General features: G+C 50.1%; 1 protein-coding gene and 1 long non-coding RNA gene across 3 annotated transcripts; one reads left to right on the top strand and one right to left on the bottom strand.

Annotated features, from left to right (window-relative positions):
* Positions 63,898–101,205, bottom strand: LOC106502801. Of its 2 annotated transcripts, none has more exons than XR_001296461.2 (3): positions 100,827–101,205; positions 64,882–65,165; positions 63,898–64,412 (listed from the first exon to the last, which is right to left on the bottom strand). It is a non-coding gene; the product is annotated as an uncharacterized LOC106502801 (long non-coding RNA). The 2 variants fall into 2 exon arrangements; XR_001919086.1 differs by lacking the exon at positions 100,827–101,205 and adding an exon at positions 77,030–77,111.
* KCNG1 (potassium voltage-gated channel modifier subfamily G member 1) lies at positions 101,506–118,220 on the top strand. Its single transcript, XM_018058039.1, has 3 exons — positions 101,506–101,761; positions 112,999–113,798; positions 117,075–118,220. Exons 2-3 carry the CDS (start codon positions 113,025–113,027, stop codon positions 117,843–117,845), a joined length of 1,545 nt encoding a protein of 514 aa, XP_017913528.1. The 5' UTR covers positions 101,506–101,761; positions 112,999–113,024; the 3' UTR covers positions 117,846–118,220.

The raw sequence follows: 144,179 nt of genomic DNA, 5'->3' as shown, positions 1-144,179 counted from the left end.
AGAAGCCGTGCTCGAAGTGACTCCCACTGAAAGAATACAAATACCACTTGGAAGGACTTCTCTGGTGGCTCAATGGTAAAGAATCTGCCTCCCAGTGCAGGAGACATGGGTCTGATCCCTGGTCTGGGGAGATCCCACCTGCCGCGGAGCAACTAAGTCCGGGCACCGCCACTCCTGGGCCTGCGCTCTAGAGCCCGGGAATCGCAATCACGGAAGCCCAAGCGCCCTAGAGGTCGTGCTCGGCAGCGAGAGAAGCCCCCGCAATGAGGAGCCTGAGCATTCCAACTAACGAGCAGCCTAGAGAAAGCCCGCGTGCGGCGGCGAAGACCCAGCACAGCCAAAAATAAATAGACGTTTTAAAAGACACCGCTTGTAGTATAATAAATAACAGCAGTGAAACAGGCAGGGTTCAAAGTGCTTCATGCGTAGTAATTAATTTATGGGTCAAAATAATCCCGTGAGGTAGGGGCTATTATTATCCCCATTTTACAGATAAGCAGTGTGAGGCACAGGACAGTGAAAGCACTTGCCAGTGTCTCAAAGGCGGCACATGCTGAGGCTGAGATTCAAGACCACGCCGCCTGGCACCTGCTGCCCTCCCTGTAGCTGGTGTGCTCACCTGGGAACAGACAAGCCCTGAGTCATCCTGCTGCTCTCCTGAACCCCTCAAACAAGGCTTTCAACCCCTCTGCAAAAATGCCAGAGCCGCACTTACTCCAGCATGTCCTGTAGCTAAATATTAACAACACATACACATCACGTTGATTTTCCGGGAAAAAAATGTTTGTGCAGATTTGGATATAATCCTTAGATTTCTAAGGTCGACCAACTTAGGGGGGAAAAAAAAATCAGTGCATGCAAGAAGCCATGCCCGGGGATTCAATCAGTTCTCCATCTCAAATCTGCTCTGAGAATTATCAAAACATTCCAGAAGGTTCTGGGAGAAGCATGGAGAGCAAAGGAGGTAGAGAGTTCGTGCTGGCCTCCAGCCATAAGGACTTGTTTGGACACTTTTATGTGGTCTGCCCTCTGGACTGAAACTATTTTATAAAACCAAGCACTGTTCTTTGAACTTAAAATGCCAGAACATGAAAAAGCACATAAAACAGGGCTGAAGTGCTTCATCGTGCCCCACCGCTGCCAGCGAGGAGCTGTTTGTATCTCTGTATTTAGAGATTCCTCTCTTGCACCATTGCTGCCGCTGAGTTACCAGGTCGTCCTGTACCTAAGTGAGATCAACCCCATTTCCCCAAAGACAAATAGCCATGAGATTACCAGAAGCTCCTCATGCTCTTCTACCAAGGAGAGGCCAAAAGCAGATTAATACAAGCATCATATGAAGAGGTGGTCTGCCTAAGACCTCCCTGGGCGCAAGCCAAAGAACAGAATAGCCATTAGCTGGTTACTCATAAATCAGAAGGCTTTATCAACGCAGAGAATCAGTGCAGGCAAAAACAAGGCTGTTAGGCAGACTCAGCAGTGGGAATTGAAAGTTTTCTGTGTCCTAAAAAAAGATAAGGAGTGATGCTCCAACAGAGATGAGTGATTAAGGATCTGCAGACTTCAGAGCCGTAGGAGATTGTTTTCTCTCTAGTTCCATGCAACAGGAAAGATAAGGGCAATAAATGAAAATGTTGCAACACAGCCAGGAACAGAACAGACCGTGTCTGAAGGCCAAAGAAAGGATTCCCGTTTGATCCAAAAGGACATTTCAGCAGAGAGCAGGCCCCGCTTCCAAGAGGCTCCAAGAGAGCCCTGGACCCACGCATCCATTTGTCTGTGGCGTTGACATAAGCATTCTGACAAAAGCTGGGGCCAGCCAACCAGAAATTCAGCCAGGAGCCCGCCCTTTGGGACTGGCCTCTGAAAGTCTGACCAAGTGCAAACGCAATTTTTAATAAAGGACAAAGAGCTCATTGCAACACTATTTATAAGGGCGACAAAAACTTACAAGATCAACAGGAGGAGATGGGCTAAATAAACGTGTATCCATCCAAACTGTGAGAATTAGACATTCAAGGAATATCTAGCAAAGTGGGGGAAACAGTTAAGAGTCAATGATAAGCGGCGGTGGGGTGGGGGAGTAGGACCCACTGGCTTCTCTGTGCCTGTATCGATCCATCTTCAAGGAGAAAAATAAGCTAGAAGAATAATCACCAAAAGTACTTATCTTTGAATGGTGGAAATGTGGGTGGGTTTTCTCCTTTTGTCTGTCTGCATTTTCTAATTTTCCATAATGAGCATGAATTACCCTTAGGATTAGCAAAAATAAAGGCTATGCATTAAAAATACGTCTCCGATGTTATTTCCTAATAGTGGTTCCTGTTTCAGTCAGTTCAGTTCAGTTGCTCAGTCATGTCCGACTCTGCGACCCCATGAATCGCAGCACACCAGGCCTCCCTGTCCATCACCAATTCCAAGAGTTCACTCAGACTCAGTCCATCGAGTCAGTGATGCCATCCAGCCATCTCATCCTCTGTCATCCCCTTCTCCTCCTGCCCCCAATCTTGCTTACCGAGAGCCTTAATATTGGCTTTATATATGATATTTTATCACGTAGTTTTAAAAAGCACACACGAGAGGCAGGTGCTGTCGTTTGCACTTGCTCCTGGGGAGGCAGAAGCTCCCAGCCATTACATGCCTTGCCTGCAGCTCGGTCGCCACTAAGGGACAGAGCTGTTTCCAAAGAGGCTGTGTCCAGCGCCAGTGTCCACGCTCTTAGCCCTGATGTAGGCCCAGAAGGGAAAGCAGTAGGCAGGGTTGCCAGATAAACTACAAGATGTCCAGGTAAATTTTAATTCAGGTACACAACAAATGCTATTTTTTTTTTTTTTTAGTGAAGTAGTACATCTCATGGGCTTCCCAGGTGGCTCAGTGGTAAAGAACCCACCTGCCCGATGCAGGAGACACAGGTTCCATCCCTGGGTTGGGAAGATCCCCTGGAGAAGGAAATGGCGACCCACTCCAGTCCTCTTGCCTGGGAAATCCCATGGACAGAGGAGCCTGGTGGGCTGCAGTTCATGGGGTCGCAGAGAGTCGGACACAACTGAGCGACTGAGCACCGAACGTCCCATACAAAATGATTCATTGTAATTATTCATATTCAGACCGATCTACAGACACCGAGCTGTGCTAGAGGACATTGCAGCGTTTGTTGTAAGGTGCCAGACAAGGAGCCTGGGCCAGCTAGTGCTCAAAACACCCAGTCTCCCTGACGGGCTTCAGTAAAGCAGTTTCAAAGGCCGGATGAGGGAGGCGGGTCCCAGGGTGTCTGACTGGCTCGTGTACAGTCCTCTGATTGGCTAATGGTGGGTAACAGGGCGGGATCACAGGGGTTAACACTATCGATCCGCAGGCTTCAATAGGTCTGGGTACTATGTGCTCATGGTCATTAAACAGTTAATTTCTTCCATTTGTTGGGGGGGTTAGCATCTGTAAAACAACTCAGGAAATGTGCATCAGATACTATTATCTGGGTACTTTAGAATGGAGCTAAAGCAGCAATATGGGAGAGGGGTCTGTTCTGGGAAGGCTCCATAGGGTCCTGCTCAGCTACAATCTAATTGGGCATCTTGTTTGTTTTCTGTAGGGAAATGACCTCTGTCTGCACACTGCTATGCTGCTAAGTTGCTTCAGTCGTGTCTGACTCTGTGCGACCCCATAGACGGCAGCCTACCAGGCTTTCCCATCCCTGGGATTCTCCAGGCAAGAACACTGGAGTGGGTTGCCATTTCCTTCTCCAATGCATGAAAGTGAAAAATGAAGGTGAAGTCGCTCAGTCGTGTCTGCCTCTTAGCGACCCCATGGACTGCAGCTCCAGAGTAGGCAATGGCGACCCACTCCAGTACTCTTGCCTGGAAAATCCCACACTGCCATGGGGGAAGCTTGAAAGCGTTGCAGCAATCCTGAGATTTTAGAAAAGTGAGATTCGGGCCCCAGAGCTCCTCCAACAAGGACCAGGAACCACGTCAGCCCCCAGACAGGCCGAAGGAAATCACCACATATCTCAGGATCCCTTTTGTTACACCCCACTATGAAAGAATCTGGGGCTTTGCTGACTGATACAAGTTGGCTGCCTGCTTCAGACAACCCCATAAAAGAGAAGGGTGCAGGAATTCACAGGCTGCACCAAGCAACAGAGCTGAGCTCTTAAAAGCCACCCCTCAGAGCACACCTACGTTTGTCTGGCTGTGCTGTCAGTGGTCAGGGTGAGAAGTGACTTGCAGCCCCTGCCTCGCCCCCTCACCATGGGGCTTGTGGTGACACCTCCGTGATCTTCAACCCCAAACTCAGACCAACGGTCCTCACTCTGGTTGCCCATTAGGATCATATGGGGAACTTCAAAACATACTGACACTCAGGTCACTCCCAGAAATCCTTTTTTTTTTTTTTTTGGCTAAGCCCCACCATGTGGGGTCTCAGTTCCCTGACCAGGAATCGAACCTGTGCCCTGTGCATTGGAAGGTGGATTCTTAAGCACTGGACCACCAGGGAAGTCCCACTCCCAGAAATTCAGATTCATTTGGCGGAAATGGGCACAAGTGTGGGTATTTCATATCACACCCCAGCGGCTCTGGGGGGGTTTAAACATCACTGCGCTGGACCAACCCTTAAGGAACCAGGGGGTGAGGACAGTGGGCCCACGGGGGTGGATGTCAGATTGCTCTGTCAAACGGAGACACCAGGTAAAGCTTGCTAGAATGCTGAAGCAGGATCAGCTCAGAGGGTGCTTTGCATAGAAAATACTTGGCAAGTGTTACTAAATATTTCTTTTCCTAGAATCAAACAGGCTGGCTAACATGTATTATATACCTGTTATCCCATTTAGTCCTCGGAACAGCTCTCTAAGGTAGACATTACCATTGTCCCCATTTATAAGATGAGAAAACTGAGCCAGAGAAAGGGGATCTCTTTCTCAAGATTACCAGCTGGCAGTGGTGTGGGGCGGGGTAGGGGCTAAGACTTGAACCCAGCCATTCCCACTCCAGAGCCCCTGGCTTTCCATCTCTTCCTTGTACTATTTTCCTGCTTAAAGGGCTACTGAAGGGCACTGACGTCCTCTGCCTCCCCACGCCTGGCCCTTGCCTGGCTGTCCCCCTGCCTTGAATGCCAGTCTTTTCTCTGCCTACAAGTTGTAACCCTCCCAGGAAACAAGTGGTCCTCTCCAGGCTCTTCCAGACGTCACAGGGAGCGTCCATCCATCCGTTCATTTATTCTTCCCGTTCTTCAACAGACATGGAGTGAGCATCTACTGAGTGCCAGGGACCGTGCTAGACACTGGATAGAAACACTGGGGGTCCTGGTGGAGCTTAAGGCCCTGCGGGGGAGTCAGAAAAAAAATGCCCACAAATAAGTCACTGCAAACTGCAGCAACTGCTTCAAAGGGAGCTTTCACCCGACCCTGAGCATGAGAAGGCATCTGACGGCTTCATGCTGAGGCCGAGTGATTGGTCTTTCTGCCTGTTGAGTGGAGGATGATTGGCTGGGGGCTGAAGGTGAAGGCAGGGAGGTTGGGAGGAAGGCTAAGGGAGGAGGCTAAAGGAGGACTCCGGATAAGACAGAAAGGGGCGTGGCCCAGCACGGGTGAGACGCCTGCCGCTGCACCCTGTAACGCGTGGTGATTGCCTCTTGCTTGGGCCCTTGGAACACTCTGCAGTGTTTTTACTGTGTCTTGTTTCATTATTGGATAAATTGCCTCCAGGGTAATATTCTAAATTTTTAACAATTGGGAGCCACCAGGGGCCTGACCTTGGACAGGGTCTAGTCAAGGCTATGGTTTTTCCAGTGGTCATGTATGGATGTGAAAGTTGGACTGTGAAGAAAGCTGAGCGCCGAAGAATTGATACTTTTGAACTGTGGTGTTGGAGAAGACTCTTGAGAGTGCCTTGGACTGTAAGGAGATCCAACCAGTCCATTCTGAAGGAGATCAGTCCTGGGTGTTCTTTGGAAGGAATGATGCTAAAGCTGAAACTCCAGTACTTTGGCCACCTCATGCAAAGACTTGACTCATTGGAAAAGACTCTGATGCTGCGAGGGATTGGGGGCAGGAGGAGAAAGGGACAACAGAGGACAAGATAGCTGGATGGCATCACCAACTCGATGGACATGAGTTTGAGTGAACTCTGGGAGTCGGTGATGGACAGGGAGGCCTGGTGTGCTGCAATTCATTGGGTGGCAAAGAGTCGGACACGACTGAGCGACTGAACTGAACTGAACTGAGGGGCCTGACCAATCAGAAGAGATTGTGACTCCAGGGCAGCTCATCAGCGGGGTTAGGCGTTCACCCTTTCACTGCTGGATAACGGGGCGGTCCCAGGGAAGCAACCTGGGTGGAAGAAGGGGTTTCGAATATAACAACTTGTTGACCATATTTTAACAACCAGTATTAAAACCAAGCAGTTCAGGACTAACCCAGGGGTTAAGAATCCCCCTAGCAATGCAGAGGATGGAGGTTCAACCCCTGGTCAGGGAACTAAGACCCCACGGGCCGTGGAGCAACTAAGTCCATGTGGCACCTACTGAGTCCATGCATCGCAGCTAGAGAATCTGCAAGCCACAACTGAGACCCGATGCAGCCAACAGATAAATAAAACTTAAAAAGAAGAATGAAAATAAAATGAGAAAATTATATTTTAAAAAAAACAAAGTGGTTCATATCAGCTAAGGCTCACTAGGTTTTCAGCTTCTAGTAACAAAGCTAGACTTAACCAAGATGAATTAGCTGGGCATTAGTCACACAGGTACCCCTTCCCAGGGGCAATGCCCTTGTGAAGGCTCGGCCAGTCTTGCATACTCAAACACTCTACAGGTATTTCCTGATGTTACTGTTACTACCCTCCCTTCATGTTGTTGTTGTTGTTTAGTCATTCAGTCGTGTCTGACTCTCTTGTGACCCCATGGACTATAGCCCACCAGGCTCCTCTGTCCATGAGATTCTGCAGGCAAGAATACTGGAGTAGGTTGCCATTCCCTTCTCCAGGGGATCTTCCCAACCCAGGGATCAAATCTGGGTCTCCTGCATTGCAGGCAGATTCTTCACTGTCTGAGCCACCAGGGCGGAATCATTATGAGTTAGAAGTAATTCAAGTTGAATTGTACCTTTCTGGGTTCCACCGAGGGAACATCTTTCCTTCAACCAGAGCCCCTGGCTCCATATCACTGGTTCTAACAGCCTTCTTCCAAGGGCTACATTTCTTCCCATAACTACTTTGCTGTGGGCTTTCTAGGTCTGCCTGTTATACATAAATACACTTAACTTTCAAGGGGCGTGTAGTGCTCTCATCATAAACCATCTCCTCCATCCACAGGATTAGGGGAAGGGCTGGGACATGGGGTGGGCATAGGGAGGAGTGCATGTACGGCCAAGCCTGGAACTTTGTGGTGAAAACTGATGCCGCCAGGTACCTCCCCAGCTGCTGCTGCTGCTGCTAAGTTGCTCAGTCATGTCTGACTCTCTGTGACTCCATAGACTGTAGCCCATCAGGCTCCTCTGTCCATGGGATTCTCCAGGCAAGAATACTGGAGTGGGTTGCCATGCCCTCCTCCAGGGGATCTTCCTGACTCAGGGATCAAACTGGCATCTCTTGTGTCTCCTGGAGGTTCTTTACCACTAGCGCCAGCTGGGAAGCCCAAGCCAAACAATATTACCCTGAAGCCTTTAAATCTGGCCCATTGTATTGGTGGGGAGTAAGACAGGATGCTAGAGGGCTTCCCCGAAGGATCAGATGGTAAAGAGTCCACCTTCGATGCAGGAGCCACAGGAGACACGGGTTCAATCCCTGGGTCAGGAAGACCAAGACCCCCATGGAGGGGGAAATGGCAACCCACTCCAGTGTTCTTGCCTGGAAAAGTCCATGGACAGACGAGCCTGACGGGCTATAGTCCAAAGAGTCGGATACGACTGAGCGACTGAGGACAGACAAGATAGGAGACTGGGGTCTACCTGACGTGGGTTTAAACCAGGAGCCCCCACTTCACTTCACATCTCCATCATCTGGGCCACTGCAAGGATCTCCTTGCTCCAATTTCCTCCGAGTTTACTCTGCGTTGCCCTTGGCCACTCGGACATTATTTCACATAGTGACCCCCACACATCACAGCCCTGCTGCAAAACCTCAGAGGCTCTTGGAATTGCTCTTAGAATAAACCTCCCTCCCTTGCCCAGGCTCTTGGTCTGGTCCTGCCTTTAAAGTTTAATGGACAAGTTGATCTCAGTAATAAATGGTTAGGAGCATTTTATTTCTGTTTTCAGATAAAGTAGCAGCTAAAGCCATCAGCTCTGGAATCACATGGCTCATTCATTCATCAATTCAGTCAGCCGTCAGATATTTAGTGACAGCCTGCTACGCGCCAGGCTTGTTCCGGGCCCTGAGGGACTGGTGAACAAGACACAGCTCCTGGCCGGGGCTGCTTTGCAGGGCGTGCAGACCGCGGAGCAGCGCAGGAGCCAGGGTTTACAAGGGCTCCAGGCCCCTTCATGCTCTGTTGCAGCCCTCTCAAGATTTGCAATCATTTCTGGCTGCCCCTACAGGGCGCTCACATTCTCATGGGGAGTCAGGCAGTAAATAGAACCCTGATTTCAGGCCACAAGAAGTGCTAGGAAGAAAGTAAGCTATATTAACACATATATATGGAATCTAGAATGGTGCTGATGAGTCTGTCTGCAGGGCAGGAATAGAAATGCCAGATGTAGAGAACAGACTTGTGGGGGGAGGGGGACACACTGAGTTAGTGGGGTTGACACACACACACTGCCACGTGAGGAATAGCTGGCTGGCGGGAGGCTGCTGCAGAGCGCAGGGAGCTCCGCTCGGTGCTCCGAAAGGATCTAGAGGGCGGGATGGGGGGTGGGGGTGGGGGATGGAGGCTCGGAGGGGAGGGGCTATATGTATACTTAGAGCTGATTCACGCTGTTGAACAGCAGAAACTAACACAACATTGTAGAGCAGTTATCTTCCAATGAAAAATAAATGTAAGGGACTTCCCTGGTTGTCCAGTGGTTGAGAATTTGCCTTCCAGTGTAGGGGACACCGGTTTGATCCCTGGTCAGGGAATTAAGACCCTACAAGCCACAGGGCTTGCGCGTCACAACAACGGATCCTGAACACCACAACTAAGACCTGACCCAGCCAAATAAATAAATACATGTGTCCTTATATATATTTAATAAATTCCGAAATGGAAGCTACAGGGTGTACCCGCTGGTGACTGCAGGGAAGTCCTCCTGGGAGGGTGAGAGCAGGAAAGTCCTCCTGAGAGGGTGCCAGCAGGGAAGTCCTCCCTGAAAAGGTGGCAGCCAGCCGGAGCCCTCAGCCAGGAGCAGGGGCGGTGGATGGAAAGAACCTTCCAGGAAGGAGAAAGAAGAGCGAGTGGTAAGGACCTGGAGCAGGAACAGACTGCTGAGCTTGGGGAGCCAGAGGGCGGGGGAGCCCAGCCAGGTCAGCCCCTGCCACCCCCATTCCACCCCAAGCAAAGCAGGGGCAGCTGAAAGCAGCTGGACCCGCGTCCAGAGCTCCAGGCCCAGCCTGCCAGACCCGAGGCTGATCCCAAACCAGAGAACTTCCCTGCCTCCCTCCCAGCGCCCCCCTCACACAGCCCCGGCCCTGCAGTGGAGGGAAGTTTCCAGCTGAGCCCTGAGCTCAGTGAAGCTCGAGGGCTTGCAGCCCAGGAGGGTTGCTCGTGTCCCCATACTACAGATTGGGGGGGGGGACATGGGGACACTGGCTACATCCTCCAGGGCACGTGGTGAGGGCCCGGCTCACCAGCACAGCGACTGGGAAAGGAACAGTTGCCCAGCAGCCCTCAGGTTCGGGGAGCTCGGCTGTGTTTCTGAGAGCCCCTCCACTCACTACTCTGGGCCCGTTTTGTGTCTAATTTGAGGCCCAGCCACACTGCTTCCCCCAATTCTTTCATTCAGGAACCGTGCTCATAATACACTACTGTAATATTATTCATTGTTCATGAACTGGATTGTGATTTTTTTTGTCTTAAAGACTTTTAAAAGGTATACTTGCCATATTACTGTTATACTTGCCATAAACAAAAGGTAACCACTTTGTAATAGCCACGTTATTCAGTTCTACCTAGATACTGACCCTGGTCTCCAGTGCACTGGTTTCGTATAGAAGGGAGCATGCTCAGTCACTCAGTCGTGTCCAACTCTGCACGACCCCATGGACTGGAGCCCGCCAGGCTCCTCTGTCCACGGAATTTTCCCAGCAAGAATACTGGAGTGGGTTGCCATTTCGTTTAAAAGAGAGATCGTACGCACTCCCTGGCGGTCCAGTGGTTAGGGCTCTGCACTTCTACTGGAGGGGGCAAAGGTCCGACCCCTGGTTGGGGAACTAAGATTCCACATGGTGCTCGGCCTGGCCCAAAATAAATCAATATAAAAGGGAGATCGCATGGATGGCGGAGTCCTTTCACAATGAATATGTATATCAAATCGCCACAATATACATTTTAAATATCTTATAATTGTATATGTCAACTGTACCTGAATCAAGCTGGATAAATAAATAAGAGAGTCACAACTATTAGAAAGAGATTAAAGAGACTAAGGATGCTAGGAGCAGACACTGTCCCCTAAACAACCACAACCACAACAACAAAAAACTGAAAAAGAAGAGAAAAGGGCACATTTCACTCTGATGCATCTCGTCTAGCACTATCATAAAGTGATTCTCCTCTCCAGGAAACGAAACCCAGCTCTGTCCAACTTCAGTCAAGACAAGAGTCTGCTGTGGAGCTGGTTACCAGGAGCCCACCGACGCTCCAGGAGAACCAGAGGCCCAGGCAGGGGCCACGGTGCCCAAAGCCTCCAGCAAACCCAGGGCAACTCCAGAGGCCCACGCTGCCTGGCACCACCAGTGCCATCGAGACCGGACGGGGCCCCTGGCAGGAGCCCTGCTGTCATCCCCACCTCTGGGAACAGGACGTAGCCGCCGCTACCCCCTCCTACCAGTGTGGCCGCTTCTCCATGTCACTTCTCGTTCTTACACTCAGGCGTCTCTGACTCTTTGCGACCCCGTGGACTGTAGCCCGCCAGGCTCCTCTGTCCATGGGATTCTCCAGGCAAGAATACTGGAGTGGGTTGCCATGCCCTCCTCCAAGGGATCTTCCCAACCCAGGGGTCGAACCCAGGTCTCCCGCATTGCAGGCTGACTCTTTACCATCTGAGCCACCAGGGAAGTCCAAGAATACTGGAGTGGGTAGCCTATCCCTTCTTCAGGAGAACTTCCCATCCCAGGAATCGAACCAGGGTCTGCTGCGTTGCAGGCAGATTCTTTACCAGCTGAGCTGCTGCTGCTGCTAAGTCGCTTTAGTCAAGTCCGACTCTGTGCGACCCCATAGACGGCAGCCCACCAGGATCCTCTGTCCCTGGGATTCTCCAGGCAAGAACACCGGAGTGGGTTGCCATTTCCTGCTCCCACCAGCTGAGCTACTAGCTTCTAATTAAAAATCTGGGTGGGCTCATCTGATCGGCAGGACTGGGCTCATGCCACTGTCCCCTCGCTGCAGAAATGGCTGGGAAAATGAGTACTTGACACTGTCAGCCTCTATCATGAGAAGTGGATTTTTGTCTCAGAAGCTAGGAGATTCCCCAGGCACAGAAAGGGGGTTTGAATACCAGTGTGGAAGAGGGTTCACACTGCAGCCTGGTCACTCTCCTCTGAAACGCCGCCGACAGGGCTGGCCCTGGGCTTACACTCAGGAACTCAGATGTGGGGAGGGGGTCCCACCCCTATGAACTGAAGATGATGGCTCGTTACACCGAAAGTGTTTGTACATATGATGTGGATCGTGTTGGACCCCTGCGGTCCTCCTGGGAGTCTGAAAATCTGGCGCCAGGCATAGGCTGCCTATGTGAGCAGCCCCCACCGCAAACTCTGGGCCCTGAGTCTCTAAGGCGCTTCCCTGGTGGGCAACATTCCACAGACACCGTCACCGCTCGTAGCTGGGGAGCTAACCGCCTCCCAGGGGCTTCCCGGGAAAAGACCCCCGGAGCTTGTGTCTGGTGTCCTCTGGACTCTGCCCCACGTGCCTTCTCCTTTGCTGGTTTTTCTCTTCCCCTTTTCACTGGAATGAGTCACAAGCACAGGGAAACCGTATCCTAAGTCAGATATCCTCCCAGGGGTTACGGAGGTCTCAGGGACCCTATACACCACCAGCGTCACAGCCTCCAAGAAACGCCAGCTCAGGAAAGCCCCGACATGCTCGGGGTTCCCAACACTTCCAGTGACTCTTCAAGGCAGGGCTGTGACGTAGATATGGCAGTCTGGCTGGCCCTGTTCACAGAGGGGGATACTGAGGCTCACAGAAGGGAGGGACCTGCTAAGACCTCAGGATCACCAAACCCAGCTGAGTCCAGTGCTCTTGCCCTGGGGGGCTCCCCGCAAAACTCTCCCCAAGCTTAGAAGCCTGGGTCGGATTTGTTCTAGCAGCTGAGCCCCCTGTGCAAGAAAAGCATTCCAGGCAGCCTGAGCCTTCTTGCAAATGGATATGATTTTTCAATCATGTCTGCACCAAACAGAGCGGAAACAGGACATTTTCCACCACGGCCGTCTGAGAATTAAATGAGTGTCCCCTCTCCTTGGGCTGCCCAGGCGGTGCTAGTGGTAAAGAACCTGCCTGCCAGGGCTGGAGACATAAGAGACCTGGGTTCGATCCCTGGGTCAGGAAGATCCCCTGGAGGAGGGCATGGCAACCCACTCCAGTGTTCTTGCCTGGACAATCCCCATGGACAGAGGAGCCTGGTGGGTCCTCTCTTCCGCACTGGCAGGTGGGTTCTTTACCACTAGCGCCACCTGGGAGGCCCCCAGCAGTGTATTTGGAGCCAGTTCTGAATATTGAGAAGCTGAAGTTCTCGGAAATAGCTCACACAACTGGAAACTGTTTGCTTTCAGCTCGACTTAAAACAGGTGGAGTTTTGCCCCTTTTGTTGTTGCTTTTAATGTCTGGAGCCTGACACGTCTTCCTCAGTGGTTGTAGGGGGCTGCATGATGGCCCCCCAGAAGATCTGTCCATGTCCTCGTCTCTGGAACCTGTGAATTCTACTGTATTTGGTAAAAGAGCGAATACTGCCGTATAAGGCAAAAGATGTGACTTAAGGATTTTGAGAGGAGGAGTTTATCCTGGACTATCTGCTTGGGCTCCAAATCCAATGAGAAAACCGCTGTTATAAATCCACACTCATAAGAGCGGGGTGGAGGCCGGCTTGACAGTTGGGAGTGGAGACCGTGATGTGAGGATGGAGAGACTAGAGGTTGACTCCGCTGCAAGTCAAGAAGTGCTGGCCGCAGCCTGAGCTGGAAAGGGCAAAGAAGAGAGAGTCCCCTCGAGCCTCCAGAGGGAGTGTGGCCCTGCTGACACCTTGATTTCAGATCTCTTGGCTTCCAGCACTATGAGGGAATACCCTTGTGTTTTATTAAGCCACCTACTGCATGATACATTGTTACAGCAGCCACAGAAAACTAATCAGCCACAAAAGTTATTCCAGATTTTAAAAAAGGGAAGTCCCTGTGTTTGCCCCCACCCCCACCCCAGGACCTTCGCACATGCCAACCCTTCTGCTCCTGCGCTCTGTTCTAGCTCATCAGGGCCCAGCTCCTTCTCACGGTTCCTGCCCCTGTCCGAATGTCACCTCCACACAGAAGCCTTCCCTGAGCCCAGGCTCGCAGGAGAAGGCGCTGCCAGTCGCCGGCGTCTTATCCCATTTTTACTTACCACAGTATAAACCGATCTGTCAACTTGCTTACTTATTGATTAGAACCTAGTCTGTCTTCTCTGTGACCACAGTCCCCATGCCAAGTAGCCGGTGGGGGTTAAATCCACGTGTTCACTAGAAGCAGTCAATGTTATTTTATACTGAAACGGAGAAATACGAACTCTATATGATCACATTTAATATTCCAAATACTTCTTTAGCTACAAGAAACCTCCTCACTATATCCCAGCCCACCAGCCCACACTGTCCCTCCCTTCGGCCATAAGGTCACTTAGATGGGAAGCTGAGGCCTGGAAGGATTCGCCCTCTGGCTGCATCATGCTAGCTATCGCTATGTGACCTTGGGTTTACTGTCTCTCTGAGATGAGATGATCTCCTTAGTAAAGGGAGGAATTTTTTTTTACTACTGTCCTATTTATGAAGTCATTTCAAACTGCCCAACCCTGTGCTAAGCCTTTTTTTTTTTTCCTCTGAAGTATAGTTGACCTATTATATTGATTTCAGGTATACAATATAGTAATTTAATATTTTTACAGATAATACATCAGTTATAAAATGTTGACAATTTTCCTGTGCTGTACGTTTCATCCATGTAACGTTTATTTTATGCCTAGCAGCTTGTGCCTCTCATTCCCCTGCTCCAGTCTTGCCCCTACCGCTAGCTGTTCACTGTACGTGAGTCTGTTTCTCTTTTGTTCTATTTGTTTTTCTTTTTAGATTCCACATATAAGTGAAAACATACACTACTTGTCTTTGTCTGATTTATTTCACTAAGCATAGTACCCTCTGGGCTTCCCTGGTGGCTCAGATGGTAAAGAATCCACTTGCAATGTGGGGGACCTGGGCTCAATTCCTGGGTCTGGAAGATACCCTGGAGAAGGCAGCGGCAGCCCACTCCAGTGTTCTTGCCTGGAGAATATCCATGGACAGAGGAGCCTGGAGGGCTACAGTCCATGGGATCACAAAGAATCGGACACGAATAAGCGACTAACACACAAATACACACACACACAGTACCCTCCAGGTCCATCCATGATGTAAGCTAAACTAGTCACATGCATACTCCTATTTGGTCCTTATGATAATCCTATGGGGGAGGGGGTTACTATTATGGACCTCATTAATGGATTCAGAAACCGAGGCATATGAAAGCTTCATCACTGGCCCAGGGTTGCAGAGCTAGTAAGGTAGAACCCAGACTCAGAGTTATATACCAGGACACTGTTCTGCTCAAGACGCCCACAGCCCTCAACCTTCTAACACACTTTGAACAGTTGGCTGAGAGAGACTTAAATCGCTGACTAACGCAGGCACAATGGCACACACCTGCCAGTCTTTAATCAGAGTCAATGTTTGGGGAAAACGTTTTTTCTTGTTTCCCTTGCTTTTGAAAACTTGTTGCAAGAGTCAGCATGCTGAAAGCCTGAACTTCTCTGCCCCTAAATCAAAGGGCAAGTGCAGAGACTTCCCTGGTGGCCCAAAGGTTAAGAATCCACCTGTCAATGCAGGGGACATGGGTTTGACCCCTGGTCTGGGATGATCCTGTATGGCACAGAGCAAGTAAGCCTGCGCTCCATAACTACTGAGTCCTCACCCAGAGCTCACGAGTTGCAGCTACTGAACCCTCGGGCCACCACTACCGGAACCCAGGTGCCTAGAGCCCACGCTCCACAACAACAGAGTCCACCACAACCAGAGAAAGCCTGCATGCAAAAAGGAGGACCCAACACAGCCATAAATAATTTTTTTAAAAAGGGGGCAAGTGCAGATTTTCCCTGTAAACACCCACGGGGGAGAACGCTCTCGTTATCAGGGCCCTCGCATTCTTCACCCTCCAGCACCTGCTTCTCTCTCCACAGCAGGCAGACAGACCGATCTTCACGTGGGGGGAATGTAAGGAGCCCCTGAATTATTTACTATTAAAAGGCACTGAGCTGCCAGCTTCCTCTCTGAATTATTTAGCACCGCCATGTAAGGCTATTTATGTGCAATCCCAGCATGTCCCATTCACGTTAGCTCTGTGGAAAGTGGCTTTGTTCTAGGCAGTGTGACAAGCTCCCTGTCTCTTTGGCATCAGCTACTCTGTCCATCCTGAAGTCAAGAATAGCTGACGTCGTTTGCTAGGGGCCCACAAGGTTCAGAATCAGGTCCATCAGGAAACACAGAGGGGTTTCTGCCTCCCAGCAAAGATGAGATGACCAGGTCCCTCTGCAGGCAGAAAAGGCGGAGCAACACCTGCAGTGAGGTTTCAGCAGCTGCCTTCCGAGAGCCCAATGGGGCCTCATGTATTTCCCCCAAATTATGAGACACGGACTTTGGTTTTCCCAGAAGCTGCTACACTGTTTGGTGGATAAGATGCATGTGTAAGACAACTGGAGAAAAAGAGGGATCATCCAGCTTCCACCACTTAAACCTGGTGATCGCTGGCTCTTTCGTTTCTCAGAGTCTTAGAGTCCTCCGTTTGTAAAATGGGAGCAACATGCCTTCCTTACAGTGCTGGGAAGACTGAATGTGTTCATGTAGAATATTAGGAATCTATTTATCCATTTACACCTGACCCAGCATAAACGTCAACCCCCCAGGGTCTGGGGGATACATGAAATGACTCGATGAAAAAAAAATGCAGCTGGTGTCTGATTGGATAGAAGGATGGAGACAAGCCCATCACGGTCGAGCCTCAGAGAATGTGGTTTTAGGAACACCGGAAGCAACTTTCCTTCATACAGTCCTGCCTTTCTCTGCTAAGCCCTGTGCAGTGGATGAGCAATGCAGAAATACATTCAGTGAGTATTCATTGAGCACATACTAGGTACCAGGTACTAAGCTGAGGGGAGACAGCCAGTGAATAAAATGCAGACAAAAACACGGATACACTCTAGAACGAAGGAGGGAAAATCACTGCCCGCAAGGGGCGCGGAGAGGAAGAGGGACAGGTGAGCAAGTCAGAGCACAGAGTGTCACGACGCTAAGACAGGGCGCAGGGCAGCGACAAGGAAGCCAAAACAGACACATTTGGGGCGTTTGGGGGAACTGTCACAAGGGGGGCTGTGTCTAAGCTGAAGTTCAGGGCTGTGAAAACGCCACCAGCACTATCTAGAGAGGCTGGGGGAGGACATATCGGGATTTGGCTAATGATAGTTTTCCTGACTAGGGTAGGAAAGGAGAGTTTCAAAGATGGGGCTTTATGCTGCCATAACAGATGAATTTCTACGTTAACTTTAGGAGGTAATAAAATTTTTAATTAAACATCTGCCAGGTTACAAAAGGGCAGCCATCATGAAAAGATAATCCAGGTCATTTCATCTTGAAAATAGCCAGTTTCAAAGATGGTCTTGGAAAGTAAATGGAGAAAAAAAGCCTAATCAAATGTAAGATGGTGTTTCAGCCAGGCTGGGAGAGATTCAGCATGGACAATTAGGGGACTTTTTTTGTCTTTCCCCTCTCCCTCCACCCCTCCTCCCTTGAAGGTATCTGTTTTTTTAGCTGTCTATGAAAAGAACTTGAAGTCAGCCCATTAACAGAATTCAGACAAATGTCAGCACTTCTCAGGTACCAGAAGGGGAGGACTTGAGAAAAACTGAAATGCTTGGGGCAGCCACAGGACCCTGAACTAGTCAGGGCTTCTTTGATTGCAAGTGATTGAAACTCAACTCAAACTTTCCACCTTCAGGCGTAGATGGATCCAGGCGCTCACGATGTAATCAATGGGGCCGTGTCTGGCCCCTGTCGTCCTCTGTGTTGGCTTCACTCTCAGAAGGCATGGCCTGTGTCCTTACACAATGGCCTCTGTGGTCCCAGGTGTACTTATTATCAGCTGAGCAACCAGAGCAGAAAGATCATCTCTTCTTTTAGTAACTCCCTAAAATATCTCAGAGTTAGCTCTGATTGGCCTACTGGGTCACATGCCAATCCCTAAGTCGATCTGTGACCAGGGAAACGAGCATTCTCGTTGGTCACATGTCCACTCTTGGCACCAAGGGTCTGGTTAACCTCTTCTTTTTCATGATCAATCCAAGTTATTAATTTTTATTTAAGCTGTTTCTTGCTATAAGCAAAGAGACAGAAAATCAGCCTACTGGTCATCATTTGATATACGTAAAGAGGGTGAGTTTAAGGTCCCACATATTTTTCTGGTCCATGTGCAGAGTAATAGTCCAAACCACTGATGCTGTGGTCCAGGCTCTCCTTTTTCATGTTCATGGCCGGTTGGAAGCAGATTCACATGTTGTTGTTGTGGTTGCTGTTCAGTTGCTCAGTCGTGTCTGACTCTTTGTGACCCCCTGGACTGCAGCATGCCAGGCTTCCCTGTCCCTCACCATCTCCTGGAGCTTGCCCACTCATGTCCATTGAATCGGTGATGCCATATAACCATCTCGTCCTCTGTCTTCCCCTTCTCTTCCTGTCTTCTATTTTTCCCAGCGTCAAGGTCTTTTCCAATGAGTTGGCACTTTGCATCAGGTGGCCAAAGTATAGGAGTTTCAGCTTCAGCATCAGTCCTTCCAATGGATATTCAGGGCTGATTTCCTTTAGGATTGACTGGATTGATCTCCTTGTAGTCCAAGGAGTTTTCTCCAACACCATAATTCAAAAGCATCAATTCTCTGGTGCTCAGCCTTCTTCATGGCCCAGCACTCACATCCACACATGACTATTGGAAAAACCATAGCTTTGACTAAACAGGCCTTTGTTAGCAAAGTGATCTCTCTGCTTTTTAATATGCTGTCTAGGTTTGTCATAGCTTTTCTTCTAAGGAGCAAGCATCTTTTAATTTCATGGCTGCAGTCACCATCTGCAGTGATTTTGGAACCCAAGAAAAGAAATTCTGTTACTGTTTCCATTGTTTCCCCATCTATTTGCCATGAAGTGATGGGACCGGATACCATGATATTTGTCTTTTGAAAGTTGAGTTTTAAGCCAGCTATTTCACTCTCCTATTTCACCTTCATGAAGAGGCTCTTCAGTTCCTCCTCACTTTCTGCCATAAGGGTGGTATCATCTGTGTATCTGAGGTTATTGATATCTCTCCCGGCAATCTTGATTCCAGCTTGTGCTTCATCCAGCCTGGCATTCTGCATGATGTACTCTGCATATAAGTTAAATAAGCAGGGTGACAATATACAGCCTTGACGTACTCCTTTCCCAATTTGGAACCAGTCTGTTGTTCCATGTCCAGTTCTAACTGTTGCTTCTTGACTTGCATACAGATTTCTCAGGAGTCAGGTCAGGTGGTCTGGTATTCCCACCTCTTTAAGAATTTTCCAGTTTGTTGTGATCCACACAGTCAAAGGCTTTGGTGTAGTCAATAAAGCAGAAGTAGATGTTTTTCTGGGAATGCTCTTGCTTTTTCTATGATACAACTGATGCTAGCAATTTGATCTCTGGTTCCTCTGCCTTTTCTAAATCCAACTTGAACATCTGGAAGTTTTCAGTTCAGGTACTGATGAAGGCTGGCTTGAAAGATTTTGAGCATGCCCTTGCTAGCATGTGAAATGAGTGCAACTGTGCTGCAGTTTGAGCATTCTTTGGCATTGCCTTTCTTTGAGATTGGAAGGAAAACCGACATTTTCGTCCTGTGGCCACTGCTGGGTTTTCTAAATTTGCTGGCATATTGAGTGCAGCACTTTCACAGCATCATCTTTTAGGATGTGAAATAGCTCAACTGGAATTCCATCATCTCCACTAGCTTTGTTCGTAGTGATGCTTCCTAAGGCCCACTTGACTTCACCCTCCAAGATGTCTGGCTCTAGGTGAGCGATTACACCATTGTGGTTATCTGGGTCATGAAGATCTTTTCTGTACAGTTCTTCTGTGCATTCTTGCCACCTCTTCTTAGATATCTTCTGCTTCAGTTAGGTCCAGAACAGAGTAGTGACTGTCTCCAGGGACAGGGCTTGTACCTAGTGTAGAGGTGGGGGTAGACTATGAACTTGGTCCCTCATCCCCTCCACGCTGCAAATTCCAAAGGATGACCAGCATGGTCACTTCCACCCCAGGGATCAAGCTGAGCCCTCCTTGCCACGCATGCCCCTCAACAGAGGCTGCCCCAGCTGCAGCTGGGACCAACCTCACAGTCCAGAAAGCCGGAACCCAGCCTCCGCTGCCATCCTCAACCTGGACCGCGCTGGAGCCAACCCCTCTTGAACCACGGAGCCTGAGAGCGAAGAACAGTTAGTTCCCCTGTGAAGTACAGGAAAGGTGAGGTTCGGTTGCCAAAGTAAGGGCAAAGGATTCTGGGTGGACTAGAGTCCCCATCACTCAGGACAGTCCCCTGGGAGAGTTCATCTCAAGGAAAGGCTCTAGCTTGGCCCCTGAGCCCGGGATTCCAAGGGAAGGCGTGAATCTTGGGCAGCGTGAGGTCTGGAACTTGACCCCACCTTCGTTAGGCGGCCTTGACCTTGTGGGCTTGAAACAGCACATAAAACGCTGACCAGCTTAAACTGGTTTTGCCTCCTTAAATAGGTTCTTGATTAACCGAACCTTGAATTATTTTAGAGACGCACGTGCAGGATGGAATCCGTGTCTCCAGGACGTCGCTATGTCTCCGCGTCTCCAGGACCCTGGTCCAGAAACCTTCCGTCTGTGGTAACAATATAAATTTTGCCACCAGTGCCCTTTATGAAGCAAGAAGCCCATCACTAAGGAAAACCTGGCTTCCAGCAGCACGAGTAGCTTTTGTGGACTGATTCAAGACTAGCCCATCAGCTTCCAGGCTTGAAATTTCCCTAAACACTTACATTTTATCCCAGAACCCTGGATCACAGAGACAGATTTGAGCCCTGCCTCCTGCCTCCTTGCCTGTCAACTTGGCAATAAGCTTTCTTTTTCAAAAGCTGGTGCCACAGTATCGGCTCCTCTGTGCGTCTGGCAGTGAGCCCATGCTTGGTGACAGGCTTCCCCTAAGAAGGGGATAATGTCCCCCTCCCTGCCCCGAGCACAGCGCACACCGGGCCCGCAGCCCACATGGTGATCCCCCACCAGAGTGCGTCCCCAGGGCAGGAGACAGGCCCTCCTTAGCTGCTGGGCTGACCAATTACCATGAAGATGCGAAACTCTGGTGGCAGGAAAGGCCAAAGGGATTTGCTCCCAAGCATGGGCAGGACCACAGGGCTTAGAGGCAAGCAGCCCAGAGGATGCATCAAAAACCACGGCCACAGAAGTCACCCACACTGGGGACTGCTGTGTCCGCACGTGAAGCCCAGGTACAAGCAGAAGCGTCGGACAAGCCCGCAGATTCAGGCCTGGGTAACAGCCACAGCCATGGTCCGCCTCTTCGCAGAAGCCGCCCTGAGCATCTTCTATTTTTTGGCCGCGCTGGGTCCTGGCTGCCGCCTGAGGGTGCTCTCTAGTTGAGGCGGGAGGGGCTGGTCTCTGGTTGTGGAGTGTGGGCCTCTCACTGCGGTAGCTTCTCTGTCTCAGCACAGGCTCGAGAGTGCGAGAGTGCGTCAGCTCAGTGTTCGTGGAGAATGGGCTTCGTTGCCCCAAGGCACGCGGAGTCTTTCCAGAGCAGGGATCAAACCCAAGCCCCCTGCCCCGGCAGGTGGATTCTCAACAGCTGGACCACAGGGGAGCCCTGCACTGAGCACCTTATGGGCACCGTGGCCTTGGATCCTGACAGCAGCCCCAGGACATAAGAATCACCATCTCTCTTTGACAGGTGAAGACACTGAGGTTCGAAGAGATTCATCTACTTGCCCAAAGCCAAACGAACAAAGGTGGCAGAGCTGAAATAGAAACCTGGCTCTTCTTGACTGCACAGGTTTGGGAGCATCCTTTCGTTGTGGGACCTCCTCCCCAGCTAAAGGTTTTGCACACACCCAGTGAGGGTAGTGGTACACCAGACCATCCGGGTTAGAGAGAAAACGAAGGAGGATCACCCACAGACCAGAAGTCGACGTTTCCGTGGCGGGCCCCGTGTTCAGATCCCAGCTACACCTGTTTGGAGCTGCTGGCTTTCAGCAAGTCACTCTGGTCCCTCCAAAAGGGCAAAATAGTATCCTGGCCATCCCATAAGAGGCTGCGTGTTAGTGCTCATGGATGTGTTTGAAAACTACAGAGGGCTGCACAGATGTAAATAATCATAATGATACCCTGCAAGGAGGAGGCCAGTGAACGTATTAAATACTTCTGAGGGAGGAGACGGCGGTGTTGATACCACACTGTCTCAGCCCGAACAATGCCATCTGCCTGCAAATATTGTGATGTGGGAGGGAAGAAACAATCTCTATCCAATTATCTCCCTTATGAAGATATACTGGAGTACAATTAATTCTCTATGCCATAATATTCTCCTAATTCGGGGTAAAAATAGGCCTTTCTTCCCGAGGCCTCTGCTATGATATGCGAAATGCCGCTTCCCCATTTGTAATATGCTAATACATTGGTAATTAAAAGCTCCAAGATTCTGTTTAATGACTGTGTTTAGTTCGTTGAGGATAACCGCATTATCTACCCACTTTTCTGGGGTTCCCAGGCTGCATCTAGAGGGAAAAATAAGTGGTTGAGAGACAAGAGGAGTCTTCCAGCCTCGCAGCGGTCCAGACACGCCTCCTCTAGACTCTGAGGGACGTATATGCCAGGAGCTTTCGCCTCCTCCTCCAGGAAAGGGAAGCATTCTCATATCACGAGCACTTGCTCCAATCTTGTGACTTTGGACTTGACACTTCACCCTCTCCCGATTCCCCAACCCCAACCCACAGGCTAGAGAGATCACCCAGCACAGTACTTCTCAGCCATGGCATGACTGACACTGTGGGCTGGATCATTCTTTCAAGTGGGACCATCCATGCATCCCAGGACATTTGCCAACATCCCCAGCCTCCACCCACAAAAAGCCAGGAGCATCACCCGCACCAGTTCTAACAACCCCGAATCTCTCCAAACATTGCCAAATTTCTCTTTTCATTGCACAATCACCCTGAGTGGAGAACCACTTGACCGAATATAAAAAGATGAAAAAGCCATTTAAAATTCTATTCCAAGGGGATCAATTAAATAAAGCATGGTGCTCCACCCAGTGAAATTTACTCAGCATGTAAGTCAGCCCTATAGGAACGGACACAGAACCATCTTTAAGCGAAACGGTCAAGAAGGAGGACGGTATGTGTAGCGAGCTAATTTTCTGTTCCCCTTATTTGCACATTTGTTCGTTTGTTTACAGGATGTCATTAGCAGGGCACAAGAACATGTAAATGGGTGAGCTGGACTTTGACATGCAAGAGGGATGCTTCGTGTTCACGTTTCTGTATGAATTTTGTGCCCTGGGCATGTATTACTTATTTAAAGAGTAAATAAAGTTTTAAAATAAACACCTAGCTCGTTGTCTGGCTCAAAATAGTCTCAATAAATTCTATTCCCGTTCCCTCCTCTCCAGTCACAGCCACTCTCAGACAGCCTCAGACAGGATATTCTTTATCTGTCCTGTACTGTCTCCTGGAACATTATCAACAGTTCACATCTTGAGAGCAGCTGCCCAGCCCTGCAGACTGCCGCCCCCTGTGGCAGGAAGGCCATGAGACTCGGGGTTTCAGAGAGAGGACCTGCGCTCTGAGGCGTGGCGAGGTCAGGTCCCTGATTCTGCGCTGGGTTCTCAGGTCCTCTGGGACACTCACAGGCCGGGCTGATCCAAAGGCTGAAACGCGAGGTCCAGACACACAAATGATCCACTGGATCCGTTGCTTTGTAAAAAGAATTTAAATGGGATGCCTTCAAACTGTGAGTCCTTGAGAGAACAAAAGCATGGCTTTCCTGAAAAGGAGCTTGACTGACTTCACCGCGTCCAGTGAAGTCTCTCAGATGATAAATATTTAAGTCCTACCTCATATAGGGGTCAGCTTTGGAGTAATGAGCACGCAGCAAAATGATCTACCGAGTTTCAGATTCTCCATTTGCCAACCAATACACGAATTGCATCAAACCTGTATTTTCCAGTATGTCTGACACAACTATGAATACAATTTTGAAACATTAAGAAATGTGGTAAAATAAGTTTGGAAAAACTGGGTTAAAAGAGGTTAGACAAGTTTCTAAGTTTCTTTACTGCGGGACTTCTTAGAGCATTTGTTGAGAACAACAGAATAATTTTTCTTGAAAAATGAAATGTTTTCTTCCTCCCTTTTGCGAGTCCTGTTCCTAGAGGGCACGGAAGCCTATTGGTGCTTCCTGCCCTGGGGCTGGTGGGTTGCAGGGTGGAACAAGAAGAAGCCTCAAACCAGTCTCTTTCTGCCTTTAATAAGGTAACATAGCAGGGGAGTGCGGGATGTCCTCTAGCAGCAGAGAAAGGGCAATGGGTTTCCAGGGTCTGAATGTTTGTGTCCCTCACCAAAATTCACATGTTAAAATCCTAATTCCCAACTAGGAGGCGGGCCCAGGGGTGTGATTAGGTAATGAGGGTGGAGCCCTGGGGAACAGGATTGCTATGTGAAGTTGATTCAGTCATGACAGACCCTTTTGCAACCCCCTGGACTGTGGCCCGCCAGGCTCCTCTGTCCATGGGATTCTCCAGGAAAGAATACTGGAGAGGGTAGCCATGCCCTCCTGCAGGGGATCTTCCCAACCCAGGGATCGGACCCGTATCTCTTACGTCTCCCGCGCTGGCAGGCGGGTTCTTTACCCCTAGAGCCAGCACTAGTGCTCTTATAAAAGTGACCCAAAGAGCCCTGTTGCCCCTTCCACCCCCCGTGGACACGGTGAGAAGACGGCCGTCCGTGAACCAGAAAGCGGGCTCTCACCAGACGCTGGATCTGCTGGTGCCTCGAACTTGACTCTGCAGCCTTGAGAACTGTGGGAAATAACTGTTATTTAAGGCACCCAGTTATGGCTCTCTGTTACAGCAGCCTGGACAGGCTAAACAGAAGGCAAGGAGAGAAAAGAAAGAATGTCCAAAACTAGAGACAGAAAACATCCTGGGGCTTGAGAGCCCTGCACAGCGGCAGTCCCTGCCCCCCTCTAAGGGCATGGCAGGACCCCAGAGAAGCAGGGCCCAGCCAAGAACTCCGTCCCCGGAGGCTGCAGAGGAAGCATCTCTCCCATGGTACCCGGTAATCAGGAGCGCCCCCTCCAGACACAGCTGCTGCTGCTGTCTGAGACGCCCCTCCCAAGCCAGTTCACAGAACCAAGTGAGAAAGAGCCCAAGGCTGAGCAAGACGGATTTCCTACCAGCCCAGCAGCTCAGAGAAAGCTTAGAGAAAGTGGTTAAAAGCACATTGATAACTGGGTGCACTGCTGAAGGCAGAGCCTGGGATTCGTGTTTGCAACAAGGGCTAACGGCGGGAGGAGTCTCCAAAACGGGGCGAGTGATACTCAGCTTCCCAACTCCTTCCCTTTCCGTCTGTAGGTCAGACGTGTAATGAGGCCTTGAGGATGAGAGGGAGCACGGTGAAGCTGCCGGAGCTGATGGCACACCTGCCGAGTTTGCAGCCCTGCGGGGCACGGTGGAGGAGGCAGAAAGAGGAGAGGTGGCCCACTCACTCTCAGGGGGCGAAATTAAGCTGCCTAGATGGTGCCCAGACACTGGAGGTGATTTGGCATTTATATCAAGAGCCTCGAAAAACGTGCCTTTTGGCCTAGTAATTCCCCTTCTGGGAATCCGTGATAAGGATTTCATATAAAATGCTGGGGGCTCTTTAGGTAAAAAGTTAAATTATCCATAATTGGGGAGGAGAGGAAAGGGAATACATTGAAGTCCAAGGAATGGTGAATGGACAAGTTAAATTACAGTACATCCATCAGATGAAATACGAGGCAGCCATTGAAAGTGAGGTTTATGCAAAGGCTTCAGTGATGTGAGAATACTTCGTGTGAGGCAGCAAAGCAGGATACAGACTTGCACACCTTGACTGTGTGAATAAAATGCATTAGATAATAACCCAAAGGAAACACAGGAAAATATTGTCTGGAGAAGGGGAGGGGAGAAGAATGGCAAACTCAGGGGAAATGATCTTATAACAATCCAAGGTCGCATGTTTATTTAACTTTTATGCAGAGTGCATCATGTGAAATGTCATGCTGGATGAAGCACAAGCTGGAATCAAGATTGCCGGGAGAAAAATCAATAGCCTCAGATATGCAGATGACACCACCCTTATGGCAGAAAGCAAAGAGGAACTAAAGAGCCCCTTGATGAACATGAAAGAAGAGAGTGAAAAAGCTAGCTTAAAATTCAGCACTCAGAAAACTAAGATCATGGCATCTGGTCCCATCACGTCATGGAATATAGATGGGGAAACAATGGAAACAGTGACAGACTTTCTTTTCTTGGGCTCCAAAATCACTGCAGATGGTGACTCTAGCCATAAAATTAAAATGATGCTTTCTCCTTGGAAGAAAAGCTTGATAAACCTAGACAGTGTATTAAAAAGCATTTTATTGGCAAAGACATTACTTTGCCAACTAAGATCTGTATAGTCAAAGCTATGATTTTTCCATTAGTCTTGTATGGATGTGAGAGTTGGACCATAAAGAAGGCTGAGCCAAGGAATTGATGCTTTCAAATTGTGGTGTTGGAGAAGACTCTTGAGAGTCCCTTAGACCGCAAGATCAAACCAATCAATCCTAAAGGAAATCAACTCTGAATAATCATTGGAAGGACTGATGCTGAAGCTCCAATACTTTGTCCACCTGATGCAGACAACTCGTTGGAAAATCCCTGATGCTGGGAAAGATTGAAGGCAGGAGGAGAAGGGGGTGGCAGAGGACGGGATGGTTGGATGGCATCATTGACTCCATGGACATGAGTTTGAGCAAACTCCAGAAGATGGTGAAGGACAGGGAAGCCTGGTGCTATAGTCCATGGTGTTGCAAAGAGTCAGACACAGCTTAGCAACTGAGCAACAACTGGCGGTTCAAAGAAGGTTTCGTTCTGAGTGATTGAGCAACAAACGAGGCACGCGGGGTGCAGCCGGGGCTTTCCTGCGTTGTGACTCCATTCCTTAAGAAGAGCCCCCGGACAGCCGAGATTGGAGGGCCATGAGATGACACCATGGTAAGGGTCCTCTCGTAGCACGCGGGGTGCAGCCGGGACTTTCCTGCGTTGTGACTCCATTCCGCAAGAGCCCCCCGGACAGCTGAGACTGGAGGGCCAAGATGAGATGACACCATGGTAACGGTCCTCCTGCGAATTCGGAAATGGGACTCTTGGTTGGTTTCCTATGGTTGTCATAGTGTTGTTAAAACAACACAAATTTACTATCGCATGGTTCCAGGTGAGCTGGACTGGGTCGCCTGGTTGGGGTCTCACAAAGCTAAAGTCAAGGTGTGCACAGGACCGCGTCCCTCACTGAAGGCTCTGGGTAAGAATCCACTTCCAGGTTCGTTCAGGTTGCTGGCTGAATTGAGTTCCTTGTGGTTGTAGGACCGAGATCCCCATTTCTTCCGGCTCTCAGCCAGGGCTGGTCTTTGTGTGTGTGTCTGTGTGTGTCTGTGTGTGTCTGTGTGTGTGAGTGTATCTTAGTCTCCCAGTTGTGTTCCACTCTTTGCAACCCCATAAACTGTATCCCACCAGGCTCCTCCATCCGTGGGATTCTCCAGGCAAGAGTACTGGAGTGGGATAGCCATTCCCTTCTCCAAGGGTCTTCGTGACCTAGGGTCTTCGTGACCTAGGGATTGAACCCATTCTCCTGCACTGTGGACAGATTCTTTACCATCTGAGCCACCAAGGAAGCCCCAGCCTCCCAGCAGCTGCCTCCTCATGCTTCTCGTGTGGCCCTTCTGGCAGCAACAGCTCAAGCCCCTCTCATGCCTCATATCTCGCCAACTTCACCTTCTGCGGCATCTCTCGGATTCCAGCTGGGGACACTGCTCTGCTTGTCGAGTAATTAGATTGGACCAACCTGGATGATCTAAGGTAATCTCTCCATTTTAAGGTCTATAACCTTAACAATTGGAGAAGGAAATGGCAACCCACCCAGTATTATTGCCTGGGAAACCCATGGACAGAGGAGCATGGCAAGCTACACTCCATAGAGTCGAACATGGCTTAGCAAAAGATCACCAGCCTTAGTAACATCAGCAAAGTGCCTTTTGCCAGGTAATGCGACTCTCTGGCAGGCTCCAGAGATTAGGGCATGGTTTCCTCTGCAGGGCCATTCCACCTCAAACAGACCCCAAGACTCTCTCCTCTTAATCACTTCTTGACTTTACTTCTTGATCCCCAGACACCACACATCAGAGTGAGCCTCCAGTTCTGCATCCAACCCAGAGGCATCCCAGCTGACCCCACCTCCAGATGTTGCCAGGTAATATAACTGGCCCAGGGCTGGAATGCACCCACCAATGTCAGCTGCCCGGATTCGGGGCGGTGCAGAGATGTCTGACTGTTCTCTCCCCAGGAAAACTGCATTCAGAGAGAGTTTCAATGGATTTTTATGTAGCCATCACCATGTGGGCTGCAGCTACTGAAATAAAACATTAATTATGCAGCTGTTTAAAAAATGTGAGAAAGAAGGAGGAGGGCCATTTCATTTGCCGCCCTCATCTTTCTGCCAAACCCTCCCGGCTCGGACGAACGCTCTTCTAGCTGCGATCCCCAGAGGCACCTGGAAGGCTGCCTCCGAGAAAGGCTGACTCTCAGCCCTCACCTCGGGCTCACAGCCTCCGAGCACGATGGCTCTGGAGTCTGGACGTGAACTGCGTGCGCCCCTTCACGCAGGTGATCCTTATGCACCTATTTAAAGCAGCAGCGACGTGAATGGACCTAGAGAGCGTCATACAGGCTGAAGTCAGTCAGAAAAGCAAATACCATATATTAACGCATATATGTAGAATCCAGAAAAATGGTATAGATGATCTTATCTGCAGGGCAGGACTAGAGACCCAGACACAGAGAGCGCCCGTATAGCCATTAAAGGGGCAAGGGGGTGAGGGGAAGAATCGCGAGACTGGGATGAATACATTTTCACTATTGATACCATGTGCAAAATGGAGAACCTACTTAATGCACTGTGGTGACCTGAAGGAAATTTTCTAAAAATGGGGGATACATGTGTACGTAGAGCTGATTCATCTTGCTGTACAGTGGTAACTAACACAACCTTGTAAAGTGACTATATTCCAATAAAAATTATTTTTAAAAACAGACAAAGGTTTTTGTAAAAGCTACCACTCCAGGAAGGCGAGCACTGATCTCAAAGTGCTCTTCGTATGAAGTTACAAGATGAATAAGTTGCTTTCATGTGAACGTTTTCACTGATAGTCTGCCAAATAAAGCACAGCATGGCTAAAAAAAATAATGAATAAAGCAATGGTCTCCGACTTTAAATCCTGAAGGTGATAAATGAGAAAAGCTCACATACCTTGGGTGAGGGGGATCGCAGAGTCCTGGACTCTCCCCTGAACTCTGAAACTAATAACACATCAAGAGGACGCCCTTGGGAAGCAACAGCCAAAAAGGAGGGTTATAGGGAAGAAAAAGGCCAGTGATACAAAGCGAGACAAGCAGGGTACAGCTGAGTAGAGACCTGGGCTCAGGGCAAGTGGAAGGAGGGCCAAGCCTGCCCGAGGGGCAGCGATGGCTCTCTGCAGCTGGCTTAGAGGGTGTGCGTCCAGCAGAGTTACAGGAGACACAGCACCCCGCTTCAGAACCCAGGTCGAGGGTTCACCCAGGTCATCAGCTGTCTTACACTGGGAAATAGCACGGGGGTTGTTTCCTTACCTATAAGAAAGGATAATAACAGTCCTTGCTTCATTCATAGGGCTCTTGGGTAAGTTAGGGTGGTTTTTCACATGAACCTGTTTAACTTTCAAGCACTTACATCAACTAAGAATACTTCTGGCTGCAAGTAACAGAAAACCCATGACCCAAAACTCAGAGGTTGGTTCTTACTGGCTGTAGTTCCACAGCTCAGCAACATCAAGACGGCGGTCTTTGTGGTTCTCCAAACAGGGCTTCTCAAACCCTAATGCACACACGCATATCACCAGGAGAGCCTGTTAAAATGTATGTTTTGATTCAGCAGATCTGGAGGAGAGTCTAAGAGTCTGCATTTCTAACAACCCGCTCCTCAGGCCACACTTTGAATAACAAGACACTTGGCCTTTCTCTCATGGCTACAAAATGACTGCTTCAGCTCCAGCCATCACATTTGCAGGCAAGGCACAAAAAGGCATGATAGAAATATACGTCACCCATATCTACTTCTTTCATTTAAGAAAACGAACCTTCTCCATGAGCCAGCAGAACAGACATCCACGTAGGATTCATTGGTCTTAAATGGGTCTCACAGCCACCCGCAGCTTCATAGGAAGATGGAGAAACTGGATTGTTAGGAAATGAGAAACTGGATTGTTAAAGTTTAAGCCTTAAACCAAGCACAACTCATGCAGAACTGGGCACCCTGCCACATAGCATAACATCCATTTTTCTTAGCAAGGAAGGAAAGGATGGCTGTTGGGAAGCAAACATCAGCCCAGCAGCACTCCACACCACTTGGTATGTGAATAAAACGCTTACCGCAAAGTGAACGCCCTCCAACACTGGCAGTTTTCTCACCCGCATCTCATCAGCGTGTATCAAGCAGGCCAGAGGCAGGTTCCCTTCCATACCCCATCACCCGGACCCCAAACAACCCCACCCAGGGCGTGGGTGGGCAGCTTTCCCAGGGCACAGCGCTCTTGGTTCCCTGAAGCTGGTGTCCTGAGCCGTGCGGAGTGTCCAGGTCCCTGGGAATGGGCTCTACACGCGTGGATACGTAAGCTTCCTGGCACCAGGCAGGCACAGAGGTACATCCTGCAGCAAACGGCCGGGTTGCCCCCCTTCTTTGTAGCTCACAGCCACCCAAGGGGATGGGTTCCCAACTTCACCGGTTGCCTTCATCCTCAACCCCAGCCTGAGACTCATCAAAAGGCAACATGAGGCCCTCATGACTCTGTTTCAAAGGAGAGGCAGCTGCCTTCTTTCAAGTTCTGCAGAGCAAGTGACGCCCAGCAGATGTGCTTTGTGAATTTCACTGAGCAAGCCCCTCTTGGAAAAGCTGCCTTCCTTTTCCAGAGTCAAAAAAGAGGATGCCCAGGAGAACCTGGAAGTTCTGAAACGGAACTTCACCTGCCAGCTTCTTACAGGAACATACAGGGTGGAGGTCACCTCCTGGAGCAAACCTCCTGACCTTCCAAGGTCAGTGCGCAGCAGCCTGGTTGATTCCCACTTCCCCGCCACTCGTTTCGGTTCTGTTTGTAATGGAGCCAGGTCACTTTATCGTCCTCATCACAGAGTTTAGTTTGCAGAGAAAATCGGAGGAGCCGGAAGGCAGGTTCTGCAAGCTTAACCTGCAGTCATCTAACCGTGTGTATGACTTTGTGTTTAGACCTGGTTACTAAGCTATTAATATCATCAGTGCTGGAGTTTTTCAAAAATAAAATAAAATTTTTAAAAGCCCTCCCTCAGGAGGCAGCTGTGGGGCATAAAAAAACTTCAACCAGGTTTCAGATCCGAAGGTCTGAGTTTAAATGCTGGGTTTTTTCCACTTTGCAGTTTGGTCATGAAGCTGAGCCAGTTTCGCTGACTTCATCTGTTTGGATATTGGTGATAGGAAGAGCTGTAATGACAATAACCAACATTTAAGAGAGGACTTAGGAGGCACTGGTCTAATTGCTTATAAGCATTAACTCATTTTGCAGCAACTATGAGGTAGGAATATATCATTACCATCCCAGGTTTTCTGGGGAGACGGGGCACAGAGAGATTAAGTAACTTGCCCAAGGTCACACAGCTGTTAAGTGGTAGAGTTAAGATTCCAACCTGGGGGCAAAGAATCTTAAAAAAAAAAAATAGAGTGGATATACGTATATGTGTAACCGATTCCTTTGCTATACATCTAAAACTGACACATCATTGTATATCAACTCTGCTAAGTCGCGTCAGTCGTGTCCGACCCTTTGTGACCCCATGGACTGTAGTCCCCACCAGACTTCTCTGTTTAAGGCATTCTCCAGGCAAGAATACTGGAGTGGGTTGCCATGCCCTTCTCCAGGGGATCTTCCCAACCCAGGGATCGAACATGTGTCTCCTGCTTTGGCAGGAGAACTCTTTACCACTAGCACCACCTGGGAAGCCCACATCTATTATAACATCAGCTAATACCCCAACAAAAGTTTTTGTAAAAGATTCCAACCCTGGCACTTTGGCCCTTCTGCCCAAGCTTATTTCTACTCTGCACCAGAACACTTGGAAACCTAGAAAATGACTCTGATCATCAGGTATTATGATCCTCATCTTACACAGAAAGGTTATGTGAGTTGCCCAAAGATGCAGAGACTGCCCGCCTTCCAAACTCAGGGAAGCACAAGAGGCCAGCTCCTCTGTGAAGCCCATCCTCCCTGCCCTTCTGTAGCCCACTCCTCACAAAGGCCCCCCATGATGGAGCCGTCTGTCCACAGCCCTCGGGAGCCCCACGCACACCGTGGGCACAGTCCCCGTGGCCGATGACCTCAAACCGGAAGCACAAGTGTTCATTCAGCCCACTGGCAGGGAAACCATCTAAGCATCTTGCTATTTTCGTTTCTGCCAAGCCACAGGGGTGTTGCAAAGAACCATTTCTTCTTTTTTCTTTCTTCTTTGCATTTAATAATACATAATCACCTTTCTTCAATCATCCTGGGGGAAATGTGTGCTTGCCAATCTAACACTGAGGCTTAAAAAAAAAAAAGGGAAGGGGGAAGGGGTGAGATGTATTTTCAAAGCCCAGAAAGAAACTTCCGTGGTCCCTGAAGGGGACAGTGAGCAGAGATGGATACTGTGTCTGTGCTCCTCATGAAAGCCTGTGATGAGTAAAGACACGAGGCACGGGGCAGGGTGGGGAACAAACAGCCACATAGCTGCTCTTCACCCACTCGAGGAAGCGCCGGCCTGAGCAGCAGCCTCGGACACCTAATTAACCCTCCCAGTGGGCACAGAGCCTTTAGTGCCAAACTCAACGGCTCCAGCTGCTGTGAACCAACATGTTCAGGGCTGTCCGGTCTTTGTTCTAAAATAGTGAACGTATATGATATCCACAGGAAGAGTCAGAAACACACAGAACAAATCTTCCCCAGGGGTCTCAGCGGGTGGGTCTGACGGAGGCTGGCCCGTGCAGCTGAGTTTCAATTGAAGGAGGGTTTTTTTTGTTTGTTTTTAAAGGGGGTCAGGCAAATGGGAGATTCACAAAGATGAAGGAAGAGAAAACTGCCTGTACAATGTCAGTTACAAAACAAGATTAATGGTACATAAACCTATGTAGGAACTCTATTCTAGAAGCATCATCCAATGGTGAGGAGGATTAAGAGAGAAAATATAGAAACCACACTCTGCATATGCCTGGCTGAGCGTTAACTATTTCCACCATCACTGTGCCCCCCAGCTAGCTAAGATGAACAATTATTGTTACAGTGTAATCAAGTGATTAAAACATGAGAAACGCTGGGCTGGAAGAAGCACAAGCTGGAATCAAGATTGCCGGGAGAAATATCAATAACCTCAGTTTTGCAGATGACACCACGCTTATGGCAGAAAGTGAAGAAGAACTAAAGAGCCTCTTGATGAAAGTGAAAGAGGAGAGTGAAAAAGTTGGCTTAAAGCTCAACATTCAGAAAACAAAGATCATGGCATCTGGTCCCATCACTTCATGGGAAATAGATGGGGAAACAGTGGACACAGTGTCAGACTTTATTTTTTTGGGCTCCAAAATCACTGCAGATGGTGATTGCAGCCATGAAATTTAAAGATGTTTACTCCTTGGAAGGAAAGTTGTGACCAACCTAGATAGCATATTCAAAAGCAGAGACATTACTTTGTCAACAAGGTCTTTCTAGTCAAGGCTATGGTTTTTCCAGTGTCATGTATGGATGTAAGAGTTGGACTATAAAGAAAGCTGAGCACTCAAGAATTGATGCTTTGAACTGTGATATTGGAGAAGACTCTTGAGAGTCCCCTGGACTGCAAGGAGATCCAACCAGTCCATCCTAAAGGAGATCAGTCCTGGGTGTTCATTGGAAGGATTGATGCTGAAGCTGAAACTCCAATACTTTGGCCACCTCATGCCAAGTACTGACTCATTGGAAAAGATCTTGATGCTGGGAAAGATTGAAGGCAGGAGGAGAAGGGGATGACAGAGGATGAGATGGTTGGATGGCATCACCGATTCGATGGACATGAGTTTGGGTAAACTCCAGGAGTTGGTGATGGACAGGGAGGCCTGGCGTGCTGCAGTTCATGGGGTCACAAAGAGTCAGACACGACTGAGTGACTGAACTGAACTGAACATTTATGGGAGGAATGCACTGCTGGGGCACTATATGAGTCTTTACTTCACTTCTCGTTCCAACAACCTGAGAGGCAGGTACAATTGTTGTCTCTATTTATCCAACAAGGAGACTGAGGCACAGATAGGCACCTTACTTGCCTTGGTGGATCCTCTAGAAATCGGCAGGTTCCAGCCCAAGGACTCTGGCCGGAGAGTCCAAGGTCTCAGTAACGATCAGGACAGCAGTTTAGTACCGTGGCTGAAAGGACAGGCTTCAAAGTCAGACCAACCTGGGTCCCAATGCAGGATCTGTGACTCATTTTTGCCCTATAGAATCACAGTTTTTTAAACTTTGAAACCCCCCCGCCCCCAGCAACCATCTACTTAAATTCTCTCATTTCACAGGTATGGAAACTTGGGAGCATAAGGGAAGGCCAGGCTGGGCTCACACAGATGGACCCTCGATGGACTCCTGTGGGCTAAACTGGGCCATCCCCATCGTCTCCAGCTCACCAGTCTGGAGAATGACAGAGAGGACCATCCACACCCCCAAGGCAGGCTGGTCCTCAGCACTGCGCTTCTGCAGCCTGACTGCTCCCCAGCCCTGGGACAGAGCCTGGGTGCAGGAGGCTGAGCACAGCCAAGGGCTTCCTGAACATCCCAATCGCCATTTGGGGCCCAAGAAATCTGTGATTATTTGCAATCTCCCAAAGAGCTTTCCTAGGGCCTCCCAGGTGGCTCAGTAGTAAAGAACCCGCTTGCCAATGCAGGAAACATGGGCTCAATCCCTGCGTCAGGTAGATCCCCTGGAGAAGAAAATGGCAACGGACTGCAGTATTCTTGCCTGGGAAATACCATGGACAGAGGAGCCTGGCAAGCTATAGTCCATGGGGTCACAAAAGAGCCAGACACGACTGAACTACTGAGCACCTACCCAAAGAGCCTCCTTGGACCACACTGAAACTCTAGGCACAAAGGGCAACTCCCAAAGCCTGCACTCTGATTCTCGGCTTGACCAACACTATGACACCAAGGAGGGGACATAAAACAGTTACACCCAGCTCAGAGAAGACCGCTCATAAATTCCTTAAGAGTTTGATCTTCCAACATTTTTTTTTTTTTAAGTACTCTCTCTCCTCCAGCCTCAGGAATGATGGCTAATTTTGTAGCGTGCCTATGCCATGCTGAGTAGTCTCCTGAGGACCTAATAAACATACCTTAACCCTCACAGCCAGAGAAGGCAATGGCACCCCACTCCAGTCCTCTTGCCTGGAAAATCCCATGGACGGAGGAGCCTGGTGGGCTGCAGTCCACGAGGTCGCTAAGAGTCGGGCACGACTGAGCGACTTCACTTTCACTTTTCACTTTCATGCATTGGAGAAGGAAATGGCAACCCACTCCAGTGTTCTTGTCTGGAGAATCCCAGGGACGGGGGAGCCTGGCGGGCTGCCGTCTATGGGGTCGCTCAGAGTCGGACACGACTGAAGCGACTCAGCAGCAGCAGCAGCAATCGTCACAGCACACCTGTAGCAAAGATGAACTCGCTCCCCCCTCCCCATTTACCGCTGTGAGAACTAAAGCACACCGGAGGTCGCCTGGAGGAGGCCCACAGCCAGCACGCTGCAGAGATGGGATCTGAACCCAGGCAATCCAGCCCCAGAGGTCAGGGGCATAACCACTACACCGCACTGCCTCTCAGAGCCACAAACAAATTCCCATTTCAGGAAACAGGCGCTAGTGACATCCCCTCAGCGATGCCTGCATCTCAGCCATCCCCTCCAGGTTCGGTGCCTGCTTCCTACCAAACTGATGCCTTTTTCTTCCTTGTTTTCATTATTATACTTGTTTTCCCTGATTTTTTAGAGGAAAAAAAATTAATCCTGAATGAAACCAAGTTTAGTTGCAAATAAAACTGAATTGTCCACAACGGAAAGCATGTAATTAGAGAATGCTAATCTCTGGGTGGTTTTCCACCCCCCTCCCCCAACCCCAAAATACACTAACATTTGCAAAAGAGGATTCATCTTTACCTAAAACTATAATTAAGCGGCTGCCGGCGGTTACCTTGGTGACATTAAAAAAAAAAAAAATCCTCCACTATAGCTCCCCACACTGGATAATACAAACTCGGCAACCAAATAAGTCAACAGGTTGTCCAGGAAACTGTTTCCTTGACAACCAGGAAGATGGAGGGGGACGGAGAGTTGGGGGAAATGTCAGAGCAGCAACGCTGTATTAAAGAAGCAAAAGCCCCTTTGGCATGGCTGAGCAAGTTCCCCAACTTGCACCAAGCAACAGAGCCGAGAACAAAAATGGCTCTTTGTTCCATGAGGAAGGCTGCTGGGAGGAATGTCAAAACTCACATCTCAGCGGTCGGTTGAATTTCCACTTGAGGGTATGGAACACGGGAGACTGAGGCTGCAGAGCCTCTAACTTAGAGGACAGGCTCCATTCATTCTCTCTCTCTCACCAAACGTGCACTGAGCACCAGCTAGGCGCCAGCAAGTGCACACCTCCCGGCTCCAGCCTGGGGTGGCTTTCCATGCTTGGAAACCTTGGCCTGCTGGGCCAAGAATTCAGGAGATGACAAATGAAATGTAAGACCAACTTTCAGAATTTTCATGTCTGGGTTTCTCCTTGTACGTTCTTCCTGTCCCCCCATTCCCGCCCCCGACTTCTAAGCAAGGCCAGTTCTTTGCTTCCTTCTTTGCGCTTGAGGGGAGAAGGGAGCTTAGGAGGTTGCAGGAGAGTGAAAGCAAGAAGGGTCTGCATGAGGATCTTACCACCAGCTCTGCTTTAAAGGACAAAGAGCTTGTGGACGGGATTCAGTCACGTGACCTGGCAAATCTGGACAGGACATGAGTCCCCCAGAGGAATGCAGGAGGGGAGCAGGAGAGATGACCGTGGGGCCTGAAAAGATTTCTTGAGACTGTGAGCCTTCGACAGAGCAGGGGTCTTAGCCACACTGCAGGTGGGTGGGAGTGTGCCATGCCCTTGGAAAGGAATGGTCACAGGGTCTGAGTCTGACCAAGAGTAGCCAGAAGGAGGCGGCAGACCTGGGGTTGGCTGAGCTAACACGTGCAGACAGATGATCAGGAGCTCTGCCCAGGGCTTCAGGGCTTGATAAAGGCCCCCAAAGCTTTCTCCACCCTGGGAATGAAGCTGGGGGTGGATCAGAGAGCCCCAAGAATCAGCAAAATATCAGGGCTGGAAATAAAAATATTTTTAAATAAAGAAATGCTCTATTTCTTGCCTCGTAAGTCCATGGATAGAGAGCTATACTTGACAAGTGTCATTTTCAACGCTGCATTTTCCAAACTACTGGAAAGTTCCCGCAGCTGAATTCTGCAGAGAAAAGAAGGAAGAAAGTGCACTCCAGAGGCATCTAGACCTGGAGACTCCAAATCTATTTTCCCTTTCACAGGACGTCTTTCACCTCTGGTTGGCCTCACCAAATGTTTTGATTGTTCCTTGTCCAAATGTGCTTTTAATCAAATTATTCACTTATCATAAACGAGAAGGTAATGCTGAGGTACTAATCATCAGAAGTGGACAGGAAACACAGGAGTCTCCTCGCTCCAAAGCGTAGTTGATTCTGACAAAAAGGCAAAACTGACCTGAGTCTACGCCCTGACCCCACGTCATCACCACGTGCAGCAGTAATAACTGGGATCTGCCTCGTGCTTTCACACCAGGCAATTTATTTGCTCTTTACAACTATTCCTGTGCTGCAGATGCCCATTTTACAGATGAGAAAACAAAGGCACAGGAAAAGCAGACCTACCCAGGGTACCCACAACCAGCTGGGTCTTGGTGCCAAGAACCAAGGCCGACTCTTCGGATCCTGTCTCTAACATCACCCTCCCCCTGTGCTCACTCCTCGCCTTCCCCCAGGTTGGCTGCACTCTGATGTCCTGATTCCTCCCTCCCCTACTGTTTTCTTTCTATTTTTTTGTGTCTCCTCAAACAAACTCCAGTGGTTCTCAACTGCAAGCGACCCCATCCCCCTCTCAGGGGACATTTGATAATGTCTGAAGAATTCGTGGTTGTTATTCCAGATGGAGGTGCTTCTGAAATAGAGGCCAGGGATGCTGCCAACACCTTACAGTAGCTAGGGCAGCCCTGCGCAACACAGGAGTATCCGACCCTGAATGTCCACGGTGCTGAGGGCGAGCAACCTGCCACCACAGGAAGAGAAAGAGTTTGTACACGGAAGCACACGCGATAGCACCTGCTATGCGATTAGCTGTGATCACTTGGGTTCATGATGTTCGCAACACGGCTGCAATTTGGGAAGTCTGGGTTACTTTCAATAAGGAAATAAGAAAGACCACTCTGTGTACTCAGACGCCTTGCTTCCGAAGTTTATTCGCTTACTAAATAGTTATTAGGGCTTCCCAGGTAAAGAATCCGCCGGCCAATGCAGGAGACTTCAGGAGACATGGGTTCGATCCCTGGGTCAGGGAGATCCCCTGGAGGAGGAAATGGCAGCCCACTCCAGGATCCTGCCTGGGGAATCCCCTGGACAGAGGCGCCTGGCGGGCTACAGTGCAAAGGGTCAGAAAGAGTTGGATGAGACTGAGCCTGCAGGCACGCAGGTAGTCCTGACTTCCTTCCCTAGGAAGGGGCCTGCAGGCCACAGAGGAAGAAGTGTTTTGTGGACAAGGCCAAACGCTGGCCTTTTAGTCTAAATGTACAATCCCGGATACAATACTCAAGGGCACTGGGATGAGGGTCCCAGGAGACCTTTCCTGAGTCTTGAGAGGGGCCTACCACTGGGTCTTTTTCTAGCAGAGGGCGGGACTGGACTTTGCCGAAATTCTTTCTTCCCAAATGCCAAATGGATTCACTGTTTAAAAAAAAAAAGAAAAAATCCAGGAAATACAAATACACCCACAGGGCACTGCTAACAAATCGAAGACTCTCAAGCCTCAAAAACAACCAAGGATAAATTATTTTGCTCAACCACCTTTTTTTTCTTTTACACACATCACCACAGAACAAAGAAAAGGTCTGGAAGGTGAAGGAGAAGAACAGGATTTGCATGTTTAACAGCCCCAAGGAAGGGGAAACTCACAGCAGCAGAGATTATCACAGGAGAAGCGTAACACGGAGAGGCACGGGGCGGGGGGACTGTTCAGCCTAAATAACAAGAGCTAAAAATACCCCGCCACATGTCATTTACAAATTCAAAGGGTGTTTAGACAATACTATGATCAGACTGCAACTGATACATATTCTCCCCCCAGTGATTGAACACAGCCTGATTTTTAAGTACCAAGCAGCTGCCTCCAGGTTGGTCTGGAAACACTGCTCTTAAGTTTCTATTTTTGATTGACACACTAGGGGGTCCCAATCACTGCTCCTTCATCCTGGTGCCTAAAATCAGATGTTAGAGGAAGAGGAGAGGGAGCAGCTGAAAGGAGGCAGAGGGAATAACCAAAGAGAGGAAAAGCTTTAAAAAGAGCGGCTTCTCATCAGAGGTGAAGACAGCCCAGAGGCCTGCCTATACCTACGCCTGCTTTCTCCCCAAACCAAAGACTGGGGTGGTGGGAGGAATTGGTGGGGGGGGATGACAAGGCAATGAAATGAGAACAGCTTGTAGCCCTGGAAATAATTAAGTATTCCCCATTCACATTGGGAGGGAGAGGGGCTAAATAGCTCAGTATAATCAGGTGAAGCTTTCTGGGACCTGGGATGTGAGCGTGAACCCCCTCCCCACCCCACCCTAGCCTCCCCCTCCCTTACTTACCCCAGACCCACCTCCCCTCCCCTCTCCTCCCCACCCCAGCCCCCTTCCCCTCCTCTCTCCACCCCAGCACCTCCTCCCCACCCACACACATATTCCCCTGAGCCCAGTTGGCTGAAGGGAAGATGGTTTCTGCAGAAGCCCAGAGATACATCCAGTGTCTTTGAGTATTTTGGGGGAGAAGGGGTGTCTGGGTTTTCTTTTCAGGGGAGTGGAAATGTTCTAAAATTTGATCATCCTGATGGTTGCACAGCCCTGTGAATATACCGAAAATTCAGTTGCAAACTTTAAAAGGTGACAGTTATGCATGGAAATTAACTTTCAATGAAGCTGTTCTAAAAAAAGATGAGAGAGACAATCAGGAAATTACTCTAAATAAAAACTAAGTCTGATGAGCCTGTGCTTTGCATAATAGAAAGACAATACATGTTTTGTGAGTGGATGAATGAATGAATGGAGTTGTCCCTAGCATCTTTAGATATTTATAGGTTCAGGCTTTAAATCAGGGCTGACCGGGTGATTAATGTTACCACTGGCCCCAATTCAAGGCCTCCCTGCAGCCATGCGCTTTGCTCCAACGTTGCTATCCCTCCCTCTCTGAGGCTGGGCTTCGAGGTATGACTTGCTCTGGCCAGTGGGACAGATTGATGAATGTGATGCCACCAGGGCCTGAGAAGCGTGCGGTTATTGCCGCCGGTCCTCCTGCACGACCGGGACATCAGCCCTCTCGTGGACCGCTGCCACCACCATGTCAGCATGCCGGAACTGTGGGGACCGTAGACAGACACGGAGGAAGCAGAGTCTGAGTCATCCTAGCCCAGGCCATGCTGGACCACCAGCCCCTAACCTACCCACCTGCTGACCCATCTGCAAAACCAGCTGGGATCAGCACAGCTGCCCAGCTTACTCCTCAACTCATGATAAATAATAACAAGCTGCTGTCTAAAACCACTGAGTTTGGGGGCAGCTTGTTACGCAGCAGTAGCTACCTGATACAGGCTGCCTGACTTGAGATTTACCCAAAAGCTCAGGGGTGCCTGCTGCCTTCTTCCCTCCAAACCTGCCATCAAGAGCTCTAATGAAAAGCTCCACCGAGGCTTCCTCTTAACTAAAGACTCAGGTACACGATCATCCCCAGTAAGGAGAACAGAGAAATCTGCCTTCAGCTAAATGAACAAAGACATCACCAAACATCTCCACTTCCTCGGGGAACACAGCCCCCTTAGCTGAAAAAGATTCTTAAAGAAATTCGGAAGGAGCAACAGGCTTCATTTCCATTCCTGCTTTGAAAGATGAGTTTTGTCTGAGTCACTGCTGAGCTGTTCTCTCTCTTCTTCTCTATCCATTTGCAGCCCGATTCTCTGCCAGGATTAAGACATTGTCTCGCCTTCTGATGTAGATGGGGATTGGGCTTTACCCTTCCAATGGGATTCTTTTTCCGGTGTGACATCAAGTCCCAAGATACACCAGAGCCAGCACTGCTAAGAGCTGGTAGAATCCAAAATACGATTTTCAGACTCTTTTCCAATCGAGGCAAAATGATGACGCAGTCTACCATCTCCCTATTCAAAGTGAGGTCCACCGACCAGCAGCAGAGGGATCACCTGGGAGTTTGCTATCAATGCAGAATCTCAGGCCCCACCCCAGACCTACTGCTTCAGAACGTGGATGTGAACAGAATGCTGTGCGTCCAGCTCCGTGACACACTGGTCCCTGCTTCTCTGGGCGGATCTGAATCTCCCCTGATGCCAAGGCCTCTGGAGGGGCCCTGCAGGGGGCTCTCAAGCCAAACATTGGCCTTCATTGTTATTACAAGTGCCACTTTCACCTAGAAGAACACAAATTCTTCCCGCTTCCAGTGCATGCACACACTTGCTCACACGCACACACACGCACACACACACACACAAGCATACTTCCTACAGCCACGCTTGGCAAATCCTTCACTTGTGAGCCCTGATTGACAGGTTTTCTCCTCTGAAACACAAGCCTTTCTATCCTGAAGGGCCTTTCAAATGTCCCACTGAAACCCAGAGATTCATCCATAGGAAATACTTAGTCTTGTCTTGAGATTAAAGGTTCCAAATGATTCCCCTCTGATGCCAACAGGGTAGCTCCTTGCCTAAAATACCAGAGCTTTGTTGGAAGCAGTCTCCATGGAAATCATTAACCCAATTTATCAACAGGGAAAAAAAATTCTAAGTCTATTTAAAACTTTTAAACATCTTTGCAAGCTAATGACAATGAAAACAAAGCATTTTTTTTTAAAGGAAAGAACCCCTATAGCAGAAATTATACTCAAACTAAACGCTCTCTGAATTTTAACAATTCTATTTTAAGCTCTCAATAAGCCCTGGAAATCCAATTAATTTAAATTACTGGCCACACACCAATTTCCTCCCTGAAATAACTCACAGCTTCAATCATCTCAGGGAATATTGCCCCCCACCAAAAAAAAAAAAACAGGGGATGGTTTATGTGCTACTTCTGCTGACCTAAGATTTTCTAGAAATCTCTGAACTTTGGGATGAAAAGACAATTGAAAAACAGACGTAGGCTGTGTTTCCAAAGCATTTCTTGTCCCCCATCCACTTTAACCTTTTCAAGAAGGAACTGGTGAGGCTGAAGGTGACTGTAATTATATAGCTACCAGCATTGGAAAGAAAAGGCTGTGCAGTGGCAAAGATAAGACACGGGTTTCGAATGTTTCAGGTAACATGCAAATGTATTCTGATTTTTTTCAACTCCAGAAGAGGGGGTAAAGTCTTATTTGAAAGATGTTCTCGAGGTGTAGCTGGTAGCAGGTTCATTAGAAAAATGAAACGATTGGGAAAGGGAAACTCTAACTGGCTCTCTCTCTTTGCCCAAGCCGGGAAGAAGTGGGATTTTAGGGTCCAGCCCTCTCCTTGCAGAATGTGGTGAAGTGAGTCTGCTCCAGCAATTTGCACTCACCCACTGGAGTGCCTGACGGGGACCCCCTTTTTCTAGCTCCAGCTCCTGATTTGAGTTCTTCCCTCTCTCTGTGGGGACTGGGCGGTACTGACTTCACCTCTCACTCCACAGGTAAGCACCGGAGCCAGGCCTGGCCAATCAGCTCATTTCATTTCCCCAAGTCCTCACTGATGGGTTCAGGGTTGGGCATGTGACCTAAGTCAGTCCAGTTGGAGTCCTCCCCGAGCCTTTTCCAGGAACTATTGGAAAAGCAGTGTTCCCTTTCCACTGGAGACACGTAGCTGGAAGCTGCCAAGGGTATGGCTGGAGCTGCTGGAACCTCATGAGAAGAGCTGGCCTGGAAATAAAGGCAACGCGGTGGAAGGTAGAGCTGAGAGGGAAAGCAGTCAGGTTCTGGTGAGCCCTGGATCCGGCCGTACCCGAAACCTCCACATTTCTAAAATATGACAGCTGATAGATACCACCCTTTTTGCTTTAACCAATTTTGAGTTAGAGTTCTGTCACTTGCAACCAAAACCATCTATCTGATTCTAGCAAAAAAAAGAAAAAAACCTTAGGGCTTTCATAAGAAAGTGGAGAGAAATAGCAAAGTGCTACACCAAAAGAAAAAGCCTCACGAAAATATGTAATATATTCCCTTGCACACGAGCCTGCTGGTGCTCTAAATTTTTTTAAATCTTATTTTATATTCTTACTAAAAATCCCCAGGGACTAAGACTCTGTAACCTCCATCCTAAATCTATATGGGAACACACTATGAGATGAAGATTTGAGTTTAAAGATGAAACATACGTCTGTAGGTGGCTCAGGAAATATTCTTCTGACTGACAAAAAAAAAAATGCACCAACCAAACCAAAATCCTAATATTAGATTTCATGTGTTACCAAGTAAACTTTTTCTCTTATAGAATAAATTGTCTCTATAGAAACGAATGCTTTTCTAGCAACCCAATCCCTATTAGAGTTGCTATAGGAACAGATTGAGAAAATTAGGAAACGGTAGGAAAAGGTAAATGACTGCCCAGTGTCTTTTTTCCTGGAAACCCACAGAGGGCAAACGCCTTTTCGTTTCTGAATGCCTTGGTGCATGGGGCAGGCCACGGGAACACTTGAGAACATAATTCCCACTCCACTGCCTGCCTGTTTCCAGCAAGGGTTTTATCAAGTCACTGAAATTTAATTCTGAATAGGACAAGTTTTAGAAGAACCACCCTCTGAAGACTGTTTTCAAGGACCAGGGGTAGGCAGGAGTGTGAAATAAGGTACAGGGTTAGGGGTGTGAAAAATGCAATAATAAGGATGGAAAACCGCACGCATACTACAGATACTGTCTTTTAGAGAGAAACCCTTCATTTGGGGAAGCGTTTACGTGCGCACGTTTTGGAAAAGCTTTGTTGCAAGCAGTAGGACCGTGCAGCGTGGGTCTTTAGTGCAAATGACAAGCACAGAGGTGAATGTTTTCCTTTCTTTACTGGAGAGTGGGAGAAGAATACAAACACTGGCCCTTGTGTACTACTCAGCTTCTGGAATCATCTACCCATAGACAGGGTGTGACATGTGTCTACAGAGAATTCTCTCTCAACACTCACTGGCTACGAAGCCAGTAGATGGAAATAGATTTGAAGCCAAGAGTTGTAGTCAGCAAGTAAGAACCACATGGCCTCGGGGGAGTTATTTCATTGCTCTGCATCAGTTTATCTACCCCCGTCTGTAAAATGGAGCTAGCAAGATGTACCTGGCGGGAGGAATCTGTCTGCCCAGCTCTCTCCTGTCTCCCTCTTGGTCCCTCGAGGTGTTCCCCATAAGAGAGAGCTACAGCGCCCTCACTTCTGAGGTGTGCACCCTGGCCCTGTTTTTCCCTTCTTTGGTATAAACTTTCTGTTTGCAAAAGCAATTGTTGTTCAGTCACTAAGTCACATCCAACTCTTTGTGATCCCATGGACTGTAGCATGCCAGGCTTCCCTGTCCTCCACTACCTTCTGGGGTTTGCTCAAATTCATGTCCATTGAGTCGGTGATGCTGTCTAACCGTTTCATCCTCTTTTGCCCTCTTTTCCTTTTGCCTTCAATCTTTCCCAGTATCAGGGTCTTTTCCAATGAGTTAGCTCTTTGCATCAGGTGGCCAAAGAATATATTGGAGCTTCAGCTTCAGTGTCAGTCCTTCCAATGAATGTTCAGCATTGATTTCCTTTAGGATTGACTAGTTTGATCAATGGAAAGGCAATGAATCCAACCAAAACTTGACATTTCCCAGCCTCCTTCCCTGCTCTCTGTAGCTAAGCTGTGGCATTGTGATCATAGCTCCGCGTGTTGTGCAAAAATTCTTCGACTGTTCCTCAGCTGCCCCAGCTGAGAAGTGGGCCCCCTCTGTCTTTTGCCCTTTATACCTGATCCTTGGAATGCAGACGTGATGGCTCAAGCTCCAGCAGCCATTTTGCACCATGAGGCAAACTTGAAGGCAGTGCTGCAGGAAAACACAAGAAGTCCAAGGCCCTGAAGACCAAGGAGCTGCCAATCCAGCTGGCTGATTTCTGGGCTTCTTTTACACAAAAGAAAAATATACTTCCATTTTTCAAAGGTACTACCACTGCATAATCTAATTCCAATGGATACACATCAGGGCTGCATTATGACTCACGGATCCTCAGTACCTGTACCTTCATGAGCTCCTTCCTCCATAAAAAAAATTTAAAATGTATTGTATGACTGCTGCCGCTAAGTCACGTCAGTCGTGTCCGACTCTGTGCGACCCCATAGATGGCAGCCCACCAGGCTCCTCTGTCCCTGGGATTCTCCAGGCAAGAACACTGGAGTGGGTTGCCATTTCCTTCTCCAATGCATGAAAGTGAAAAGTGAAAGTGAAGTTGCTCAGTCGTGTCAGACTCTTAGCGACCCCATGAACTATAGCCTACCAGGCTCCTCCGTCCATGGGATTCTCCAGGCAAGAGTACTGGAGTAGGGTGCCACTGCCTTCTCTGATATTGTATGACTATGTAGGTACAAAGACAGATTTAATCTTGGCTAGACCCATTATTATGTATTCATTATTAGCATTATATTCATGTTTTCCTTATGATTTAAAAAAATTAAAACGGAAATGTTTTGCGGCTCCTAAAAGGATCGCGGGTCCTGTACCTTCTGCACCTAATAGAGGCATCCATTCATCCTGATTCTCATGCCTTATCATGCTTTACCCCTAATAGAACCCGATGGTGAAGGTACTGTAAGTCTTCCTGCTTTTTAGATCAGGAAACTGAAGCCAGAGAACTTAAGTAACTTGCCCAGATTTGACTCCAGGTTCATCCAACTCCAACCCTAGGAAAATAGCTATTTTTAGCACCCAAAGGCAACCAGTTATTGCTAGAGCTATTACTATTATTCAAGCCAACAGCTCTGACTACTTAAGAAAACAAACCTGATAGATGGTAACAAAGCATAATGGACATGCTGACCTCCTGGTAGCTTCTTTTTATTTTAATCCACAAGATAAACCCAGTGATGAGCCTCCGTCTCTGCAGGAAATGTTTTAAAGCCCCATCTTTTAGCACTGAATTTACTCATCTAACTCCACAAAGAAAATAACTCCACTTAGCTTGACAGACTGCACAATGAAAAGTAAATTATTTTTCTGGAAATGACCCTAAAAATAGCATGGAATGGGTCTGCTTATAGATACCAGAGGCAGTGAGACTGAATATGCTAGTTTTAAAGGCACAAATGTGTCTTGAAACACAGAGATTCTTCCGTGGTCTCGAGAAGAAAAAACATTATTTTCCAGAGAGTACGATAAATCACGCAGGGCAAGAACTTTGGAGTAAAACCAGCATGAACTTTGAGAGGATGGCAGGGCCCTTATCCATCTTACATGCCTCCCCTTATATGGAGCCAAGAAGTCACCCCCCCACCCCCGCCGGGCTTTCATGTTCTGTTACCACAAATTAAATGACAAGGAAACATTGATGACACCAGACAGAAGGACTGCTCAGCCTTACAACCCACGGCTGCCTCGGGAGAGGTGCTCAAAGCGCTGGTTTTTAGAAAAGAGCTACAAGTGACTGCCTTTTAGGCAGGATCTGAGTAGACAACTTACGCCTCAAACAACTGCATTCATTCATCCAGCACTTATTAAACGCCTTCTGGATGCATCGCACCATATCAGACGCCTAAGACCACTGCAAGACCCTACCTTTGGAAAGAGAAGTCAGCATTCAGCGATGGCTTGGAACATACCCAGAAGAATCAAGTGCGTGACAGACAATACCTTCCCAAACTAGAGGTTAAGAATCAGGATGCTGGAGCCAGGCAGCCCCAGGTTCAAATCCTGCATCTACCACTTATCTGCAAAAAAAAAATTGAGGCAAAATAACCTGAGCCTCAATTCCCTCACCTTTCTCTTAGGAAACTCCCCGGTGGTTCAGTGGTTAAGACTCCACGCTTCCACTGCAGGAGACACAGGTTTCATCTCTGGTCACGGAAATAAGATCCCGCCTGCTACACTGTGGGCCAAAAAAAACAAATGCACCTTTCTCTTAGAGTAAATGGGAAAATTTAAACAAGGTGATGTGTGTAAAGTGTTGGAGACACAGTCAATGTTCTTTCAATACTAGCTACACTTTATGAGGGAGGCGCTTCTTCTTGCTCTGAGCACTGGTTACACGATCGAGTTCACTTTGTGAAAATTCACGAAGCTGTACATGTGTGACTTACTTACTTTCTGCGGGTACTGGAATAAAAAGTTTACATACAACAACTGGATACCTAACATTCAGCTGAAAACTGTTGAAATTGCAGTCCCATAAAAATCACCTCTTTATTTCCCCATTTTCTCTAAAGCCTGCTTTATGCAAAAATCCCTGGTGGGGTGGGGTTATTCTGTGGGAAATGGGGGGAAAGACTGACTGTTCCTTCTGAGTCAACGTCAAACTGGCATCACATGAAACAAGGGGCAGTGGACACAGTCAGCCAGAAAGGCCAGAACCAACCCAACACAACAGACACGAAAGCCTCCAGGGATTTCTCAGAAACCTGGGGCCAAGCACCAAACTGCTGCTGGCATAAAATGGGGTTCAAGACAAACTCTAACTAGACAGTAAGAGGAGGGGCACCAGAGACTGGAGCTGAGCTATTTGGAAACACAGACTCAGATTTCCCGTAGACCCTGGCTGCAACTGACCAAACATATGACCTTGGGCAAGTCCCCATGACCTTCAAGGCTTAGTTTCCCAGCCTGTAAAATGGGAGACAACAACACCTTCCATGTAGGTGAGAATTATGCCTGGCGCACCGGAAATATGCCAGCCAAGGTAGCTGTTACTATGGAATTGAATTGAATCTGGCGGAAGACAGCTCTGCAGGAGCAGGGAAAGGCTGCAGCCTGTTGAAACAACTTTGCTCTTTTCCTATATTTCTGCAGACGTGTCCACAAGCAAAGACATGGCATTTAAGTTGATAGTTTGAGCAGAGGAGCTGTTCCCACACATCCCTGAGAAGTTGGCTTTGGCCAGGGGATTTAATAAACCAAGGGCCACGGATGCCTGGGGCTGGAGCACACCGGGGTGTGTAATGGAAACAGGGATATAATTAAGAGGCGGTTCATTTGCAATAATTATGCACTGGTTTGTTAATTCTTTCAAGATGCTAAACAGCCCTTCCCTGGGGCTGCGGTAATTGACTCTGTCATCTGCCTCGCACACTGCTGTCTAGAGAATTCTGCTTGGACAACCTGCTGACTCATTTTAACACACACTCATGCTCACTTTCTAAGCTCCCTAACAGACAGGTCTGAGCAGAAGTGCCAGGGTAGAGACTGCTTGGGAGGGGAGGGGAAGGAGAGAGGGCTGGGGAAGGACTTAGCTGGGAAGAAGTGCTGGCCACAGGGAGAGGGATGGAAGGAGAAGGAGCAAGTGAGACGGCTGCCCAAGGTGAAGTCACGGTGAGGGATAGACGGGCCCTGCCGAGGAGCTGCAGGCAGTCTTCTGCTGCTGGTGCTAAGACGCGTCTGAGTCTTTTGTGACACCAGGGACTATAGCCCTCCAGCTCCTCTGTCCATGGGATTTTCCAGGCAAGAATACTGCAGTGGGTTGCCATTGCTTTCTCCAGGGGATCTCCCCCACCCAGGATGCAACCTGCATCTCCTGCCTTGGCAGGTGGGTTCTTTGCCTCTGAGCCTCCAGGGAAGCCCCGTTCTGCTGATGTGTGTGTGCTCAGCCGTGTCTGACGCTTTTCGACCCATGGACCACCAGGCTTCTCTGACCAAGGGATCTCCCAGGCAAGAATACTGGAGTGGCGTGCCATTTCCTACTCCAGGGGATCTTCCCATCCCCGGGATGGAGCCCAGGGCTCCTGCACTGGTGGGTGGATTCTTTATCATTGCACTACCCGGGAAACTCTGGGCATCCTGCTGATATCTGAAGATAAAAGGCCAGCAGGAGACCCCTGATTGGGTAGATGACAAAGCACCCACATTTTTCTCATTGTTGTGGTCAAGGGTCACAAATGTCACAAGGGTGACATCTTCCAGAGTGACACTTGTGGAGAAGATCCTCAGTCTAGAGAGGGGCCAAAGGAAGGAGGGGCTGCCAGCCCATAATATGTCCTGTCAACCTCCCAGAAACCTCCGAGCTGGAGTCCGTCCTGACTGAGGGATGCACGTGCAACCACGAGCCAGGGCCCTGTGTCGCGCCAGATGCGGCACAAGCAGGATGAGCGGCCAGAGGGCACCCGGAAGCCTGCCCCGCGCACGTGATGTAAGCCGTCCTCACCGGGCGCGACTCGCCCCCCAAGCTCACCAGGGTGTTTCACGTGTACTCTGCTTCTAACAAACACTTCATCTGCTTCACAATCTTTGTCTCTTTGCAGATTTTTTTCTTCATAGAAGACAGGGACTGAGGTCCTCTTTCAAGTTGGCATACCCCTTGCACCTGCCCCCAGATTACTCAGGCCACCTAGATTCAAAACTGCTTTCATCGCTTTCCAGTTGTGTGACCTTGACCAAGCTCTTGGAGCCTCATCTCTTTGTGAATGGGGACAAAAACCTTCATTTTGAATGAACTGTCGCAAGAATTTGAAGCAACGTAATGGACAGTGCCTGGCACTGTGAGGCTGTTTAATGAGCCCTGGCTCTTTCACTTGCAGAGGGACTGGGCTGAGCTCTGACACCACATCTGAGACAAAATCAGAAAAGCTGGCTGCTGGTCCAGGGGAACCAGCACAGGCTCTGCCTGCTGCTTGAGGAACCTGCTGTGCGACCTCAGGCAAGACCCTTGACCTCTCTGTACCTCGGTTCTCCTTTGGAAAGTTGGAGTTACACTTCCCTGGGAGGGTTGCCCGAGGATGAAATGCAACAACACCTGGCACGTAATTGATCCTCAAGAAATGGTGGGTCCAGGACCTTGTCCACCTTCAAGACGGGCTCCCCCTGAAAGCCTGATCTCCAGGCACACGTGGCCAGGCAGCAGCTTCCTGCGGATTTCACAGGAACTGAAACTAGCTTTATTCCCGGAGGAGCCCCAACCTACTCTGAAGGCTTAATCAGCTCCAGTGAATGCCCTTCCTGGGTCCGTCCAGACGGCTCCTGTCCTGGCTCAACCCGTCTTGGAGGCCAGACAAGGAGCAGAGCCTCAGTCAGGAGCCGCCCTCTAGGCGCTGGGAGAAAGGGTTTACGTGTTAGTCACTCGTTCATGTCCGGTTCTTTGCAACCCGTGGACTGTAGCCCGCCCGGGTCCTCTGTCCATGGGATTCTCCAGGCACGAATACTGGAGTGGGTCGCCACTGCCTTCTCCAGGGGATCTTCCCAACCCAGGGATCGAACCTGGGTCTCCTGCATTCTGGGAAGATTCTTTACCAACTGAGCCATGAGGTAAGCCCAGGAGTAGGGGAGACTTCCCCAAGTGTGCCCCCTTCCAGCCACCTGGATGGCAGCCAGGGGCATGGAGAACACCTCTCATTTCACCAGTCCATACCAACCCCAGCTGCCGTTTCACATGCTGCCCTCATGATGGAGAGAGGGCCGGTGCAGTGGTGGGGGCCACCGTCCAGCTTCCTGTCCCAGAAGCTGGGACAAAGGACAGGAATTAGCTTCCGGATCTATCACAGTGAGCATCGGTACCTTCCCTGCCCCGCCACCCTGACTCCACAATGCCCCATCATCTTTCTACAACACAAACGTCACCGTCCACTCACAAAAAAGCAGTGGCTTCCACTGAGCCCCAGGGCAAAGCCCACGGCCAAACATGCTCACAAGGTCCTTTGTACTGTGACCTCTGCCGACCGCCTCGGGTTCATTCACCCTGCTCCCTGTCCCTCCTCCTGACATCCTTCCCCGGACTCCGTGCACAGATGGCTCTGCGAGCAGACTGTGGTTCCGCACCTCCGCGTCTGCACCTGCTCTCCCATCTCCCTGGAGCGCCCACCCTCAAACTCCACCTGGAACATGCCTCCTCGCCCCTCAGCACGGAACAGACATCAGCTCCCCGCGTGGCACTTTCCTCCACCTCCTGAGCCCGCCACTGCCTCTGTGTCTCCCTTATGCTTTCTCAGCACCCATTCTTTCCTTCTCTTTCCCTCTCTCTCTCTCGAGCCCCTGCCTGTAGGATGTTCCAGGCACCGAGCAAGACCCTGAGCTCAGAGGACAGGGAAGGGCAGCTACTGTGCCATTAGCCTCGGGTAGCTGTGAAGTCACCGTCCAGCTGCTAGAGTCTAACTGAAATGACAGGCTCACCAAAAAGTCACAGGGGTACATGGTGGTGATGGAAAAGCGCTGGGGGCTGAGCAATCCTGGGAAGAGGGTTGCAGTCTAGTCTGTGCGCTGAGTCGCTTCAGCGGTGTCTGACTCTGTGTGGTCCTACGGACCATAGCCTAGCAGGTGCCTCTGTGCATGGATTCTCCAGGCAAGAATGCTGGAGTGGGTTACCATGCCCTCCTCCAAGGGATCTTCCCGACCCAGCAATCGAACTAGCATCTTTTATATCTCCTGCATTGACAGACAGGTTCTTTACCACTAGCGCCACCTGGGGAGCCCCTCAACCTAGTCTGGGGAACAGCCAACCCCCTCCCCGGCCCCGAGAATGTGCTGTTTAAACTAGGGTGTACAGTATGAATAAGCATTGGTCAGAGAAAGAGGAGGACCACCAGAGAGAGAGCAGATAAAGACCTTACAGAGAAGATATGCCAGGGTGGACTCCACACTCTGAGGCCATCCCCTCCTTCTCCCCACGCCTGCCCTGCCCCACGAGGAAGTCTTCGGGGACCGACAGTCCCAAAGTCACTGTGACACATCCATTCCACCCCGCTCCAGCCAGACTTTAATCAGCTGTCCTGACCTGCTGACAGTGGCCTGGCTTCCGGCCAGTACCCATCAGTCGGGCAGTGGGTACGTCTGTGGAGCCAGCACGATGTGGTACCTCCTGCACCCACTGTCTGCCTTTCTTCCCGGTTATATGTTGCTCCTTAGCATTTATCACCCTCTGGGGTACATCTGTTGATTAATTATTATCTTTAATTAATAATTGAAGTCTATGCTTCCTACCCCTAAACCCAGAAAGTAAGTTCAGGGTTCTCATCACTTTGTCCTCTGCTGTATCTCAGCATTTGGAAGATGGACTGTAGCCCGCCAGGCTCCTCTGTCCCTGGGATTCTCCAGGCAAGAATGCTGGAGTGGGTTGCCATGCCCTCCTCCAGGGGATCTTCCCGACCCAGGGATGGAACCCAGGTCTCCTGCATTGGCAGGCGGGTTCTTCACCACTGAGCCCCCTGGGGAGCCCAGTAGCCATCCTGGGACCGGATAACAGACATCTATTGAACTGAGTCCTGCTTTGAATGACTGGAGAGAGTGTCCCCAGAAATCGTCCATAAACATTTGGATCTAGGCAGCGCCTCGGGGATATTGAGTGAGTCGATTCACGGTCCCATCGTGTGCCCAGTACTGTGCTTGTGGTCAGAGGAGAAAGTTCCTGTTCACAGCAGTGGGACAGGCGGGCCTGCCCACAGTGGGGGCTGAAGGGGAGCTAAAGCTTCGTAACCCACGTCTCCCTCCCGTGGATGAGTCTGCGTAATCAGTGCAGGTACAAAGCCTTAATGAGATAGACAGTGTCGCCAGTATTTTAAAAACGGACTTGGGGAAGTGATGCGTGGCGCGCTGCACTGGGAGCTCATCACAGCCTGGGTGGCGGCTGAGCGAGATAGGGTTTGTCGCCAAAATTTTCAAAGCAATTAGATGCATGTCATGGAATCAGATAAACAGACGGAGGTTCGAAAAAATCGAATAAACTTGGAATCACCACAAATAACGACCACCCCCCACACATACACAAACACACACACAAAAACACACACAAGCACACACACAAACACACACACATACACACAAACACACACGTGTGCGCACACGTGTGCACACACATGCATACACACAGACATGCACACTCACATGCATGCGCACACATGCACGTGCACACACACACACACACTCACACACACGCACGCTTGCCTCTTGGCTGCTACGCTTGCTGAACTCTGAATTATTCAGCAAGGAAAGAGATGGGACCATGTGTTGTGGTGTCACTCAGTTCAGTTCAGCTCAGTCGCTCAGTCGCGTCTGACTCTTTGCGACCCCATGAATCGCAGCACGCCAGGCCTTCCTGTCCATCACCATCTTCCGGAGTTCACTCAGATTCACATCCATTGAGTCAGTGATGCCATCCAGCCATCTCATCCTCTGTCGTCCCCTTCTCCTCTTACCCCCAATCCCTCCCAGCATCAGAGTCTTTTCCAATGAGTCAACTCTTCGCATGAGGTGGCCAAAGTACTGGAGTTTCAGCTTCAGCATCATTCCCTCCAAAGAAATCCCAGGGCTGATCCCCTTCAGAATGGACTGGTTGGATCTCCTTGCAGTCCAAGGGACTCTCAAGAGTCTTCTCCAACACCACAGTTCAAAAGCATCAATTCTTTGGCACTCAGCTCTCTTCACAGTCCACCTCTCACATCCATACATGACCACTGGAAAAACCATAGCCTTGACTAGACGGACCTTTGTTGGCAAAGTAATGTCTCTGTTTTTCAATATGCTGTCTAGGTTGGTCATAACTTTCCTTCCAAGGAGTAAGCGTCTTTTTAATTTCATGGGAAGTGTTCATAGTTAACTCGAGGTTTCCTGAAGCTGCTCGCAAGGTCTAACTCAGTTCCAAAGGGAAGGCAGAAATGCCCCCTCCACCCTCCCTACCGCTCTTCCAAAAGGCTCTCTGAAACAAGCACCTTCTCACAGCTCCGTTGGTTCCTGCCGGGCGGCCTCACTGCACTTCCATGAACAAAGGCACAGGCTCCCACACTGCAGCTCCCACGTTTCAATTTACTCTTCATTCACGTTGAAAGGCAGTCCAAAGAGAACATGTAAATGCCATGTGAGTCGGGGGGGCTTTCTGACTCTAGACTCCTCAGTCCATCTTCCTCTGTCAATTTCCCTCCCCGGCTCCCCCGGAGTGAGCTCATTCTGGGCTCACAGACCCTTGCCTCCCCTCCAGTGGAGCCAAGGGTCGTCAGACGGATGACGCCGCCATCGAGCCGCGGTGCCCAGGATGACGCCGCCGTCGAGCCGCGGTGCCCAGGATGACGCCGCCGTCGAGCCGCGGTGCCCAGGATGACGCCGCCGTCGAGCCGCGGTGCCCAGGATGACGCCGCCGTCGAGCTGCGGTGCCCAGGCTCCGTTTCTGTTGCCAGGTGCTTGCTTTCTAGCAGGGAGTCTCCTTCAGGGAAGGCGCGACAGAAGGCTAACACGGGGCCAGCGTCTCCGAGGAGACAGCCACGTTGGCCTGTGCTCGTTTAATGACCACAGGAACCCCCTAGTGTGGACAGAGCTCGATCCTCGCCTTACAAACAGGGAAACTCAGGCTCAGAGGAGTGAACCCTGAAACTGGGATTCAAACGTGGGGGTGCATTCTGTCTAGCACCTGAATCCATCCTTTCTCATCCACCAGGCAGCCTCTGAGGACTTGGTCCTCGCCCAGCCTGCCTTTCTGAGGTTGGCAGAGCGCAGATAAGAATCCTCTCCCAGGAATTCAACAGCAGATACAACTGTACTAGTGGCCAGACACATGAGTTCAGGTACCACTGGAAAATGACTATCCCTGCATTTTGTATTTAATACAGCAGTTTTATCAAAAAGTGTACGAAATGAATAAACCTATTTTAAGCCACCGAAATGAATCATCCACTGTAAGCTGAATACATAAATGTATAAACATTACGAAACGTTGAGCACTACAATAAGTACAGAAAATACAAGGGTACATGCTACACATTTAATACAAATTATTAGCATATAAAATCCAACAAAGTGCTAGGAAAATAACATATTCAACATTGAATAAAAATAAAAGGAAGCTTTAATAACTGGGAAATTTCTAAAAAATATTATGATTCATTAAATGCAATCACTAAAAAATAAGTGTGTGTCAGTGACGTCACAGTTGATTCCCGAGCATTTTGTCATGAAAAGTTGTCAAGATGTTAAAAAAAAAAAAAAAAACCTACTCAGAGGAATGGAGAGGAGAGAGTTAGCTAATTCAGGTATTTTCCTTCTGACACTTTCATATTCAAGGAACTTTGAGATCCTTTGGAATAGCTGATTTCTTCACAGAGAGTATGATTTTTTTCCTGATAGGAGCCTGGAGTTTTCTTTAAGGAAACTGCTGCCCGCTCACCTTTGAGCGCTTTCATGTTTTCATAAACGGTTGCAGAATCATCGGGTCCAGCTGTGGCTGCAGAAGTCCCCACTTCAGTTCCAATGTGGTCAAGTTCTCATCACACTTACACAGAGAACTTTCATTAGTGGCAGCTCTGAAACACACGCTTTGCCTTGTCAAATACATGTTATTTTTTCCTTCTCTTGAGGTTAATGGAGATGAGAAAGACATTTTCTAAACAGGTGATCTTTTGTTCAATTAAAACTCTCAAGGAAGCATAAAGCTCTCTTGAAATATCAAGATGTAAATGATTCAGCTTCAGATTTCTTAAAATACCAAAATAACAGTATTACCTTTTTTAAAGGCAGTATCTTGGTACTTAAAAATAGCATAGTATACCAGAATACAAAAAAAAAAAAAAAAACTGCATTCATTAGCCCAGTTGCTAGGAAACCTGTGAGCAAGCCGAAAGTTAAGGTATAGATAGGTAAAAGGGTATTTCTTCAAGCAAAATGGGAAAAACCAGAATTAATTTTAGCAACAATGGGTAACAGAGAATGCAAGATGATACTTAATTGTATTGAGGGGTTTGTATTCCTTTAGAACATGCTCTTAATTACACCCTCCACTGAGTAAGTATAAATACTAATCATTAGAAATAATTAGACATGCTTGCTACTCTTCTAAATATTATCTTTATTTTCAAACAGCACATTGATAATTTCATTCTCCATGGTTAAATGAAGACTCTGTGATTGGATCCATTGCACAGTAAAGGCACCAACAGACAGAGGAACCGACAACTGGAACTGCAAGTATTTTGCCACGTACATCTTGACCTATAACACGTGACAAGTAAGAGGAGCCAGTTCTTGACAGAGAGGGGAAGGCTGAAAATGCTTTTGACAAATTAATCAGAGTTCTGCTTCTTGCTGAGTAAGCTCCTACTGAACTTACTCTCCCACAAATAACAGCAACAAACTCAGGGGGCAGAGGGAACCACTACGTGAAGGCACTGGAAAGGCAGCCAAAGCACGTGGACTTCCCAGAGGCATGGCCCTGGGAGAAGGAAATGGCAAGGGGCAGCTTTCCCAACTTTTTACGCTTCCTTAGCCTCAGGTCAGGGCACAGTCAGTGCTACACAGGAAGCTAAAACTCTGATGGAAAACCCGCAATCTTTCCGGCCTGAATAACTGGAAGACAGAGTTCGGAGCAACTGCAGCCGCAAGAAAGTGAGGGACGTGGGGAATCCTAAAAGGGAGAGACACAGAGAGGAGAGGCTCCAAAAGTCTGTGTATAAACTTTGCCCAAATCTCGGGCTGCTTCCCTAGTGGCTCAGCTGGTAAAGAATCCATCTGCTATGCAGGAGACCCTGGTTCGATTCCTGGGTCATGAAGATCCCCTGGAGAAGAGATAGGCTATCCACTCCAGTATTCTTGGGCTTCCCTGGTGGCTCAGCAGATAAAGAATCCCCCTGCAATGTGGAAGACCGGTCTAACCCCTGAATAGCATGAGGAAGACTCCAAGAAGCCTAGATAAGGGTTAAAAAAAACACTAAATTAAGATATTACCCACCATTCAAGAGACAGATTTTATGATTTTATTTCAATCAAGTCAACTGCCTACAAAAAAAAAAAAATCCAAAAACCAAACACTCTTTAGAAATGTAAAACAATCTTAAGTTTTTATGGTATGCTATTCACAATGTTTAAGATAAAAACAAAATTATTCATCATTCAAGGAAATGGGAAAATGTAGCTCATTCTCAAGAGCTACCATAACTGCCCAAAGATTTAAAGGAATACCTGATCATAATAAACATGATAGAAAACTTCAACAGGAAAAGAAGATGCAAAAAGAAACCAAATAGAAATTCTAGGTCTGAAAAGCACAGTATCTGAAATAAAACGCAATGGGCAAGTGTAATGGCAGAATGGAAATGACAGGAAAGCCTTGCTCACCTAGAATATAGGTCAACAGAAATGATCCAATCTGAAGAACAGATGGAAAAAAAAGATTTTTTCCAAAAGTCAATAAAACCTCTGAAACTTTCGAGGCAATATTAAGAGGTCTAAGAAGATTATTCAGGCTGCTTAGGAGCAGAAAATCTCGATCCAGGAGAATAGATCTCATGGCCACGTGGGCACAATCACTAAGATATTAATCACGGTCTGTGAAAGGGAAATAACAGATTCAAGAAATATTAAGAGGAAAGAAACATCAAGTCTTGGTAGTGAGTTAAATAAAGACATACAAAAGAATGAGAAATCTCAGATTTCAACCTAGAGTTATGAGACTATAAAAATACATGAATTAAAAAGAAGAATTATGACATTTTTAAAATAGGAAAACTCAAAAAACAAGTGAGAGCCAAGAGAATATATCTGCAACTAATTTTTTAGCTAATAATATATTACAGCCATATCATAGGCATACGTATATATATAAAGGACTAATCTCTTAACTATATGAAGAACTCTTAAATATAGAGGGGGGGAAAGACCAAAAATCTGTTGGAAAAATAGGCAACGGACATGAACAAAAGAGACAAACATAAGAAGATGTTCAACTTTATTCATAATAAGAGAAATGCAAATTAAATCTCCATGAGTTATTTTTCCCCTACCAAACTGGTAAATTTACATATGCTTTTCCTCTTTGACCTGCCAAATCCCACTGTTAGGAATTTATTTGCAGACATATAACTCCATGAATATGAAAAATATGCGCATGACTATTCATTGCAGCATTATTTGTGATAGCAAATATGAAAAATCATTTAAATTTAAATGATCATCCATGGGAGAGTAATTGAATAAAATATGGTACCGCCACACTTAGAATAATATGAAAGTGTTTAAAAAAAAGGAAAAAAGAAGGAGAAGAGGAATCAGCCTATGACCTGATATGCAGTTATTTCTTGGATATATTGTCATCGTCAAGGGGAAAAAGCAAGGTGCAAAACAGTAGTGTGGGGTGGGGGGTGTGATGGTTTCATCAAAACAAAGCATGGGAAGAAAAATCCAGAAATTCATGAAAACTATTTGCCATAGTGTGTAGATGAGAATGGAGTCAAAGGTCGAGAAGGGAGGCATATCCTTTTGAGTATAACCTTTGATATAGTTTTGCTTTTGAACCATGTAAATTAAATAAAAAGAAATAGAAGCATGCAAACCCTAAAATTGAAAACAAGCAGAAACAACTCTATCTTACAGCAAATAAATAATGTAATCCACAGAGAAAATAATTGATTCAAGTAATTTTTAGATGCATATTCCAACTGGACACCCTCAGCGGATGGGACAAAAGGAACTGCAAGGAAACTCTGAGCTTGATTTAGTAGATTTGTGATAAAAGAACAGTAATTCTGAAAGTATTCTGTGCATTAATAGATTAAATGAGTAATATATTACATTTTTTTTTTTGAAATTAGGACTCTCACTATGGGAGAATGAAGATACAAACATGGAATGAGGAGAGGTGAGGAAAAATTGGCAGTATCACTATGAACTCATGATCTAAATACAAACGTGTCCTAGCTCTGCACTCAAAAGAGCTAGAAGTAATAACAAGAAAGCACACCCAGCATCGATCATTTCCCCTAGCATGCCCACGCTCCGCAACAAGAGAGGCCTCTGTGATGAGCAGCTGGAGAACCGCAACTAGAGGGAAGCCCCTGCTCGTTGCAACCAGAGAAAGCCCCTGCACAGCAATGCAGACCCAGCTCAGTCAAATAAATAAACAACTAAATAAATAAATACCATGCCTCTTCTAAAAGGGGAAATGACTGATTCTATTTCTGGGGGAACATTCTGTTGTGTAAGCAAGTAAGGAAGTTGCTCAAAACTGATGGAGATTTGTGAGAAGGCCAAAGAAGTCAGCTTGGAGGGGCTGCACCTGGCCAAATCTTGTGGGAAGTGCAGAGGCTCTGTAAGACCACAATGACACTAAAAATAGGAAACTTAAAGGTGAGGGGGAGACACAGGCAGACGGAGCCCTCCTTGACACAAGAACGCCAGATAATAGGGCTTCTCAGGTGGCGCTAGTGGTAAAGAACCCTGCTGGTTTCTTTGCAGGAGATGTAAGAGACATGGGTTCGATCTCTGAGTCAAGAAGATCCCCTGGAGGAGGGCTTGGCAACCCTCTCCATTATTCTTGCCTGGAGCATCCCATGGACAGCGGAGCCTAGCAGGCTATGGTCCATAGGACTGCACAGAGTTGGACACGACTAATGCAACTTATCACACGTGCAATCACCAGATAACAACTGTAGGATGAAAGACAGAATGAGAGATTGTAACTGCCAATATCATAATGGATTTAGGCAAGGATCATCAGCGGATGTTAAAACCACTGAAGAAAGGCTGTTTGGAACAGAATTGTCGGCCTCAACTATTCCCGATAAAAGGAAAGAAGTCCCTTTACTAGCAGATACCACCTTGCACAGTGCTCAGAAGCAGCATTACCAATGATGGAGAGTAACTGACATGACGTGCCTCCCAGAGGGACCCGGTGGTAAGTGAAACACATCCCCTGTGTATGACATTTGCCAAAAAGATTTATTCTATATCTAGTCAGAAGGCAATAATTAAACAAATCCAAGTTAGTGAACACTCTAGGAGACAGCTGGTTGGTTCTTCAAAAATTGCCAGGGTTGGGCTTCCCTGGTGGTCCACTGCTCAGGACGCCATCTTCCAATCCAGGGTTCAGTCCCTGGTCAGGGGTCCACGGTCCCATGCACCGTGGTATGTGGCCAAAAAAAAAAAAAAATTAATGCCAGCGTCCTGTGGAGCAGAAAGAACAAAGTCGATGGAAAGGGGGTGTGGGGAACATTCTAGGGTAAAGATCTCTAAGAGGCATGACAACTGAGTGTAATGAGGAATCCTTGACTGGATCAGAAAAGGAAAAAGTAGCTTCAAAGAACAATAAGAAGGTAATTGGAAACTCCGAATATGAATTTTACACTAGATAAAACAATTGTACCAATTATTAAGTGTTTGAGCATGATGACAGCATTGTAGATACGTAAGAGAATGTCCTAGTTCTTAGGAGATGCAGACTCCCAAGAGATGATGAATTATGATGTCCACAATCTAATTTCAAATGGTTTGGGCAGGGGGGGCGGGGAATGTGGCAAAAAAATGAAAAATGTGGCAAAAAAAAAAAATGTCAAACGCCAATAATCGGTGAAGGGATAAGGTTGGCTGGTCATTGTATTATTCTTTTACCTTTTCTATAGATGTGAAAAGTTGGGGAAAGTGAAGAATTGGCATGAAAATCCAGTTTACATGTGTGGATAAAGGGAGCCCTCTTTCAGCAATAGGTATGAACGTTGCTAGAATAATAACAGGTAAGTTGTTCATAGCTTTGTTGTGAAAAACTGGTTACTCAGCAACATCAGTGGAAAATGCCCTGTTAGTTTATTTGGGGGGAGGTTGGAGAAGTAGCAAAGAAAACCATTTAATGTCAAGTACTGCAGATGAATGAAACTCCAGCTGTCCCTACTCAGACAGAAACTGAAAAATTAGATCTTACTGATGTTCAATTTCTGGGAGGCCACTTGGCAGAACTTTTCAAAGCCTGGGTCTACAATTCTCTGCACTCACCCTGGTTCCTGAAACATACGTGGCACACCCTGAGCTCGCCCAAGCTGACATAGTTGCCATCTGTGTCTTAAAGACATGCTGAAAGAGCAAAGCCTAGAATACAGTTTTCTGCCATTTGCACACACTGATACATTTGTATGACTGCAAAATATTTCTGGAAAGAACCAAAAGAAACTGGTGACTTATTCTCTAGGGAGGAAAGCCAAGTTGCTACTTTTGTTACCTTTTACTCCATTGTTCTATTTGAATTTTTCCATGTGAATGCATTAACTGTTCAACAGAAATTTTAAAATTAATGGTGAAGAATGGGTGGAAGGATGGATGATGGGTGGATGATGGCTGGATGAATAGATGGATGAATGGATAGACAGATGGATGGATGGATGGATGATGGATGGGCAGACAGAGAAACCAGCGTACGCACAGCTTCCAGCCCACACACCTGCTCCACAGTACCTCCGCTTGGGCTCCACACCCCAATCACAAGGGTGGGGCTGCTCCCAGGCTCATCTCCGATTTGAGGCTGGCTGACTCTGTGCTGTGTCTTAGGTCTTTAGTTTATGAAACACAGCTTCTCTCAGCCCTGCCTCTCCTTAATTCTAGTACTCGCCCCCCGACCTCCTACAGCCCTGGGACACTGTCTCCTAGCCCACTGTGGTTAAGTCCCTAGCCAAGGGGACTTCATCTGTCAAATTCTAACACCCATCCACTTTATCTGCAAGGACAGAACCGAACTGCAGCAAATTTCATGGCCTGGAATTGCTCAGCCTCTAGCACAGGGAAGAATTCTATTCACACCCCTGGGAAGCTTTCTGATGACTGGCCAAGGTACCTCGCTTCCCTGGGGACTGCCTGCTAACATCCTTCTCTCCATCGCTGTGGTAATGTGCTTTTTACAGCAGTTTCTCTCACATCAAGCAGCCCCCAGGATCTCATCCCTCTGGCCTCTGAGGGGCAATGTCTCTGGCTGCTTTCATTTCCAGCAAAGGGAAAGACCGTGCAAAGGGCTCAGACACCTTCCCATCGCTACTGCCGGACGGCGCCAGGGCAGCGGAGACGAAGCATGGGGTCCAGGTGGGTAACGCCACCAGGAAGCATGAGTCGATCGATCTGCAGTCCCAGTCCCCGTCACAGGCCGTGATCCCACGAGAGTCTGCATGGCGAGAGCGAGGACCGTGGTGTCTCCATCTTTTAGGGGCAGAAGCTCCTGTGGGTGCCGCCCCTCACCCCTTACCAGGCGCACCCGGCCCGACCTACGGTGCATGAGTGAGGACTGGCATCCCGTGGCTCCCAGCTCCTCCCAACCCAGCAAATGACCTTCCTGCACAGGGAAGCCCCACCTCCCCCACCTCCACCCGGAGAGCATCGGCCAGCTGACACAGGGTCACAGAGTCTAGCCTCTTGCCTCACGGTGGGACCAGTTCTGTGCAATTCACACGCCAGAGCCCCTCTCATCTGCCCACCACTCGGAACAGGCCAAAGCTGAGACCCCAGGCTGACTCAATTTCTCTCCTGCCCCTCTGTCGTGGGGGTGCCCCCCCAGCAAAGCACAGGCTCTGCTGTCCCGGCTCAGGCTCCGTCCCCAAGGAGGCCCCCTCCAAGGCAGTATTCCCCCCCAAGGACGCTCCTCCAGCAGCCCCACTCTCGGTCGACGCCCACCGCGTGCCGGACACCTGGCGAAGGGAGGCGCATCCCCAGTAAACTCGCAACAGTCCCATAAGCTGGGGCGATTATCAGCCCTGTTTTACAGGTGACATCAAAGGCGGAGACTGCTGAGCCCGCTTGCCCCAAGGCACACATACGCAGCGGGAGGGACGACCACACGGTTAGAGATGCCGGCTGCTGCCGTCCCACTTAGGGAAGCTGAGCCAAGGGGGCGCTAGAACACGTGTCAGCCTCAGACCAGACGTCCAGACCGCTACAGGGCTCCTTCCATCACACCAGACCTTTTAGCCTCTAGTCAGGATTACGTCTTCAATCACAAAAGCAAAAAAAAAAAGTCTTGTTAACACACACACATCAATTGGATCTTTTATTTCAAACAACCCGAGACAAATACAAACCCATCTGTGGTATCCTTAATCCCTAACATGATTAACCTCTTTACCATCTTTAATAACCTGATTACCATCAATGACTACGGCCCCTCATGGACGACAAGCAGGACAACAAAGATCCGAATTTTAGGGAGGCCCCAGAGCTGGTGTTCCTGGAGGACAGCAAGCCTTTCTTTTAAACGGTTATACTTTTTTGGGGGCAGCCACGCCATGCAACATGTGGGGTCTGAATTCCCCGACTGGGGATTGAACCTGTATCCCCTGCATTGAAAGCTCAGAATCTTAACCACTGAACCACCAGGGAAGTTCCAGGACACGCTGCTTCAACTAAGCAGCATCAGGCCCATGGGTATGATCTTTGGGGGCTGCAGGCTGGCCCTTTCCTACCCTCCAAACTCTCCCCACCCCCCGACCCCCACTAGCATCAATATCTTGCTAAGATTTTGGATCACTTCATATCTGCCAGGTGCCAAGCCAAATGCTTTCCCTGCATCTTCCCTTTTCATCCTCATGATGTCCTGGCTGGTAGGTACAACCAGGTGACTGGTCAGAAACCTGAGGCTCAGAAAATTGAAGTAATTTGCCCAAGTCTACGCAGCTAGAGAATGCCAGAACCAGTGCTGGCTTCCGGGGCAATCTGAGTGCAGAGCCCGCACTCTCACATCCTGCTTCTGAGGCCTGGGCCTTGCCTAGGTCTGCGTGGACTCCTGCAGCTGACCCTAAGGCGTGTTCTAACAACATGGCCGCAGGAAGCCAAAGACAGAACCGATGGGGACTTTGGATCCATGCAGAATCAGAAACCAAATAAAACTCTCAGCCTGTGAAGAACGTCCCTTCGCGTCCCTGGCAGAAAAACAGAGGAGAGATAAACAGCTGAGGCTGTTCCCAAACCTGTCAGCTATTTCCACTTGAACACAAAGACACTGAAGGGAGTGAGGCTATTTTTATTTTTTTACTTTTTCTGAAAGGCCATTGGTAGACGCTTCTGCCCTTGCTGGCGATAAAGCGTTCCTTTAATTATCAGTTTGGGGCCAAGTCCAGAAAGCTATTTTCCAGCACTATTGTTACAAGGAAATGAAAGGCGCCAGCCTCCTGAGCAGCTCTCACCGGGGCCACGGGTGGTCGCAGATATGCTGCCCGCCCGAGAGCGTGGGTCAAGCATCCAGAGGGAGGCCACTGTGGTGATGGCCCAAACACAGAGAACACAACCTTCAGGAGTCCGTGACTGTCCCGGGAAACGGAGGCAGCACCTCGATTCAGCTTCGGACTTCTGCCTGCCTTCCTTCTGAACACAGGTGTCTTCAGGAAACCGTGATGGGAAGGAGACCAAGGGGGCATTTCTTTTGCTGCTTCTGACCCTCAGCTTCATCCCTGAGAACATTCCAAGGTCTTTCTGACATGATCCCGATGTCCCTGGCTCCCAGGATAGCCACTGCCAGCTGGAATCCAGACATTCGACTCAAGAAGACACAAGCTTTCCCCCACCCCACGTCACTCCCCACCAAAACCTTCCCCAGCTTCCCATCACCTTCATGAAAGGGGCCCCACTCCTGGGGCCAGCATTTAAGGCCATCGTGATCTAGACTCTAGAGGCGCAGGGGGGATGATAAAGAGAATTGAGCTGAGCATTAGTAGCCCAGGTCTGGGATCATAGCTGTGTAACCTTGGACCAGTGCCTTTGCTTCTCTGAGCTCGTTTCTTTATTATATATTGCTACATTTTAAAATTACCACCTGGGACTTCCCTGGTGGTCTAGGGGTTAAGACTCCATGCTTCTAATGCAGGAGGCACGGTTTCGATCCCTGGTCTGGGAACTAAGATTCCACATGCCAGATAGTGTGGCCAAAAAATTGAAAATAATAAAATAACTTCAAAAGTTAGAGGCTTAAAACAACACACTTTTGTTACCTCGCAGTTTCCAGGGATCAGGAATCCAGGCATAGCTCCCCTGGCTCCTCTGTTCAGAGTCTCTTACAGGTTGTGAAGTGGCAGGCGAGCCTGTGGTCTCATCTGAAAGTTCAGCTGACAAAGGATTCACTTCCAAGCTCATGCCTCTGGTGTTTGAAGCATCCAGCACCTCGGGAGCTTCTGGAGTAAGTGCCTCAGATCCTTGCTGACAGATGGCAGGAGCCACCTGAGTTCGCTGCCACTTGGATCTCTCCTGCTTCATCAGAGCAACCACATGAGAAGAGCTGAGAGAGAGAAAGCGACAGAGGAGTGTCAGTTACATGACTCAGTTCAGTTCAGTCGCTCAGTCGTGTCCAACCCACTGAGACCCCATGGACTGCAGCACACCAGGCCTCCTTGTCTGTCACCAACTTCCAGAGTTTACCCAAACTCATGTCCTTTGAGTCAGGGATGCCATCCAACCATCTCATCCTCTGTCGTTCCCTTCTCCTCCCACCTTCAATCTCCGGGTCTTTTCAAATGAGTCAGGTCTTCACATCAGGTGGCCAAAGTATTGGAGTTTCAGCTTCAACATCAGTCTTTCCAGTGAATATTCAGGACTGATTTCCTTTAGGATGGACTGGTTAGATCTCCTTGCAGTCCAAGGGTTAGGTGGTTATAAAGAAATCTATGCTTATAGCCTAATCACAGGCATGACATCTTACACCTTCTGCCGTACTCTGTTTGTTAGAAGCTAGTCACTAGGTCCAGCCCACATTAAAGGGGAAAGCGTTACACAGACGCGTGAACACCAGCGGGTAAGGATCGCTGGGGGCCACGTCAGGAGCTGCCCACCCCAGTTTCCTCCTCCCTCAGGTGCAAATTGGGTTTTCCCTGGTGGTTCAGTCTATAAAGAATCCACCTGCAATGCTGAAGACCTGGGTTCAATCCCTGGGTTGGGAGGATCCCCTGGAGGAGGGCATGGCAACCCACTCCAGTATTCTTGCCTGGCGAATCCCCATGGACAGAGGAGCCTGGTGGGCTGCAGTCCATGGGGTCGCAAAGAGTTGGACACGACTGAGTGACTAAGCATAGTACAGGTGCAAACTATACAGAGTTGTTGCAAAATTGAATTAGAAAACATAGAATATGCTTAACACAATGTCTGATAGATTCTAAGTATCCAATCACAGCTTCTCTCGCTTTTGTCAGATCAGAATTTCTTGACCTTTATTTCCTTATCACTCTCATTACAAGGCTCCTTTTGGACAGTGTTTTCCTAATTGACCCTCTCTTCTAACACCTCAAATATACTACAGGGTTGCATTCTGGAGGACCATTTACCACTGTAATATCTAAGATTTTCCACTCCCTGCAAGAACTACCTTTTTTCCCTGTTGGTGATACTGCCTCTGCAGCCAATATGTGCTCTCGACTCATCTCATGCCTCCCCATAACTACAGGTGTGTTCACGCATGTGTCCAGGCATGCTAAGTTGCTTCAGTCATGTCTGACTCTTTGCAACCCTATGGACTGTAGCCCGCCAGGCTCCTCCGTCCATGGGATTCTCCAGGCAAGAGTGCTGGAGCAGGTTGCTGAGCCCTCCTGCAGGGGGTCTTCCCAATCCAGGGATGGAACCCACGTCTCTATGTCTACCTGCCTTGCCAGGTGGGTTCTTTACCACCAGCGCCATCTGGGAAGCCTGTGTGTACATGCATGTGCACGCAAACACACGTGTGTGTGAGCACACATACAAGCTAATGCCAGCCACGCGGGCACTGCTTTCTCCCGATGCCGTGGGCTTTCTTCCCTCTCCGTGCTTCTGCTCACTGGTTCTCTCTGCCTGCAGCACCCTCTGACCCTTAGTCACCTGATTAACTCCGGTCACCCTTAAAGGCTCGACCAGAGCAAACGTGTGACAGGCAGCCTCCAGGATGACTCAATGATTTCTGCCTCCTGGTGTTCACACTCTTATGTAAGGCCCTCCCCCTTGAGTGTAGGCTGGATCCTCTGACTCACTTCTACCAAATAGAAAGTGGCAGAAGTGATGGACTGTTACTTTTGAAATTAGGTGACAGGACTTCCCTGGTGGTCCAGTGGTTCAGAATACACTTTGCAACTCAGGGGGACGCCGGTTCAATCCCTGGTCGGTGAATGAAGATCGCACATCCCCCTGGGCAAATGAGCCCGTGAGCCACAGCTAGAGAGCGGCAAGCTGCAGCTCCTGAAACCCGCGCACTCTGGAGCCTGGGTGCTGCAACCATGCTCACTTAGACAGTCTGTGTGCCTCAACAAAAAGATCCCGCATGACATAACAGAGGCCCCATGTGAGGTAACAGAGGCCCCGCATGACGTAACAGAGGCCCCACATGACTTAACAGAGGCCCCCCACGTGACATAATAAAGGCCCCACGTGACGTAACAGAGGCCCTGCGTGAGGTAGCAGAGGCCCCCACGTGAGGTAACAGAGGCCCCCCCCATATGACGTAACTGAAGCCTTACATGATGTAACAAAGGCCCCACATGACGTAACAGAGACCGCTGCAGGACATAAGAAAAGCCCGGCAGGACTTAACAGAGGCCCTACATGACGTAACAGAGGCCCCCCATGTGACATAATAAAGGCCCCCACATGACGTAACAGAAGCCCGGCAGGACGTAACAGAGGCCCCCCCACATGACCTAACAGAAGCCCCACATGATGTAACAAAGGCCCCACATGATGTAACAGAGGCCCCACGTGCCGCAACTAAGACCTGCACAGCCAAAGGAAAGACAAAAAGAAATTAGGTGACAACGACTCCAGCCTCCATCCTGCTCACTGCCACCTCGCTAGCTCATTTGCTCAGTTGGAAGCCACCTGCCAAGTGGTGAGGTGTCCCACACGGAGGCTCCTGTGACAAGGAACTGAGGCGGGGCTCAGTCCTACAGCCCACGAGAAACCGAGTCCTTCCCACCACCTGTGTGTGAGAGCTTGCAAGCTGACCCGTCCCCAGCCGAGCCTTCAGATGAAACTCTGCCTTGATGACAGGCAGCTCCTAAGTAAGCCCTGATTTCTGACCCACAGAACCTGTAAGCCGTTTAAGCCACTAGGTTTTGTCACTTGTTACACAGCAACAGATAATGAAAACAGTCAGTTTCTTCAGGGAGACTTAGCTTCCTGGGTGGTCCAGTGCTAAAGAAGCTGCCTGCCAATGCGGGAGACCTAAGAAATGCAAGTGAGATCCCTGGGCTGGGAAGATCCCCTGGAGGAGGGACTGGCAGCCCACGCCAGCACTCTTGTCTGGAAAATGCCGTGGACAGAGGAGTCTGGGGACTACAGTCCATGGGGTCACAAAGAACCAGACACGACTGGGCGCACACACACACCTAGCATCTACCATTCAACCACAGACGTACACACTCACTTAAACATATATTCCCACACACAAAATCACACATGCACACCTACTCACACTTTCTCACACACACGTACTCGCAAATATTCCTGCATATCCATGAACGCCTATGTCCTTGCACATTCTTACATATGCACGTACACACACACACACACACACGTACACACACACACGCACACTTTCACATACACTCACATACCAGTAAGCGTGAAGCGGCCCTTCTCCATGCCTTGTTCTTAGGATTGATCAAACTTCCTTGTCACTGCATTCTGACCACCCAGTCTGGCTCCACTGTGAACCACTGAAATCAGGGACTGAGGTTTTGTTTGCCTATTTTTAGGGTCTAATATCTACAGGCATCGATACAGTTTAACACGTTAATGTTGTTCATCGCAAAGTGAGGGTCAGTGACTCACTCTGCTTCTCGAGTTGGCTGTGTCTCCTTTGCTCTTTTTCACAAACAGAAAGACTTTTCTTTTTAAGAATCCTGTGCCATCGGCCTACTTCCACTGATGACAGGAAATCACTTCCTGTCTTTCCTGGAAAACAGCCTGCAGACTAACTCACAGATGATAATGAGACAAAGATGAGAAGGACCGAGAAGCCCCTGCATCCACCTAGAACACTAGGGGAGGGAAAGACACAGTGCTCTCGGGAAGGGCATCAGCCTTGCTGTGCGTGAGAGGTGATGCCAGGTGGTTCCTGGTTTCTGATGGTGTGACAAAGCAAAGTTCAGACAGAAATGCGGCAAAAGCAGGACGCATGAGGTTCACCCTGCAAATTTCAAAACTCTGAAGCCCGACTGCTTGAGCTTGGAATCAGCTCTGCCAAACCCAACAGCGTGGTGACCTGGAGCAAGTTACTTCATCACTCTGTGCTTGTTTCCTCCTCTTAAAATGTAAATGGCCACAGTGTTTTTCCCCCAAAGAGCTCGTGTAAGGAGTTTGAAAGGTAATATAGAGATTGTACCAGAAACTACCATTATCATTGTTAAGTTCAGAAAAGAAAGAGATAAGAAGGAGTAGGAGTAAGCAGGGAAGGCTTCCTGGAAGAGGCAGAGTCAAAGTAGGAATAACTAAATGGATGGGATGAATTAAGCAGGAACTACTGAGGGTAGTAAGTCTGGCAGATGGAAAGATGACTGCTGAATTGCTGGTAATCCCAAAAAGGAGGGCACTTTCAAGAGGTACAGAGGGCGGAGCTGGAGGGTCACACAGCCTCAGGACAGACAGACAGACAAAGCTGAAGGCCAGGTCACCAGGGCTGTGTTTCTGCCTTTCAGTAGATGGAGGCCGCAGGTGGCTCTGCCATGTCCTAAGGGGAGTTACTGGGCGCAGCTGCAGCAGCAGCAGGAGGGTGAGATGGTAGGTATTCATGGACTTGGCAAAGGAGACTCGACCCCTACTCCAGAGAAATAGATGTGCCAACTAAGTCCAACCTCAGCCCAACAGCATTGATTTGGTCAGAGATTACCTTTGATACACATTCCTGTGTGTGCAAGAAGACACGTCCAAAGATGGTCCCTGCAGCATTGACTAAGTGAAACCAAACGGACTCGATTTCTATGAAGCAGCATAGAAAGAATGAGATGAGGAAGATAGCACGGCAGCCCCCCAACAAAGTGAACACAGATCGACCATAAGACACAGCAACTGTACTTCTAGGCAAATACCCCGAAGGACGAAAGGCAAAGACTCAAATCGCTATGTGTACACTCAGGTTCATAGCAACATCACATCATTCATGGCTGCCAAAAGGTGGAAGCAACTCAAGCGTCCATCAGCAGATGAGTGGATAAACTCATCTGCTAAATAAAATGTTGGTATATCCGTGCAACAGAATATTATTCAGCCTTGAAAAGAAATGAAATTGGGAGACACACTACAGCATGGGTGAACCCTGAAGACACTGCGCTAAGGGAAATAAGCCCGACACAAGAGCCCGGGGCTTTGGGTTCTGCTTCGATGAGGTGCTTAGGATCGTCTCACTCATAGAAACAGCTGGAGGTTGCCGGGGGCTGGGGGTTGGGTGGGGTGGGGGGTTAGTGTTCAATGGGTATAGAATTTCAGTTTGGGGTAATGAAGAAGTTCTGGAGATGGATGGTGGTGATGGTCATCCAACAAGTATGAATAGAATGTCACTGAAATATCCACTTAAAAATGGGCAACATGGCAAACTTTATATTATACATTTGCTTTACCACTAGCACCACCACAAAAAAAGAATGAAACAGACCTGTAATTAACACATAAATTTGCTTTAAAGGGAGGGCTCGTATTTCCTATAATTCACTTATCTGGGGCTGTGGTGGCTCTCCATCATTGCATCGGCCGCTCTCCAGCTATGGTGATCTGGGGCCGCTCTCCAGCTGTGGGACAGTCTCCTGACGTGGCTTCTCTTGCTGTGGGACAGGGGCTCCAGGGGGTGCGGGCTTCAGTAGCGTGGCACGTGGGTCCAGTCACTGAAGCTCCCAGGCTCTGGAGCGCAGGCTCAGGAGTCGTGGCCCACGGGCTTAGCTGCTCCACAGCATGTGGGATCTTCCCAGACCAGGGATCAAACCCGTGTCTCCTGCATTGGCAGGCAGGTTCTTTACCACTGAGCCACCAGAAAGAAAGCGAAAGTCACTCAGTCGTGTCCAGCTCTTTGTGACCAGAGACTGTAGCCAGGCTCCTCTGTCCATGGGATTCTCCGAGCAAGAACACTGGAGTGGGTGGCCATGCCCTTCTCCAGGGGATCTTCCTAACCCAGAGATCGAACCCAGGTCTCCTGCATTGCAGGCAGATTCTTTACCGTCTGAGCCACCAGGGAAGCCCCTAGAGAGAGGAACAGAGGGCTTAAGTGGCACATGTACCACTGCAGACACAGCCAAAGGGCCCGGGCACAACACCCAAACCGGACGGTGGTCATTCCCTGGGAGGAAGAGACTGCGAGCCACGGGCGGGGACCGGCAGGGGGCCCGGTGCGCCAAGGGCCGCCCTCCACAGCCGGGAAGCAAGAGCAAGGCCTTCAAGCCACGCTGCCTGGATTCAGACCGCACCAAGTAACTTTCACCTCTCTGCCTCCTGTTACTTCATCCACTCCTTATTAAAAAGGAAACAATGGATCAACGTCATACATTGCCAGGGTTATTACATGACTTAAAACGTGTAAAGCCCTGAAAATAGTGCCAGGCACGTAATCCTTTAACGAAGGCTAGCCATTATTACCATTATTGTTATTATTATTACTCTGAGTCCAAATAGTGGGAAGAATGAAGCAAGGTGTTCCAGGAGATGGAGTTTGCCTGGAACAGGGGCCGGTAACGTTGGTCCCCAAATGCCAGACGTGCAGGACTTTTTCCTCCAGAACACGAAGCTGAGGCAGGTGCCCAGTTGTGATCCATCTCGCAGACTGGTCGCCTCAGGACAGCAGCAGTCTCATGGTCTGGGGTTTTCCTCTCCAGCCTAATTACCTATCCTCACCTCACCATCACTTGCTCACCCTTCAAGACCCTCCAATGGTGCTTAACCGTGCTTACCTCGCCTCTCCCCAGCCTCTCCTAGGCAAGGCCCCCCACTTCCCTGAGTGTGAAACAGAGCTGGAATTCAGGTGGCTTAAGGCACTCTTGGAAGGGCTGGGCCCAGAGGAGGGGGCCAAAATGGGGCGAAGTCAGCACAGTTACAGACACTGGCATGAAGGCGGCTCTGTGCTCCCTGCCCCCGACCACCTGTCCTCTGGGGTGTGACTCCACGCCTCGGGCTCAGTCCTGACTCCAACGTGATGCCCCAGGTTCAAATCTCACCTCGGCCCCATGCAAGCCCCGTCTGCCACCTCTACTCACGGCATCCCTCCAGGCATAATAACCGTGCCTGCTTCACGGCCCTCAGGACGATGAAATGAGCACACTCCCCCAGAGCACCTAGAACCCGGCCCCTCAGAGTAAGCACCCCATAAGCTATAACTACGTTACTGCCATATTCATTTGGGTGACAAAAAAAACACCAGCAAGCCAGTGTTTTCACAGGACAGATAAAGTAGCTAGTGGGGCGAGCTGGTTTTCCATTTCTAAATTATTCAGTATACAGTTAATCATTTGTCAACTGAAAAAAAAGCACCAGCTAAAAATTTGAGCATTGTGCTTTTTCTGGCAGCTATAGACCAGGATCACAGCCTCTCGGAGGGCTCTGAGGGACTATTCTAAAGATGTAATGGAGGAGCCAGGATACATAGGAGTTTTTGCTGAAAAAAAAAGTAAAGATCAAAAATTACTGTTTATCATAAAAAACAGATATCTCAAGTTAACAATTGTAGTGTTTCTCCATGTATGGGCGGATGCAAGAGTTTGGACTCATTGGAATTACGCCTTTGGTGTGATAAGCAGCAGAGCTATGGAGGGCCAGAATCCTGTTTTTCCCCATCCTGAGTCCCCTCAGGGCAGAGAGTCAGGGTGACTGCAGTGGCTGACGGCTTGATGACCACAGCGCCCTTTGTTTACTGAAATGGTAGGCACATTCTCTGTCCACATGCTCCATAATGTACCCTGCAGGCAGGTAGCAGGCTAGCGTATCAACAGTGTTAAGCCAGAGACCCTGTGAGGAATGGCCCATTGGATGAGATTTCTCATCAAACTCTAGATTTCAGTCTCCTCCTCTTGGAAAAACAGGGACTCCGCAGGTCACTGGAAAAGGCTCTGATGCTGGGAAAGATCGAAGGCGGGAGGAGACGGGGATGGCAGAGTATGCGATGGTTGGACGGCATCACTGACTCGATGAACATGAGTTTGAACAGACTCCGGGAGATGGTGATGGACACGGAAGGCTGGCATGCTGCAGTCCATGGGGTCGCAAAGAGTTGGACACGACTGAGCGCCTGAATGACAACCGCAGGTCTGAGCTATAGTCTCTTGTGGCAACAACTGGCTGAATCTCTTCTCCCCACCAGGGGCAGCTAGCCATACCCCTACTGTATCTCCATCAGACCCCTGCCCACTCACATTACTGTCTTTTCCCCATTGTCATCCCAGTTCGCTACCCCTGTAATCACGACCAGATACACAGAAATGAGTCACAAGTGCTTCCTTAGTCAGGAAGTTTGGAAACAGGCTGGAGAAACTCTCAGAGGGTCACAAATAATAAACTACAGCATAGCAGGTGATGCTGCTTTTATTCAAGAGCAGTAAACAGACAAGGAACCCAGGAGCCTTCCTGTAGGAGGTGACTGCTAACTCAATCTGGAGAGATGGAGAAGGTTGGGAGAGAAGCGTCTGGGAGGAAGGGGTGACAAGGGCAAAGGCCAGACTCAGGAGAGTGGAGCCGTGTGCAGAGACAGCTCATCCAGCCAGTGGCCAGGTGCAGAAGACGACGAGGAGGCCAAGCTAGGGAGCCAGGTGAGAGTCATACTGTGCAGCACCCTGAATGCTGAACTGAGTCCAGACTACTTTCAAAGGGAAATACAGAACAACAGCGTCCAGGAGAAGAATCTGAATGTGTGGTGAGAAATGCATTTGGTTCAGGGCGGGAGGCAGCATCAGAAGAGCAGTTACAGGACTTCCCTGGTGGTCCAGTGGTTAAGAATCTGCCTGCCAATGCAGGGGACACGAGTTCGATCCCTGGTCCGGGCGGATCCCACATGCCTCGGGGCAACTAAGCCTGAGAACCACAGCTACGGAAGTCCATGTGCCCTCGAGCCCCTGCTTGGCAACAAGCGAAGCCTGTCGATGAGAAGCCCACAGACCACAACGAGAGGGTAGCCCCCTCTCTCACTGCAGCTAAAAAAAGGCCCGAGTGCAGCAACAAAGACCCAGCACAGCAAGCGTGAAAAATAAATGAGCGCTGGCAGTGATTCAACAAGTTCAAGGGGCCTGGACATTTGGGGGACCAACAGCATCAGCGAAATACACCCCCAAATCCCAGGGCAGAGGGAGCGTAGGGGGGTGACCTTTTCGCCAACAACTTGCAAAGGTGTTGGAATATTAGGCTGAATTTTACAGGAAACTGTAGTGTTATGAGTTTTTCCAGCACAAGAAAGAAAAAAGAGTTTATAACTTCAGGCATAAACAGGCTGATTAGGTACCATTGATTTTTCAGAAAGGCCATAACCTGCAAAAGTTAAGTAAATGTGATACTGAAAGCAGAGTAAATTACTATTGAAAGGGATTACTGGATTCCTACATTCACAGTGAAATATCTGGGGGATTATGATAGAGAAATGTTTCATAAACTTGATCAGGAGGGGAAGAATATTGCTAACCAGAAAGCCACACTGTATTTCATAGTGATTTTTCTCTAAGTATGTTGAACTGCTGAGGAATAATTAAGCATAATAATCATATTACTATGTCTAACATCTATATCAAGACCCACTGCAGCATTTATGAATCTCAGTTGGTTTTTAAATGTTTTCACTAATTGTGATTATTCTCTTCAGTGTTTTCTAAGTGGTTCGACTGCGGTGCAGAAGGTGATATTAGGTAGCACATAAATGACTATTTTGTTTTAATTCAATAACATTAGGGAATCTCTTATTGCATTTTTATTTTCTTTATTTTCACTTATGCCAATTGATGTTAGTTTTTTCATTTACCATAGTAATGATACAAAGCTTCTTCACAAAATAAATCCATTTAGCCAAAAATAATCAGTTAGGTTAAAAAAGTTTTCAGTAATAGTATATGTATTATACTATGGTATGGACATGATAAATGGACATGACAAATATAAGGAATGCAGAAAACTAAAGTTTGAAAAATATTGCTCTTAAATAAAATGGAATGTTGATGGAATCTGATAAACAACTTCTTGGGTATTGTTCCCCTCTCATTTTGTTCTTTTTAAATAGTTTCCTATCATTTCCAGTACATTAGCATGGCAGGCTCTCATACATATTTGTTAGATAACTAAGTGAGAATTAATCAATAGAAGAAACTTACCATAAGACCTACAATTAACTGATTAATTCAGTTAACAGTGGCAGTAACAAAGGCATTTATAATACATTGAATTTTATCATATTCTAGACACTTAGATGTTTTACATATATTATCTCATTAAATGTCTACACTAACTTTATGTGCCTGCTGCTAAGTCGCTTCAGTCATGTCTGACTCTGTACAACCCCATAGACGGCAGCCCACCAGGCTCCCCAGTCCCTGGGATTCTCCAGGCAAGAACACTGGAGTGGGTTGCCATTTCCTTCTCCAAGGCATGAAAGTGAAAAGTGAGCAGTAAGTATTTATTCTTTGCTTCTTACACAAAAAGTGAGGCAGAGACTGGTTAAGTTGCTTGTCCAAGGGGATCAAGTCTAAACTCTGAGGATATTTGAGTAAGGTCTAAATGCATAAGGATGTTTCTGAGGTTTATTCAGTGTCTCAGTGACTCACTAATCTCTGTGAGTCTCCTGACTTACCTCACAGTCACAAGACGGCTGCTACAGCCCTAACACCACATCCCTACATGGGTACTCAGGCAAGGAGGCTTTAGGGTCTGACATCAAACAGCTCTCCTCTCCAGAACACCTCATGAAAGGAGAAATTTCTTTCTCAAAAGCCCCCAGCACATCTCCCCTTACATCCTATTGGCCAGAACTGTGTCACGTGGCAACCTCAAGCTGCAAGAGATGCAAGAAGTGTCTATAACTGGGGTGTGCAGACGACTGGCTTAGACCTGTCAGAGTTCTTTTCTGTGGCTGGTAAAAGACTAAGCTCTTTGAAGGGTGAGTTACTTTAGAAGACAACAAGGGGGAAGCTCCATTCAGAACAGCAAGAAGAAGACCAGACTGTGAAGTGGTCAGAAGTGGTCAGAAGTCAGAAATCTGGGGAAACAGAGGCTTGTGAATCTTTAGAGCAGGCTTGCTCAATGCCAGCACAAGCGGAGGCAAGATACTTCTCTGTTTTGTGGGAAGCTGTCCTGCGCACTGGAGTGTTAGCAGTGCGTGCAGACTCTACTCACCAGGTGCCAGTTGTGAAACCAAAAATGTCTCCAGGAAAGTATCCCCCAGGGAGGGAGGAAGAAGAGCGAAGCGAAATTGCCTCCTGGGGCATTTCCCGACGTTACCTGCGCACGTCAGGGTTCTGGGCCAGCCTGAGTCACGTGTAAAGCATTCATGCAGACGCAGTGATGCTCTTTGTGGAGCTAAGGGCAGCCAGGAAGACTTACAGGGTTCATGTTGGGGGCCACGGAGCCGATCTCAGGGTTTCCTTTGGGCCTTTGGAGAAGTTAGGAGGCTGGCAATGCGTTTGAGGGGTCTCTGGAGCAGGCAGGGTGCAGCCAGCCAGCCCAGAGTCTGCTGGGAGGCACAGCCCCACCCAGACCACCAGGGTGGGCCGCCTGGGGAGTGCTGCCCCCGTTCAGAAGGGCCCTGTGCCTGGGTGAATGCTCTGCTGTCGCCATCCTAAAATGATGACTATTTTAAAAATGAGGGCCCAAATTTTCATTTTGCACTGGACCCTGCAAGCTCCCTAGCCAGTCTGGAAAACCACCCACTGGGAGGTGGTCAGGTCGGGTTCACTAGCCTCCAGGTGAGGCTGGGGTGTGGTCTGCAGAGTCAGCAGCTGAGAGCAAGGCAGGTAAGCACCCTGGCTTGGGAGGCAATTTATCTGGATTCATGCTGCTTCTGCCAGTCGGTAGCTCTGAGACCTTGGGCCACTGCCAGAACTCTGCCCTTCAGCTTCCTCATTGGAGTCAGCAGAATGATAACGCAGTGGCCTCACAGGGTTACCGTGAGGAATACAGCAGATGACAGGTAAAAACACAAAGCGCCGGGCTTCACTGGTGGCTCCGTGGTGAAGAACTCACCTGCCAATGCAGGAGACACAGGTTCAATCCCTGGGCTTGGAAGATCCCACGTGCCACTGGGCAACCAAGCCCTGCTCCACAACTGCCCAGCCTGTGCTCCAGAGCCCAGGAGCTGAAACTACTGAAGCCCACCTGGTCCAGAGCCCGTCCTCTGCAACAAGAGAAGCCACTGCAATGAGAAGCCATGTACCCCGGTAACTAGACAGTAGCCCCTGCCTGTGCAACTAGAGGAAAGCTCACGCAGCAATAAACACCCAGCACAGCCAAAGATAAATCAGTAAATTCAAAAAACGTACACCAAGGACCAGATCTCACTTATACTAGGTGCATGATGGTTGACCATACTTATTGGCATAACCATCACTGCTAGATACCATGTGCTTCACAAAAACAATTTCATACATTTTCTTAAATGATGCTGAAGGTACAATTATTCTCATTTTCCACGAAGCAGGTTAACCAGCTCCCCCAAGTCCTCAGAGGTAAAGGCATGTCAGAGCCAGGATCTGAACCGAGCACTACCAGGCTCAAAGCCAGCCATGTTTCTGCCATGTTACCATGCCTTGTACCCGCCTTATCCATCCAACAGCTCCCACTCCCTGAACACAGAGAGCTGGGTCAGGCCAGAGGGTTTAGAACAGTTGCGGGGAGGGTGAGACAGTGGGTACGGGAGTGGCCAGGGGTTCCCAGCCAGGGCTGAGTCCTGGCGGGGGTTGTGGCTGCTGCAGACACAGCACGAGGGTCCATCCCAACCTTCTGCTGCTCGGCAGTTCCCCAGCTCTGACGACCCCCAGCACAGTCTGGTCTGGGGGCCTCCCAGTGCTCATATTCACAAGCCTGCTCTTGCCATTCCCTTTACAGAAGTGAAAGGCTAGCAGATTTGACTTTCCAGCCTGATCAAAGTAATGTATACCAAGCACCGAAAAACTGATGCTTTCAAATTGTGGTGCTGGAGAAGAGTCTTGAGAGTCCCTTGGAATGCAAGGAGATCAAACCAGTCCATCCTAAAGGAAATCAACCCTGAATATTCATTGGATGGACTGATGCTGAAGCTGAAGCTCCAAAACCTTGGCCATCTGAGGCAAATAACTGACTCATTGGAAAAGACCAATCAAAGACAAAAGGAGAAGAGATGGCAGAGGATGAGGTGGCTGGACGGCATTATCAATTCAATGGACATGAATCGGAGCAAGCTCCAGGAGACCGTGAAGGACGGGGGGCCTGGCATGCTGCGGTCCATGGGGCCACAGAGAGGCAGACACGACTGAGCGACTGAACAACAACAAGGACCGCCGGGGCGCCCGGCACGGGGCTGGGCGTCTGAAGGAGTGGCAATGGCTAGGCAACAAAGAAATGGGAGGTTTTTAGCTCTTCCTCAAAGAGCTCTTCTTCTTCCTGGAAATTCTGATATACTTATTTGTTTATTCATTCATTCAATGTATTCAATACTAATGTAATTGGAACAACTCACAAAAGAGAAATGCAAACATCCATGAACCATAAAAAAAAAGATGTTCAATCTCACTTATAACAAGAAAAATGCAAATTAAAACACACTGGCACATCTGAAACTAACACAACATTGTAAATCACCTACAGTCCAATATAAAATAAAAATTAAAAGAAAAAAATAACACCGGGAAAGCATCTTTCCTCTATCATGTTGGCTATAATCCAAAGATTTATACACAAGGTTCGGGGGTAAAACCAAGCCTCCTGTACATTGCAGGTGGTGATGCAAAATGCTATCCGCTCTGTTAAGGGTGTTGACAATATCTGTAGAATTGCACATGCATTTACTCTTTGATGCAGCAATTCTACTTCCAAGAATCCATCCCAAAGATATGCTGGCAAAAATATAAAAGGATACATGCACTGCGGCACTATTTGTATCAGCAAAAGACTAGAAACAATCCGCTGTCCTCAAAAGGAGACCAATAATTAAAGTACGGTGCTTCCACACAGGGCGATGGTCTGCAGCTGTAAAAGGAAAGAGGAATAACTCTTCATGCTGCTACAGAGTAAGCTCCAGAATGTACGGTTAAGTGAAAGACGCAAGGAGAAGAAGAACATGTACAGAACTTACTGACTTAAGAAGGGCTTACACAGATACGTGCGTTTGGTTGTGTATTTATGTGGTTGATTGCACGTGCGTTGCGTGTGCACGCTCAGTCGTGTCTGACTCTCTGCGACCCTTTAGACTGCAGCCCACCAGGCCCCTCTGTCCACGGGATTTTCCAGGCAAGAATCCTGGAGGGGGTTGCCGTGCCCTCCTCCAGGAGATCTTCCAGACCCAAGGATCGAACCTGCGTCTCCCGCGTCTCCTGCATTGCAGGCAGATTCTTTACCACTGAGCCACCAGGGACTTCTAGTTGATGACACAAATGTGTATATTTTTTAAAGATGGAAGGATAGGCCCTAAATACACATTAAAGATTATTAGGGAGGGTAGAATAGGGTGGAGGCAGCAGGAGTAAATGCCAGACCCAGTCTTGGGAAGTGTGTGTGCCTCAAATGGCTGCTCTAACAAATCACCACAACGGGCTCAAAACAACACAGACTGACTCTCTTAGAGTGCTGGGTGGGGGCCCTGGGTTAAAGTCAAGGTGCTGGTGGGGTTGCGCTCTTTTGGGGGCTCTCAGAGAGACCCAGTCCCAGACCCGGCCAGTCTTGCAGGCCACTCGAGTTCCTCGGCTTGCAGCCTCTGCTCTCCTCTCACTGCCAGTCTCACTCACTCTCACTCTCCCACTCCCGCCTCCCTCTATAAGGGCCCTATGATTCCACCGGGCTGCCCTGGTGGCTCAGACAGTAAAGAATCCGCATGCAAGGCAGGAGACGCAGATTCAGTCCCTGGGTGGGAAAGATCCCCTGGAGAAGAAAGTGGCAACCCACTCCAGTGTTCTTGCCTGGAGAATTCCAAGGACAGAGGAGCCTGGCGGGCTGCAGTCCACGGGGTCACACAGAGCTGGACACGACTAAGGAAGCACACACACAAGCATTGGGCCCACCTGATTATCACGGATAATCTTCTCATCTCAAGGTCCTCAACTCATCTGCAATAATCCCTTGGCCACGTAAAGTAACATGTTCACAGCTTCCAGTCCAGAGATTAGATTGTGGACATCTGGGAGCAGTGGCAGGAGAATTAATCAATATGAAAAGCATAAAAATATTTTACATATTCATAAACAAAGTTGAATTTTTCACAAAGCAATACTTGGGAAATGATAACGAATTAAAACAGAAGACACTGTGTGTCCAGCCTGTGCCATCAGCTCACAGAGAGGAGGTATGCCAAGTGACTTTACCTTTTAAAAAATAATTTTTTTTCTGCGGACCATTTTTTAAGTCTGAGTTGAATTTGTTACAATATTGCTTCTGGTTTATGTTTTGGGTTTTTGGTGGCGAGGCATGTGGGATCTTAGATTCCCGACCAGGGATCGGTCCTGTACCCACCGCACTGGAAGACAAAGTCTTAACCACTGGACCAGCAGGGAAGCCCCCCCACCAAGTGACTTTAAATGACAGTATTTTAACTTGCATGATCCCAAGGGTGAGGGCTTCCCTCATATCTCAGTTGGTAAAGAATCCACCTGCAATGCAGGAGATGGCAGTTCGATTTCTGGGTCAGGAAGATCCTCTGAAGAAGGGATAGGCTACCCACTCCAGTAATCTTGGGCTTCCCCTGTGGCTCAGCTGGTAAAGAATCTGCCTGCAGCGTGAAAGACCTGAGCTTGATTCCTGGGTTGGGAAGATCCCCTGGAGAAGGGAAGACCATCCACTCCAGCATTCCGGCCTGGAGAATCCCATGGACTGCATAGTCCATAGGGTCACAAAGAGCTGGACACAACTGAGTGGCTTTCACTTTCACTTTTCATCCCAAGGGGAAAAAGGACTGCAAGTGAATCTTAAATTGCTTTAGTCCATCACATTGTTGATGGCGACATTGATATTTTGCTATTCTGAGACTGGGGTGTGTGTGTAACGGAATAAAGAAGATGAGCAATTATGCTTTTGTTGAAAGACTTGGCGTGAGGAAAAGGAAACACGATGTACAATCAGTGGAATTAAGTAAAAGCCCTGTAGTTCCTGAATTTGAAGCATGAAATCGTGATTTATTGTATATATTTTAAGTCCTATTTACTGACACTATAGTGGGCTTCCCTGGTGTCTCAGCAGTAAGGAATTCGCCTGCCACTGCAGGTTCAATCTCTGATTTGGGAAGATGCCCTGGAGGAGGAAATGGCAACTCACTCCAGTATTCTTGCTGGGAAACCCCATGGACAGTGGGGCCTGGTGGCCTATAGTCCATGGCGTTGCAAAGAGTTGCACATGATTTAGGGACTAAAATAACATCAATCGAATGCTATCTTCTGAAAATACGTAGGAAGAATAAGCAACCCAGTAGCAATGAACACCCTAGTACCTAGATTACGGTCTCTACGTGTCATTTCCCAATAAAGGAACCAGAGTCCCCTGGAGAAATGACTGATTCTAGGCCTGGGGCAGGGAGTATACAGCATGAGTCTGGGACATCTTATCATATCAGAAATCAGAGAGGCTACCAAAGACTGCTAGGCGTCACCCAGCAGGAAAGGCCTCGGAGGAGAGGCTTTGAGCTGAAACAGGAAGAACAGAAAAAAGGCAGCCATGAAAGGATCTACAGGAAACCAAGGACAAAGCCCTAAGCCTGTTCAAGATGCAGAAGGAAGCCTGGAGTGGTACCCTAGCCAAGGGAGAGGTGACAGGACAGGCAGCGGGGGTGGGGCGGGGGCGGAGGGAAGCCCTACCAGACACTGGGAAGGAATCGGGACTCTTTTCTTCCTCCTAAGTGCAGTGGGACGCCACTGAGGAGTTTTAAGCAGGTGATGACATCATCTGAATTAAGTTTTCAGAAGATCCCTCCAGCTGCAGGGAGGAGGATGACCTCTAAGAAGGCAGGAACAGCAGCAAGGAGCCCAGTTAAAAGGCTGCCACATCCCTCCAGGCAGGACATGATGGTGGCCTGGCTCAGAGGAGCGGCCATGGAGGGCTGACAAGTGGGGTTCAGGATTCGTTTTGAAGGGAAGACCAGTGCGACTGGCTGAGGGACTGGATGTGGGATGGAGGAGGGGGAGCTGAAATAAAGGAAGACCCTGAGGGCTTTAGGCTGGTAACATTAGGGTGAGAAAGAGGTGAGGAAGATGGGGCAAGAGTGATCTGGGGAACGTTGGGAGGGGATCAGTGGAACTTTTCCTTAAGTGGAGTTGTTGAATATATAGCTACAGCAGTGTGGAGATCAAAAGAGAATCAATGCTGTAGATATGAACTTAGGATCCATCCTGGTATCAATGGTATTCTAAGACCTGGGAAAGAATGTGGTCACATGGGGTCTGTCTGGGCTTCCCCGGTAGCTGAGCTAGCAAAGAATCTGCCTGCAATGTGGGAGACCCTGGTTCAATTCCTGGGTCAGGAAGATCCCCTGGAGAAAGGATAGGCTACCCACTCCAGTATTCTTGGGCTTCCCTGGTGGCTCAGATGGTAAAGAATCCCCCTGCAATGTGAGAGACCTGGGTTCAATCCCTGGGTCAGGAAGATCCCCTGAAGGAGAGCATGGCAACCCACTCCAGTATTCCTGCCTGGGAAATCCCATGGACAGAGCAGCCTGGCGGGCTGCAGTCCCTGGGGTTGCAAAAGAATCGGACACGACTTAGTGACTAAACACACGCACACACACATGCACACACGCACATGCACACATGCACACACGTACATGCACACACGTGTGCACACGCGCACACACATACACACTCCTCAATAAATTACACAAAGCTTATCACTAAGATCTCGAATGCCACAAGGTGAGACCCCCAAAATAAATTAATTAATAATAGAAAAAATGCTATGTATAAATTACCCAAAGCACAGGAATTCAAAGGATTTTTCCCACCTAGCCTCTATCTATTCTGAAGCCAAAATATATATATATTTTCTAGTCTTATCTCTGGACATGTTACCTAATGCTTAATAAAGTCTGATTACACTACTTAATTACTTAAAACTTAACGTGCAAATTTCAGAATTGTTAAAGAAGACATTTAATTAGGCACCACGGAGCACTCCATCCATCACTTTTTTAAGGGTGAGATTTGAAAATGCCTTATCACTAATGTGGCTACCTGAATATCATCTCCTTCTCCCCAAGCTCCCTCTAGAATATGGTTTTTGTGTGTGGGCAGGGACAGGTCTTTCTGGTTCAACTTTATATTCCCAATATCCAGCACATAGTATATGGTCATACAGTATGTGACCAAAACCTCCCAGTGAGAATTCCTCCTTCATTTTCCAGCAACGAGGATTTCTGGAATGGCAAATGAGCAGTGGCTGTAGCTTAAAATCACCAGCTGCATTCACCCCAACAAGAGAGGCAGCTCGTCCTTTAAAGACTTCAAACCAAGCACTGACTTCTCCTATCTAGCCACAAAAGTCCTAGATGGTATCTTTTTCCAGGTTTGTTGCTGTTCAGTTGCTCAGTCATGTCTCAGTTCAGTTCAGTCGCTCAGTCTTGTCCGACTCTTTGCAACCCCATGAGTCGCAGCATGCCAGCCCTCACTGAACATCACCAACTCCCGGAGTTCACTCAGATTCACGTCCATCGAGTTAGTGATGCCATCCAGCCATCTCATCCTTTGTAGTCCCCTTCTCCTCCTGCCCCCAATCCCTCCCAGCGTCAGAGTCTTTTCCAATGAGTCAACTCTTCGCATGAGGTGGCCAAAGTACTGGAGTTTCAGCTTTAGCATCATTCCTTCCAAAGAAATCCCAGGGCTGATCTCCTTCAGAATGGACTGGTTGGATCTCCTTGCAGTCCAAGGGACTCCCAAGAGTCTTCTCCAACACCACAGTTCAAAAGCATCAATTCTTCGGCGCCCAGCCTTCTTCACAGTCCAACTCTCACATCCATACATGACTACTGGAAAAACCATAGCCTTGACTAGACAGACCTTAGCCGCCAAAGTAATGTCTCTGCTTTTGAATATGCTATCTAGGTTGGTCATATCTTTTCTTCCAAGGAGTAAGCATCTTTTAATTTCATGGCTGCAGTAACCATCTGCAGTGATTTTGGAGCCCCCCAAAATAAAGTCTGACACTGTTTCATGTCTAACTCTTTTCAAATCCATGGACAGCAACATGCAGGCTCCTCTGTCCTTAACTATCTCCCAGAGTTTGCTCAAATTCATGTACACTGAGTCAGTGGTGATGCTATCTAACCATCTCATCCTCTGTTGCTCCCGTCTCCTCCTGACCTCAATCTTTTCCCAGCATCAGAGTCTTTTCCAGTGAGTTGTCTCTTCACATCAGGTGGCTAAAGTATTGGAGCTTCAGCTTCAGCATCAGTCCTTCCAATGAATATTCAGGGCTGACTTCCTTTAGGATGCACTGGTTTGATCTCCTTGCAGTCCAAGGGACTCTCAAGAGTCTCCTCCAACACCACAGTTCAAAAGCATCAATTCTTCGGCACTCAGCTTTCTTTATAGTCCAACTCTCACATCCATACATGACCACTGGAAAAACCATCACTTTGACTATATCGATCTTTGTCAACAAAATGATGTCTCTTCCAATAGGAGGCTGTTTTTATGCTGAAAATCCGTTGTTTAGTGTAGCCACCTTCGTGGATTATCTCACCTTGATCGTCTGGATAACTTGCTGCAGCTTCTCCATCAGCACTTGCTGCTGCTTCACCTTGCATTTATCTGTGATGGAAATGGCTTCTCTCCTTGAGCCTCTGCCAGCTTCAACCCTTCCTGCTTCAGTTCCCTCACCCCTCTCAGCCCTCACAGAACTGAGGAGAGTCGGGGCCTTGCTCTAGGTCAGGTCTGGGCTTAAAGGAAAGCTGTGGCTGGCTTCGTCTTCCGTCCAGACCACTCAGGCTCTCTCCACATCAGCAACAAGGCAGATTTGTTGTACTATTCTTCGTGTGCTCACTGAGGTAGTGCCGTTAATTTCCTTCAAGAACCTTCCCTTTGAATTCACAACTTGCCCAATCATGGTACAGAAGAGGAACTAGGTTTTGGCCTCTCAGCTTTGGACCTGCCTTTCTCTCTAAGCCTCATCATTTCCAGCTTCCTGATTTAAAGTGAGAATCATGCAGCTCCGTCTGCCTTTCACATGAACAGTCGGAGGTCACGGTAGGGCTATTAACTGGCCCAGTTTCAGCGTTGCTGTGTCTCAGGGAACAGGGAGGCCACAAGAGAAGGAGGGCTGGGGGAACAGCCAGTCGTGCAGGGCGGTCAGAACACACACAACAGTCACTGATTAATTTCATCTTCTTACATGGGTACGATTCGTGGCACCCCGAAACTGAACAACAGTAACAGCAAAGATCACTGATCACAGATCACCATAACAAATACTGGTACAACAACGAAAGTTTGAAATGTGGCAAGAATAACCAAAAGGTGACCCAGAAAAAAAGCATAGAGAAAAAGCAAGAGAGTTCCAGAAAAACAACTATTTCTGCTTTATTGACTACACCAAAGACTTTAACTGTGTGGATCACAATAAACTCTGGAAAATTCTTCAAGAGATGGGAATACCAAACCATCTTACCTGCCTCCTGAGAAACCTATATGTAGGTCAAGAAGGAACAGTTAAAACCAGACATGGAAAAGAAAATTAGAGATACCAAGGGAACATTTCAAGCAAAGATGGGCACAATAAAGGACAGAAATGGTATAGACGCAACGGAAGGAGAAAATATTAAGAAGAGGTGGCAAGAATACACAGAAAAGCTATATAAAACAGATCTTCATGACCCAGATAACTGCCATGGTGTAATCACTCACCTAGAGCCAGACATCCTGGAATGCGAAGTCAAGTGGGCCTTAGGAAGCATCACTACGAACAAAGCTAGTGGAGGTGATGGAATTCCAATTGAGCTATTTCAAATCCTAAAAGTGATGCTGTGAAAGTGCTGCACTCAATATGCCAGCAAATTTGGAAAACTCCACAGTGGCCACAGGAATGGAGAAAGTCAGTTTTCGTTCCAGTCCCAAAGAATGTTCAAACTACCACACAACTGCACTCATTTCACACATTAGCAAAGTAATGCTTCAACAGTACGTGAACCAAGAACTTCCAGATGTTCAAGCTGGATTTAGAAGAGGCAGAGGAACCAGAGATCAAATTGCCAACATCTGTTGGATCATAGAAAAAGCAAGAGAGTTCAGAAAAACAACCATTTCTGCTTTATCGACTACACCAAAGCCTTTAACTGTGTGGATCACAGCAAACTCTGGAAAATTCTTCAAGAGATAGGAATACCAAACCATCTTTCCTGCCTCCTGAGAAACCTATATGCAGGTCAAGAAGGAACAGTTAAAACCAGACATGGAAAAACAGACTGGTTTCAAATCAGGAAAGGAGTACGTCAAGGCTGCATATTGTCACCCTGCTTATTTAACTTCTATGCAGAGTACATCATGTGAAATGCTAGGCTGGATGAAGCACAAGCTGGAATCAAGATTGCCGGGAGAGATATCAATAACCTCAGATATGCAGATGACACCACCCTATGGCAGAAAGCGAGGAGGAACTCTTTAGTTCCTTTAACTTCTTTAACTTCTTGATAAAGGTGAAAGAGGAGAGTGAAAAAGCTGGCTAAAAACATTCAAAAGGCGAAGATCATGGTACCCGATCCCATCACTTCATGGCAAATAGATGGGGAAACAATGGAAACAGTGGCAGACTCTTTTTTGGGGGCTCCAAAATCACTGCAGATGGTGAGTGCAGCCATGAAATTGAAAGACGCTTGCTCCTTGGAATAATAGCTATGACCAACCTAGACAGGATATTAAAAAGCAGAGACATTACTTGGCTGACAAAGGTCCATTTAGTCAAAGCTATGGTTTTTCCAGTAGTCATGTATGGATGTGAGAGTTGGACCATAAAGAAAGCTGAGCACCGAAGAATTGATGCTTTTGAACTGTGGTGTTGGAGAGGACTCTTGAGAATCCCTTGGACTGCAAGATCAAACCAGTCCATCCTAAAGGAGATCAGTCCTGAATATTCATTGGAAGGACTGATGCTGAAGATGAAACTCCAATACTTTGGCCACCTGATGTGAAGAACTGACTGACTCATTGGAAAAGACCCTGATGCTGGGAAAGATTGAAGCGGGAGGAGAAAGGGACAACAGAGGATGAGATGGTTGCATGGCATCACCTACTCAATGGACAGGAGTTTAAGTAAGCTCCGGGAGTTGGCAATGGACAGGGAGACCTGGCGTGCTGCAGTCCATGGGGTCACAAAGAGTCGGACACGACTGAGCGGCTGAACTGACTGACTGACCCAGAGACATGAAGTGAGAGGGTGCTGCTGGAAAAACGGCGCCAAGAGACTTGCCACGTGGGGTTGCCTCAAACCTTCCATTTGCAAAAAAAAAAAGAAACACAGTATCTGTGAAGTGCAATAAGGTGAAACACAAAAACAGGAAGTGTCCTGCTGGGTCTGGGCTGAGAAACCCCACCTAGAAACACAAGGCGTTCAAACTGGAAGAAAGCTCACACGCCACAATGCAACTCTCTCACGTTATTAATGGGTAAACTGAGGCCCAGAAAACGAAGCAGCTTGTTCACAGATGGAATGAGGAAGCGGCAGCGCTGAATCCTCGGAGATCCCCTGCCAAGGCTAGAGTTCAGGCCACTGAGCCCTGAGACCCTGTGGCGGGAAAGCAGGATGGGTTCAATAAGCTGCCAAGGTGAGAGAAAGAGGGCCTCTCTCCCCACCCCCGACAACAAACACGATCACCGTCATCAAAGCCAGAGAGTGACAGCGGGCAGCGGCGGCTGGCTGAGAACTGCCTCTAAGGCTGGCACTCAGGACAATGCCTGTTCCCAGCACCGAATGCCAAACCACTGCAATTAGCCGTGCCATGCCCACCAGCCGACTGCACGCTGGGCTAGTGGCCCAGATTGCTGAGAGTGCGTCGTCCGCCTCTAAACGCCTTGGCATCCACAGCACTGTTCCCTGCTCTCCCTGGGGCAGGGCGCCCCGGGCTCTGGCCTCGGGGTGTCTCCTACCTGCCATCGCCTGGCCTGAGAGTCCCAGAACAAAGAGATGGGGCGGGCAGTGTTCCCCACCCTCTTCCTGCAGCTCTGCCCACCACACTGCCACCCTCTCTCACCCCCAGAGGGGTACTCCCCTTGAGTGGAGAGACGGAGGGAGGAGGGGGATGTACCGGTCACTACCTGAAGTGTTTATTAAGAGCTGGAATCAAGAGCTTGTCTACAGGGCCCCCACAGAAACTGGGCCTCTTCATACTGATGGGTTAACAGAACTGCTGCCTATACCTGGGAGTTAAAGCATTTTGTGGATTTTCCCATCAGAAACCAATTCCAGGGAATCAGTTGAGTTGGAAACATCTGTCATTCCCAGGTCCTCGTGGTGACCAGGAACCCATTCTGCACCTAGACTTGCAATTCCCAAGTCAACAAAAGCAATGTGCTTTAAGAAACAAACAAACAAGCAATGTGCTCGGCGGCTGGAATTAAAGCAACCAATTTTGTCCAAGACTCTGCCATTTGCAGAGCATTCCCTAATCTTCACTGAAACTGCACAACCATCCAGAGAGGGATGAAGAGAGGTTTTTTCTTAATTCTTTATGATTCGCAGGTGCTTTTCAAGAAACATTTATTTCTGTGACTGTGTCTGCTCTTAATTCCGGCACTTGGGATCTTCCACCTTCACTGTGGCAGGTGGGATTTTTAGTCGCAGCATGTGGAATCTAGCTCCTTGACCAGGCCCCCTGAACTGGAAGTTTAGAGTCTCAGCCACTGAACCGCCAGGGAAATCCCAAGCAAGGATTTTAACTGCATTTAACAAATGAGGATCTGCATTCTGAGGGCATGGTGATTTATCCAAAATCACCCACCTGGTCATGGGGAAAGTTGAAGTTCCAATTCAGGCCTTGTAATTCTCTGCACACATCCTGGTGGAAATGCTGCCAGCCTGACCAAGGTCCAGCCCACTGGGTTACTCCTGGCCCACTGTGACAGCCAGCAAACTCTTTAGGAAAAGTTCAGGGCCTCAAACAAGAGTTTGAAGTCCACCCCGTCCAGACCAACTTCTCCGCCCTTTGGGCCCTTAAAGGTCAACAAGCGCCTGCCTCCATCCTCTGACCGGGCCTGGCCAATGGGAAGCCTACAGAGGAGTGAGGAGAGAGCGTGTTCACCAGGCGGCCCAGTCCCTCCACCCAAGGTTCTCCCCAGACTCTCTCCACCGCACTCTCCCCAGGACTCCGGGAACTGCTCCCTCACCTCATCCCAGATGATCAAAATCTGCAGTTTGTCAAAAGGTGGTAAAAGCTCAAGAGGGAAAGGAGACAGGACAGGATGGGGAGGCCCTGGGGGTGGAGGGGTGGCACTTTTAAGGATGGGGACCCGGAGAGACTTCACCACGAAGGTGATGTCTGGGCCAAGGCCTAAAAGCAAGTCAGTGATCAAGCTGTGCAGGTGTCTCAGGGAAGGACTTTCCCGGCGCCTGGCGAGCTGGCGCAGCTGCGAGGGCAGCTGGCGCGCATGAGCCGGGGGTGGTCCGGGCACAAGTGGACTGCCGGCCCAGGCGATGGATTGGATTAGGAGAATGCAGGCCGGGCAGGAGCCAGAGAGAGCGGGATGAGGACGATCGTGGCTCGGCACAGCGAACCCCTAACTTGTAGGAAAAGAGCACAAGGGACAGACTCTGGAGGAAGGCTCTGGCTCAGCTCCCTGATCGTGAGTGGACTCAGCCCCAGATGTCACTTCCCCAGAGCTGCCCCCACTGCTCTGGAACCCTCTCTGCTTGACTTGTGTACCCTTCATTCCATACCTATTTATTATTCACTGCCTCTCACTCACAAATATTTAAAGGGCATGAAAGGGACTTCCCTGGAGATTCAGTGGTTAAGATTTCACCCTCCAGTGCTGGGGGGTGTGGGTTGGATCCCTGGTCGGGGAGCTAAGCTCCCATATGCCTTGTGTCCAAAACACCAAAACATAAAACAGAAACAATATTGTAACAAATTCAACAAAGGCTTTTAAAACACATTGTCTGCATCAAAAAAAAATCTTTAAAAAAATTTTTTTAAGTAAAAAATTATGTGCGTGGAGAGAGATGTTACCCGTCATGACCAAAGCCATAGCCCCAAGATCCAGTAGAAGGCTTGCCTCAGAGCAGGCACTCAATACACGTTTGTTCCAAGATGCATAAAAGAGTGGACCAGTGAACGCACAAATTACTATTACGGCTGACGGCTAATTTTTTCTCTTTTCCCCCAAAGATTTTTCATTCCCGTCCCGATGAAATTAAAGGCAAGAGCTACCACTCTACCCCTGAGAAGAAAGCATATCTTTTAAGCATTCAGGGTCCAGGAGTCAACAAAGCGTTCAGCACACAGTAGGTGCTTTATAAATATTCCATGACTTGACCAGTAGCCTGAAGTGACGAGAACGCATTCCCCTCCAAACCCACCCCGCAATGTGTAAATGCCACAACAGACACTCTTGAAATAGGAGGCTATGTTTTGGCCGCCTTCCCTGCCCATTCCTTCCCCTCCAAGACTCTGCTCCATACGTCAGAAGGATCCACATTGTGTGAAAGAGGATTAAACCTGTTTTAGCAGAAATGAAAGGAGAAATGGATAAGGCTCCTTTCTCCCTTACTTCAAAAGGAAGCTCTTGAAAATAAATGGGAGGCCCTGACAGGGGTGAGCATGAAGTATGCACCATAACAAGGGTACGAAGAGAGGACAGAGAAGGTACTGGGAGCTCCGTCCCGCAGGGGGCTCCAAGGACAGGATCTGTGTCAGCAGCAAGAGGGCCATGGAAGCCAAGCCCACCCCTGCAGGCCCCCTGCAGGCCCCCCGCCGCCAGCAGCTTCAGCCACAGAAGCCGCTCATGGGAACAAACACCCGAATGCCCACCAACAAGGGTATGGAGCAGCCAAATGTGGCGTGTCCGCACAATGGAACACTTGCTTGTTGCCGTTCAGTTGCCAAGTCGTGTCTGACTCTTCGAGACCCCCATGGAGCCCACCAGGCTCCTCTGTCCATGGAATTTCCCGGGCAAGAATACTGCAGTGGGTTGCCATCTCCCTCTCCAGGGGCTCTCCCCGACCCAGGGATCGAACCTGCCTCTCTTGCACTGGCAGACAGGTTCTTATTCGCTGAGCCACCAGGGAAGCCTACCATGGAATACCACTCAGCAATGAAGACAAATAAACCAGTGACACGTGCAGCGATAAGCCAAGTTCAAAGCTGAGCACGGAACGTTACACTGAGCCAAAGAAGGCAGATGCCAAAGAAGGCACACGCAGTATGGCTCCACTCTCGTGAAACTCCAGAAGACGCAAAGCTAATCTACGGTGAAAGAAACGGGAACAGTGGTGGCCCCTGGGATGGCACGTTTAGGGGAGGAAAGCCTCCTAGGAAAGGAGGGGGGACTTCCTGGGATAATGGAAATGCTCTGTACCTTGACAGGTGTGTGTTACACAAGCGCGTGCCTTTGTCAAGACTGATCAGTCCACACACTTAGGACCTTCGCATTTCACTGTATGTAAACGACACCGTAATTTTTTAAGTAGCTGTTTTTAAATGTTTATTTATTTGGCTCTCCTGGGTCTTAGCTAGTGCATGTGGTATCTTTAGTTCCGACATTTAAACTCTCAGTTGCACGGCACGTGGGATCTAGCTCCCTGACCAGGGATGGAACCCAGGCCCCCTGTGTTGGGAGCGTGGAGTCTTAGCCTATGGACCACCAGGGAAGTCCCTAGGAGGTTTTTAAAAACATGGGCTTTGGAGTCAGGCAGATGAGCCCCTCGATTTTTCAACCACATGAGCCAGTGACTTCTCCTTTGTGCTGAGACCCAGTCTGAGAAGAATCCTGGTGAACGCCAGCTCCTCTGCACAGCCAGCACCTTGCAGACAGTGTGGCATGGACCCGGAGCTCAGCAAACGGCATCAAATGAACCAATCAAAGTGAGGCTAGATGAATAGCCTTGAAGCATTTTTAGGAGTGAACTTTATTTCCACCAATAAATTCTGACCTAATGCAAATGAGGGACTGATGCTGAAGCTCCACTACCTGGAGCCACCTGATGCAGAGAGCCAACTCACTGGGAAAGACTCTGATGCAGGGAAAGATTGATAGGAGGAGGAGAAGGGGATGACAGAGGATGCAATGGTTGGATGGCATCACCGACTCAATGGACATGGGTTTGAGCAAACTCCAGAGACAGTGAAGGACAGGGAGGCCTGGTGCTGCCTTTCACCGGGTTGCAAAGAGTCAGACACGACTTATGTGACTGAACAACAGAGCAAATGAGAGGGATTCCACAGACGCTTACAGAAAACTGTTTCCTAGTCTAAGGATAAGCTGAAGTCCCTGAAATCCACCTGGATTAGTTCTTTGATCTGTATATAGTCATGGAGCACCGCTGGTGTGCCAGCTGCTTGAGAAAGAGGGGTAAATAAAGCAGACACCAGACCCGGTCCCTCCCCGACGGAGCTTGCGTTCTGCTGGGGAGACATTATTTGGGGGACTGATCAGAGTTCTGAGGACAAGCAGGTAGAAGCTGCGAAAGAACATGATGTGGGGGAAGGGCTGCTCTGGGTGCAGGCGTCCGAGGCTGCCTGAGGAAGATACGCCTGAGCTAAGACCGAGGGAGGAAGAGGGCTGGCAGAGCTTTCCAGACGGCTGGTGCATAAGCAAGAGGTCTCGAGGCTGAGCCTCCTGAGATTCTGAAGAGCCCAGCTTGTATAATAATGGAAAGAGCTGGAGCCCTTCAGCCTTGCTCTGTTGCTCACTTGCTGTGCCATCTCCACAAATCTCTTGCCCTCTCTGGGCTTTGTCTCCTTATCGGACACTCAGAGAGAGTCTCAAATAGTCTCTAGGTGTCTTCCCAACTATGATGATCCAAGGGTATCTGATAGGACACTTGCAAAGCACCTCCTGTGCCCTCTCAAGGTTCTGAGTCCAAAAGGTCAAAAGACAGGGGGACTGAGTCCACCAAGGCGGTGGCCTCTGGGGCCAAAGGGATTAGCTCTGAGGCTCTGACAGCTTTGCTGCTGCAAAATGAAGACATCCTCCTGCCTACCACCCCTGTCCACAGGGAGAAAACCAGGTGGCAGAAACCCAGAGGCCTCCGCGCAGCTGTCGGCCACCCTCCGCCCAGCTGCAGCCTTGGAAATAAATGGTCCCGTCAGCTCCGAAGAGGGTGAGCTCAGGATTTCAAATGAAAATGAAATAAGAGGGAACGCAGCCCAGAAGCAATGCGAAGTAACGACAAGGGCACGGAAATCTTCCACTGCAGCATGACGGATGCAGAGAGCTGAGCAACGGGACTCTGACCTCGGACGTGGGGACACAGGGGAAATGAGCTGATGCCCCGGGCTGGCTGGGGGCACCTGAGTTTCGGGGATCCATGGGCTGGCTGGGGGCATCCGGTCCCAGCTTGCAGGGCCGCTGCTTTCCTGCCCCACCCCCACCCCATCCACCTCTTGCTGAAGCCTTATTATCCTCCTGTGTGTCTGCAGAGCAAAGACCTCCAGGGCCTGACCTGCAGGGCGCCTAACCCCCAACCTTTTGCCAGAGCAAGGGAGCCTCAAGGCTCACAGACTCCTACCAGGAGAGTGGCAGGTTCCCATGCCAGGAAATGAGGCGACACAGGTGACTTTAAAAACCATCCTCTAGAGGCACCTCCAGTCCTGCTAAGCCCCAGGCTCCAGAGCCATTCTGTGGACACGGCGATCACGGCTTCTTGTTTTCCAGCTGCGTCCTATCCTGAGAAGTGACGTACCTGTCCCCTCGTCTCTAAATCGGAGGAAGTAATAGCACCGACCCTGCAAGGTCATTGTGAGAATTTAATGTAAAAAAAAATCTGAGAACAGTTTCTGGCACATGGTCAGTGCTCTCAAGAAGTTCAGTTCAGTTCAGTTCAGTCGCTCAGTCGTGTCCGACTCTTTGTGACCCCACGAATCGCAGCACGCCACGCCTCCCTGTCCATCACCATCTCCCGGAGTTCACTCAGACTCACGTCCATCGAGTCAGTGATGCCATCCAGCCATCTCATCCTCTGTCGTCCCCTTCTCCTCCTGCCCCCAATCCCTCCCAGCATCAGAGTCTTTTCCAATGAGTCAACTCTTCGCATGAGGTGGCCAAAGTACTGGAGTTTCAGCTTTAGCATCATTTCTTCCAAAGAAATCCCAGGGCTGATCTCCTTCAGAATGGACTGGTTCGATCTCCTTGCAGTCCAAGGGACTCTCAAGAGTCTTCTCCAACACCACAGTTCAAACGCATCAATTCTTCGGCGCTCAGCCTTCTTCACAGTCCAACTCTCCCATCCATGCATGACCACTGGAAAAACATAGCCTTGACTAGACAGACCTTAGTCGGCAAAGTAATGTCTCTGCTTTTGAATATGCTATCTAGGTTGGTCATAACTTTTCTTCCAAGGAGTAAGCATCTTTTAATTTCATGGCTGCAATCACCATCTGCAGTGATTTTGGAGCCCAAAAAAGTGAACTCTGCCACTGTTTCCACTGTTTCCCCATCTATTTCCCATGAAGTGATGGGACCGGATGCCTTGATCTTCGTTTTCTGAATGTTGAGCTTTAAGCCAACTTTTTCACTCTCCACTTTCACTTTCATCAGGAGGCTTTTTAGTTCCTCACTTTCTGCCATAAGGGTGGTGTCATCTGCATATCTGAGGTTATTGATATTTCTCCCGGCAATCTTGATTCCAGTTTGTGTTTCTTCCAGTCCAGCGTTTCTCATGATGCACTCTGCATATAAGTTAAATAAGCAGGGTGACAATATACAGCCTTGACGAACTCCTGTTCCTATTTGGAACCAGTCTGTTGTTCCATGTCCAGTTCTAACCGTTGCTTCCTGACCTGCATACAGATTTCTCAAGAGGCAGGTCAGGTGGTCTGGTATTCCCATCGCTCTCAGAATTTTCCACAGTTTATTGTGATCCACAGTCAAAGGCTTTGGCATAGTCAATAAAGCAGAAATAGATGTTTTTCTGGAACTCTCTTGCTTTTTCGATGATCCAGCAGATGTTGGCAATTTGATCTCTGGTTCCTCTGCCTTTTCTAAAACCAGCTTGAACATCAGGAAGTTCACAGTTCACGTATTGCTGAAGCCTGGCTTGGAGAATTTTGAGCATTACTTTACTAGCATGTGAGATGAGTGCAATTGTGCGGTAGTTTGAGCCTTCTTTGGCATTGCCTTTCTTTGGGATTGAAATGAAAACTGACCTTTTCCAGTCCTGTGGCCACTGCTGAGTTTTCCAAATTTGCTGGCATATTGAGTGCAGCACTTTCACAACATCATCTTTCAGGATTTGAAACAGCTCAACTGGAATTCCATCACCTCCACTAGCTTTGTTCGTAGTGATGCTTTCTAAGGCCCATTTGACTTCACAACAAGTTAGTGTATTTTAATTTTTGTACTGTTTATAGTCGCATTAAGTATGTTGCTATACATACAAGGAAAGCAACATAGTACCAGCCAAGTTCAAAAAGCCATCTAAGTTCACTGATATTAAGAAACTACAGCCTGGATTCATGGCAATCGCCTGACTCTCCCCTCCCCCACCGACCCAACAATCTTGAGCCACGACACCCAGCCTCCCTTTGAGCCTTGCTGAGACTCTGCCAGCGCACAGCGCTCTGATGAGCTGTCTCTCCTCTTAGAAGAGAAACCGTTGAAAGCAACGTTAAAATCTCAGATGCCTGCAGGCACCAGGAAGGTAAAGCAGATGCCTAAAGGGAGTCCAGCGTTAGCCGTCAGGAGCAGCAGCGACTGCGGCAAACTAGAGAACCCACGTCTCATCGGAGGGAAAAAGCTGCTACTGTCTCTAGCCAGCTTTTGCCAGGGAGGAATGTAGGTCCAGGGTTGGCATATCTTTTAGTTTTCAAGGGAAGCCAGAAATCCAGATTTTTGTGTGAGATCTCCTGATGTTAAATATTGGCACCTAATTCCTAATTTTTAAAAACATGGAAGCCCTAGCAAGATTCATCTGTTTGCACCCAGTTAAGTTGAGGGGCAGAGCCCTCCCAGCTGTTACTGGCTGCTGGGCAAGTGCCATCTCCCTGCAAAGAAATCAGAACATTCTGGCTGGGCTGGAGACAGATCTTAATTAAGCTCCAGGCGGAGTGCCTATTAGCTGATAAAGGCTTTGGGAAAGAGTGAGGGCAAGAGTCCCCCGAGGGCTGGAGCGGAGGAGGAAAGCTAAAAGAAGGGGGTGGGCTTTGAAGTGGGCTTGGGGGCTGTCAGACCAGGAAAAGACAAAGCACAATCCACAGGAGGGACGGGACACGGAGGGGGGATGGGGGGAAAGGGGTGGAGATGGGGAGTTAGGAGGAACTGAACGCCGTAACTCAGAGGTTTGCCCGTTCAAGTGCGGCTGCAAAATGCCACACTGCAGCACTCTTGAGAGGATTCCATTAGGAAGGCGATCGCACGCTGCTCCAGGCTGGGGGCCCTTGGAGACAGCACCAAGGACGCAGGCTCCTCCCAGGAGGAAAGGCAATGCTCAGCTCTCCGGACGTGGAATTAACTGGAAGTCCTCTACCCCGAGCAGACCGCGCTCACACTCGGGTCGGCTACACGCAGCCTCCTTTTCTAGAACTAAGCTCTTCCAAAGCCAGAAACGTGTCTTCTATACGCTGGGCATGTAGAAGATCCTTAATGAACGTGTGTCGTGTGAGCCAGTGAATGAAACCAAAGAACAAGAAAAGTGAAAGTTCCTCAGTCGTGTCCGACTCTTGGTGACCCCGTAGACCATACAGTCCGTGGAATTCTCCAGGCCCGAATACTGGAGTGGGTAGCCTTTCCCTTCTCCAGGGGATCTTCCCAACCCAGGGATCAAACCCAGGTCTCCTGCATTGCAGGCGGATTCTTTACCAGCTGAACTACAAGAGAAGCCCAAGAACAATCTACGGGAAACAAGACATCAAAGAAGAGGGTGCATGCCCACACTTCCAGAACGGAGCATCTCCATCTGGGGGAAAATGAACAAAGTCATCAGAGCTCACTGCACTCGACAGCCACAGAGACCTGGTGTTTGTCCAGAGAATCACCTCGAGTGGGGTGGCGGGAAGATGACAGTGGTGCCCCATAAAAATGACCAGAGTCAGGGAGGCGTCCTACGCTCCAAAGCCCCAGGGAACGGAGACGATGCATGGCCTCAGTGGGTGTCTTGGATCATTTTAGAATCAATATATTATAAAAACTACCGCATCATTTTAAGCTCTTTCCGGCCTAGGTGGTGCAGCTGAGAGGCTCAGGGCATGGATGGGCCTTGGTCCAGTCACACAGCGAGTCAAGGGGCACAGGCTGGACCAGGGCCCAGCTCTCCTGACTCCCAGTCCAGAACACTCTAGATTCAGAGCAGAGCTGGGGCTAGGAGAGGCAGCTGAGGCCCTTGCCTGGGGAGCCAAATGTAAGGAGGGGCCACAAAGCTTCACGATCAAGTTAACATTTTGATGCAATATCTGTTAAAAATAAAAATTAGTACAAGACAAACCCAAGATAAGAGAGATAGCAACTTATAAAGACGTAAGGTTGTGTTCTTGTGGCCCTCAACCTCCTCCAGTCCACCTTGCTGTTGTGGTTCAGTCGCTCAGTCGCGTCTGACTCTTTGCGACCCCATGGGCTGCAGCACGCCGGGCCTCCCTGTCCTTCACCATCTCCCGGAGCTTCCTCCAACTCATGCCCATTGAGTCGGTGATGCCATCCAACCATCTCATCCTCTGCCGCTCTCGTCTCCTTTTGCCCTCAATCTTTCCCAGCATCGGGGTCCTTTCCAATGAGTCAGTTCTTGGCATCACAAGCCTCCATGCTGGTCCTGGCCCAAACAGGAGCCCCGAGGTGACAACTGCCCAAGACATGGAGAAAATGCTTGTGTGGAAACCTACGGGAAGATCACTCCAGGCAGAGGGCAGGAAAGCAGCGGAATGTCAGGAGAGGTGGCCGACGAATGCCACCCCGACTCCCATCCCCACCCCAACTCGCAGGGCTGCATTTTTCCTGCAACAAGTTGTGCCCCAGGGACACTCAGCAAGACGCACCAGGAGAGCTCAGGGAGCAAATGGCACCCCCGGCCCCCTCCCTGACATCCCCCTCCTAACTCCAACCAGTTGTCCTGCAAATCTTCCCCTCTTCATCTCAAGGGGCAAGATGGATTAAAAAGTTTGGCCAGCTCGGGATAACTCTTTTTGCCATGGAAAAACAACCCAGAACTTTATGACTTACTGACAGCGGGTTATGAATGGGAGGGAAAGCATATCCTTAAACTGCTGGCAGTAACTCCCTTTTAAGGTATTTCCTTGGGGCCGGAGACAACACGTCTTCCTCCTGCCCCCGGTTCTAAGAGCAGCTTGTCTTTCAGAGACAGGCTTGGGCCTTTAGGTCAGCCAGGCTTGCATTTAGATCTGGCTTTGCCATTTATTGTGAGGCCCCAGACGATATACCAAGACGAGACACAGCAACTCATGCTGCCGGGGGATCCAACTTAGAAGACATGACTGCGGCTGAGGGGCAAACCACAGGCAAAGGGGTGGGCACAACCCAGAACCAGCACACCACTCACAAGAAGGGGTGCCAGCCAGATCTCCCTGTGTTTCTAAAGAAAATTTAAAAATGTGAAATCTTCTGATTTGTAAAAGTTGGCCAACTAATTCAAATTAGTTGGAAATTTAAGAAATTTAATATTGAAGAAAATGCTAACCCAGCAGGGTCAAATAAAACAGGTTTAGGAGCCAGAGCCCACCACCAGGCCCACCATGTGCCGCTGACATCCACAAATGCCCCCGGCAACCTGCCTGGCACCTAGCGAGTGTTCAGCAAACACGGACCGTTCCCATCTTTCCCAGAAACTCTCCAAGCATCATCAACATCCATTTCTACACAACAGCTTGGGAAGGAATGCTTCTCGGGGTGGGACATGGAGATATGAAAAGAAGAGCTGAAAATCTGGAAGGCTCCAAAGGGAGGTGGGAACCGCCAAGGGAATTCCTTAAAAGGATTTAAAAGAATTTTATTGGGCATAGTTTACCATAAGTCAGGGATAAGATCAGGCAGTAATTTAGCTCCTGGGCCCCACGAGCGAGCCTGCGCCTATAGGGTGGATGGGGAGTGAGAGGGAGGATCTGGCCTTACTGAGGTCTCCACCACATTTCAGGGGCTCTGTCCACAGGTCACCCTCGTACTGGACTCAGCACACGGGGTTCTGATAGGCCCAGCCCCCGGGCACAGCCCCTCTACAGAGATGCTCCTAAGGTCCAGCTGATCCTACCCAATCAGAAGCAAGGCCCAGGGGATCTGGTAGCTCACATGAACTTTGAAGTCAGACTTAGCTGGGCTGCATTTCAAATTTTCAACATCAGAGGCTCTCTGATGTGATTCCCCCAGACCAATCAGGCAGCAGCAGCAGGGAACTCGTTTGAAGGGCCCCACCCCAAACCCACTGAGACAGAAACTCAGGGGGGTAGGTTCCACCATCCGGGTTTGAACAAGTGGATTTGGATGCACAATACGTTTGAGAACGCCTGCTCTCCACCTTTGCCCTGTGGTCGTCAGCAAGTCCTGGGCCTGAGATGATCAACTCTGTCCTATAGGATGGTCCTTCAGCATCCTTCCACCGACGATTTCAGAAGCCTGGTCTGTTTGTGCCAGACAGTGTGGGAGATACTGGGGGACAGCACATATTCCTGACCCTGATGGAGCGTGGGGTCTAGCTCTTGATGGAGACAGATGATGAGCGAGGAAAAAAGATATAAATGCCAATTTTCAGAAGCGAGAGGAAGGCAGGGCGTGACCCACCACATAAAGCTGCTTCTCACAGTGCGTTCTAGGGACCACCGGAGCACTAGAGCCCCCAAAGTCAGGTGGATTTCCTTTCCTACATCCCCCAACCCCCTCTCTGATGTCCCCACTGTTCCTCAAACACGTCCCCTCGCTCCAACTTCAGGGCTGAGGCCTTCACCGTTCCACCTATGGGGAAAGCCCTCTTACCAGATCTTCTGGGGACGGGCTCCTTCTCCTTGTCCAGGCTTGAGTGTCACCTCCCCTGAGGTCGAGCTGAAGCAGTCTCTCCCCTTACTCTGTACCCCCACCAGCCTGCTCTGTCTTCCTCCCTGCCTTTCTCTGAGCCTCCAATCCTGCGCCTCCCCGTGGCCTTCCTAGTCCTGCCTCTCTCCCAGAAGAACATGACTTCTTGGGGGCAATTTCTTGTCTTGGGCACCTCAACAGCATCAGCGGGCAAACGTCTGCCTAATGAGCGACACTCTAACCCTATTCCCAGGCTCCCCTGGACCTCAGCGGTAGAGTCCGCCTGCCAAGGCAGGAGACGCATGTTCTATCCCTGGGTCGGGAAGATCCCCTAGAGAAGGCAATGGCAACCCACTCCAGTACTCTTGCCTGGAGAATCCCATGGACAGAGGAGCTTGGCAGGCTAGTCCATGGGGTCGCAAAGAGTCAGACAGACTGAGCGACTCAACAACAACAACAAACCCTATTCCCAGAAAGAGGGGATGCTCCCCATCCTTGAGGAGGAGGAGGCCACAGGCTGTGCCCAGCGCAGGTTCTCACGACCTTGCTTCGTTCTCTGAGGGTGGAAAAGGGCGTAGAGACTAGAAGGAAAAGAGGAGGGGGGCGAGGGGGGCGCTCTTGCCAGGCCAGCGACCCGGGAACGCCGGCTGCGCGGAGGCGCACCCCCCTCTCTGGCAGAACCCTCCAACCCAACCCCCGCCCCCGGGCAAAAGCGCGACTCCTACCCATTCCGAGGCGAGGCGTCGCTCTCAGGCGGCTCGGGACCCCAGGGCCCCGTCCGAGTGCCCCGCGTCGGCCGGGGGTGCGGGCAGCTGGGCCTCGCGGACTCGGGGACCTGGAGGGAAAGGCACCTGGCGTGGCACGTGCCGTCCTAGGAAGTTGACGCCGCCGGCGCCTGCGGTCCCTGCCCCGCGGCGGCACGAGGCGCCCAGGGGCAGCGGCTCACCGGGACCTCCCCGGAAAGACACAAGACCCGGCCCCGCGCGGCGCGCGCCCCGGGGCAGCAGAGCGGGGTCGCTTCAGGGGGCACGTTGGAGCCCCGGGCAGCGCGCGAGGGGTCCGCGACCTGCGGGGCCGGGGAAGCACACGACCCCAGCAGGCCGGCGCGCCGCGGGGCACTTGCAGCCCGAGGGCAGCGGAGCGCGGGGATCCCGAGGGCGGGCGGGAGGGCCGCGGGGGAAGGCGGAGAGGGCGGCGGCCGGGCGCTCGGCGCGGGCGGCCCGGGCGGAGGCTCGGAGGGAGCCCGGCGCCGCGCGGTGCACCCGAGAGCGGAGGCCTGGCGCTGGGCCGCCCGGACACTCCGGGCGGGGGCCGCGTGCCCCCCGCGCTCCCCGCCGCCGCCCGCGCTCCCCGCCCCGCGCCCCGCCCCTCCCTCCGGCCCGCCTCCCGCCCCGCTCCCTCCCTCCCTCGGCGGCGGCCGCGCGGCGCTCCCGGCGCACTCGGAGCCCGGCGGGGACCGGGAGGCACAGGCGGGTGGCCCTCGATCCGGGTGCTGGAGCCGAGCGGGGCCCCGGGGCCGAAGTTGGCCGGCCGCTCCGGGAGGCGGCGCGGGCAGCTTCCAGCCCCTGGTCGCGTCCTCGCCGGGACCCGCCGGCCGCCGGGGGACGCGAGCCGCAGCCCGGCCAACTCCGCGGCGGGGACGCCTTGCCGAGAACTTGAGGTGGGACCCTGGCGCGCTGCAGCCCCGCCGGGCGCCGCCGGGCGGGCGGACTCGGGCCCAGGCGGGGGGAGCCGCACGTAGCTGTGGCCCCTACGGGGACCCAGAAAGCCGCCGAGGGGAGCGGTCTGGGGCGACAGGGGACCCGGGAGCAGCTGCGCGCTGCGGTCACCGTGCGGGTCCGGCTTCTGCGCTTCCCTGGGGTCCCCCGGCGCGCGAAGTGACAGGGCGGGGGCCGCACCCCAGCAGCGGCCGGGGTTTCTCGCCGTCTCGCAGGAGGATCCGGGGAGGAGGGGGTGTTGGGGAGAGGTTGATGGGGCGGGGGGCGGCGGGGGAGGGTGCGTCCGTCTGTCTCCCGCTCATTCACTCCATCCTTAGGTACAGAGTGGGGCCTCGCGTCAGAGGGCTTTATTGAGTTGTTCATTAGGGCCACGAGCCTTTATTGAGAGCCCACTGTGTGCTAAGCGCTGGGGACTCTTGAGACAACTCTGCCTTGGAGGGGAAGGTGGCCTCCTCACCCTCGGGGGGCGCTCCCTACCCAGAAGGGGCTCATCCTGGATGGAATCTTTGGGTGAGGAGGGAGAGGAGGGAAGCACCTTCATTCATTCACGGTTGACTGGGAGACGGGTTGAGCGCCTACTATGCGCATCTCACCTTGCCAAATCTCAGCTGTTCATTATTTCACTAACAGTTATTGAGGCGCTATGCTGGGGAGAGAACTGGGCGGGAGAGGATGGAGCCGGCTTGCAGCTTGGAGAGAACAACCCTCGCCCCCCTGTGTACAAGCAGGTCCCTGGACAGGTTGCAGAATGGCCTTTCCTTGGTTCATCTACTGCATTCATTCTCAAGGGGAAGGGGGAGGCTGGAATAGGTTGTTGGATAAGAAGAAAAGGCGTTTAGAAAGCTCCTTAGGGGGAGGGTTTTAATGGGGAGGAGGATTGAGAAAAGCCCGTCTCACCGTACTGATGAAGGCAGGCTCCCACCGATGGGGTGTACTACGGAAGCTGTCCATTCAGCAGGCGTTTCCTGAAGCACTTGCTGTCCATAAGCACATCCAGGGTGCCAGGCGTCAGAGTCAGCAAGGTGAACGAGGCAGTTGCAGAGACCCCCTTTGCTGACCCCTCAAGATAAACGCAGGGGAGGTGAGAGAAGGGAGCCGGAACCAGTCTGATTCATCACGTGTGTTAAGGAGGGTGGCTTCTTCTGACTCCATGAATCTGAGCCGAGGTTTATTCACTAGGGTGTGTTTGATACCCACACATGACAGCACAGTCAGAGTCGCTCTGGGGAGCCTCACCCGCTCATGTTTCCAAGGCAGGTTTGGCACTGCTGGTGACCCAGCCCCAGGGCCGGAGCCAGGGCGCGCGCCAGCTTTCTTGGGTGGACTTCTCAGGAGCTGTCAGACCTAAGCTTGACCCTGTGTCCTCCATCCTGGAGCTCTGCAGAGGCACCTGCCAAGTGGGGAGGGAGGGAAGGCGCATCTGAAAGGCAGGCGGTGAAGGCTCCTGGGGACTGCCTTCATCTGTCATTCCCTAAGAGCCCATTCCAGTGGAAAGATGTCTGTCACGGGACACACTCAAACCCACAGGGGCCGTGAGTGTACAACCTTGATCCCCGTTCCAAGCCTTGAGGGCCAGGCGAGGGGAGCCCTGGAGTCTGACTGGGGAAGATCTGGGAGTCAGGCTCCTGTCCCGCCGCCACTTTGAACCCCCTGCACCCCACACAGCTGGGCCGTGGCCAGAGGTGAGGACGATGCCCCAGGGATTAGAAGGGCCCTGGACACAGGCCTGAGAGGCTCCAACCAGGTCTGAGGAGTCAACCCTCAGGGCCCCTCTAAGGCGTCTTGACCTGGTCGTCTTTTCTTCACGTCCCCTTTCCAAATATGTGAGGCAGAGACAGCGTTTCTGGTGGCCAGAGATAGAGGGTCTGGAAATCCACCCTTTGTTGGCCCACTAAACCCAAAGATGGAGCCCCATGGTTGGAAAATAGCGACTGGAAAAGCCACTCTTAAAGAGAGTTGATACAAAGGCGGAGGCAGGGAAGTCAAGCTGCCAGCACTAGTCCCTCCTGGCCATTTTTGTTCCCTAGCAGACAGTATCTGACTGACAGAGTCCACGCGCGGAGTCACGGTGGTCCAGGTAGGAGCTGAACGACGGCCTCACAGGGCACACCACCCCTCCTTCCCCGCCCTGTCCCACTGCAGCTGACCGCAGACACGTGGCCTCAACACTTACTGAGGAACAAGAAGCAAAGGATTGTTTAAGTAGGTGTCCCCCTCCCCGGCTGCTGCCCCAAGGCCCCAACTGCTCCCCAAGCCTGTGCCTCCACTTACCCCTGTGCTCCCAAATCAGAGGCCACAGGGGACAAACAGAAAACGACCCCTTGGCTCCCACCCCAAAGCCCCTCCTGGTAGAAGGCAAGCGTGGATGTGTTTTTATTTTGCCAGAGGAACATTGTAGGGAGGCTCCAGAGGCTGCCTCTGGCTGGGGGTGGGGGATGGGGGTCTCTGAATGTTCCCTCTTAGGGGGCAGGTGGGGTGGAGGAGAGAGCCCAGCTCCCAGCAAGTATCCCCCACCCCAGTGACTGAGGCCCCCGCTCACTGGAAGCAGGGCTGGGGGCCAGCCCACTTGGACTGTAATAAGCGTGGACGGGAGAGATGGATTTCCCACGCGGGCACAGCATCTCACAGGGATCCGGTGTGCCAGAGGCTGGGCCAGCCTAGCGGCTGGATCCGTTTTGATTAACGGTCTAATTGAGGATTAATGCAGCATGATCCGCCTCTGAGTCAGCCCAGCCAGGAACCTTGACCATGACAGATGAAACTCCCCCGGCAGGGGAAGGACTGCAGGGAGAGGCCGCTGGAGTCCCCTCGAAACCCGCTCAGGATTAAGGAATGACACGGGTTGGCAAGTGTGGGGAGGAGAGACAGAAACCAAAGCCTGAGGAGCTCGGGGAAAAACGCTTTTTTGTTTTTTTAAAGAAAGTTGCACTGCGCTTGGTTTGTTTCTTCCCGCCACATGCTACTAACAGTGTAGTGGCTTGAAGCAGCACAAACTTGTTATCTTACGGTTTTGGGGGGATCAGAAGTCCAGATGGACCTCAGTGGGCTGACACCAAGCGGGCAGCAAGGCCGTGTTCCTGCAGGGAGAGTCCCTTCCTTTGCCTTTCCTAGCTTCGGGGGGTGGGGGGGGGGGGGGGGGGCTCCCTGCGTCCTTGGCTCCTGGCTTTACCGCATTCCAGCCTCAGCGTCTGCCATCGCGTATCTTTCATCTCTGACTCTGATCCCCTTGAGTGACAGCTGCTCAGCCACGCCTGACTCTCTGCGACCCCATGGACTTGCCTCCCTGTAATGAGGACTCTTGTGGTGACATTGGGCCCACCAGTCGATCCAGGGCCATCTCCCCGTCTCCAGCTCCTCAGTTTAATCGCAGTAACATCCTCCCTTTCACCACGTAAGGTTACACTCCCAGGTTCCATCCAGGGCTTAGGATGTGGACCTCTTCGGGAGGCCACCCTTCTGCTGACCGCAGGCCTGTGCCTCATCAGTTTCTGTTGACTGACGGGGAAGCGGAGGCCCAGCGGGGTGAGGCACTTGACTTCAGCCAGGTGAGGAGAGCTGGCACTGAGGTCCCGCCCTCTGGAAGGTGATGTTGGCTTCATACTGCTCCCCTGAGGAAAGAAATGCTGGGGGAGGAGCAGGCAGGTGAGGTGCCAGGCATGCTGCCCAGAAGCCGTTCTAGCAAACAGGGGGCCCTTCTAACACACCAGGCATGGCTCCAAGCACTTAGCAGGCGAGTGTGATGACACCCCAGTTTACAGCTAAGGAGCCAGGCACAGAGAGGTGAAGGTATTTGCAGAAGGCGGCACAGCTGGTGAACGGTGGGCCAGGCATCGTGGTCCAGAGGCCACACCCTCAGCCCTGCTTGGTACCTGCTACCCCACAGGAGAGTTCTTCTGCCCAGAGACTGAAATAGCAACCCAGAACTCGATGAAACCAGTTTTATTGATTCCTTACTCTGCTCGTGTGCAAATAGCCGGTAGGAACAAGGATGTCTCCCCAGCTATGGGCAATTGCCTGCTTCTCCCCATCCCCAAAGACTTTTCAAAAGCTTGTGCATAGAAATTAGAGGCGAGGTGCTGGACACCCTTCCGCCACCAGGAACCAGCGATGCAGGGAAACAGTAGAATGCAGAGTCAAAGAGGTTTGCTCAGAGTCCCACAGACCTAGTGGAGCCTGGCTTCATCACTTGCCACCAGAGTCATGAGTTTTCACCTTTCAAAGCCTCAGTTTCCTCATCTGTAAAATGGGTGTGAAACCTCCATTCACCAGCTTGGTGAGGTCAACATGCTTGTCCCTGCTGTATGGGGAAACAGGCCCGGAAGAGGGCCAGTGACTTGGTGGGTACAGATGGCTGAATCAGGCTGAAAGTTTAACAGCAGAAGCAGCAGCAATATCCAGACAAGCCTGACAGAGACCTTCCTCCCACCCTACTCCCTGCTCCAGAGTCCTACCCCCACCCCCAGGTCCTGCATCCCACCCCCAGTCATACGCTGGCCACAGAGCAGCCTCCAGGTGGGGTGCTGCCCTTCAGAACTCCTTCTGGCTTCAGTGATCATCTCTCTTTGGAAATGTACACTCAGCCCTCTGTCATAGCTTCTAAACATCATCTTTATCCCAGGAGGAAGAGAGGCTGCCTGGGGAGAATCCGCGGAGCTGTGGGCTCACGAAGTGGCGTTCAATCAAGGCAGCCCTAGAGCAGACAGATTTTCTCACGAACCAGAGGGTCTCCACTTCTCCAGTGAGGCTCCTCTCGTGCGGGACCCCCAGAGGCTTCCAGAACCCCAGGGAGACTGGGAAGTCAGGCAGAGGGCTCCCAGTCGAAGCCCAGAGCATCTGGAAGGCCTGCCGGCTTTCCTGGCGCCTGCCTTTCCTCTCTCAGACATCAGCAGGCTCTCAGGGAGCCTTCAGAAATGCCAGTTCCTGGCCCCCACTTAAGGATTCTGATGAGAGGGTCTTGGGGGGGACTTGGGGGTCTGTATCTCAGCTGAGTCCAGAGAGATGCAAAACCCAGTGGCGTGACAGTTTTCGTGCTCTTCTTTTTCTCTAACCTGGATTAAAACCCAGGGTGGTGCTAACCACACTCTTTAATTCATATCGCTCTGCATCACCAGGCTGCCTTAGTCACTGTTGCCTTCGTTCCAGTCCCCAAGCTTATCCCCTCCCCCTGCCCTCCCAGGCACCCTCCCTGTGGTTGACAGAGATCCTTGCATGTGCTCGAGTCTTTGTAAGATATGTAATGTTGTGTGTGCGCTCATTTACATAAACAGCAAAGTGCTATAAACTTCTGTTGTTTTTTTTTCCACTTGGGACCATGTTTTTAAGATCTAAATGTGTTGCTAAACCTGCATCCAGTCCATTGCTTCCAGTTCCTGGGCACTCTGCAGGCTTTGCCATCTGGGTCACTTGTTCATCTCCCCCGTCGCCGGGAGGGACACTGGAAGACCTCCGAGCGCCAGAGATATATTCTTGTGCCTTGTTCCTTGCTTGCATCTGAGTCCCCAGAAGCGGATCCTGAGTCAAGGATTGGAGTACAAATATATTACAGACAATGTCTGTCATAAGCCCTGTGGATCGAAGTCTGAGGGATATACCCAGGAATGGGATTCCCGAGTCATCAGACGCCAGCATCCTTCATTCCCCTCAGTACCCCTCAGGCTTTCCCAGAGGCCATATGAGTGCATTCCCTCCAGCAATGGGCTCTCGGGTCAGACAACGTGGGGGTTCAGTCCTGCCTAATCAGGTCAAGAAAGGAGTCACCCTTGTCTGGAAGAGGGGAGAATAACAGATCCCCCTCCTAGCTAGTAATAATACAGCAGGCCCATTGAGGATCCCCTGCAGGTCAGGCGTAGGGCCCAGCACCTATGTTATCTGTGTCCTCTGCTTTAGTCCTGATCATAACACCGGGAGGTCAGAGCAACAAATATCCCCATTTTACAGATAAGGAAACTGCATCTCAGAGGCAGGACACGACTTGTTCAAAGTCACAGGAGACCTTGGTCTCCTGACTTCAGAGCTAGCGGGCTCTTCTGCTTCCCCACCTTGAGGTCATCAGCAGATCGCCCCCCAACCCCCGCCCCCAAGCTGGAGTCTAACCAGCTTTTTCTCAACACTCACTGTATTTGTTTCCGGTTGTTACTGTGACACATCGCCACAAGCTGAGTGGATTAAAACAAAACGGACTTAACTGCCTCACATTCTGGAGAACAGGGGTCTGCAATGGATGTTGCAGGGCTAAAATAAAGGCATGGAAATGCTGCGTTCCTTTCTGGAGAGCCCAGAGGAGAGTCTGTTCTTCGTCTGTCTCAGCTTCTAGACACTGCCCGCTTTCCTTGGCTCATGGCCCCTTCCGTCGTCAAAGCCAGCACTGGCCAGTCCAGTCTTTCTCACAGCGTTTCATCACTCTGATGCACCCTCCTGCCTTTCTCTTCCATCTTTTAAGGACTCTGGTGGTTGCATGGGGCCCCCAGACAGTCCAGGAAAATCTTCCCACCTCAGAGGAAGCTGGTTAGCAACCCCATTTCCATCTGTAACCTTGATTCCTGCTTGCCAGAGAAGCCAGCATAGTCACTGCTTCCAGGAATCAGAAAAAGGATACAGACATCTTTTGGCCAAGGCTGGGTAGGAGTGGGGGAGTGTCTACCTGCACCGACACTCAGGGCTGGGGCGGTGTGCAGCTTCAGCAAGGGGGTGGGTGCTGGGCGCTGAGCACAGGGAATACCAGCCCCCTCGGGCTTTGCTATGTCCCTGCTCGCCGGGCCCTCCCATTCCGTCCAGCCCAGCCAAGTCAGAGCTCCCCCTCCCCCTCCCCAATGATCATCAGGTCGGCCTTGGTGCTCTGATACCACCCGTCACCCAGGGAGGCCCCATCCCTGACCTCTCTGTCTCTGATTGGCCCACAATTTCTCCTTCCATCATCCTGTAGCCGGGAAAGGCTGCCTCTAACTTGGGCCTCCTAGCGCCACCTATCGGTCACCTGGGTGAATGGCACCCCTAGGATCACCCTACATCCTTGTCCCTGCCCTTCCAGGGACCCACAGCGAGTCCCCTCAGCCCTCTCTCTCCAAAGCCCACCCCAGATCCTTCCGATTCTCCAGACCCCTCCACTGGTCCAAACCTCGGTGGTCTCTTTCCAGAGACAGGGGTGGTCTCCCCCGCCCAGCTGGGACTTCTCCAGAGGATGCCCCACCCACGAAGAACGAACCCCAGCGCGTCTGTCGCCTGCTGACCCCCCACCCACTCGTCTTCTCCCACCTCCCCTCGCTCACTCTGCCTGGCCATTTGGCCTTTACTTCGGTCTCTGACCATCCAGTCCCATCCCCAGGTCAGGAGCAAGCTCTTCTAATTCCACCCGAGACACTGCTCCCCAGGCCCTCCCAGGGCTGGCTCTGCCCCAGGGTCCTCTCCCCTGAGAAGCCCTCCTGGGTCCCTCCAGCTAGCGTTGACCCCCCACCCCAGTCACTTCCCGTTGGTCACCTAGTTCTGTTTCCATCACAACACTCATTACGGCCTGAAATGATCTGTGTATTCATTTACAGACTGTGTCCCCCACTAAAGCGTCACCTCTGTAAGGACAGCACTGGGTCTGTCATGTCCTCTGCTGTGCCCCCAGGCCTGGCCCAGTCCCACACGTGCTAATGTTGGATGGATGAACGGATGACAGCTCCCTCAGGACTTCTCCTTCTCGTTCCCACCATTGGAGCCCCTTTCTCAAACAGCTTCCTCTTCCTAAGTAAACATATAGACCCTAAAGAGGCAAACTCACTAGATCGCACCATGCTCTGGAACTCACAGACCTAACACCGAAATTTAAAAAAATCAGCTTTTTCGTGAGGGTGATACCAGACTGGGTGAAAAGTAGCTTTATATTCCAGAAGCTTTATATACTTTGGAGCCTGATTATCTATGAACCTTACCAGAGACTCTAGCAGGCAGAACTGTTACCCACACCCCCATCAGGCTGGACAACCCTAAGACCAAAGGCTCAGGGCGAGGGTGCCCCTCCCTTGTTGAGCAAAGTCAGCATCTGAGCCTCCCCAGGGTCCTCTGGCCCTCCGTGTACAAGCAGCCTGCACAAAGCAACTTTTTCTCTCCTCTCCATACTTGTCTCCGAGACAGAACAACTTTCCATGCAGGAGGCTGAGGCTTTGACTCACGGCTGATACAGATCACGAGAGAAAAAATGAGGAATTGCTAATTGGGGGAGCTTTCAGCTAGAGGGAAAGCGAGGAGGGTTGGAAGAAAAAATTCTGCAAGAAAAGAGGTGATTACAGACGTGGGGTTTCACAAGCGCTCTCCAGGGTTTGCAGGATGAGAGGAAGGCTCCCGTGCCTCCATCACTATTCTTGCCAAACGGAATGTCGTTTTCCCTCTTGTCTTTGGTGGCAAAGATAAAGCAGCATAGCTGAAAAGCTGTGGCAGTAAAAGCCATCTTCCTCCTCCAAGGGATTCTGGCAGGCTCTGCCTAAGGAGACGAGTTCCAATTTTAGGTGAAGTTAAAAACACTCTTAATGCTTTAAAGTCAGACCATGTTTTTTCAAACACAGGTGTACCGTGGTTTTAAACTTGAGCTGAGAAATGACAGTTTGCCCCAGCGATAAATGCGTGGAGTGATGATCTGCATTTGTGAAAGAATTTCTCTTAGGGAGGTGCCCCTCTCAGATGTGGAAACCTTCGAGGCTCCTGTTAAACACTGCTTCACACCCACGCGGGGCTGTGTGTATATCTGTGCAACCACGAGTGTTTCCGCTGAACATGCCCATAGCATGGATGGACACTCAGAAATGGGTCTCCATTTGGAATTGATAGACTTGGCTGGTACCACTTGCATCCGTGGGTGACTGAGCTGGGGTGGGGGGGAGTGATGGTGAATTTTAAAAGCAAAGTATTGGAACTTCCCTGGAGATCCAGTGGTCAAGACTCTGCACTCTCAATGCGGGAAGCCCAGGTTCCATTCCTGGTCTGGGAACGAGACGCCCCCATGCCGCAAATAAGGCCTGGTGCAGTGTGAGTAAAAAGAAAAACTATAACATCCAAGTATTATAGACTCGTACTACACTACTTTTCCCCAGATCAGCTTAATTCTGGAGAGCTCTGTTGCTGTCATCTAGGGGTGTCAAACTCAAGCGCCTGCAGTGACCAGGAAGGAAACGTACATAAGGGAAGTGAAGTGGGTGTCAGGAAGACAACAGGGAGGGGCGGGGATGACGGTGGATCGCAGCATGCCTGCCCTGCCTCAAGAGGGGCAGGCATTTCTCAGCTAGAATCTGAAGTGAAGGTTGCCAGATAATCTGATTTTCCAAAAAAAAAACCATGAATTTTTAAATGAAATGTCTCCATTTTTCAAAATCTTCTCCAAGCCAGGCAAAATATTTGTAAACCAAATGCAGCTCATGAGCTATGACTGCATAAGCAATCTGATTCTAATGGCACAAACCCTTAGCTTTGAGGACGGGGAAGGAAGAAGTCTGTGTAAGCTGAGATTTTGACCTCAGTTTCCCGGAAGTGCCCTCATTGGGTTGGCCTCACCGACAGGAAATGTACTTATTTGTTGAGCATTTCTTGGAGCGTTTATGTTGCTGAATACAGAGGTTCAGAAATGAGTAGAGCATGTTCTTCCCCCAGGGAGCAAGCAGTCTACTGAAGGAACCAGGCTTGCACACAGATCACTCTAAAACGGGTGGCAAGTGTGGTGACGATAAATGGGGGTGGGGGGGGATGACACTTGATTTAGCTGAAAGAGCCAAGGAGGGCTTCCTGGAGGAGAGAGCAAGCCTGTTCAATCCAGTCCTGGGTCCTCAAGATGACGTTTGTTGACACATGAGCAAAACGTGTCGCTGTTGCGACAATTGTGCATTTTTCAGACTTTGCGTCTGATTTATGGCAAGTGATACGTTTTCCACACATGGAACGAATGCAGGCAGTCCCTTTAATACTTGAAATAGTGTAAACAGTGGGAGTTCCCTGATGGCGTGGTGGTTAGGATTCCACGCTTTCATTGCCGTGGCCCAGGTTCAATCCCTGGTCAGGAAACAGATCCCACAAGCCACATGGTGCAGCCAAAAAATAAAATAAAACAGAATAATAAAGTAATAAAAAATAAATAGTAGACAGGAAGTATTGAGGACCTACCATGTCCCACATACTGTGTTCAGTGCTCTTGGGTACATAATTCACTGAATCTTCTCAGTAATCTTATAAGGTAGATCGTATGGTGATACCCGTTTTGCAGATGAGGACATTCAACATCAAACTCTACGCTCATAACCACCACAGCAGAGCCCCCCCTCCTTGCACTATGAACATGAGGGGCAGGATAATTCTCTGTTGTGGGGTCTGACCATAGGACTTTTAGCAGCATCCTTGCTCGATGCCAGTAGCATCCCCTAGTCATGACAATCAAAAATGCCTCCAGACATTGCCATCTGTTCCCTGGTGACAAAAATCAGGCCTGGTTGAGAATCGCTGGTCCACACTAAACTACTTTTCCAAGCTAAATAAATATCCCCCAAAGTTGGACAGACTGAAAGCGTTAAGGAAGTAACAGTACCGGTGTAGGCTGTCAGCTCTGTGGGGCTGGGGGCCACCTCTGATTTTATGCATGGCTGCAAACGCCCAGTGCTTGAAGCCGCTCCTGGCTTACAGGAGCACTCAGTGCATTTTTATGGTGTGAAAGATGCGGGTGTGGAGGAATGGTGAGGTTTAGGAGATGCTGAGCAATAGAGTGGCTCTCCTGACTCTTGAGCATCTTCCCTCAAGCTGCTGTAAGAGAGTGTCTAGACCAGGGGGCTTGAATAACAGACACGGGTTGCTCTCCATCTGGGGGGCTGGGAGTCTGAGATCAGGTCGGGGTCTGACGAGGGCTGTCTTCCTAACTTGCAGGTTGGCTGCCTTCTCACCAGGCCCTCACTCGGTGGAGAGAAAGGAGACCCTGCTGTCTCTTCCTCTCCTTATCAGGGCACTAATCTCACCCTGGGGCTCCACCCTCCTGACATCATCTAAGCCTGATGACTTCCCAAAGACCCCACCTCTTAACATCATCCACTTGGAGGTTAGGGCTTCCCCCTATGAATCTGGGGGAACACAATGCGGTCCATATCAGCAATTAGCTGCAGGACCCACATTGTCCCCAGAGACTCGGGAGTCACTGAGGCTCTTTCCTCCCTTCTCCCCCCCACCCTAGGCTGGAGAGGGATGTGAAAGCTCAAAATGACCCTCCTACCGGGAGACAATTCTGATTACGACTACAGCGCTCTGAGCTGCACATCGGATGCCTCCTTCCATCCAGCCTTCTTCCCCCAAAGCCAATCACTCAAGGGTGTCTTCTACCGCCGGGCCCAGCGGCTGCGGCCGCAGGACGAGCCCCGCCAGGGCGGCCAGCCTGAGGACCGCAGGCGGCAGATCATCATCAACGTGGGCGGCATCAAGTACTCGCTGCCCTGGACCACGCTGGAGGAGTTCCCGCTGACGCGGCTGGGCCAGCTCAAGGCCTGCACCAACTTCGATGACATCCTCAACGTGTGCGATGACTACGACGTCACCTGCAACGAGTTCTTCTTCGACCGCAACCCGGGAGCCTTCGGCACCATCCTGACCTTCCTGCGGGCGGGCAAGCTGCGGCTGCTGCGGGAGATGTGCGCCCTGTCCTTCCAGGAGGAGCTGCTCTACTGGGGGATCGCCGAGGACCACCTGGACGGCTGCTGCAAGCGCCGCTACCTGCAGAAGATCCAGGAGTTCGCCGAGACGGTGGAGCGGGAGGACGAGGACGACGCGCTGGACAGCGAAGACCTGGACAGCGAGGGCCCCGCGGAGGAAGAGGGCCGCCTGGGCCGCTGCATGAGGCGGCTGCGCGACATGGTGGAAAGGCCGCACTCGGGGCTGCCCGGCAAGGTGTTCGCCTTCCTGTCGGTGCTCTTTGTCACGGTCACAGCTGTCAACCTCTCCATCAGCACCCTGCCCAGCCTGAGGGAGGAGGAGGAGCAGGTAAGGGCCCCGCCCCTGCCCTGGGGGAGGGCGGGGCTGCTGCTGCAGGAACCACTCCCCGCCCGGAAGGGCACGTCCTTCTCTGCCTGCCCTGTCACCTCCTCCAGGAAGCCTTCCCTGACTGCACTGGCTCAGTAGCATCCCAGTCCATCGTTGTGTTTACGTGTGTTTACGAATGTGTCTCCCTATGTGTTGTCCTCCTCCACATGCAGACTTGAGCTCCACAGACTGTTCAGGTCGGCGCTGTGCCCCCTGCCCAAGGCAAAACTGTCCAGCATGGGAGAGGTGCTCAGTCATTCTGTTGGATGGATGGATGGATGGATGACGCAATGTTTGATGTGCCTGGCCCTGAGCTGAGCACGTGATGTGCACCACCAAAATTTACTTCACCAACTTGCACCCTTTCTCAGCCTTCCCAATTCCCTTCTTACATGAAAAGATCCCAGAAAGCTCTTTGGGGTCCTGGATATGCTGTTCATTGGTAGATGTGTGTGCACATCTAAATAGTGAGCATTGCTTTCTGTTAAAGAAGGGAGTTTCCATAAGCGTTTACTCCAGGGCATGATGGGGTGCATGCCCAGTTCTCAGGGATACCACTTACTTACCGGCAGTTAATGGGAGCCAGGGGCTGGGCTGCCACTCTGCCTGTATCTTATCTCCCCAGCAAACCTTCCAGCATCCCGGCATGGGAGGTGTTCCCACAACCACTTGACAGCTGAGAACTCTGAGGAAAAGCAGCTTGCCCAGATCTGGGTCTGAGTCTGGAGTCTGGGTTCTTAAACATGGAAGTATGGGTCCCACGTGGCAGCCTGGGACCTCATGCAGCCCCTCAGCTTAGCCTCTGTCTGTAAGAGACCCATCTCTGGGACCCTCTCCCCACACGTAGGGGTTCCAGACGCAAGGCTCAAGACAGACTGAAAAGTTCAGACAGGTACAAATTGTGTAGGCACTGGAGAAATAGGTATGGCAGTATGAACTAGACATAAATATCATGCCAGCCAGCATTTATTGAGCACTGGCTGTGTACCAAGCATGTGCTAAGGGTTTTCGTGAACCCTCTGATTTAACGTTAAAACCACTCACCACGTGAGGGTCTTTCCATACACAAGTATTGTGGGGAAAGTGGCAATAGTGTTACATTTATAGCTCTCAGGGAGTTTCTAACACTTCTTTTTGAATACATTGAATTTTAAAAGCCAGTGTTAAGAAAAGGCTCCATCAGTAAAATGAACATTCAATCAGTAAAGTGAACGTTTGAGATGCATGAGGGGTAGTGATGAGCCAGCCAGGGTTAGAGCCGGGTGGCCTGAATTTGAATCCCACCTTGTCCACTCTGGCTGTGCTTCTGGAGACAAGTCACTCAGCCTCTCTGCGCCTCTGTTCCCTGACATGTTGAAGAGGTTGTGAACAGGCCCACCTCATAGCGCTGGGAGTGGTTCAGTGAATGAGAAGCGACGGGAACAGCGCCTGGCATTGCACATTCAGGAATTACTCACTGTGAGGATTATACGCCCCTCCGAAAAAAAGAGCAAGTGCTTGTCACTGGAGACCTGTCTGGAAGCACCTGTGCTTAGTGTTGATTTTTTTCTTGGCCCCAACACGTGCAATACTGATTTTATCAGGAAAATACTAATAAAGCCAGTTTTATTCAACTTCTGATATCTGCTTAAAAAAAAAAAAGATACCCAGCCTTTTTCATGACTCAGTAAAAATGTTGTTCTTCACTTTCATATGGGGGACTAGTGGGGTTCACCGTCTCACCCAAGCAGGCGTTTAAGCGCTTCCTGTATTCAGGCTTCATGGGGCAGTCAGGGTGACCAGAGCAAGTCTCCAGCTTCAGGGTGCGTCAAGCCTCAGTGAGAGCCCTGTAACCATAACTATGGGGCACAAGCCAAGAGGGCTCTTGTGAGAGGCCCATCAACTGTGCTGGGGATACTTGGAGGGACGCACTCCAGGAAGGCTTCCCAGAGGAGGGGGCTTCCTGTCTCAGAAGTCTGAGACCTCAAAGCCTCACCAAGTATCAGTTCATCTTTCCAGCTTCTCACATATTCCCAGAGAAAGAGCTAGTATGGCGAGTCTGATAGAACCCAGCTGTGCCCCAGAACCGACAAGATGCCCCAGGTAGAACCATGTGTACCTTCCTCTCTGCCAGCCCCTTTGAGGGTGAGGTCTAACCTGGGGACGGTCCCCCATACTGCAGATCAGAGCAGCAACGGGAGAGCCTGCATGGCGAAGGCACAGATGTGTCGGAATGAAACGTGGAGTGCTTTCTTTGTATCGAATTGTCACAACATTTAAAACCCAGGAGATTTCATGTAAAACTCCAAATTTCCAGCTTCTCTTAAAAAAATGGACGAGGCTGCCTCAAGACTGAGTTCGCCTGGGACAGCCCTCAGAGGGTATCGAGCAGGATGGCCAGGCTCCCCAGGGCCTCCACCCAACCTGGGCCACCTCCCCCGGTTTCGCTTTGCCTGCCTGGCCTTCACTTGGCATGCTGTCTAAAGACAGGCCAGTGTTCTGCCATGCATCCTAGTAACATCATCCTGGTAACTGATCACCTGCCGTGTGCCGGGCCTTTCCAGGCACTGGGCCCTGAGAGTGAGCAATACACAAAGCATCTGCCCTGTAGGGCCACAGTTACCCGGCAGGGTCGGCAGGTAAGCAGGGCTGAGACAGTAAAAACGGTAAATAAGTAACTTACAAAACATATTTTGGAGGCGGACATGGCAACCCACTCCAGTATTCTTGCCTGGAGAATCCCACGGACAGGGGAGCCTGACGGGCTACAGTCATTAGGGTCGCAAAGAGTCGGACACGACTGAAGCGACCGAGCTTGAGTGCACCCTTGAAGGTGTTCGTATTGCAATACGTAAATGTGTCAGGTCAGCTTGCCCTGTGCCTTGTGTTTGTTGTATGTCAACTACATCTCAATAAAAATAAATTTTAAGAAGAAAGAAGTCAGGAGCTAGTCTGGGGAAGTGATAACTTTGAGACACCTATCAGACCCCCTTAGGAGGCAGCTCCTCTGGAGTCTGGAGTTCAGGCGCGGGGTCTGGGCTGCAGAGAGATTAGGGGTAGTCAGCGTTGAGAAGATGCTTCAAGCTTCAGGCTTGCACGGGATTGCCCAGGGAGTGGGTGTAACCGGAGAGAGGGGACCCAGGGACAGGCATCGCGCCCAGCCCACCTTGGCCCAGGTAGCGCCCCCCGGCCCCGGGACGGAGCCCCGCGCTCCTCGCGGTGGAGCCGCTGATCTCCCCGCCCTTCTCACTCTCCCAGGGCCGGTGCTCCCAGATGTGCCGCAACATCTTCATCGTGGAGTCGGTGTGCGTGGGCTGGTTCTCTCTCGAGTTCCTCCTGCGGCTCATCCAGGCGCCCAGCAAGTTCGCCTTCCTGCGGAGCCCGCTGACGCTGATCGACATGGTGGCCATCCTGCCCTACTACGTCACCCTGCTGGTGGATGGCGCCTCCGCGGGCCGCCGCAAGCCCGGCACAGGCAACAGCTACCTGGACAAGGTGGGGCTGGTGCTGCGCGTCCTGCGGGCGCTGCGCATCCTGTACGTCATGCGCCTGGCCCGCCACTCGCTGGGGCTGCAGACGCTGGGGCTCACGGCCCGCCGCTGCACCCGCGAGTTCGGGCTCCTGCTGCTCTTCCTCTGCGTGGCCATCGCGCTCTTCGCCCCGCTCCTCTACGTCATCGAGAACGAGATGGCCGAGAGCCCCGAGTTCACCAGCATCCCTGCCTGCTACTGGTGGGCCGTCATCACCATGACGACCGTGGGCTATGGCGACATGGTACCCAGGAGCACGCCCGGCCAGGTGGTGGCGCTCAGCAGCATCCTCAGCGGCATCCTCCTCATGGCCTTCCCCGTGACCTCCATCTTCCACACCTTCTCCCGCTCCTACCTGGAGCTCAAGCAGGAGCAGGAGAGGGTGATGTTCCGCAGGACCCAGTTTCTCATCAAGACCAAGTCGCAGCTGAGCAGCATGTCCCACGACAGTGACATCTTGTTTGGAAGTGCCTCCTCGGACACCAGAGACAATAACTGAGACCAGAGGACGCACCCCGCCACTGCCACCGCCAGGACGCGCCCCCGCCCCCTAACCCTGCCCGCCCTCTGAGGCTTGACGCTACCACCATCGCTGCAGAAGCCTCCAAAGGCACGTGCTGCTTCTGAGCACAGCCCTGGCCTGGGATGGACCGAGCCATGCCCCAGGGAAGATGGCCCCACCCCGGCAGGGGGTCCCTGGTCCCCTACGTCCAGAAGCGAAGCCCAGCACACAGTCCTGACAGTCCCCCACCCCACCCCACAACCCTCCCTAGCAAGGAGATGGCTTGTTCTTTCCACCATGTAATTAACATGCCCAGCAAAGACTCGCTTTGTGGGGCTGCCTAGGGAACAATACAAACAGCAGCTGCAAGTCTGTCTTGAGTGTGGATCGCGTGCAATTAAAGAAAACCGGTGAAAAAGAGAAGAAAGCCTTCCCTGGGGCTCTGTTGAGAGAGGAAACGGCACTTTCCAGTAAGCCAGCCAGTGTGGTACCAGAAGCATTGGGTTAGCCTTTTTCCTTGGGTCCTTCATACCCCGTGAGGCCCCGTGAGGTTGGGGGAGACGGGATAGACACCTTTGGGAAATTGCTGGCAAACACCACAGCCCCTCGCTCTTCTACCTCTTAGATTCTTCCCCTCTCCAAGGCTTTCCTCCCCATCTTTTCCTTCTCTCCCATCTCCTCTTCTGCTCTTTGGCACCTTACGGCCTGTTTCTCAAACTTTCCCCCTAAGGCACCCCCAACAGCGAAGTGGACACCGAGTCAGCCCTGCTGACTACAAAGGTGGAGTCATTTCATTTTATCTTTAAAAATTAGTGTGGGTTTTTTATTCTATGCCACATTTATCTTAATTTTCCGGCGGGGGCGGGGGGGGGGGTGGAAATGCTTCCTACCTAAATCTAAAGGTAAAGCTAGATTGCACTGGACTGATGCTTTGGGAAAATGGACCTCAGTTTTCTGGGCCACCCGAGAGCACAGTCTGAAGCCCCCAAGGGTCTCTCTGGGCCCCTCAGAGACCCGCAGAGCACCCACCCGACCGGAACACCTCATGACCTCATGTAGTGTGGAAGATTCGGGGTAGGGCCTGAGCCCAGGCCAGCCCACCAGGTCTGTTCCGCTCTCAGGGTTCAGAGGCCTCTGGTGCCCATCTGGGGAGGGGCTTCCCATCCAGGCGGCGGTCACATGCCGGCCTCCACCCTCAGATGCTGCGGCATGTCGCTGTCTTCTTCACCCCCTCCCCTGGGCCAGCTGCAGAAAGCAGGCTCTAAAATAAACCCAAGACTTCCCTGGCAGTCCAGTGGTTAGGAATCTGCGCTTCCAGGGCAAGGGACACCATGTTCAATCCCTGGTCAAGTAACTAAGATCCCACGTGCCGCACAACACAGCCAAAAAATAAGAAAGCAAGCAAAGCAAATCTGGCCCCATCACTGTCCCGCCTAAACCCGCCTAAACCCACAGAGGTGTATCCATCATGCTGAGAAAGACGCCCAAATGCCTGGCACTGCCGGGGCCCGCCTCGTCTCTCACTCACTCCACTCAGTCACAGCGGCCTCCACGCTGCGGTGTAGAAGCAGCCGGCCCCTGCCCACCGCGGGCCTTCACCATCGCGGCCCTCTGCGGGCAGCAGCCTCCCTGAAGCGCACTGCGGCTGGCTCCTCCCACCGCCGCCTGCCGCTCGCTGGACAGGGCCCGCCCCAGCGGCGCCGCCGCTGCCTCCCTCACCCGGTGTATCCATCCTCACACCCCTGATGGGCCCTGGAGCCGCTCCTTCACTTCTCTGCTCCTCCCTTCCGGTCTGTCTCTGCCCGGGGAGCCCCGAGCGCAGCCAGCACTCAGCAAACACTCAAACACTCGTGCAGTGAGTGAAAGAAGAAGGGGAAACGGGAAGACCACCCGAAAGCAGAAAGGCGTTTGCTGTTGACGCTGGCGCCTCTCGCGCGCCCCATCCCATGTCTCTCTCTCCCTCTCTCTGTCTCATTCCCCGGTGGGGAGGTTGGAAGAGGGCTTCCTCTGCACAGTAGACAGGCTGTAAGGCAGGCTGGAAATATCACACAAGTCACGAGAGCCTCGTTAAAGTCTCCCCTGACACCTGCTTCCAGTGACTCACGCCTGAAAAGTAAGTTTTCCGACTAATTGGCTCCACCGTCCCCAGCCGGGTGGGTGTCACAGCGATCGGGCACTGCCGTCACAGTAATAATACCTTAGATTTATGGAATGACCTTTCTTCCCACTCCAAGGTGGCTAAGAGGCATGGTAGACAGCTGAAAATGCTAAACAGACGGATATGGGACACAGGAAGAGATTTAAGACAGAGCCTTTAAAAACTCCAGGGAGAGGCTGATAAATGGCAGAAACCATCGCAATATTACAAAGCAGTTATCCTCCAATTAAAAATAAATGCATTTAAATTTTAAAGAAAGATTCCAGGGAGGGGAAATGCTGGGGTTTGGGGGAGCCTTGAACGGGTCTCACTGCGGGGAGAGCTGTGCCTCCACCACACCAGGGACAGAAGAGGAGCTGGGGTCGCTGAGGGCCCAGGCTTCCGGCATCTTCTTGCCCAGATTCTGGTCTGTGCCCGTGGCCAAGGTGGAGACCCAAACATGGGCACCTCTCAAGGCCTCTCTTGAGGGACAAATACTTGAGATACTGACCTTCACCCCCAGAGTGGGGCTTAAGGATCCTTGGTTCAAATTAAGAATCCCAAGGCCTCAGGTCAGCTAACTAGCCACTTCTAAGACCATCATCAACTTGACCATCGTGGCTTTTCCACTCTTTTTTTTTTAAGAAATATGAAATCTGATGTAGAAACCCAGCTATAAATCAGATTAAATGAAAGCCATTCTGATTGAAGTAGAGGCCCAATTCTTCCCCTGGCCCTAATGGGGCCTTCCTTTTGACCCCCATACAGGCAACTAGCTTCATACAGCCAGGGACAGCAAGTAGAGACAGTCACTGCTCTGGAGGAAATGGCAAATCAGAACTTTCCCCAATCTGTCTTAGTTTTTTAGGACTCGTGGACATTCCCCCGTCTCCAGCTGAGCCCAGCGCTGCCCTAAGACTCACAGTGGGAGTTGGGGAAGGTTGATTTCACAACACAGATTCTCAGGCCCACGTGTAAGCAGGGCTGGGATCTCTCACCTTGGGCACAGAATTCAGGGGGAGCAAAACAAAGAAAAAAAAATACTTGGTCATCAAGATAAATCATATTTTAATGCAGTAATTTTTAAATCAAGATTCAGTTCAGTTCAGTCGCTCAGTTGTGTCTGACTCTTTGCGACCCCATGAACCGCAGCGTGCCAGACCTCCCTGTCCATCACCAACTCCCGGATTCCACCCAAACCCATGTCCATTGAGTTGGTGATGCCATCCAACCATCTCATTCTCTGTTATCCCCTTCTCCTCCTGCCCTCAATCTTTCCCAGCATCAGAGTCTTTTCAAATGAGTCAGCTCTTCGTATCAGGTGGCCAAAGTATTCAATGTTCTGCAAACTCACAGTGACCAACACAAAGATAGGATCTGCCTTTCCACTTGCGTAACTCAGACCCACATGCCTCGCTTCCTGCCTGGATCCCCAGGATGTCCTGCAGCACAGCTCCGGCCACCCAAGCCTGTGTCCCAAGAAGCGCAGGCAGAAGCCCATAGCCCCTGGCACCGCACTGCTGGGCATGTGCCCCTTCCCCTTGGAGGGGATCAGAATGGCCCCCGACCCCTCTCCCTACCGGAGTGAACCTTCCAGAACCAGGCCCCTGTCCTCACGGGGCCCGCACAGCGATGGGGAGAGGGAGCGAAACAGTGAATGAGAACTGAAAAAAACCTCTTGCTGATGGTGAGCACAGCATGACCCGGCAGACAGTGACTGGGGCCAGAGGACAGGCGGAGAGTGGGCCCCGAAGACAGTCAGGGAGGGACTCTCAGAGGAGGTGATCTGCACTGAGCACCTGGAGGAGTGGGCGGGGCAGCCTTCCCAGCAGGCAGGACAGTCAGCGCAAAGCCCGGAGGTGGGAGGCCCCGGGCATGTCACCAGCTGTCGAGGGAGCCTGTGGGCCCGGAAACACGGCCCCCCAGGAGCAGCCTTCCTCTCAGGGAGGAGACTCAGGTCTGCACAGCAGACACTCTGAACAAACATTTCCAGAGACCTCACTCTGAGCCCGGCCCTCTCAGAGCAGCTAGGGACAAGACGAGCAAGCAAACAGTGGAACTGGCCTCAGCGCCTGCCACAGAGGGGCTGGTGAGTCCATGGGGAAAAGGACATGAGAACAAAGATCTCTGCACACATGGGATGATCCGGGTGCAGGCATCCAGGGCTACACGAGCACGGGGAAAGATTAGGGTCTTTCGCCAGAATCACTGGCATTCCAGTGATTAAGGCTCAGATTTCACTGCTGGGGCCCAGAATCAAGCTCTAGTTGGGGAACTAAGATCGTGTAAGCTGCTTGATGTGGCAAAAAAAAAAAAAAAAAACAACATCAATTAAAGGAAGCATGGTTTACATTCAGATTTGCATTTGCTATTAATAACATGGCCTTACTTATATTTTCTTCCAGAAAAAAAAAAAAAAAAGACAGTGTTCCTCCTAAAAAAGGCAGTGTTCTCCCGTCTTCCCATCCAGTCCTGTTGACGTGTATGGGGAATTCGGCCACTTAACTGCTCCAATGGGCCGGCCCCTAGCCCCTCTCACATGGACTTCTGCCTGAGCCTCCTCCTCGGTTTCTCCACTCACCTGCCTCCCCTCCCAACTGGTTTCGGCACAGCAGCAGAGAGGCCCTGTCAGAATGCAAGTCAGATCATACTAACTCACCCTCTGTTCAGAGTGTCCCCCCAACCAGCTGACGGCCCATCCCACTCAGTCAAAGCCGGAGTCTCCCTCAGCCCCATCTCCCTGACCTGGTCTCCTTATCTCTCCTTTTATAGCCACCTCTTTATTCAATGAACAGGCCAAACACCGTCCGACCTCAGGGCCTTTGCACTCGCTGTTTCCTCTGCCTGGACGGCTCTCCCCTAAGGTACATCCACGTGCCTCCTCTCCCCTCATTAGGGTCTCTGCTTAGATGTCACTTAAACAGAGAGGGCTTATCTGACCTCCTGCCGGCAGCCTGCACAAAAGACCACGCTGCCAGCATGCCCCAGGGTACTGACCACGGCTCGTCTGTATTCTGATGCTTGGACATCCAGGGCCTGGCAGACCCAGGGATGCTCCTCCGAGGGATGGCCAGTTCCTAGAGATGGTGAACCACACACCCGCAAGTGTGCTTTTCAAATACAAAGCAGCCAACCTGGATGCCATTCCCTCGACCACCTCTTTCCACCTCCCTTCTCGGGGTCTCACACACCAGGCCACTCTCCACCTGTCCTAACCACCCCAGCGCCAGATCAGACCACCACGTGCAGCCCTATGACCAGAGCTCACTGCAGCTGTTCACACTGGCCCTTCCTGAGCCTGCTCACCCTGCCTTGCCCACTACTTCTCTCGAAACCACAGCAAAGCTCTTGCCCCCAGTTTCCCCTCCCTCTGCCTCTGACCAGACCTGGTTCTTCCCCACATGGCCCCCCACAATGTGGGACATACCCTTCTTTGGGGAACTATGAGTATAATAAACTCTCTTTTCAGTGGCAGTTGTCTCCTGACCTGTTGGCTTTGCCATACCTGAATAATAATAAAATCTATACTTTAAAACACCCAGCCTCTTAACTGGCTTCATCCTCCTCAAGGAGCCTAGTTATCATCCAGCACCTTATATATTTACTGCTCTTGGGTTTTGTCTCTCCACTAGATGAGCTCCATGAGGGCTAGGACCTGCACAGCAGTATCAACAGTCTGTGATAGCACCCGGCACATAGGAGGTGCTCAATAAATATCTGCTGACTAAATGAATCTGTGAATCCCTTACTGTATACAGAGGCCCACAAAATACATACACACATCAACCGCATTTGTCCATACTTACGGTGGCATGAGTCTCATTATAATCTATTCCTGTCTACCGGCACCAGGACTAAGCAAACAACCCACCCCCACCCCAGGCCACCCAATGATTTCCGCCTGGCAGTCACCTCCACCCGTGAATGTGGCTCCACCAACATCCATGCATTCTGACAAGATACTGTGGGAGTTAGCCTGAAAACATAAAACAGAGCCCACAGTATTCTTTCATTTTCTTTTCTGAAAAGAACGTGCCACTTCCCCAAATGACCAGTAAATGGGCAAATGAATAAATTTGTTGGAATAAATTTAAAGCCACCAACTAGCCTTGCCTTTAAAAATGCAGGGGACCGCCTAATAGGATTACATCCCAGGGCTGAATTACTGGGTTGCTGGCACTCCACCATGGTCATTATTCTCTATACATGACACCCCAAAAAGCAGTCCTCAGAATCATTCTCTAAATGAATCAGCTATTTAATAAGGACAAGCCCAAGGAGGTGGGTATGTGATCCCCATTTAACAGAACCACTGCTAGGTAGATAGAAGCTGTTTTTCCATAAAGATGATTAAATGGGAAATGTCTCATTTTAGAAGCTCAGGGGTTTTTGAAATAGGTATAAAATTTACTCAGCAGTGAGAGGTAACCAAGGTTTCTGGGGACAGTTGTGGGGGAAGGAGAGGCCCTGGCAGAAGAGAAGCAATGCCTTTATTCTCTTGCCCTCAGTTATTCAGTCTTATGCATCCACGGCTGCTGGGCTGGGCTTTGCTTTCAGAGGAGAATAAACTGGAAGGCCCAGCTGAAAATACATCCCCAAACACCAAGAATTATGGTATCTAGCAAAGTCTTGGGGTGGAGTCTTAATCACTGGCCCACCAGGGAAGTCCCAAAAATGCCCTTCTGATTTAAGTTACTGCTACTTCGATGAACCAACCATCCCAGTTTGCTTAGAACTCAGGCTTTCCCAGGATGCTTCATTTAGCATTCAGCGCTAAAGGCTTCCCAGGTGGCGCTAGTGGTAAAGAACCTGCTTCCCAACGCAGGAGACATAAGAGATGCAGCTTTGGTCCCTGGGTGGGAAGATCCCCTGGAGGAGGGCATGGCGACTCACTCCAGTATTCTTGCCTGGCAAATTCCATGGACAGAGGAGCCGGGCAGGGGAGCCTGACAGTCCATGGGGACACAAAGGGTTGGACACGACTGAGCGCACGCACACACACACATACACACACACACACACTCACACTCAGTGCTAAACTCTGAAAAGTCCCAGGAAAACCAGGATGAGCTGGTCACCTTACTGCTCGTCAGGCATTCTCTGCTTGCAATCAGAGGCATAGCCAGCTGATATGCCTACTGTTCCCATTTTACAGGTGGAGGAACAAAGATACAAGAGGCAAGATGAGGTGTATGTGACCGCACGGCCAATTAGTGGCAGAGCTGAAATCAGCGATCAGAACTTTGGACCTCTAATCCAGAACTCTTTCAAAAATATCTATTTCTGAGGAGGAGTTATTAGACCCCAGGACAACACTAACTGCCCAGCTGGCCGGGCCCCTGTGCCTCCCCAGCATCCGCCCCCAGCCTCTGGCAATGGCCACGGGGACAGAAACTCTCGCAGCTCCTCTACCGCCCATTCCCTCTTTCCTCCTTACTAACAAGCCCCAGTGCTATCCCAGTGCACTGCCTCCGAGAGAAACGCTGCACTTTCCAGCCTCCTTTGCAGCTAGATATGGCCAAATGAAAACAGTCTGGCCAGTAAGATAAAAGCAAAGACTTGTAGGGGCTTTGAAAATGCTCTTAATGAGGGAGAAAATGGTCCTTCTTCTGTTCTGTCTGTTCCTAGAATGCAGATGTGACTGTTAGATCTCTTGCAGCCCCAGTGGACAGCGAGGTGACTCTAAAGGTATAAGCCACGTACCAAGGATGACAGAATAGGGACTTGGGTACCTGGGTCCTTGGGGGCATCTTGGGGCTGCCACATCCTGGACTCCATTCTCCAAATCAATGTTGGGATTTACATAAGCCCTGTCGTCAAAGACACTCTCTCTTCCTTGCTGGACACAAACCTGAATGGTTTACATACAGGAGCCTAAGAATGGAGCCCATACAGGAGAAACAGAACCAAGACGTGGAAAGAGGGAGACTAGGGTCTAACGTCCACGACGAGCCTGCAGCCACCCCTTCCCCTGGGTCTTCCACTCATGTGACCCAATAAATTAGGTGTCTGTCATTTTTAACTGACTGATACATACTGGAATCGAATCAGAAGTCCAGGAACGGTCCTGTGACATTTAGCACCATTCAAGACACCTCTATCAATAAAAGCATCTTCAAGCTGAGGTTAGCACACTGGTCTTCAGAGGAGTCAGTCCACATAACTTTCTTAATTTTAATCACACCAAACAGACACGCACTATTATGTGAGTGGGACACCCTGAAGGAGCAGGAAGGATTGTAAGTCCCAGGACAAACAGAAGGAACTTGGGCTCTGAAGCCAGAGAATCTCAAGTTCCACTCCGTGATAAGTCACTACCTTGCTGTGTGTGCCTGGGCAAGTTATTAAACATCTAGCTCGTCCTCATCCAGCTTGTCCTCTGTGAGAAGGCACTGGCACCCCACTCCAGTCCTCTTGCCTGGAAAATCCTATGGACGGAGGAGCCTGGTGGGCTGCAGTCCATGGGGTCGCTAGGAGTCGGACACGACTGAGCGACTTCACTTTCACTTTTCACTTTCATGCATTGGAGAAGGAAATGACAACCCACTCCAGTGTTCTTGCCTGGAGAATCCCAGGGACGGGGGATCCTGGTGGGCTGCGGTCTATGGAGTCGCACAGAGTCAGACACGACTGAAGCGACTTAGCAGCAGCAGCAGCAGCAGCTTGTCCTCTGTTTAAAAAAAAAAAAAAAAAGAAGAAGAAAGGAAGAGTAACCCCCACCATACTGGGATGACATGTGGATTAAATGAAGTGAAGAAGACAAAGCATCAGGAACAGAAGCTGACCCACCCCAGTGCTCACAAATAGTAGCTATTGCTATGACGGTTTACTGTTTTCTGCAAACTCAGCCAGAAACAATGAAAAGGTTCTGATAAATTAATAGCATACACAAGGTAACGGAAGTAGGCTTTTGCCTGACTTTTTATAACATTTCAAGGGACTTTCGCATATTTCTCACTTGTCTGCACAGTGGCTGCTAATCACAAATGCATGCTCGCACTCCGTTCCAAAAGACTTGGCAGAGCCACAACTGGGGGCTCTTTTCATTAGCAGAGAGTGAACGTGGGGGGCTGCATTCCTCCACAGTTACTCAGAGAGCTGGACTTCAGCCCTGCCCTCCTCCGCAGCCGGGGTGGACCCCCTCTGCTGTGGCGCATGGCTCTGGCCACGTGAGAAGAAGGACTACTGCCTGCCGCCCTGCTGGGCCCACCACCTGCGTCCATCGCTGGCCAGCGGGCGGCCTTGAGCTACTTACCTGTCTTCTCTGAGCGCTGTTTCCCTCCACTGCAAAATGAGGATAATGACTGCACACCTCCTTCCTCCCTGCAAGGGCTGCGAGGGGACGGGGAGAGGATTAAATGAGATCATGCATGAAGTGCTTGGCAAAGAGTAGATACTTAGTGATAGTATTTTTTTCCCCTAAAGCCATTTTGTTAAAAAAAAAAAAAAAAAGGGAAAGAAAGAAAGGGATATTCTGCCAGGCAGGATTGCTGTGTTTCTAAATAGCAGAAAATCCAACTCAAACTGGTTTAAGTAGCAGTGATGGTTGAGTGGGAAGAAATGTGGTGGTGGAGAAAGGAATGTGGAGAGAAGACCCTTATACCGTCACATCACTGAAAAGTCCCAAGGACACAACGCAGCGTCACGAGGCATGCTTCTCCCCTCTGGTGGTCCCCACCCTGTCATGCTTCCCATGGTGAACGCTCCTCCCCCACCAGGCAGCTCAAGACTCTCCCTTCCTGGTGACAACATAGTAGCAGCCCAGCCCCTCATCTTCTCAAGTGTAAGTCGAACAGGAAAAAGCCAGCCATCTTTGGGGTAGCTCCTCCAGCCTTAAGCCCAGAGATTCACTCTGATTGGTACCCAGACCACCTGCACATCTCTGAGTCAATCAATCAGTGAGGCCCTGAGGAGGCAGTGTTCTGATGGGCAGGGTCCTGGAAACATGCTTCAAGTCCTAGACTGCAAGTTGTCATTGTTCAGTCGCTCAGTCGTGTCTGACTCTTTGCGATCCCATGCACTGCAGCACTTCACCATCTCCTGGAGTTTGCTCAAACTCATGTCCATCGAGTCAGTGATGCCATCCAACCATCTCATCGTCTGTCGTCCCCTTCTCCTCCTGCCTTCAATCTTTCCCAGCATCAGGGTCTTTTCTGATGAATCAGCTCTTCGCATCAGGTGGCCAAAGTATTGGAGCTTCAGCTTCAACATCAGTCCTTCCAATAAATATTCAGGACTGATTTCCTTTAGGATGGACTGGTTGGATCTCCTTGCAGCCCAAAGTACTCTTAAGAACCTTCTCCAACACCACAGGTCAAAAGCATCAATTATTTGGTGCTCAGCTTTCTTTATGGTCCAACTCTCACATCCATACATGACTACTAGATAAACCACAGCTTTGACTAGACAGATTTTTGTCAGCAAAGTAATATCTCTGCTTTTTAATATGCTGTCTAGGTTGGTCATAACTTTTCTTCCAAGGAGCAAGTGTCTTTTAATTTCATAGCTGCAGTCACCATCTGCAGTGATTTTGGAGCCCACAAAAATAGTCTATCACTGTTTCCATTGTTTCCCCATCTATTTACCATGAGTGATGGGACCAGACGCCATGATCTTCAGTTTTTGAATGTTGAATTTTCACTCTCCTCTTTCACTTTCATCAAGAGGCTCTTTAGTTCCTCCTTGCTTTCTGCCATAAGGGTGGTGTCATCTGCAAATCTGAGGTTATTGATATTTCTCCTGGCAATCTTGATTCCAGCTTGTGCTTCATCCAGCCCGGCATTTCTCATGATGTACTCTGCATAGAAGTTAAACAAGCAGGGTGACAACATACAGCCTTGACGTACTCCTTTCCCACTTTGGAACCAGTCCGTTCTTCAGTGTCTGGCTCTAACTGTGGCTTCTTGACCTGCATCCGGGTTTCTCAGGAGGCAGGTCAGGTGGTCTGGTATTCCCCATCTCTTTAAGAAAGTGCTGCTAAGTCACTTCAGTCGTGTCTAACTCTGTGCGACCCCATAGATGGCAGCTCACCAGGCTCCCCCGTCCCTGGGATTCTCCAGGCAAGAACACTGGAGTGGGTTGCCATTTCCTTCTCCAATGCCTGAAAGTGAAAAGTGAAAATGAAGTCGCTCAGTTGTGTCCAACTGCTAGTGACCCCATGAACTGCAGCCCACCAGGCTCTTCCATCCATGGGATTTTCCAGGCAAGAGTACTGGAGTGGGGTGCCATTGCCTTCTCCGTTAAGAAAGTGAAGGAGGCTAAAAACAGAAGCCGCCAGCAGTGTTCCTCTAGCGCCCTCTACTGAGAAACCTTTGCACTCCCTGCAAAGGAAAGATGCTGAGAAGGAACTGGCCACCATGGCAGAGCTGGCATTGAAGGGTTGAACCTGGAGCTGAGAAGCAATAATTAGTAATTAGCAAACATTTCAGGGCTGGAGCTCTAGAAGCATCTGCCTGGCAGGAGCAGTGGGCACCGAGAAATGCACAGCTGCCGCCTATAGTAAGGACAGGACAGGTAATAAATAACAGCACCTGTCTTCTGCAGGAACCTCCCATTGCAAACCCAACCCAAAGCCAGAAGACAGAACGTTCAAAGGGTGCAGGCTCTAGTGATCAGCTTCTCGGGGCAGAGAATGGGTCTGGGGGACGACAGGATATGTCCAGCTCAGCAAGCAGTCACTACCCCCATTTTACAGCTAGGAAAAGAAACTTGCCGAAATCACATACCACCCTGCTCCACCATGCTGAACTGCCCAGCCCCAGAGCCATTCTGCGTAAGCAGCAGTAGGAGGGAACAGAGGCCATTGGCTGCTATCGCAGAGATTTGAGATACTCTTCCAGAAAAGCATTCCTAGAAGATCAAAGTTCAGTGTCATCCCTTCCAGCAATTTCAACAAATCTGTCTCTACTTGCCGCAGAAGGAGAGAGAGAAAAAACTTTTATTTCACTCTCTTTCCAATAAGGCTGCCCGGCAAGAGCTGTCATTTTCCAGCGGACTGTCTTTCATTTGCACACTGACCCAGGCTTCCAAGGAGTGAAAAGGAAATGAAGAGAGAAGGGAAGAGAAAGATGCGAAATGTAGCCCCACTACACCCAAGCAGGAGGGATCCAATAATGGAAAGCTAACCAGATAGACAGCGCCTGTGATGGGTGCGGCCTGCAAGAGGTGTGTGCTGGCTTTTGAGCAAAAATATAGTCAGCAGCTAATTTTTCCTGCAGACCTGGGGCCTGGGCGCCTGGTAGAGAGGGGACTGGATTGCATTTGCCTTAGCAGATACAGATGTGCTTTTTGGGGCATCATAGCCTCTCTCAGTTCACAGTTTTGGGGTGATCACAGAGGCTGTTTCCAGTGAATCTGAGTGTGCTTTGAACCCTTGCCACCCAAACATGGACCTGTGTCCCCTGGACACCTGTTGGAAATGCAGTTTCTACGAACTTTCGGCTGCCGGGAGGAAGGGCTGGGGGCAGGGACAGTTAGGGAGTCTGGGATGGACGACAGAGGGCGAGGTGGCTGGATGGCAGCACCGACTCGATGGACACAAGTTTGAGTAAACTCCGGGAGTTGGTGATGGACAGGGAGGCCTGGCGTGCTGCAGTCCATGGGGTCACAAAGAGCCTGACACGACTGAGCAACTGAACTGAACTTGGGGTGAACATGTAGACACTGCTGTTTTTAAATAGTTAACCATTACGGACCTACTGAATAGCACAGGGAACTCTGCTCAGTGTTACATAGCAGCCTGGAGGGGACGGGCGTTTGAGGGAGAATGGATTCATGTATATGCATGGTTGAGTCTCTTCCTGTTCATCTGAAACTGTCACAACATTGTTTGTTGATCAGCTATACCCCAATACAAAGAGGTTTGTTTTTAAAAAAAAAAAAAAGGAAAGAAAGAAATGCAGGTTCTTAAAAAATGCAGGTTGTCAGGCCCCAACCCAGACTTGTAGAATCAGAGTCTGCATTTCAACAAGAACCTAGGTGATTTGTATACACGGTGAAGTTTGAGAAACGCTGGTCTAAACCTACGCAGGTGGGAACAGTATCCGGTGGAGACAAAGGTGAGGGGACGCCTAGCTTCACACAAGTTTGCAAAGAGGCAGAGCCAATCCAGACCCTGAACAGTGTAGAGTCAGAACTCACACACATAGCCAACCTAAGATTCTTTCTTAAGCTATCCAGAGGTTCTCAGCCCTGCCCACACTAGAATCTCCTGGGGCTTTTAAACATAAACAATATTTCAAGATATCTATAGCAAGTATAATGGAATATGAAAATATTTGGGAATTTCTTTGTGGTAGATGTAAGGGAGAGGAAATAAAAAGCTTTTTCTTTCTACCCTCTAGGTTCTCAACTGGGCTTGGTTACAAAAGATAAACAGAAGAAAAGTATAAAAATTAATTTAATAAAACTTTTCTGTGATACTTACGATGAGGCTTTAGGGCTTATATACTAGGCTGAAGAAAGAGTAGGGGATTTCCCTGGTGGCTCAGTGTAGCGAATCCGCCTGCCAGTTCAGAAGATGCAAGTTTGATCCCAGGGTCAGGAAGATCCCCTGGAGGAGGAAATGGCAACCCACTCCAGTATTCTTGCCTGGGAAATCCCATGGACAGAGGAGCCTGGCAGGCTACAGGCCATGGGGTCCCAAAATAGTCAGACATGACTTAGCAACTAAAGAACAACAGGGAACACTCAGGATTCAAAATGAGGTCCAAGGACCTGTGTACAGCACCAGCCTTACCTGAGAGCCTGCAGAAATGCAGACACTCGGGCTCCAACCAGACCGACTGCCCCAGAAGCTGCACTTTAATGAGCTTTCCAGGTGACTGGTGTGCGTGGTAAATTTTGAGACGCACTGTCTACACCTCATGGTTGTGGAATCAGGATGAAAAGAGATAACTTAGAACTGAGCCTGACTTACACAGCAGTAGGAAGAAGCAGAGGGGGAAAGATTTACCAGCAAATAAGCCTGAGGTCCTGGGCCCATAACAAATGCTACACAAATGCTCATTGACTCCGCTCTTTTGGAGCTCACATGTATTCAGACATTAATGCACCAGAAGCTGGCGGTCCTGTATTCCTGAACTTCGCTCTCGGATTGGTTGGTTCAACCTGAACAGCAACCAGCTAGAGGCTACAAAGTTTGGTCTGTTTCTTGTCCTTCACCCCCACCTACTGGTTCATCTAAGAACTACAACCTGGAGTCCAGACAGCTCTTCCCAATGACCCTGCTTGTAAAGGTCCAGGTGTGTAAATTTCCATAAAAGAGGGTGGTGGTGTTCAGTGGCTCAGTCATGTCCAGCTCTTTGTGACCCCATGGACTGCAGCACGCCAGGCTTCCCCGTCCTTCACCAACTCCTGGAGCTTGCTCAAACTCAATCCATTGAGTCAGTGATGCCATCCAGTCATCCTCTGTCGTCCCTTTCTCCTTCTAAAAGGAGGTTAAAACCCTAGAATATCTATGCATCTGGAAAACATTCTCTCCAAGCCTTCCTTTTCTTCTCCATGTTCTTCTTGACCCTTTCGTATTGGCACGGGGAAATCATTCAAGCCAAGATCATGACATCCTGTCCCATAATTTCATGGCAAATAGATGGGGAAACAATGAAAACAGTGACGGACTTTATTTCCTTGGGCTCCAGAATCACTGAAGATGGTGACTGCAGCCATGAAATCAATCTTGCTCCTTGGAAGAAAAGCTATGACCAACCTAGACAGCATATTAAAAAGCAGAGACATTACTTTGCCGACAAAGGTCCGTATCGTCAAAGCTATGGTTTTTCCAGTAATCATGTATGGATGTGAGAGTTGGACCAAAAAGAAAGCTGAGCACCAAAGAATTGATGATTTTGAACTTTGGTGTTTGAGAAGACTTTTGAGAGTCCTTTGGGCTGCAAGGAGATCCAACCAGTCAATCCTACAGGAAATCAATTGTGAACACTCCTTGGAAGGTCTGATGTTGAAGCAGAAGCTCCAATACTTTGGCCCCCTGATGCCAAGAACTGACTCATTGGAAAAGACCCTGATGCTGGGAAGAATTGAAGGTGGGAGGTGAAGAGGAGGTGAAGGTGGTTGGATGGCATCACTGACTCGATGGACATGAGTCTGAGGAAGCTCGGGAGATGGTGAAGGACAGGGAGGCCTGGCATGCTGCAGTCCATGGGGTCGCAAAGAGTCAGACACAACTGAGAAGCAACATCTCTTCCATGTCACGCAGGCATTTGATGGGTTGTTTTTCATGGAAAGTTGAGAGCTTTGCCCTGATGCCAAGAAAGACCCCGTGGGGCTGGGCATGGAGGTCCTTTGGTCCCCTATTCCTTGTAGGCAATACTTAGCCCTCCATGACCCTCTCTGAGTTCCAAAGGGCAGAAGGCTGCCAATCAAATAAGAAGCAACAATGGAACCACCTGAGGCAAGATTGAAAGACTGGAAAGACTCCTCAAGATTAGGAGAGGACCGCCTAGGAAATATTGTTCAATATTGTTCAATTGTTTAGTTGGATGGTAGAAAAAGTAAGAGAATTCCTAAAAATATCTATTGCTTCACTGACTACGCTAAAGCCTTTGACTGTGTGGATCACAGCAAACTGTGGAAGATTTTTAAAGAAATGGGAATACCAGACCACTTGACCTGCCTCCTAAGAAATCTGTATGCAGGTCAAGAAGCAACAGTTAGAACTGGACATGGAACAACAGACCGGTTCCAAATAGGAAAAGGAGTACATCAAGGCTGTATATTGTCACCCTGTTTATTTAATTTCTATGCAGAGTACATCGTGAGAAATGCCGGGCTGGATGAAGCACAAGCTGGAATCAAGATTGCCAGGAGAAATATCAATAACCTCAGATTTGCAGATGACACCACCCTTATGGCAGAAAGCGAGGAGGAACTAAAGAGCCTCTTGATGAAAGTGAAAGAGGAGAGTGAAAAAGCTGGCCAAAAACTCAACATTCAGAAAACTAAGATCACGGCATCTGGTCCCATTGCTTCACGGCAAATAGATGGGGAAACAGTGGAAACTCTGCAGAAGGACTGATGACCGTGGCTGCCCCTGTCCTGACCACATACCCCTGCCTGGCTGTGTAACCTCTCTCTAACTACCAGGGGGAGGGGTGGAAGGAGGCAGCGGTCCTGAGGTGCTAGCCGAATGTTCCCCTTTGCCCAGCAAAGTAATAAAGCCACTCTTTTCTCCGTAACTTGTCTCCATATTGCTGTTTAACATTGGGGCACAGAGAGCCAAGATTTTGGCAACAGCCCCAGCAATTCCACTTCTGGAAAGTTATTTCACAGCAGTAAGTAGGTATAAGTGCGAGAAGTTCACTGAGGCAGTTTTTAGGAGGAAAAAGACTGGAAATCTGGTAGGAGGTCCTCACTGCAGGATCCACAGCCTGAGGCGGATCTCTGTTTCTGTGCAGTCGGTTCCCCGTGCGCTGTCGTTGTTCAGTCCCTCAGTCGTGTCCGACTCTGCGACCCCATGACTGCGGCACGCCAGGCTTTCTTGTCCTTCACTATTGGTTTCCCTTCTGTTCCTGTGGATTTTACTTTATGCTCTTAAAAACATTTCTTTCTGAGATGTCCGTTAGTTTCACGGGCTGCCAAAGGAAGCAATGGTGGAACGGAGCAGGGTCTTGTGGGGCCCTCCTGGGCACTTTTCTTTCTGGGTTCCTTTCTGTCTTAAACGCAGGATAAAGGTTGCAGCCTCCTAGACCCCACCCCTGCCCCTGCCAAGTATCAAAGTGCAGACTCAATCAGTTACTAATCGGGGACGTAAGGGAATGCTGGGAAAGACTGAAGGCAGGAGAAGGGATCACAGAAGACGAGATAGTTGGATGGCATCACCGACTCGATGGACCTGAGTCTGAGTAAGCTCTGGGAGTTGGTGATGGACCGGGCAGCCTGACGTGCTGCAGTCCGTGGGGTCGCAAAGAGACTCAGCTGAGTGAGCGACAACAGAGAGAATATGCAGAAACAGAGCAACCAAGAAATGATGGTGGAGCAGCTAAAGGGGGAGCCTGGTGCCTCCGCAAGGGGTGTACAGAACAGTATCTTTGAGTTCTTCAGGAACCACGGCCCCTACCTGGGTGGAGGACAGTAACTTCAGGCTGAGCACAAGTTTCCTGGAGCACCACCCTGTTACCTCACCACCAACAAATCAGAAGAAAGTTACCGCCTTCATCCCAGATTTCGCCTATAAAAATGTCTCCCCACAAACCTCTGGGAGTTCAGGGTCTTTGAGCACCAGCCACGAGTTCTGTAACTGAGCAGGACCCTCCGAGTACTTGATGGTCCTTGATGACCATGAGCATGTAGCCCCAGGCCTCCTGTTGCTGTTCAGTAGCTTAGTTGGTTCCTACCCAACTCTTTGTGACCCCAGGGACTGCAGCACACCAGGCTTCCCCGTCCTTCACTATCGCCCAGAGTTTGCTCAATCTGAAGTCCATTGAGTCACTGATGACTTCCAGCCACCTCATCCTCTGTTGCCCCCTTCTCCTCCTGCCCTCAATCTTTTCCCAGCATCAGAGTCTTTTCCAGTGAGTTGGCTCTTCACATCAGGTGGCCAAAATATTGGAGCTCCAGCTTCAGCATCAGTCCTTCCAGTGAGTATTCAGAGTTTATTTCCTTTAGAATTGACTGGTGTGAGCTCCTTACAGTCCAAGGAACTTTCAAGGGTCCTCTCCAGCACCACACTTCAAAAGCGTTGATTTTTCAGCACTCTGCTTTCTTTATGGTCCAACTCTCACATCCATACACGACCACTGGAAAAACCATAGCTTTGACTGTACGGACCTTTGTCGGAAAAGTGATGTTTCTGCTTTTTCATATGCTGTCTAGGTTTGTCACAGCTTTCCTCCCAAGGAGCAAGCCCTAAGAACTGATTAAGTTAACCTTGGTGACACCACCCTGTGCCCTCATCATCAGCCAATCAGAACTGTGCTCGATCTGATCATGTACCCTGCCACCCCCTAAACATACACCTGGCCTTTAAAAATGCTTTGCCGAAATCTTTCAGGGAGCCTGAGGCTCTTTAGGGCCTGACCACTCTGTCTCCTTGCATGGCTCTGCCATAAAACACCCTCTGCTCCAAACCCTGACGTTTCAATTCATCTGACCTCCCCGTGCATCAGGCACATGAGGCTGTGTTCAGTGACAAGGACACAAAAACAGACGCAGAGCCCCTGCACCCAAGAGACGGGTTGATTTGGCTGTGGTAGAGTATAGCTTATTTAACTTCTATGCAGAGAACATCATGAGAAACACTGGGCTGGAAGAAGCACAAGCTGGAATCAAGATTGCCAGGAGAAATATCAGTAACCTCAGATATGCAGATGACACCACCCTTATGGCAAAAAGTGAAGAGGAGCTAAAAAGCCTCTTGATGAAAGTGAAAGAGGAGAGTGAAAAAGTTGGCTTAAAGCTCAACATTCAGAAAACTAAGATCATGGCATCTGGTCCCATCACTTCATGGGAAATAGATGGGGAAACAGTGGAAACAGTGTCAGACTTTATTTTTTGGGGCTCCAAAATCACTGCAGATGGTGAGTGCAGCCATGAAATGAAAAGACACTTACTCCTTGGAGGGAAAGTTATGAACAACCTAGATAGCATATTGCAAAGCAGAGACATTACTTTGCCAACAAAGGTCCATCTAGTTGAGGCTATGGTTTTCCCAGTGGTCTTGTGTGGATGTGAGAGTTGGACTATGAAGAAAGCTGAGTGCTGAAGAATTGATGCTTTTGAACTGTGGTGTTGGAAAAGACTCTTGAGAGTCCCTTGGACTGCAAGGAGATCCAACCAGTCCATTCTAAAGGAGATTAGTCCTGGGTGTTCATTGGAGGACTGATGCTAAAGCTGAAACTTCAGTACTTTGGCCACCTCATGCGAAGAGCTGACTCATTGGAAAAGACTCTGATGCTGGGAGGGATTGGGGGCAGGAGGAGAAGGGGATGACAGAGGATGAGATGGCTGAATGGCATCACCGACTTGATGGACATGAGTTTGAGTGAACTCCGGAAGTTGGTGATGGACAGGGAGGCCTGGTGTGCTGCAATCCATGGGGAAAAGAGTTGGACACGACTGAGCGACTGAACTGAATGAGCATAGGATGGGATAGTCACCGAGCTGTTTAAGAGAAATAGGCTATCTATGTGTGCTGATCTAGAACAATCCCAAAAGGACATTGTTAAAGGTAGAATGGTATGTATTATGGTCATATTTACATTTCAGAGAGGGACGTTTTTACATCTATACTTGTGCACACACTTGACATCTCGGGAAGGAGACGCAGAACACTGATAGCCGTGGCTGCTCTGAGCCAGGGAACTGGGGATCTGAGAGTTGGGCTGAATTAGAGTTCCTTTTTACTCTTTATCTTTCTGTATTGTTTGGATTTTGTCAAACATTACAAACATCTTTTTTAAAAGTTCAAAATGCAAGGTTTAACTAAATCTGAGGCTTAATCCTTGAAACCACAATGTTTAGTAGTCTCATGACATTTGTTGGAAAAAGGTAAATACGTGATAAAATGACTACAAACTTACTTTATTAAAAAAAAGCCTCACTAGGTCAAGTGCATGGTCCATGATGCTCGGGGTCCTCTCCCAGGAAAGGGCCCTTGGGGTGACCCCAGGGGAGCCGGGGGTCACATGGTGGATGGGGGGGTTCCCCAGTCTCTGTGCTTTTCCAGGTACCCCTGCTGTGGGGCCTCCCACACACACCTTTCTTCCTATTGTCCTTGAACCTTTATTATGTGGTGGAGAATATCTAAGCGACAGGACCTTGAAGAAGAAAAAATATTTATCCTGTCTACTTTAAAATATATATATTTTTAAATTTGGTTTAATAAAAAGCCACATACCATAAAATGTGCCACCTGAACTGTTTTTATACGCACAGTTCGTTAGTATTAAGCACATTCACGTTGTGCAACCGACCTTCAGAACTTGCAAAACTGCAACTCTATACCCACTGAACGACTCCCCATTTGCCCCGCCCACCGCCCCAGCGCCTGGAAACCAGCATTCGTTTCTATGAGTTTATCTACCCTGTGCTGCGCTAAGTCGCTTCAGTCCTGTCTGACTCTTTGTGATCCCATGGACTGTAGCCCGCCAGGTTCCTCTGTCCATGGGATTCTCCAGGCAAGAATACTGGAGTGGGTTGCCATGCCCTCCTCCAGGGGATCTTCCTGACCCAGGGATTGAACCCACGACTCAGGTTTCCTGCGTTGGCAGGCAGGTTCTTTACCGCTAGCGCCACCTGGGAAGAAGTACCTCTTATAAGCCTTGGGTGGGACCCAGAGCAAGTCAGGTAAACTTGTCTCCGGTTCTTCATCCTCAAAGCAGGGATGAAAGCAGGACTCACTTCACAAGGCTGTGTGAATTCAATGAAGCCCTGTTTTTAAAGCTGTTTGGACAATACCTGGCTCACCGGAAGGGCTCTACGAAGGTCCGCTATAGCTGTGATGGTTGGGATGTATTTTCATTTCTGTTAGGGAAAAGATTAAACCAGAACTGCAAACCTATGACTTCATGGATGGTACTGCTTAAAATGAGACTAAAGTATGTTTTTAATTTTTAAAAGTTGATTTAAAGAAAGTTCCATTTTTTCCAAAGTTCAAGCATACAAAACGACAAATTTTTCCAAGGCGATCTGGCGCCCCCTCCTGGTACTGGGGAAGCAGCGTCGTGCTGGTCCCCTACTTAGGAAGCCCAAAATGAGAACAGTGGGCGTCAGTTCCCTGGCTTTTTTTACTTAGACACTGCTGTTCACCCGTCATCAAGGGCTCCATGTAGCCCGAGGTGAAGGTGACCAGGCTCAGCCAGCCACCCGCACCCACTCCAGGACCCACCTCTGGTTCCCCAGTGTGGCACGGTCCTGGCCGGCCTGGTTTTCTCTGGGGAAGGTCTACAGGTGTGAGGAAGCCCAGGGAAGGTCCAGAAGGTCTTTCTGCTCTAGCATGGGTCTGGGCCCTGCCAGCCAAGACGCATCCGAAGAAGGACTCGTCTTCCCTGCCCTCCTGCTCTTTGCACATCGTGGCAGGTAGCATTGGTAGGTCCATAGGACACGCCCCGATTTTTCCCAGTGCCTACGTCTTCTGAGCCTGAACTTATCCTCTCCCCTGCCAGAGGAGGGCAAGGACTTCCACTGCAGTATTCTTACCTGGGAGTCCCACGGACAGAAGAGCCTGGCGGGCCACAGTCCATGGGGCCGCAAAGAGTCAGACACGACTGAAGCGGCCATGTGCACTCTCCTCAGTCCCTTGTTAACACACGTTCCAGTGTCTGACCACAGTGACGCCAGACTGATACGTCAGAGTTTGGAGCAGAGAAAGGTTTATTGCAGGCCATGCAAGACATGGAGGCTTATGCCCTAAAAATGGCTTCCCCGGTAGCTCAGACAGTAAAGAATCCGCCTGCAATGCAGGAGACCCAGGCTAGATCCCTGGGTTGGGAAGATCCTGTGGAGAAGGAAATGGCAAGCCACTCCAGTATCCTTGCCTGGAAAATCCCATGGACAGAGGAGCCTGGTGGGCTGCAGTCCATAGGATCTCAAAGAGTCCAGGCATGACTGAGCGATTAATAATTTCACTTTCATGCCCTAAAAAGCCTCCAGCTCCCCAAGGGTTTCTGCAAAGCATTTTTAAAGGCCAGATAAGGGAGGAGGGGGTCGCTGGGCACCAGACCAGCTCATGCACAGGTTTCTGACAGGCTGATGCTGAAAGACACAGGGTCCTTAGGCTCCAGGAGGCCAGGGGCTACATCCTCTTGGTCGTCAAGTAGTTAACATCTTCCATTGGGGGGTGGGGGGTGCTTCATTTGTGCAAAACAGCTCAAGAAATCTGCATCAAATACTATTCTCTAGGTACTTCAGAAAGGAACTAAAGCGAGGATGTTGAGAAGTCCCAGGAAGCCTTGGTTTCCCTCTCCCACCTCTAGTCACACCAGCCTCTGTTCTCAGTGCACAGACATTTCCCTGCCTTAGATCCTTTGCCTCTGTGGTGTCTCCACCCAGATTTCCACGTGGCTCGCTCCCCACCTGCAGGTCTCTGCCTCCTGCCATCTCCTCCTGAATGGCCTGCGGACACTGGCTCCCAACCCAGCTGACCCCTCGACTCTCATTGCCACTATCCTGTTTAATTTCCCTCGTGACCGTCTCAGCAGAGCAGGTGCTGTCCTCCTTTCCTTTCCTGTTTGTCATCCACATCTCTCACCAGCTGTGAGCTCCTAGGAAACAGGTCTCTCTGGCTCACTCCCTCAGCATCTGCAGCCCCTACTCAGTGTGGACTGAAGACTGCTTCAAAGAATGAGTATTATCTTCACTTTACACACAAGGAGACCTCGAGAAGACGGGTGACTTGCCGGACAGCAGCGTTCCCGGAGGTCACACCTTTGACGGCCGCCACGCTGCCCAGGTCGGGTCAGGCCCCCCCAGTGAAAATGCTTTTCCCCTTTGGCGAAGGCTGGGGGCTCATTCCGACTCTGGCAACATCACGTGGGGGAGATTTAGTCATCGAGCAGTCTCCTGGCCCGTGACTCACCCCCACTGACATTTTCAAAGCTTGTGTAGACATAGCATCAATGGAACTTTTCACTCATGAGGAAGGGTAGTTGGTTGCCTCCGTCGCCCAGCCACCAAATTGGCAAGTGAGATGCTGTGGACAAAACAGAACCCTCATGCATTCCCCAAGACGGGCACATCACGCAGATTCTTTCTTTAAGAGTCATCAGCAATCCCAAAGCCTTATTCAGACCATACGATGAGTCAGAGTGAGTCAATCAATCATTTGACAAATCCTTATTGAGCACCTACTGTGTTCTCGGCACCAGGATACAGCAGGGAACAAAACAGACCCAAGTCCCCGCCTTACAGAGCTGACGTTCCGGTGACAGAGACAGATGTCAACAAATGAACAAGGAAAAATATGTAAGATGTCAGAGGGAGGCGTGTGACATGCCATGGAGAAAATCAAAGCATGGAAGCCCAAGAGGAGATACAATTTAACATTTCTTTTGGCCAGGCTAGGGGGAGGGGAAAGGGAGGCACTTGATGGCCCGGTTTATGGGATCTTAGTTCCCTGACCCAGCGATCAAACCCAGGCCCTGGGTAGGGAATGCTTGGAGTTCTAACCACTGGACAGCCAGGGAATTCCCTAAAGCTACATGTAAATTTTTAAATTTAATTCAGTGAATGAAGGCTCCCTGAGAAAGTGACATATAGGCAAAGCAAAAGGCATAGCCTATGCAAAGGCCCTGAGGCACACGCTTGGTGTGCTGGCGGTGCAGCCGTGAGGCCTTGTGGCTGAAGCATGATGAGCAGGAGAGAATGCAGGAGGCCGTGGGACTGAGAGGGCAGCTGGCAGTCCTCCGGACAACTTGGCTTTCACTCTGAGTGAGATGGGAGCCTGGGGAGGGACTTGGGCACAGGCGTGGCAGGACACCAACTAGGTTAGATTCCCTTTGTTTGCTTTGGGAGATCAGATTGAGACGGGCAAGGTGGGAGCAGAGACCAGGGATGGGCTTGTTTGGGCTCGAAGTGACAGAGCCTGAGGATTTCCCTGGTGGTCCAGTGGTTAAGAATCTGCCTTGCAATGCAGGGGACATGGGTTCGATCCCTGGTCCAGGACGATCCCACATGATGCAGGGCAACGGAGCCCGTGCTCTGGAGCCTGAGAGCCGCAGCTGCTGAGGTTCCCACGCCCTAGAGCCCGTGCTCCCCAAGAGGAGCCACCGCAATGAGAAGCCTTCCTACCACAAGGAGAGAGGGGCCCCGCTCTCCATAATAGAGGAAGCTTTCGTGTAGCAACCAAGACCCAAAATAAGTGAATAAATAAACATTTTAATTTAAAAAACTATCCGCCTTCAGATAGTTAGGAAGTTTGCAATGGACATGTCCACACTGTCATATTTAAAATGGATTACCAGCAAGGACCTACTGTAGAGCTCAGGGAACTCTGTAGAGCTCAGTGAACTCTGCCCAGTGTTATGTGGCAGCCTGGGTGGGAGGGGAGCTTTCGAGAGATTGGATACATGCATATGTATGGCTGAGTCCCTTCACTGTGCACCTGAAATTGTTAATCAACTAAACCCCAAAACAAAATAAAGTGTTTTTTTTTTTAAAAAGAGAGAGAAATAGTGAAGGGGAAAAAAAGAAAAACAAACTTTGAGCCATGCCTGAGCAAATGTGGGAAATAAAAGTTAAAAAAAAAAAAAAGAATATGCCTTCCAATGCAGGGGACATGGGTTCGATCCCTGGTCATGGAACTAACATCCCACACGCCTCAGAGCAACAGAATGAACATAAAACAAAGAATGAACATAGCAAATAGCTACTTAGAGTAGCTAGAATATTGAAAAATTGAATGAAAAGGAAATTAAGAAAGAGATACAAAGAATCTGAGAGAATTACTGAGCCCACAGGACACACCAAAGTTCTCAAGTGCCGCAATGAAGACCCACATCAGCCAAACAAATAAGTATTTCAGAAGGAAGAAGATGCGATGGTGCTTGGACCAGCGGAGGTGGTGAGAAACGGGCAGATTCTGGGCATATTTTGCAGGTAGAGCCAAAAGGGTTGAGGGTAGGTGCGATGAAGAGAAAAGGCAAGCATGTTTACAAAGCCCATCGCCTCAGCACCTGGAAGCCGGTGTCACTTTCAGAGCTGGGGACTCTGCTGTGGGAAGGGTGGGTCTGGGAGAAGATCATGGCCATAGACCAGACCTGTGTGCACTCACACAGACCAAGATGAGAACCCAAACAAATGCTCGCAAACCCCCAAACATCAGTCCAGTGCCAGGGAAACTGCTCAGCTCAGTTTACAAACTGCAGAGGCAACTACTGAACAAGTCTGCAGAACTCCCGCTGACGAAGCCGAGAGGTAAGACAGGGCTGCTGGAGGAAAGAGAAGGATGATTGCTGAGCACAAAGGCCTCCTACTGGAGGAAGGGGGTGCCCCTGAGCCCCCTCCCCAAACAGAATCCAGGCCCCAGGCTCCCTGGATCCTTGGTTCATCAGCTCCCACTTCCAACGTGGCTCAACCTCCGAGTCCCAAAGGAGATGCTTTCTAATCTGCAGCTTCGAATGAATCCCCAGCTCCCCTGGGAAAGAGCTCAACACAGAGGGGGTGGGAACAAAGAGGGGCCAAGTCTCTTAAAAAGCCCAAAGCGTCTCAAAATGAATAGCAAGTGCCCGGATGGTGCGCCTCTCATTTTGGCCAGCAGTAGTGGCTCTGAGGAAGTCTAACAAGGCCATTACCGCCTGAAGACAAGCATCTCACACGGCTCAGATCACCCCCTGCTCCTGGTGACAGCAGGCGCCCATTCTGGGTGGCTTTAAATAAAACAAGAGGGCCTGGTGCCAGGGGAAGTGAGAACTGCAGCCGTTGGCAACTGTCGCCTCTCCCCCAGAGATCCGGGATGAATGGCTGCAGCAGGTGCGGCCCGAGGACCCGGCGACCTGGTGCGGAGAAGCCTGACATTTTGTCAGGGATCCCTGGATGGGGCTAGCCAGGAGGCCCGAGGCTGTGGTGAATCCCAGGGACAAAGAAAAGAGCGCCCCTCTGGGAGTGCGAGGGTGAAAACTGACAAGCTCAGCAGAGTCCCAGATTGGGGTGAGAACTGGAATAGTATTTCCGCAGTGGGGTCTTTTGTTCCCGCCTGCCCAGCACCTGTCTGTCTCCACTCCTGGCCACAGAAATCGGTTATTTATTTGGAGAACTGTATTAGTCTCACCATCTTATTATGCAGATCTGATACTGCGATGTCTGAAGAGACTCTAACCTTCCCAGGAAATCAGTCCTGAATATTCGTTGGAAGGACTGATGTTGAAGCTGAAACTCCAATACTTTGGCCACCTGATGTGAAGAACCGTCTCATTGGAAAAGACTCTGATGCTGGGAAAGACTGAAGGCGGGAGGAGAAGGGGGCGACAGAGGATGAGATGGTTGGATGGCATCACCGACTCAATGGACGTGAGTTTGAGCAAGCTCCGGGAGATGGTGAAGGACAGGGAGGCCTGGTGTGCCACAGTCCATGGGGTCGTGAAGAGTCGGACACGACTGAGCGACTGAGCCACAGCAACCTTCCCGGGTGGTGCGAGTGGTAAAGAATCCGCCTGCCAATGCAAGAGACGGAAGAGACTCAGGTTCTATCCCTGGGTAGGGAAGATGCCCCGGAGGAGGAAATGGCAACCCACTCTAGTAGTCTT

Source organism: Capra hircus, chromosome 13 (assembly GCF_001704415.2).
Source record: "Capra hircus breed San Clemente chromosome 13, ASM170441v1, whole genome shotgun sequence".
NCBI classification, from domain to species: domain Eukaryota; kingdom Metazoa; phylum Chordata; class Mammalia; order Artiodactyla; family Bovidae; genus Capra; species Capra hircus.
This window is presented reverse-complemented; position numbering and strand designations above follow the sequence as displayed.

Coding starts and splice junctions, on each gene's coding strand:
- KCNG1 (XM_018058039.1), top strand. CDS start 113,025: ATGACCCTCCTACCGGGAGACAATTCTGATTACGACTACAGCGCTCTG. Junction 113,799..117,074: donor TGAGGGAGGAGGAGGAGCAG/GTAAGGGCCCCG, acceptor TCACTCTCCCAG/GGCCGGTGCTCCCAGATGTG.